The 116652-nt window shown below is 41.6% G+C and overlaps 7 protein-coding genes across 18 annotated transcripts; 5 read left to right on the top strand and 2 right to left on the bottom strand.

Moving 5' to 3' along the window:
• Window positions 1-5054: 5054 nt before the first annotated feature.
• On the bottom strand, window positions 5055-9112 carry paqr7b (progestin and adipoQ receptor family member VII, b). Its single transcript, XM_046400355.1, has 2 exons — window positions 8893-9112; window positions 5055-6279 (listed from the first exon to the last, which is right to left on the bottom strand). Exon 2 carries the CDS (start codon window positions 6271-6273, stop codon window positions 5215-5217), a length of 1059 nt encoding a protein of 352 aa, XP_046256311.1. The 5' UTR covers window positions 6274-6279; window positions 8893-9112; the 3' UTR covers window positions 5055-5214.
• A 2429-nt stretch (window positions 9113-11541) lies between these two features.
• Window positions 11542-14485, bottom strand: LOC124065313 (stathmin-like). 2 transcript variants are annotated; one of them, XM_046400581.1, is made up of 6 exons: window positions 14361-14400; window positions 13736-13788; window positions 13130-13172; window positions 12375-12547; window positions 12065-12256; window positions 11542-11972 (listed from the first exon to the last, which is right to left on the bottom strand). In XM_046400581.1, exons 2-6 carry the CDS (start codon window positions 13784-13786, stop codon window positions 11916-11918), a joined length of 516 nt encoding a protein of 171 aa, XP_046256537.1. In that variant the 5' UTR covers window positions 13787-13788; window positions 14361-14400; the 3' UTR covers window positions 11542-11915. The 2 variants fall into 2 exon arrangements, with proteins under 2 accessions (XP_046256537.1, XP_046256538.1); XM_046400582.1 differs by lacking the exon at window positions 13736-13788 and having other exon boundaries at window positions 14361-14485.
• A 3901-nt stretch (window positions 14486-18386) lies between these two features.
• On the top strand, window positions 18387-24581 carry serinc2l (serine incorporator 2, like). Its single transcript, XM_046400341.1, has 10 exons — window positions 18387-18533; window positions 19157-19318; window positions 19782-19969; window positions 20067-20146; window positions 20281-20418; window positions 20516-20685; window positions 21231-21321; window positions 21887-22037; window positions 22128-22337; window positions 22806-24581. Exons 1-10 carry the CDS (start codon window positions 18495-18497, stop codon window positions 22942-22944), a joined length of 1368 nt encoding a protein of 455 aa, XP_046256297.1. The 5' UTR covers window positions 18387-18494; the 3' UTR covers window positions 22945-24581.
• A 3907-nt stretch (window positions 24582-28488) lies between these two features.
• LOC124064521 (transcription factor HIVEP3) lies at window positions 28489-68737 on the top strand. 3 transcript variants are annotated; one of them, XM_046399070.1, is made up of 10 exons: window positions 28489-28756; window positions 47805-47850; window positions 56045-58391; window positions 58737-59011; window positions 59309-61324; window positions 61762-61913; window positions 65092-65267; window positions 65444-65545; window positions 66301-66935; window positions 67097-68737. In XM_046399070.1, the coding sequence occupies exons 3-10, from the start codon at window positions 56393-56395 to the stop codon at window positions 67754-67756; spliced, it is 6015 nt and encodes a 2004-aa protein (XP_046255026.1). In that variant the 5' UTR covers window positions 28489-28756; window positions 47805-47850; window positions 56045-56392; the 3' UTR covers window positions 67757-68737. The 3 variants fall into 3 exon arrangements, with proteins under 3 accessions (XP_046255026.1, XP_046255025.1, XP_046255028.1); XM_046399069.1 differs by lacking the exon at window positions 47805-47850; XM_046399072.1 differs by lacking the exons at window positions 28489-28756; window positions 47805-47850 and adding an exon at window positions 49556-50559.
• A 3713-nt stretch (window positions 68738-72450) lies between these two features.
• Window positions 72451-76069, top strand: LOC124065472 (endothelin-2). The gene is made up of 5 exons (XM_046400904.1): window positions 72451-72826; window positions 73365-73521; window positions 73761-73874; window positions 74512-74577; window positions 74675-76069. The coding sequence occupies exons 1-5, from the start codon at window positions 72769-72771 to the stop codon at window positions 74733-74735; spliced, it is 456 nt and encodes a 151-aa protein (XP_046256860.1). The 5' UTR covers window positions 72451-72768; the 3' UTR covers window positions 74736-76069.
• Window positions 76070-83069: 7000 nt separating this feature from the next.
• On the top strand, window positions 83070-107253 carry phactr4b (phosphatase and actin regulator 4b). Of its 9 annotated transcripts, none has more exons than XM_046399786.1 (16): window positions 83070-83220; window positions 89262-89376; window positions 89904-89948; window positions 95544-95708; window positions 96072-96152; window positions 97080-97595; window positions 98917-99255; window positions 100876-101007; window positions 102084-102615; window positions 102931-103238; window positions 103361-103559; window positions 103725-103780; window positions 104210-104271; window positions 104357-104494; window positions 104664-104740; window positions 105734-107253. In XM_046399786.1, the coding sequence occupies exons 3-16, from the start codon at window positions 89936-89938 to the stop codon at window positions 105747-105749; spliced, it is 2634 nt and encodes an 877-aa protein (XP_046255742.1). In that variant the 5' UTR covers window positions 83070-83220; window positions 89262-89376; window positions 89904-89935; the 3' UTR covers window positions 105750-107253. The 9 variants fall into 9 exon arrangements, with proteins under 9 accessions (XP_046255742.1, XP_046255749.1, XP_046255743.1 ...); XM_046399787.1 differs by having other exon boundaries at window positions 83173-83304; XM_046399788.1 differs by lacking the exon at window positions 83070-83220 and adding an exon at window positions 83346-84289.
• Window positions 107254-108529: 1276 nt separating this feature from the next.
• Window positions 108530-113578, top strand: rcc1 (regulator of chromosome condensation 1). The gene is made up of 10 exons (XM_046400202.1): window positions 108530-108685; window positions 109688-109786; window positions 109922-110109; window positions 110267-110443; window positions 111220-111316; window positions 111424-111546; window positions 111714-111854; window positions 111996-112115; window positions 112472-112624; window positions 112807-113578. Exons 2-10 carry the CDS (start codon window positions 109708-109710, stop codon window positions 112980-112982), a joined length of 1254 nt encoding a protein of 417 aa, XP_046256158.1. The 5' UTR covers window positions 108530-108685; window positions 109688-109707; the 3' UTR covers window positions 112983-113578.
• The last annotated feature ends 3074 nt before the right edge of the window (window positions 113579-116652 follow it).

Here is a 116652-nt window from a genome sequence, read left to right as displayed (position 1 = left end):
CCAGAGACCATATGAAAATGCCACAACAACAAAGGATGTGGGAACAAAATACCTGGCAGCACAGAAGAGGTTCATCAAAAAATAGAAAGATGAAAAAATAAGTTGGCTGTCTGTCACCTGGCAAAAGGAGAAGGCGGTTTAATAACTCTGAACAAAGCCGTTCCCTCTAGCAAGTCAAACCTTTAATTACAAAACATGATAGGAGACCAAAGCCTCCCAATATTACCTCTGCATCCTTGATACAAATCATACAAAGCAAATGAAGCGTTTAAAAAGGAATGGAGAGGAGCACTAGCACTGAAGCGCAACTTGCAGAGCGAGGAACCGAAACAGAGAGAGAGCAAACGAGTAAAGCTGGGAGGAGAGGGACGATGAGTCGCTCCAGCGGCACACGTATGAAAATTGATGTGGAGAAGCAATTGATAGTTAGAGAACATGAAGCAGGCTCTAAGGTAATTATCACTACTGCCGCCTTTTGATATAAGACTGTCTGAGTGTGTAATATGGCAAATTAAGCACATCCAAGGTGGATACATTGAGAGCCCCTTTCTGCCTTAAATTTCAATTATTCTTCTCCATTACTGGAAAATATATATTCGAGATGTTAATTAGCACAGCATATGAATTTTCACTCGCTCGGGGTAGGAATGTTCTATGTGTGTGTAGGTAGGAGAGAGACAGAGGGTTTAGCTTGATGAGACAGTTACCTTATAGGAATGCACAGTGTACAAGCCAGCTTAATCATCATAAGCAAAGCTCTTGACAAATATCAACAAAAGGCACGATGCTATGTAAACCCACACAACTTCCACATGTTTAGACTAATACAGGAACCAAACAAAAAACAAGACATGCAAACAAAAGCATGTCTTAACACCCGAGTCCAACCCCGCCACCCCCATCCACTTCCACACATATGAACAAGCATACATGTGCATACATAAAACATATGTACCACCCACAAGGCAGCATGAGCCACAGCAACTATGGTTCCCAAAGGAACATTTGCTAGAACGACATGAGATTTAATAAAGTAATATTATTTTTAGTCCATTAAGCAAATGTTTATTGCAATAAATAACTTTTTTTCATTTTCAGCGGTGGTTCAGCTCAACAAAAGAAATGGCACACAGTATGTTGTTTAGTAAGCAGGCTACAGATGGTTTGTGATGAATATTCTGATAAGTCACAACAGCATGGCAACATTATCAATAAAAAGGCATTTATTTAAAAAAAAAAAAACTGCACTGCTTGACCTGCAAGTTCAAATGCTGTGATACATCAATAATTTAATATACCACAATATATGCAGATTGTCTGTGCCCCCTAATGGAAAGATTCATTCTTGTAAACATTAGTTTTGTTGGATGAAATAGATCTTGCCAGTCTGCCAAGAACTAAACGATGCAACTTTTTTTCCTGGCTAGATACCATTTAAAGCTCTCTGTCCAAGTGGAAAAATAATTGTGTTCTGACCTAGATTTGACTTATATAGTGTACAGAGGAGAGAATACATCTGTTTTGCATTTTTGTCATTGTGACTAAAAACAGTTGGATCATCGTAATGGTACATTCATCAAACTGTAGCAGTAAACAGACAGAAACTGCCACTGCCAACGGTTTGTGTAATCTCAATTTTGGTAAAACTTTGAAACTTAGAAAAATTGGTATTTATATTTGCTTATTCACTGTTTTTCAGTGACTGATCTGAGCTCATTACCATGAATGTTCTTATTGAACCTGTTCACAAATTGAAGCCATTTTCCTTAGAGATTTACAGAAATATATTATTAACTGTGTTTATAATAATTAGGAGTGGACGGTTTTACTAAAAATGTCTCCATAATTCTCATTATTAAGGGCTCTTGTGAATAATGGTTAGTTGCTCCTGCAAAACCATCAAGCAAAGACTATAGAAACATCCTTTGTCTTCATGGAATACTGCCTTTGAACCTCTAAGTACCTCTTCAGAGGCGTTTTTCCCTAAAATGAGTCAATCCTTTCAATATGATGTAGCTTTACCTTTACTCTCCAACTGTAACTAGCCAACCAAACAACAAGACTGCCCTCTGGTGGTGATAGAACAAAGACTAATAATCTCACATATGACAAACAGCTACATTTTAGAGTACATTCGTCTTCATTGTTTATTATTTAACAACTCAAAACCTGTAGTCCAAGGCCATTACTCTGCAAGTAGTTGGGTCTGAGAAAAAAAATTAACTGCTGTACATTTTGGCTACCATATACCATTTCTTATGAGGGTATGGGTTAAAAATATCTGCGTTCAGAACCTTATCTCTTTATTTTCTACAAAGAGAAAAGATAAGCATGGCTCTGCAGTCTCCAGACATAAACCAGTCTTTTATCTTGACATACTGCTTTTGTTCAGTGTGGAAATAAATCTTAGTTTTACAAAGACATGCACTTTATATTGGTGATGACATAGAGTATTAAGTCAATTCAATTAATTCGCTAAAGTTGCATCGACCTGAATAAATGAATGTGAAATGTAGCCAACAATACAATCCATTAATTAGAAAATGTACATGAATGTGCTGTGGGCAATGGAAGCAAAGAGAGATTTTACCAAAAATAGTCGAGTCTGACTTTTTTTGGTAAAATCTTGAGTTATGGTGTCTAAATTTTGACAAATTTTTAATTTTTTTTTTAACTTCAATTTCTTGATCCAAAAAAATTGCCATCTTGAAATCCTAAACCTAAAACCTTAAAAGTTTCTAAAGGTGAACTTGAACTGACTTTCTGAACATTTCAGCATATAAGCAATCAAATTATTGTGCCTTTTTTTTGGCTTCCATATGGTTCTTAATGTGAAAAATTAATAGGAGCAGTTGGAGTTACTGTAACACTTTATTTTTTTTAAATACCACAGGATATTAGAACAGTCAGTCACACATATTTTTTAGAGGCAGAAGACATTCTGGTCCCCCTCACCCTGTTTTCATAAAGAGGAAAAAGGGAAACCTTGGGTGGCAGCAGAGGCTAAGTTTACAACAAATTCACCTACACAGAAAAGAGTGCTCACCGTATTCCAGTTACGATCGTCTGGTTTAACTGGCATGCAATGTAGATAATCTGTCACAGAGTATCCATGTTGCGACAAGGAAAACATTTTTTTCACTTTCCAGCTGCTCCTGCCCTGTTTGAACAAAGCCAGGTTACCTCTATCACACGAAAGAAATCATAATTTCAGCAGTACTATTGGTCCTTTTGAGGTCACAACAATGAGGGCTTGCAAGGGCAGGGCTAGAGAGAGAGAGAGACTTATAGGCTTCATTTGCCAAATGGATACCAGTAGCCTATAATGAAGCCTTTGGTTAGGCTATATGTACAAAATTAGTCTTGTGCATGGGAGCCTCAGGCTTGTTGCTAAATAGTTTATAACCATGCACAACACAGGACGTGTCTGGCACGGGTTTCTCTGTCAAACACAAAACAAAAATAACCACATTAACAGCAGATACCTCCATGCATGTAAACATAGCCAGTGTTGCCAGCTACAGTATATACAGTGTTGATTCAGGCAGTGCATGATGAGACCAAGTCAGTAATGCCAAAGTCAGCTATTAGAAGGTTCATATTTAGGGGTTAAATCTCACCAGCAGCATGTTTGCAGTCAGGACAAGGCATCATTTAAAATCAACTTGTCACTTCTGACATTCTGTCTCTGAATTTATCTTTCAACAGTACCATCACCGAAGCAATAACAGATTCATTGGCACATTAAACACCATAATGAACAGAGAGTGACATAATGAATACAGATCATTACTGACATTAAGTTTTTGCGAGATAAAAACCTAAGCAACATTATCAGTGAGCCATATCTGTGTGATATTTTGTATAACAAAAGTCATCAGACAAAAGAGGAAAAAACAAAGGGACTCTTCAGTGTGACAGTGCAGCAGTGTGAAATGATGTATTCATGGCCATTAAGTCTGACTGGCAGAAGGACACTGAGCACAACACACAGATGAACAGATGTAGTGAAATAGGAATGTGCCACCAGAAGATGTTTTCAGTTCTAACTACTATAGGGTGGAGAGAAAAATGGGATGCAAATGACTTTCTAGAGAAACACAGCTTATTTACAGGATAAGAAAGGAGTGCAAGGCTAAGCTTTCATAGACATTCACACACTTAATATCCACAGTATATACCAAAAGACATGCGTAGAGGCACATACATATTCATCATACAAAAACATACCAAAAGCAGAACACCAGTCAGATACGGCTTTTGTGACTGAAATCTGATCAACCAACAATGAAAAAATGCTTGCAAAAGCACTGACATCATGGGATGTGAAAAGGCAAAAGCTGAAGTTCCAGCCCTTTGAATAAAAATAGATTAACATTGTCACAACAACAGAGAGACATCAGTAATCTTCCATTCATGTCTTAACCAATATTGAGTGCCAGCCTCATTTTAAACATAATTCAACAGAATGTTATCACCCAAAGAAAAAGAATCTCCTTTTTTTTAAAGAAAGGAGGTACAATATTTGGTTTTCAAATTGGGGTCTCAAATTTAGCAGAGTATGTTCAAACATCTGCATGGCACACTATTAGCGCCTTGATAAATTAAAAAAAAATCCCTGCTTTGATCCCGAAGAGAGGAGCAGAATCAAAACGAGAAATAACATTAAGTGTCTGAAAGGTTTATCAAGGCCACCAATTTAAATTGGATTGGAATTGGTATCTGACTGCAATATGGAACTGTAAATTGAAAAAATAAATTCTTGCATGGTTTGAAATGCTACACTCTTATTAAGACAGTCAGATTATTTCCAAAGTCATTGGGGCTAAAAGGCATCTCAAGAAACTTATCTCAATGTTTCTGCACACCTAGAGAGAAAGTGTATTTTGTAAAAATCAAAGTAAAATCACATTTCTTTAGACTATGAATAAAAACAACCTTTCAGACTAAAGAAAATAGCTAAGATCTCCAGAGTTGTTGCAGTGTTGTAATGTTTGTATTGCTACAGACCAATGATTCCTTTTTCCTCACTATAAGTCACAAAAACCCTTATGTTTTGTTTTTTGCCCTCTGTAGTTTGGCAGAGCACATAAAGAAGACACAATTGAAAGTCACTGTCACAAACTAATAACAAACAAAAAAATCAGTTACTTTAATTAATGGTCACTACAGAGTAAAATAAATTAGACTCCTTTTTTCAACTCATTTGAAATGTTACTCCTCCTTCTCGTGTAAAGAGGCACGTACACGCTGGCGCACACAAAAAGCTGTGAGAGCGCTGCAGCAGGCAGTGAAGATGAAGAGTGCAACGGCGTCGTGTGCAAGATCACCATGAAGACGCTCGTACAAGGGACGGCGCTCCGTGAAGTCTGTTCGCAGTGCTTCGACCTGCATCAGGGTGCACACCACCACGAACACGTGAAAGAGCTGGTGGCCCTGCCCGATGAAGTCACACTTCCCCGGAAACAAACTTTCTGGGTGAGGGCAGCAGAAGAAATATGCGCTGATTAAGAAAAAGAGCACATGGTAGAAATGGTATGACACAACTGGGTCGGAGCAGCCCTCCTGATAGCAGCTGTAGATGCGATGAACCACAGGGCTTATGTCTAAACAGTAAGCCAAGGCTGAGGGCACCACTTGAAAGAGCTTGTGGGCTAACTTGGGCAGCTCAGGCCTCGCATATTTGCCATAGCAGCAGCCAAAGCAAGTAAGCCAGGCCAAGAAAGCTGCAGAGGGTAAAAAGAGCCCTTGGACTCTAGTGTGCCACTCTTTCTCTATGGCGTAGTAGTAGTGTGCAAGAGCACTGCCATACTGGTAAACAGCAACCCCCACGTAGTCGAGGAAGTAGAAGGTGTAGTAAGAGAGCTCGGACTTAGCAGAGAGGAGATGAGCCAGAGCACTGAAGGAGAGGTAGGTGAAGGCTGCCAGGAGGACAATGAAGAGGGGCTGAGCATGAGGGTCTCGCAAAAAATCTACCGTCTGTGAGATCTCCTGCCACTTAACCAAGATGATGAGGGCCGCCAGCAGATGAGTCCACACATTGAGGGTCTCATTGTGCCTTTGGAAGAGAGTGAGGAAGTAGTAGCGCCAGCTTTGGTCCGGCTGTCTGTAGCCGGTGAGGATGTGGCGTTCACGGAACACCCAGGGAACATCAGACACCTTCACAGTGCAAGGCAGCGTGGGGAAGGCTGACTCCAGAAGCTGAGGGATCTGGCGCAGCTGCTGCGCATTGATAAACAGGCGACCAATCTGCTCCATCACCACCGTCGCCATGGCAAACTGGAGGCCAGAGAGGAGGACAGAAAGAATCAGTCAATACATCTGTTGATCAATAACTTTGAGCTTCTGTCGTCCAAGGGTCTGCTTGTGTGCAACTCGGCAAGGTAAAACTCATGCAGACTGTGTTTGTGTTTTCCAGCAATAATACAAGTACCATAAATCAAAGAAGTACTGTATCACACATTTGGTTAATGAATGGAAGATTAACAACAGTTTGGACAATCACAGTAATTTAAATAAACTATCAAGGAAACACATTTTTTTCTTTGCTTGCTTTGAACAGTTGTGAAGACAAAACAATTTGATAAGGTCACGTTTGGCTTTGGGAAATTCTGACTGGGACTGTCATTGTTTTCTTACATTGTCTAAACCAAATGATTTGTCCAAAAGTAACCAGATTCACTGATCATTAATCATTAGCTGCACCCATACATTAAGAAAATACCTGGTCAAATGAGAAGGAAATGACAGACAGACAACTAACCCATTCAGCAGACACAAAGTGGAAATAACATTCACCAGGAGCTGTGTTTTTTGCCATCTGACTAATGTAACTGTGCCCTCTTTTTACTTTTCTCAACCAATTACTAAGAAAAAGTCTGTCTCTGTATCTGCTAAAAGTTCCACATGAGTCCACCAGCTGCTCTTTAACTGTGTCCGCTGCTGAGCAGGTAGTGCGCAGTGGATTTATTGGTGAAAATCATGGTAGATGATGAGAAAAGCAAAACAAAAACCCACAGACTGTTGATAAACTAAAGGTGTTCATCGGCTGTAGCCTTGAGTGATAATCCTTTATGCTCTTCACTAATAGTGACCCCATTCACATTGGTCATCTCGTCCATTGTTAATAACAAGAGCACCGAGGAGTGCAGCTTTAAGTGCTTTCATTAGTGAATTACCCGGAAGCTTTAATAATAATTAATGATCATGTCATTCCCAATGGTTGGATGTTTGGTGCTGTGTTTTTGTTTGGCTGGTGTACCATCTGACTGGTGTCTCTGAATGAGTTCCCAAACCTTTAAACCTGCTCTGCACATCACTTGTAAGGACCATTGCAAACCACAAGACCTCAGGTGCAATAAAGTTCTGACCTTAGCTGCCCTTAAAGTCATAAAATCTGCCAATGAGGCCATTTTCAGCAGTGACGATTGCAAACAGGAAATTACTTCCTGAAAAAAGTGGAACTAGACACACAATAGATATTTGTGTTGAAGAGGTGTTAGGCAGGATCTGAAAATTGTTTTTAGTATCAAACACATGGGCAAGTTATTTGTGCAGAAGTGAGCTGGACTGGGCAATCTGAGGAGGATGAATAAGGAGCAATAGTAGGAAGACAAAAAAGAAATACGTGAGGGTCCACCAGCAGATCTGTCTGGACCAAAATTATCATGAAACCTTAAAGGCACGTATCTATAAACTACATATCAGACGCCTGAGATTTTCATTGAGCATCAACAAAGGGCAAACACGAGAGGAACCAACCAGCAACAGAGCCGCCCAGTCCCTGATTACTGGTGATAAAATATGTGGCTAATCCAGTCTAATACACAAAGAAATGTTAAAGATACAAGTATCACAACATAGTAGAGGACAGCTGACGAAAGGCTTGACTTTTGTATCCAAAGACGTGATCCCCTCACAGATGAAATGTCACAAAAATGGAAAATGGTGTAATAAGTGCATCTCTTCCTGTTTGATAGTATCACGACCTCAGATTAGTTCTTCCTCGTCAAATCTAACGGTTTGTGGACTTTCTCTTAAGTAAATAAACAGCAAGAAGATTAGAGGCAGTGTGACTTGCAGTTCCTAATGCATAGCAGGAAACTCGTTTTCTGTTTGTTGCAATACTAACAGATGAAATTTAAAAACTAAACACAGCAAGCGTTCACGCATAACTGCTTTCGTCTGCGGGGCTAGAATTAATATGAGCGCCCTCTACATACACCGAGACCACGGCTGAAATCAGCTGAACACATCATTAACGTGATGCTCGGACTCCAGATCTTTCTGGGTTTGTGTAGGCCTGTGTACTTCCCAGAGATGTGAGGAAGGCAGAGAGCAGCAGACTGTGTGGGGATGAGGCCGAGGTTCAGGAGGAGAGACTTGGAGCGATGAATGGGAAGGGATTAACGTTACGTAACATAACCCCATCCGACGTCCACACCCTCAGCTTCCAGCAAAGGTTGCAATCTTTTAAAATATTTATGAGTGAAAAACATGCTAAATAACCAAGAACGTATTTTTAAAAAATGTAGATATTAAACACTGGCCTATAGGGGGCTAAAGGCAATGAATTCCCACAGGCAAATCTGCACCTGATCAACGTGTCTTGTTCAAATTTCACAACCGGTGTACGAAATCAATTTGCATGCAGCCTTCCCCCCGAGATCCGAGGTTTGCTTCACTCCCCTGCGTGCATCGCAAGCCTCTGCCGTGTGGTGTTTGGTGTTAAACTGATAAAATACCGCTGCACATTCATGGAAAAAAAATGACAGGGGAGGGTTTGGCATTCGAGGCGCATCTGAACGCGTTTCACGCTGCTCAACTGTAACAACAAAAAAAAATATATAGCAAGATATTTCGAGATGAAATTGATTTCAAAAATTGACATACCTGCAGATGGTAGAATCAATCCAAAGGCTTACGTTTCGCAGTCGATGAATGATTCAGAGCCGTCCGGAGAATAGATAGGCCTAACATTGTTTGAAGGGGTGAATTGAGAAAGGATGACCGTGACGGCAGCAACGCCTGGTGGCTCCCACCGCGCAGCTGCTAGCAGCAGACAGGGTAGTTTGACAGGCAGGAAATCTAGCCAATCAGCAAACAGCGTGCCGCTCCCTCCTGTATCGTCCGTCCGCGCACAATGATTTGACCAATGACAGCCGTCCACTGGCTGATTATCCCACCTACTCTCAAATTTTCCGCTGTCCTGTGAATGCATGGCACTTCAGTGAGGCATTTTGTCAGATAAAACGTGTTGGTTGTGTTCTAGTTGACCTCATATCAAACCATAACCATGTTACTTGCCATACTAAACTATACAAACAATAGTTGTTTTTTGAACTCTTGAGTTGTCACAATGATATATTAAGATATTCCTAAATTCCTTACCTAAATAAAGTTTAAAGTATGACAGCCACATTTGCCGTTCCTCATTTGGTTATCAAAACAAGGCATTTCCCTGCTTGATAATGTGGTCAGATTGTTTTTATGGTATGTCCCTTTCTCTTATTTAGCAGGTACTGTTGGACTCAGTGTTTCTGTAAGGTCTGCATTGTTTCCTTTATGAGAATCTTACAGAGTACGCACTGTGTGTACTGGCACTGAATATGTTGTGGTTATTTTTCCAGTCAATGATGATCCATGTTTTCACTTGAATAAAGCCAACTTCAAAGAATTTAATGGTCCAATTTTTGGTATCAAATATACAGTGTATTCAAATTTACAAGTTTTAGAGATATGTGATTCTCACAGGGCAGCAATCTTGTGAACCTATGATGATCTTTTATAATGCATTGCTATAGATTAAACTCGCATTATAGCATTGTAAAAAGTAGTTGTGAGTTCAACCTTAAGCCCAGCAGTAAAATACAACATACACATTAATACAGCAGTAGCATGATATCCATTCATAAACATCAGGTATAGTAGTAAAACACTTAACTGAGCTGAACATTCTCCTGTACAAGTACTTGTACTTTTAATGCATCAGCCAGTACATTTTGTTGATAATACTTTTTAAGCAAGTTTTTGACTGAAGTACTATTTTGTACAGGAGTATTTTATTGTGTTTTACTTCAGTAAAAGGTGTGAATACTTCTTCCAGCACTGCTGAAATGTGTGTGGTCCAAACTTGGAACTGAGTGAGGAAACATTACACACTATTTGCAAAATTACACATTTTAGAAATATCCATAGACTCAAATTATTTTGTGTAGTCAACACATGCAACAGATTAGTGTAGTTGTAAATGGACTGAAAAATCAGTGAGTTTGTGCCACCACGTTGTCTGAGTTTTAGAGACTCTATGTTAGCTACAAGAATATGTGACAATGTAATCTCTGTAGCAGTCAGGACTGCGCCCATTTAGCTGCTTATGCATGATGGAATCACTGCTTACAAGTAAGACATCTGCTGCTTTGTCTACTAACACTTTCTTGTGTTTATTAGATTACATTTGTGTCCACACAGTCCAAATACATTCTGAAGAGGTGAATGTGAAACTGTAATTAGGCTGCAGGTGTAACTGTGGGAACACATTAATGTGTCACCACAGTGATAGGTTTGGTGTTTCCTTGCCTTTTGACCAGTCTGGTATAAAGTGAGATCTTTAGGTGGAATAAGCAAGTATTAAGTATGGATTGATAGATATGTCATATTCATCGGTTGCTTGTGTTGCATATTTGTATAATGGAAACAAGTTGTGACCCACACCATGAGGAAAACACATCATTAGGTGCTGTTCTTATTAAATGTGACCATAAATGAAGGGACACCCCCTTATCACACCTGGCGGAGTGCACTGACCATGTACTAAGACTGTGTCCTTGCTCCTTCCTGCGTGTTGACCCTCCACCCCACCCGCTCCGACTTCCATTATTTGTCTGTCATATCAAAATAAAGCCAAAAGACACAAAAACAATAATCATAGAAAGTCTTTACTCACAAACAAGCTCAGGTAAGGGACATTCTAGTACAAACAGAACACAAAAATGCCCAATTGTACTAAAATAGACTTCAAATATATAATCCAGCTTTCTACTTGTTTTATTGGTTCCTTTAAACAGTTGATTCCCAGGCTTTTTGGCTTGTGTTGCCTTGATGTGAAGCAATTTCTGTAATATCCATATCCTCACAACATGGCCTCACTATGGACATGAGGTATTTCAGTGATTTTACTTTCTCAAATATCTTATTTAAAGGTCTTTACAGGCCTGAAGGGACACGTTTGCAGTATTTTACAAGGAAAAAGCAAAAGAATAACATAGATATAATCGATTTCTCTAACACTTGTCTTCTTCTCTCTTTCATATGATGTCCCTGCACATTTGTTTTGGGACCCTTAGAAGTCGCTGCTTTCAATAGTCACTAAAATTGTCAGAGTGCCACTAGATGTCAGCACTGCCAAAGTATTACTGTACTGTCTACTTGTATTCTGCCTTCAATCCCAGAAATGGGAATCTTCGTTGCATATAGTACAGAAATAAAGGGATTTCACCTTCATTACTCATGGTGCACAAATACAGTCAACACATACAACAATTAAATAGTGAATACAGAATTTAATGGTCCAATTTTGGTATCAAATATACAGTGTATTCAAATTTACAACGGTATCAAAAACTAAAAAAATGTATTTCTTCAGCATGAGGTAAAAGGACTAAATTCCTAACAATGAAATGCCTCTTAATAAAAAAATTTAGTTATATAACAAAAACTACTGTGAAATGAGCTGCCAATAAGAAAGCTACAAGTGACAAAGAAATCATACTATATCCACACCCAGTCCAACATTGTATAACCAACTTTGACTTAACAATAATCAGAATTAACCCGACACAATAGCACTGAAGTGTCAGTTAAAAGTACAGCTTATTTTTAGAGATGTAACAGCTGTTTGCCAGATCACAAACAAATTAATTCTCCCTTTCTTTTGTTGCCTTGTTCTTCTTCACTTCTTCAAGCTTCTTCTCCTGTTAAGTGTTTAAAAACAGAAGAATCACAATGCAGTAGTTTTGATCGTTTCAACATTAAACATGAAGACAGGTCGACATTAGGAAACTACCTTCTCCTTGAATTTCTCATTGAGAGCTGCCATCCGTGCAGTGCGGTTCTCTTTGTTTGCCTCCATTTTCTGATTGATTTTCTCTTGTGTAATCTTGCTAAAGTTACAGCTTTCCTCCATGGCCTTTTGGATGACCTCCTTCTCATGCTCTCGTTTCTCGGCCAAGTGTTTCAGCACTTCAGCTCCCTGACTCTGGCAAAAATAACAAAGGAGAACTTTTACAGTAAACCAGCGCTACTTGAATCCTTAACAGATGCACTCAACTAACTGAAATAATAAAATTTCTCTTCAGTTTTATTTCAGACGATACCTTACGCCTCTCTTCTGCAGCTTCCAGTTTCTTCTTAATCTCATCGAGTGATGTTTCCTTTTTCTTCAGAGGGGACAATACAAATTCGCCCTTGACATCTGAGGTCGAAGGGCTCAGGATGACCTCAAATGCTTGCCCTGAAGCACGCTTGTTAAGCTCCTTCACTTCAAAGTCTGTAAAACAGGACATTTGTGATGATGTGAGGTTGGAGGTAAAGGGCACAAGGCTGCAATAATTTAACTCAATACCAGCATGAGCCATTTTACTTTATGAATGACAAACATTAAACTGATCATTAAAAATTGTTAAGAGATGCTCCCACTGAGATTCATTGTCTGACCGAAGATATTTAAGTGAGGCTGAACCAGCCTCCTGCTGCTGACCTCTTTGTCAAAGTGGGGGTCACCGCTTTGACAAAGAGGTGAGCAGAGAACAACAATCCCTGCTGTGTGGCAACATTTGAAAGAAGCAATCAAAAGGAAATGAAAACAAGATGTTTTACAGATATCTATTTTAACTTCAAGACTCCGGTCACTTGTTCTGAGTTAAACACTGCGTTTGAGTCACAATGTTTCAGAAGTGTTGAGGACAGAGAAACTTTGCTTTGAGGAAGAGGATGAAGATTTGCTTTGCTTTTCTGGTGAGAAGCTTTCCTGGTTTGGCAGTTAATCTACTCCCATACATTGCTGTTGTGTTGGTGCACAGCCATGCTGAGAGCACTCATCCACACAACTATTTTCATAGTTTACACCCACCTCCGCAGATTTCCATTTCAGCAGAATGGTTGCTTTTTTGATACTAGAAGAAAACACAAAAGAAGACGTCATTATTAATCAAGTCAATAGATATCTAATTGTACAAAGTGGATAAGCTTTGATTTCACTTTAGTCCACATGCAAAAGGCCGCTGTGTTGTTTTTGCAGCATGTTCATGTCCCCTCAGCACGAGCTGACAGTGACGGCTCATGTTTTGATAGATCATTGGTCAAGCATGCAAGTGTGCCTTAAACAAACAGTCGTCTAATATTCCCTCCTGTTTTGTCCTATAGATTAAAAAAACACATTGTTTTGGGTACAGCTAAGCATATATTCTTATGTTGTTTAACATGATAACTGTTCATTCATGTGGATGCAATAATTCACCTTCTCGAGTAAAAATAACACATCAGTAAGTTCTGTTTTGTTCGCACATTACTCTGCTATAACGTTACATAATCTGCTGGGTTGCCAGTTACAGCATGTCATGACATGACAGGCAAAACAAGTTCAACGCTTCACTGATTGCTGAGCTATAAATTGAATGCAATAGTCGCACAGTGGAAGGGTGTGTAAAATTGTAAGACCGTGATGTGACTTAATCACCAGTGGGGTTCGAGCAGGATGTTTCTGGGACTGCAAACTGCACACGTTCATTTCTGCAAAATGTGATGTTAGCAAAATGGCGGGGGCGGGTCTGCTGCACACGACCACAATAAACATGCACACATTTGAAATACTAGCACACAAAAAGGTCGCTTGGAAGAAGCAGTTTAACTGGAGATAAGAATAAAAGATAAGTTTGGTAAGAAATCAGAACAATTAAATTCATCACTCGAGCGATAATTAGTTAAAGTTACTGTGGTGCCTTATCACCTTAATGATTACATAACATCGATTTACAAGAAAACATACAGTCACCCAAACTTAGCGTAGCCTAATTAAATAATAGAATTATAGTACACGGCGGGATGTTATAAATTATGAATTTGAATTAATGTTCAGAAGCGTTTTGAAATGTGATTTTACATTATCGGAAATAATCTTTTCTGAAGAGCGACCATAACCTTACAGGTAACGACCATTAACTGCTGCAAATGACTTCTGTGATGCTTAACAAATCTCTTAAACCTGGAAAAAAAGTGTCCAAATCGACCTTTGACTCGATGAATACTTTGTTTGAATGGTCTGAAAGTCTATCTCAACACTTGCACAAAACTATTGTTCTCACCGTCAAGTGCTTCCGTTTGAAGAGCAGCCCTCAGCCAGAGTTTTTCTTCTCCCCCTTCAGACCGTCAACATCTGCACCTTCGCGCCATAATCTCGTGAATTTAAACGTCACCACAGCTGTTTGCATTCATTGGTCAAAATCCACCAATCACAGAAAAAGTTTAAACAGTGAGCGAGACCAGGCCAATGGGACGCCGTAAAAGCTTAACATTGACGTCGGATGGGCGTGGTTTTGCAGGAACGTAGCCATAACAGACACAAAGACAAAGAACCTCATGAATATGGGGGCAGAACAAGACTGTCTGCATGTACCTAACATTATGTCAATCTAACTTGATTCATCCACATGTGTAATTATAGATATATATATACATGCAATTCAATATTTGCCATGTTGAAAGGAACCTAGCAAGCAAAGCTTTGTTTTACTACATAGCTGGATGTGTTAACAGAGCTACAAAGGTACATGTGGGTTAAAGTTGTTGTTTTGGGTTTTTTTTTTTCCAAGTAATAGCACACAACACTTAAAAAACTTGTTTCAAAACTCTTCAAACCGTCAGTGTGGACCAAACTCTGGGTCACTTTCACACTTTCTGGTTTCAGTAACTGTTCTCTGACTCAACCACCACTAAGACTGTTACACTCTATTTTGTGCATTTATAGACTATCGTAAACAACAACCAACATTGTTCCAAATGTAGAAGTATTTTTATCAGCAAATGATCCTTTTGGACACAAAGAATGCCAGATGCCTGTGTATATCTGCAGGTTACCATGGAGAGATCAGGTATACAATAAGAGTCCTTCTTTATTGCAGGAGAGGACATAAGTTGTGATTTGGATGAGAACTTGTGGCCAAATGCAGAAGACAGGGCTTACTAGTACTGCTGTCGATACATATCTGTGGCTATCCTATACGTGAACACTTCATTCAAAAAGATATTAAAAAGAAGGAAAAGAAATAAGACAATTAAAAAAGAATATAAGAAATCTCTTGTTATTTGTAATAGGAACTGGAAGGTTAGCATTAACATCTGTGCAGATTTAAATAGGTACATGTCCCTATTTCATTGTGCACAACAAAACAAGCTGGACTTGCATGTGTTGCTTTAACAAATCTATTCTCAAAACTAAAAAAAAATATTTTCTTTTAACTCTTTCTTTCTTGAAGACATAGAAAGTTAGTCTTGGATTGGTATGATTAGCATTGGATCATGCCTGAGCACCTATAGGCTAAACATGTTCAGGCCAACCACTGAGCAGACTGCAGAGGCCCAAAGAAATGTTTAAAGCCCAACTGAACTTTTCTTGACTGGTAAACAAATCCAAAACTGAAGGTTTTCTGGGTGAAAATGATTGCAGTGGTATTCTCCCCCGTCATGCAATACAGTGGGGACACCAACTAAATACAACTTAAACTTTAACTTAAATGTTAAGACAACCACTAATGAACAAACAGGAAAGGCATCAAGTAAACAGATAATAATTTAATAAAACAGGACTGAACTTTAAAACAGCTACATATGTAAAGTGGATGCGTATAGTTTTTTTATTGCATTACTGGATTTGCTTTAGTTTCGTTGTATGCAGTTAGCAATACTCTCTGCAAAATTGGCAATAAATAAATTGAAGGATATTGCAGTGTTTCTGATTCATTTCTGTCACAGATGCTGTAAGGTAGCACAATCCATGGAGTTTTTAAGTTTATTTGGTTCTAATGTATTTTTGCCTTGTTCTTTGCCTCAAGTCATTCACAGACAAAAAAAAAGTGATACATAGTAACATTATGGGTTCATAAACCAGAGATGGTCTATTTCATGAAATATCAAGGTGATAAAAGAATTTTAATTGCATTTTCTAAGGTGTTAATATTCACCAGATGATGTATGAAGATTCTGTAAAGCACCCTGTATCACCGTGTTTCCTGTTCTTCTCTCTCATTACTCAAACACAAAGCTGAAACCTAGATAGTTACTCTGTCTGTCAGGGATGCAATGCTGTGAAATCAAATATTCTAGTTCATTATAGAATAACAAGTTATGGTATATTTCTCCATTCCCTGCAACTGGTAGATGAAAATAAATGGAGACTTTTATCATTGCCCAGAAGTACATTAAACTTCATGAGTCATTAATCTGATGACAGAGACTTCAATGAAATATACCTGCTGCAGCTGTTCAGACAACCTCTGAGAGTGACAGCAAACCATTATCTCCCGTTATGTTCTCAATATCACACTGTATATGAGCTACAGTACATCCATAACTTGATTCAAGTCAGTTATTTCACACCATGTATTGGCACTCTACCTTTGCAATATTCTACAGAAAAGTAGAACAATGAAACCGAGAGGCAGACATCAGCTGCCAGCCAGAAAGTACTCTACCATATACATTTAACGCATCTCAACATTGACACACATACAAAATATTTATTAGTGAATATATTTCAGTAACTCTAAATCAAAGGGCAGAGGATATAGTGGAAAAACCCCAGTACAGTTATAATTATCCCTTATATAATTTCAGGCTTCTGTCTTTTATCAGTAGACATACAATGAAATGATTCTAGGGGACACTGTAATCAGAAATATAAATTAAGTCTAATATTAAATCTTACATTTCAGAGTTGTACCCAGTATCTGACTAATTGCAGTGCGTGGCCTTTCCTTATGCTTCAGTCAACCATCATACTCTCTATAGTGAGGAGAAAACCATACTTAGCATAACTAAGTTCTTTAATGTTCTGACAGAGTTGGCTGCTGCTGTGGTACAAGGTGACATGTTGGGACAGGCCAGTTTAAATCAAGGAGAGTTTTTTTTCCCATAACGTTCAGTGTAATAATATTCTCCCCACGAGCTCATTATGATCTATTGCTTCTAATTAAATACTCAGGAGCATGCTCTGAACATTACTTTAACAGACCCCAACAACTGTATTTTAATTTTACTGTAAATGTTGAAATGTGACGTTTAGTTTATAGGAACACATTAAAATGAAAGGCAGTAATGTAAAATGGTGGTTAAATGCTGCAGCCTAGTGTTGAATGAAGGAATTAATGTGACAAAATTTTAAAATGCACAAACATAACATGCAGAATTAATAATATATTTATTTATATTTAAGTTAATTTTGTGATACAATTACCAGTTTCAGTGACAATATATGGTAGAATTATAGAAATGTTTCTAGCAAATATATTTGTTTTTCACAAAATTTTAGAGGAAGTTAAATTCAATTGGTCAAAATGCCTGAATGGTGAATGGTGAATATTCATTATGATATCATAAGGTATAGTCATATAGACGTCATAGTTGTTTTGTTGCTCATAATTCATCATATTAACTGTGTCCAGTGTATATGTTATGTTATGTTATGATCACTTTGTGTGTTATAGGCATATGCCATGTGGGTTTATTTTGAATACAGTCAATCAAATGTGCAATGTTTTCCTTTCAGCACTGAGTTAATTGAGAAATATTCAAGCTGATTCATTTTATTTACCCTACTAGTTCTCAATACTTCTATTTGCTAGTGAATTAATAGAGCATTTGGGACTGAAATATTCCTTGATCCAGGCTTGCAATTAAAGGAGTTATTAATAACCCAGTCATTCTTGTCTCCCTGCTGTGCAGGGGCTCTACCAACAGCAAGGGCTTTGAATAGGCTTCAGTCCACACCTGACAGTCTCTTTCTTGCTATCCATGTGGCTTTAAACAACAGACCCTCTGCTCCTGGACTGCTGAATGAGAGCACAGATGGTAGATTTCAAACTCCTCGCATTTACTGCCTTGTTATCCACTTACTCTGCAGACACAACTAGGCTGCTTTGTACTGGAGAAAATAATTAGGGCCATCTTACATGCAATAAAGTTTAACTGTATAAAAATGTGCTCTGCTTCCTAAAAATGCACAATTAAATATGTAGATAAATTAAATATGTAGATATTTCATCCTACTCACAACTAACATCTCTGTTGGAGAGAGCACACCACCTCTGAGATGTTTTATTTTGAAAGAGGGTTTTATTTTGGAAGTCTACCGATCAATTTCCGTGTCTTCTGACAGTAGTATAGCTACAGGAAGGCGTAAGGCCACGGTACTCGACCACTGATTTCAGCATTTTAATGTCAACATGGGGGCTTGTCTGGCCTTGTGTTCCATAGCCAGCTGTGTAAGTATCCAATGTCAGTACAAATATTATCTCAGATACTAACGGAAGCCTCTGACTATTTCACTGTCGTCGTCTTAGCGTTAGATGAGCTAACGTTAAACTAAGGTTAGCTAAAGAATGCGCTAACGTGACAGTCAACTTAACATGCTCTTACTATAACCTATGTTAGCCAGTAACTTAACTTAAAATGGTAGTTAGCTAGTGTTACCTTACACGTAGCCAAGTAACGCTACACATTTCAAGAAAGTCATCCTCGTGAGCTACTGAATTAGCAGGGTAAATAGTGATTGAGGAAGTGTTTACTTTTCCCTGTGTGGTTTAGGTTATCTGTGTAACAGCATCATAAAAACAAGGGTTAGTTATGCCCCAAATTTCCTGACAAAGTAGAGTAACCAGGAAAGGCTCCTGTGGTGTATTTTAGTTTGTATTTAATATTTGAGTCAGATATATGGTTGATGTTTGAGTCACCATCACAGTAAATGATTTCAGCCCAGTATTGCTAAGCCAATGAAGCCTGTTTTTGATTGGCATTCTACCAAAGCAACTGCCTACAGTCATTTGACAGATGTCTGTTTTGTGAAGCTTGAACTCTTTTTATTCCCCCTCTTCTCCATCACTCCTAGGCGTCGTGTCTGTGTGGCTCGGCTCCATGCCTTCTGTGTGGCTGCTGTCCCTCCTCCAATAACTCCACCATCACACGGCTGGTTTTCTCCTTCTTTTTGCTGCTGGGGACCATGGTGTCGGTCATAATGATCCTTCCTGGGATGGAGGCGCAACTCCGCAAAGTAAGAAAGCTGTACTTCTTAATGCTGTAATATTGCAGTTTTCAGGGTTTTATTGCATTTTGAACATTACTTTAGAATCCTGATCTACAGTATGTGTTCCAGTATGTGTACACATATTTCACTGATATATTTTTGGAAGTATGTTTTGATGACCTACCATAAACCTGTACAAAAACTGGGTCACTAGCTTGTTTCCATGTAGAATTTCCTGACACAGTATGGTTAAACATTAAAAGCTATACAGAAGGCTTACATGTCATAAAATGAGTCACAAGGTGCTGTTAAGGTCAGTCTCTTTACAATTTAAGTTTTGCAGAGATAATCCTCAGTCGCTTACCATGAAGTAGGTCACTTGGGAGTTTTGATACTTATTTTGTTTACTATTGTTACTTCTTTCTAGCTAATCATTTCTAAATAACCTTAATTACAATTTTGTTTTCTCTGACACTCTGCTGTTTTGTAGATCCCAGGATTTTGCCAGGGAGGAACAACTATACCTGGTATCGAAAACCACGTTAACTGTGATGTCATTGTGGGCTACAAATCAGTGTACCGTATGTGTTTCGCCATGACCTGCTTCTTCTTTCTGTTCTCCGCCATCATGATTGGTGTCCGTAGCAGCAAAGATCCACGTGCATCTATTCAAAATGGGTGAGGAATGAATGTATTCCAGGATGCAGTTTTTCTTGTCTTAACTTCTGTCTGTCCCCTGTACTGATATTGGGCTTGTAACTGTTTTATTTTTCAGGTTCTGGTTCTTTAAGTTTCTGATCTTGATTGGGATTACAGTGGGAGCTTTTTTCATCCCTGACGGAACATTTCACTCTGGTACTAACACGTTCTGTTGAATTACAATAAACCGCCACTGACTTTGTGATTCATCAGTGGCTCAGGCAAAGGACAAATGTCTATACTTGATCAACCTTTTCATCAGCAGTGTCTGTTTCCTTTCCACTTCACAGTCTGGTTTTACTTCGGAGTTGTGGGATCCTTCATCTTCATTCTAATCCAGCTTATTCTTCTCATTGACTTTGCCCACTCCTGGAACAAGGTGTGGGTCGAAAATGCTGAAAGTAGTGACAACAAATGCTGGTTTGCAGGTAGAATTTTCAGTTTACAAGAAGCTTATCTTTTTTTCTCATTGTTAACCTTGAGGTTTTAGTTGTTCATGTTAATATATTTTCATGTAATTTCCAGGCTTGCTGTCTTTTACCTTCCTCCACTATGCACTGGCTATCACTGCTGTGGTGCTTTTCTACGTTTACTACACACAGCCTGATGACTGTACAGAGCACAAGGTCTTCATCAGCCTCAACCTTATCTTCTGCGTCATCATCTCTGTTGTCTCCATCCTACCCAAGATACAGGTACAGTATGGGGCAGTCCAAAGCCATGTCCATATTAATGAAGACACAATGGACATGGCTTTGGACATGTCCATTGTGTGTCCATATTAATGAAGACACAATGGAAAATGCTTTTTTCCCTGTTTTGGTCTTTCTTCCGTACTAAGCCGAACATTTTCTGAGGAAAAAGCAACCCAAGAACTGTTAGAGTCGAGCAATTTGGAAACACCAGTCTGGCTTTGTGGTATGGATGAGGAAAGCAAGCATTTTCCTGATTGTTGGGTACTATGTAGCAGAAGAAGCAGCAGAGAATTCTGCCCTCTCAAACTCTTGTGATTAGCTAATATAGTTTATAATAAAGCAAAATTTATTAGTTTTAAAGTTTATATTCCTCCCCGGCTTGAGTCATTTTTTTCCACTCACAGTTGAGTTTTTAATACAAATAGTGCCCTATACCCTAAGTTACCCTAAATACAGTAACTTTACCCTTTGTTTCAAGACAACTCTCATTTTGTTGTTGTTTTTAATTTAGTGTATCGTCGTGCTGTTTTTTTTTTTCTTTACAGGAAGCCCAGCCACACTCTGGTTTGCTTCAGGCTTCTCTCATCTCACTCTACACCATGTATGTCACTTGGTCTGCAATGACCAACAATCCAAGTGAGTCTCCTGCTGTCTTGAGTCTGCTGTCCACAACTGCAGCTGTACTTTGTAGTTTTTGTTGCATGCTTATTTTTAAGTATACTCATGGTATTCTTTTAAGTATATGTATTTGCTGATTAACTGCTGCAGCATTTTGTTCACAGTGGTGAGTTTTCCATGGCATGTTATCAGAACAAAGAGCTGCTTTTGCCAGTAGTTGGCAAACCTTCCTTGTCTCATGTCTTGTGATCTGCTGTTCATTAAGGAAAGGATTCCTTAGTGAACGGCAGCAATGAACAAGCTTGCTATGATTGCAAGATTAGTTTTATCCATGCATCTGAGATACATTCACGCACGCCACTGAAACTGCATGTCTAAAATTTGAATTCTTTTACATAAGAGTTAAAAAATGTATTGCCATTACTGTTATGATTTAATTCAGATAGCCAAACTTGCAAGATTATGTCAAGTACAAACAGGTTCACTGTATAATGATGTGTTTTTCCTAACCTGCTATTGTAATTGTAATAAAGTGTGTGTGTGTGTGTTTGTTTGCGTACGTGCGTGCGATGTGATGTCTTAGATCGAAAGTGTAACCCCAGCCTGCTGAGTCTGGTGGCGAACGTCAGCACCTCTCACCCGTCTGGTGACAGCGCCCCAGGAACGGTGCAGTGGTGGGATGCTCAGGGCATTGTCGGTTTAATCATTTTCCTCTTCTGCACTCTCTATGCCAGGTAGGATTAGCAGTGCCAAAGCCATCATAAATCACATTTTATGTCCTGTTCTTATATTACTCTGACTCTCTCGCTCTGTCCCTTGCTTAGTATCCGTTCGTCCAGTAACACCCAGGTGAACAAGCTGATGCAGACGGAGGAGGGCAGGGGGTCAGTTGGAGAGGGTGTGGTGGGAGAGGACGGCATACGCAGGGCTGTGGACAATGAGGAGGAAGGAGTCACTTATAGCTACTCCTTCTTCCACTTCCACCTCTGTCTTGCTTCTCTGTACATCATGATGACTCTCACTAACTGGTACCAGTAAGTGTAAACTGATTCTAGAAATTTTCCGAAACAATACTGAACAATCATATGATGCAGTATGTGAGACAGATACAAATAAGACGTTTTATTACCCCCACTGAGCGCATTTAAGCCCTCAATTCTTCAGACATGTCAATGACAAAATGATCAGCTTTGAGACAAAAACAAGGAAGAATTTGCACATCACTTAAACGGTAACTTTTGGTAATCGTTGCATTGTAGGCATCCGTGATGGCCACCAGAGGGCACATTGCTTCACCTCAAAGTTATCCATTCTTTGAACAGCTTGACTGTCATTTTCTAAACTCAGCACCGTTTAGGAAGAATAAAATCTCGTTCACCACAGTGCTTTTTCTAAGTATTCGTGGGCCATATGTGAAAAATATCGGTATATAACATTCAGTTCATGTTTTACGTTGAGTTGGTTTTACTTAATTGTGCCTTTCCCTCTGTGTCCTCCCTCAGACCAGACACAACCACCCAGACCATGCAGAGCAGCATGCCTGCTGTGTGGGTGAAGATGAGCTCCAGCTGGCTGGGCCTCGGGCTCTACCTCTGGACCCTCATCGCCCCCCTCATCTTCCCTGACAGGGATTTCAGCTGAGCACACTCTTTTATTTTAGCTGGGCTGTTCAGCTTTCCTGCCTAGTCACTTGGAAAGTATGAAGGATGCTATAAAGGAAAGAGGAGGGATATTATGAAGTGAATACTTAAATTCTGTTTATTTCTTATCCACTCTATTGCCTCTGCTATTATTGTGTTTCTGTTGTTTTCAGTTCTCTCACTCTAATTATTTAGTGTGATAATCACCACAGACATTTGAAAGTTTAGGTTTTACACTTTGCCTGATTGATGATGGTTTTACTTCCTAGAAGGGTTTTTTTGTTGTTGTTTTTCTTTTCTTTTTTTTTCCTTTTTTTTTTTGGTCAATGAAGCATTTTTGATAAGCAACTCCTTACTTTCTGGCTGTTGTGGTTGTGATATGATTGTATAAGCTCTGTTATCTTTTTGCTGAACTTTATTTACTGGACTAAAACCTCTGCAACAAGGCACTTTGTCAGTACCTCAGACATTTCAGTTACAGATTCTCCTTTAAAGGCCTGTGACGTCAGAGTTCTCTGATTGGTCAGGTCTGGGATCTCCCTGATTAGCTGGACTGTTTTGGTGCCGGGGGCAAGGAGGACATCCCTCCTTAGGAGCCCCAGAGTGAGGTGAGTGTGAGAGTTAGATAAGACTAATATGACACACCCTACAGATCATAACAGGGCTTCCCTTATGCTGCTAGGCAGTATGCAAATCCACAGCATTACACCTTGAGCTAGAGAGTCCTCATAGATCACCAGTCCGATCTCTGCTCTTCCTGGTCTGCTGTAACCTATGGTAATTTTCTTTTCCGGTGCTATGCCTCTCCATGTCTAACTGTGTTTGGCGTTGTACAGCCACGGCCAACAATCTACCTGTATATCAGCCTGTTTGGAGCTGGCAGACGTGTATTTAACCATAGCAGAAGGCATCTCACTACATGCAGCAGTATGATTCAGGAGGTGATAGCGTAAACTCCACACTGCCTGTGCACTCACAAATGCCATTATTTCAAGGATGTTGAAGAAAGGGATTTTTAATTGTCGCAGTGTACAACACAAATGATGCATTTCTGCAAATTGCTGTTAAATGGTATTGACCTTCATTGTATGTAGATGGTTGTGATGGTGGTACAGTAATTTTATGCATTGCTCAAGTTCATCATGAATGGAATGAGAATATTTTGAACCTGTGAAAAAAATGTTTTTGGTACAATCCTGAGAATGTTATTCTTTGTCTGTGTTATGTTCTTATCAAACATTTCACACGTATCAATCAGATTTCCTCTTTCTCTGGTTGCGTATGAGTATTGTGAGTGGAGGTTTTCAGTGTTGTGACAAATTTCAACTTTTTTTTGTATTCATTTTATTTGTCACATGCATTGTAAATGTTAACCATTATGGCCCTACTGAGGAGATTTATGCAGAATTGCCATTATTAGATCATAACATTTAATGTTTCATAACACAATTAAGTGCCTTTTTCTGGTCCTGCGTTTCAAAAGGAATTTATCAATAATGCTGGTGTGTGCTTTTAATCCCTTGCCTTACATTGTGCTCATTGCATGCCATAAGGTATAGGCCTATGACAGGAAATAACATTGTATTTAATGTATACCAGAAATACTGTTTTTAATAAAGATGGAAATCTGTCATTCTCTCTTTGTCTTGATGAAGTCTCAGTAGAAGCTTTACACTCATGTCTCATGAAAAATACAAATACATAGAGTTAAATCATGCTTAACTGTATTGTTTGAAGATAGACTATAAAAACTGCAAAGCATTTAATAAAAGCTTTTGATTATATTTGAACTTTGATTTACAATAATTACTTGTCAGGTAATAAATATGTAAACATTTTGGGTGATGAAGGAGCTCCTTGGTTTGCTTCTGTGCGTCATCTCATAGATTGTATAGATGACTTCTCAAAACAAGCTTGACATATTGCCTCAGTGCAAGCACCTAATATCTGATACTCTGCCATATCCCCTGCTGGGTTTCTCTGTTTGCTGCTTAAACTCTAACACACTTTGTCAGCAGCTGTGTGACTGAGGACACATTCACATCAGCCACAATTTCCTTGACCCTTTGCTGGGTGTTTGCTCTGCCCGTTAGCTTCCTGTGACAGCCGCCCAAAGCTAAATTGAAAGCACATGACATTGTGTATCCAGTAAATAATAATTATAACTCTAACAGGTTTCACTCCTTTTGCCGAACTGTAAACTGAAGCAGTAAATGTGTCTGACCTGTGCCCTTGTGCTGGTACGGAGACTGAGCAGTGTGTGCCAGTGCTTGCAGCCTCTGCTGTGTTATTTCCTTCTTGCCTGGCTGGCAGACAGGGCCTGTTGGTTTTGGCTGCCACTTTCACTCAATCCAGTTGGCACTGTCTGGAACTGTTCAGCACACACTACCTCCTGTCGACTTCCACCCTCCCATAACACCACCCCTCGCTCAGCCTATCCATGACAATCCTGAGGTGATGGATTGTGTCACAGTTTAGCTGTGAGAATGAATTCCAATTTCCTTTACATATGATGGAGGAAACAAAGACTTCCTCCTAGCCCTGCGGGGAGGACGGCGGTACACAACTGTAAACACAGAAAACGATTTTGACATGGTTATGAAAAACATTATGCATTGTTTTTATTGTCAAAACAATAAAACTCACAGTGTTCCTGCACTGGACTTGTGAAGCTAGTACACTGCACATTGCATGAACATTTTGCAGAGTGGAAGCCCTGTGTTGTGGGGTACTGCACACTGGGCCTGACACATTCACTTTGTATATATATAGAGAAGACGGTGGGCATGCTGTCCAATCATCAAATGCACTACCAAACTGATAGATGTGATCAACATAAAAAGTCCAAAGTGCTCAGAGGTGTGATGAAGGTGCACTTCAACACAAAAGCTCAAAAGAGAGAAAAATCCAAGCCACTGGGTTGTCACTCAGCTTGTTTTTTAACAGGTGAATGAAGTCTTAATTTCCTTTTTTCCCCAGGAGTTCACCTTGGACCTTTATCTTTTTTGATACATGTGATGTCACTCCTCTGACAGGGACAAACCAGCAGCAGCCTGGCAAACCTCCACTGTTGTGATCTTAATTATTTCATTTTTATTGTTCTAGCCAGTCTTAACCAGGTATCAGTCTTGTAAATGTACCTCATATTTTTTTTCTTCTCTGTCACTGATTGAAACATATAACCTGAAAGCAGAAGTCTTCGCAATATACTCTTCCATTCCCCCATCTGTAATTTACCAGCCTTTGAACACAGCCAACAGCATCCGAGAACAAATTAGCTAAGTGTCATAAATCGCACTTTTATTTCCCCTGTTATCATCAGGTGTATAAATGGGAATTGGGATTTTCTCCTAGGATAGATTTAAGACACTGTACATCATTTGCTCAAGTGTCATAAATCCCACCTTCAATTCCTCTGTTATCGTCAGATGCAATTTGTCGCTGTAATAAGAGATCAGAGGCTGTAAAGTGCTGATGATGAGCCATTTAGTGTGGCTCTGCAGCCATGCTTGGTTAGGCATCCTGGTATTTTTAATTGCAGATTGACTGAAACAAGGGTTATCACTGGCAGTGTTATCCCTGACCTTAATCTTCGAGAATAAAGCCACGTTTAACAGTGAAACATACAGATCATCACACTATTACAGCTTTGTTTCAGTTTTCGTTATTGCAATAAATGAACCACGAATAGCAGGCTGCGACTGTTCCTCGTGTTGATTTGTAGGAGTGTTGTTTCGTGAGAGGATTGCACATCCCTGACCACCTCTCTGACAGAATGACTGGAAATGCCTGTCTGAGGTGTAATTGGGTTTTAAGAGTGGGATCCAGGCCCATTAAATTATGTGCTGCATGCAGGGGAGCTAATTGAGTTTAAGCCCTGCTGGCATACTGCATGTGCACTGGAAATATTTACCCAACATTAAGCCCCAATTAGGCTTTTCAGTATGGGAAACTTGTTGCTGGATGATGGGAAGTGAAGATTCTGATGCCTGTCATTGTGATGTTTCTCTCTGGTGAGTTTAATGTGGCCACTAATAGGTCTGCTTGTTTCTAATAGATAAACTTCCACTGGACTTTCAGGGGTTTTTCTCGTTTTGTTTCACTCGTTTCCATTGTCTCACTCTGGCCGCAGTGCAATGCAGTCACTCTGTCCTAAGCTGGAAGTCTAAAAGTCTGAAAGTCTGAGTGTTTATATGTGTGTGAGGGGCTCTTCTGTGCGCATGCTCGACTCAGAGGAGCAGCTAATGCAGTTATATAACAGCCAGTGCAGCCGGCGTCTGCTGTGAGCCAAATGCCAGGCCAGTCTGGTTACATAAGCCTGTCAGAGTCATATTGTAGCAGCACGGAGCACTCACACCACAGTGTGTCCCTGTACTCTATCCACCGTCTCCGGCTCTGTCTCTCACTTCCTCCTACTGTCTTTCTCTCCCCTTTGCTACACCTCTCCCCACCTCCCCTCGCACCCACCCACTTTCCCTTTCCTTACCTCTTTGTGGCGGAGCTGTTCTCAACACAGCGAACAAAGAGTTAGGGTGCTGGATGCAGATGCATTGACAGCTCTGAAACTGAGACACAAAAGAGAGGGACTAACTGCAGGCTCGCATGTAGAGAGAACCAAATGTTTCTCATTTTACACCAGTTTCTCCTCCTGTAGACATCATGAGACATGTAGCTCAGTTAGTGTCTTATTGCCCTTCAGTGATTTTTGAAAGCATCTCCTCTATTAAATACCTGTGCACCATGACAGTCACGCGAGTCATGTGAAAGATGATTTGTGCTGCCAGACGTGTTGGACTGAGGAGGGGTTGCCACAAAGATATTAGAATAAACAGGATTTGGGGAGGTGCTCACAGGGAATGCTTATGCACGTAGTCCAGAATTTTGGTCAAAGTCCCTGTGTGCTGCCAGTCACCATCACCACCTGTGTGCATGATGTGCTCTGACCTTTCAGAGCACCATTTGATCTCCAGGACGCCAAGGCACGCATCAGACGCGGCCACTAGGGCTGCTGCCCTCAGCGACCTATAGCTGTATCTGATCCCACCACTCTTCCAACTCTCGGTTGCTCAGGTGTGACAAGGTCAGACAGGGTCATCAGATCAGCAGGAAATTTTTCTGAGTGCTCTTAGCTGTGTGCAAAGGATTGCAAAACACCGTCTGTGACCCCTTAACAGCTCACACAGTCATCCAGGAGAAGGTAATTGATTTGTAGCCTCAGATCCTGACCTTTACTATATCTCTGTTGTGTGTGATGCCATGTCAGCATCACTTTAGGAAGGCTGTTCATTCACGCGATACAGCAAGAAGGTATGTCTGTGCAGAATCCGAGAGACGAATGATGTAAACTAGATCAGTGGGCGTACGATTACCCCAACACTCTCTTTTTAGCGACCGCAAGAGGTAGCCTGGCTAATTAGAATTAATAGCATTAACCAGGAACTGCTCCTCTCAACCAATGGCTGCCTGTGACACCTCATAATTATTCATGTCCGGGTTCGGCGCGCCAGCCCACTGGTGGAGGCTGCGAGGGGGGGGCGGTGCCCGCAGGACCTGCCGTGCGGGGTGGTGCGGAGCCGCGGAGTGTGTTTTGCGTAGGGCGCGATGTTGTTTTGTTGTGGCGATCAGCTGAATGTGGCATCGCTGTCCGGTCTGACACAACAGTGGGAAGCACGCCGAGCCCCCCCGGCTCTCCCTCCGCAGGAACGCGGGCACCGAGAGCAGCTCTATCCAGTGCATCGCAATCCAGGAAATGCGGACTTCTGGCCCTTTCGCTACGGAATAAATGGCTGCAGCGCTCGTACTGTAGCAAGCTGGTAAATATTAACCGTAACATTATTGTTGCCTGTCTATGACTTGAGTTTCGGAGACGTTGCAGCGGCTGTCACCTTAATGCAGGGATGTGGTGTGAAGTTGAGCGCAAGGATCCCGCCCGTGTTTTCACAGTGAGACAGAGTCATGAAGTTGAGATTATGTCTTGGTGAAAGGTGATGGGAAAAGGCGAGGACACGGTTCTGCACTCGGCGGAGCACGGCAGCAGCCAGTTGACAGGGATTTCGGGTACAGTGGCGGAGCACACTACGGTGCCCTGCTCGGGTTTTGGCTCAAGTGGCGACGGGGGCGCTGCGCACATACAGCTGACGGCATATGGCTCATCACGTATACCTCCGTCCACCGCGTTTGTCCTCAGTAACAAACCAGTTTAGGAGAGCAACAGCGCGGACTGGCACACACACAAGTTTAAGATTAACGGTCAGACCCTTGAATTTACCACTTGCCGGGCTACACCTACACTTGCCAGATTTTTAAAGGATGACATCATCCTTTTGTACTCAGTTGATCCACTTTTGTGCGATTAATGCGTTGAGTTGACCAGACAGGTTTGTTTATATCAATCAGTAAAATCTACTGTCCCTCTGTTATTTAGGTTTGATTATACTCCCACACTGGGTTTACCTTCACACAACAAGGTAATGACATTATGAAATTTGGAACCAGATGCTATGAATGGCTGTATGGCTGTTGTTGTAGGACAAGTTTGTTATGCAAAATAGTTTTCTTACAAACCATATACCAGAAAAGTGTTCTAAACTTTCTGTCTACAAACTCTAGACTGTCAGTAATTCATACTGATATAAAAAGATTTAAAAGAAATCATGTGAAGAATCCAGAAAAATAATCACTTTTGACAGGAGGTAAAGTCACTGCACTTTTCGTGTCTGTAATGCCAGTTTTTCAGGAAGTGAGGTAAGGATAGCACTCAAAGCGTGTTGCTCTCTTTATGAAGACCACTGTGGTTGCGGTTGCTCTAAAGCCTGCGAAATGTTTTTTTCTTATCAGTGGAGGTTCAGTGTAATGTCCCATACAATCCAAAGGAATGTGGATGTTTAAAAAAACCAAACAATAGCAGCAACAATGCTGCAGTGTCCTTCCGCTCGCTATGATTCCATACTGTAACTTCACAGCACAGAAGTACAGTAAAGTGTCAGACCACGGTGGTGAAGGAGGGGGGCGGTTGTGAGTGGAGAGAGGCCAAGATGCAATTATTTCTTATTGGATCAGCACAAAGTGGCGGCCTTACAGCGCTCTGCTCTGGCCTGGATCAAGACCACTTGTGGTGCTGGCTGAAGAAAGGCGCAAGCTCAGCAGGCACCCGAGGAGAGCGTTCCTCCATTTCCTTGCAAATTTCTAAGATTGTTTGACATCGTGAAGCATTTGATGGTTGAAAAAAAACCTGGGCTTCAGGGATTACTGCCATTTATGGTTTGAACATGGATGGGGATAAAAGCTGCGAGTTACTTTGATGTTTTTATTCTATTGTAACTTGGCTGAAATGTTAGAAGGTGGCTTGTTAAGAATAATTACTGAGTTTTAAAAGCTGGAAATTAAAGTGCTATTATCAGTATAGCTGTAGAACCTGTTTTTGTACCAATTAAGAGTTTAGCAGCGCCAGTCCATTACAAAAAGCTCTGGTATTCAGTAACGTAGCTGTACACTTGCGCAATAAGTTTGTTCTGGTACAATGAAAACGAAACGTGTCTCTGTCAGCACTGCCAATGATTATTGAAGTCCTCAGCCGGGTAGTCAGGCAGGTTTGTGTGTGTCCGCATCTCTCTGTGGCACCAGCAAAACTCCATATGGAAAAAGAGCAATTTTCTGCCAGTTAATACAGAACCACTAAGTGCCTTAAACATTACATATCCTTATTTTTGATAAACGTCTACAGCACTGGAGCAAAGAGTGACGGTTTAGTCTGAACCCTGGATGTGACATTGTGAGGTGTGGATGTAGTGATGCCTGTGATACTGCCAGTCTGTTCTGCTTCACACACTGACTGTTGACTTGACAGATCACACGAAGAACTGAATGGCATGTGTTAGCATGTTCACGTTTTATTTTCTGAGGAAACATGCAAGACGTATGGCACTGTTGTCAGTCACCTACAAATTAAATAAACACACGCACACACACACATACACAGTGACACACACCCAGGCCGTAAAATCCTGGTGGCTGGTGGACACAACCTTTTCATGTCCCGGCTGCTGGTCATTAATCCTGCTCTCTGAAGCACCCGAGAAGAATAGACCCACTGTAGTGCTGGGAGACGAGAGTGAACCAGGAACAAGACCTTTGATACACACTTGTACAAACACACACACACGCAAAATGGAGACCAGGAGTGCCAGTCTGGCAAATTCACAAATGCCCCACTGGCCTAATAATCTTATTGCAAGCATTCAGTTACACTGTTATGTTTTTTGGAAGAGATCTGTTATTAAGGTCGTGTGGTTCACTCTTGTGTCCTTTTCTGTTTTTGTTTCATTCTGGTCAGTGTGTGTGTGTGTGTGTGTGTGTGTGTGTGTGTCAGTATGTCTTTTTGTTAGGGGGTGCGGTTGTCTATCAGTGTCTGGCCTCCACTCAGCCTCTCGCCCAGGCCATATTGTGTTGGCTGCCCCTTCAAATGGAGATAGAATTTCATTGTATTTGCCAGGGAGTGCGAGTCCGTCCTCTACGTGTTTTAGTGTGGCTGCCTGGCGAGCTCCCATGCGTGCCAGGCAGTCCAGGTTATGTAATGACAGAGGTGGACGATGATGTACACGAACGATCATTGCAGGCAGTGCTGGTTTTGCAGGGGGAAGAGAGAGTAGCTCATCCCTTTAAAAGAGTTAATCATTAGCCACGTTGGCACAGTTTGGTAGCCAAGTGGAATGCTGAGGGGTTTGCTGTTTGTAATGGCAACCCTCCCTCAAAATAGACCGCAAGTTTATCACATCACAGCGGCTCCAGCTTGGCCGTATGTCATTCTGACAAGATTTACGTTTTCTGTTCTTCTCTTCTGTACATGCTATAATCTGTTTTCCTCTTGTATCAACAGTGAGGACATTTTTGTGCAGGTGTTCACTTTCCACAGTGGCCAGTGTTGTGTAATAGTGATTGTAAACTGCTGCGCTGCTTACCACAGGCATGTCTGGAGAAGGCTCGGCCAGGATCTTATTGGTGAGGTTTGTGCGATTGTGTAATGCATGGGTGAGGCTGATGGCTGCCTGAAAGAAAAAATGATAACACACGTGGTAGTTTATCAGTTACTGGATATTCAGATTTGAATGAAGGAATTAAACCCCACCTTCAGGAGATTGAGCTCTCTACTGAGAAGGCTGTGTCACTGCGAAAGAGCATGCTTTGTGTGCGTATTGATTAGTGATGCAGGCAAGGTTTTATATTTCACGTCTAGATATCTTAACCTACTCCGTTTTTATTTCTCTCTCTGGGTCCCATGACACCCCTCTGAGACCACACCCCTCGACAATGACACACACTTTGCATGGTCACAGATCACAATCTCCGGGTGTCTGTTCAGCAGACCAGGTGATCTGTGCTTAACTTAAACCTGCAAACATACCTGTCGCTTCACCTCCTCCAAAATGTGTTTCTCACTCTCACTTTAGAGCCGCTGTTGTCGTATCTCTCCTCATCCTCCTCCACGAGGATTTCCATGTTTATTGTCTTATCCCAGTCACATGACAATGGAAAAATATGTGTGTGTGTGTGTGAGGGAGGATGAAGGAGATGGAGAAAAACAGTTAAGTACACTTTTATAATTAATAAACTTTTCTAATGATATTCATGTCTTTATATGGGTTTATATAGAACCTATTCCTCTCCTGTCCTTCTTCTTCTCTCTCCTCTTTCTCCTTTCTCCTCCTTTTTTACCTCTCCTGTCCTCGCTTCTCCTCTTCCCTCCTCTCATTTCTTCTCCTCTCGTTTCTTCTCCTCTCGTGTTCATTTCTATTCTCTGGAGTGGACAAGACAGAAGAAGTAATTCTGCCTTGTCCACTCTTATCTTCCTCCATTTCTCTCCTCTCCTCTCCTCTCCTCTCCTCTCCTCTCCTCTCCTCTCTTCCGACTCTCAAGTCCTTTGTCTCAGAGTGTAAGGCGTCCCTGAAGTAACAGTGAGTGAGGATTGGAGGGGATTTCTTCTCTGCGGGAGGGTAAGAGGGCTTTGGGAGAAAATCCTCCCGACCCTGCCGCGGATCTGCCGAGCAAATCAAGGCAGCAGGCGATGCTCCAGCACAATCCTCCCCGGCCATGTCACTGTCACTGAAGCAGAGCAGTTGCACTAACCCCTGGACTGCCTCCCTTAGCTGCACTCTTTAAAAGCCCTGTGAAATCCGTGAAACAGCCTTCAAAAGAATCCAGATGTGCTTTGTCTCTCTCATGGCGCTGTGAGTCTGTGTTGTACCATGTTCATCTTTGAGGAACGCTCTATTACCTGGCATGCCTTCATGTTATGAGATTTGTTGTCTTGTGGGGAGTTCTGAGGCCTGCTTCTGGTTTTTTATCTCTGTGGCCACACTCTGCAGTATGATCCATAACCAAACCTACAAACTTTCTGAAACAAGATATTTAAAAAAAAAAAAAGAAGTTGGTCTATATGTATGCTGTGGGTTGCACACATGCTTGTGTGCATTTGTTATTTACTGCATAGCCCCCGTAGGCAAGCTGTGCTCTGACATTGTCAGGTAAGGTCATATAAAGAACACCTCATTTTAGATGCTGTTAATTATGCAGGAGTGTGGTCGACTGCCGTCACTTGGGAAGGTCATTTGTTCCTCACCCCATTAAAGGGCACAAAACTCTACAGATTTTGGTCCGTGTGTGTTTTGTCAGTGTAAAACTGCTCATTTTTGTTGTGGTTTTGCAGATCTACTGATGCTGTGCTGGCATCCTGTTTGAGGTTAAAACTACCTTTAAACAGTTTCAGGTTTTGCAGTTGTCTTCCATTTGATGTCGGTTCACACTGCAAACAGCAGTGTATTTACACAAGATGTGTTTGTGTACACTGTGTAGGTATGTCTCTGCATGTTTATATATATTCCTTGACTGTTTATGTTTACGGTGTTTTTGCTGATGCCGCCATATTGCAGCCTCTAAGCGAGGGCGTCTGTTTCACCTAATTGAAGGTCAATATTTGCATGAGCATTCCTACAAACAACTTTCCCAGCTTGGTCGAGAACACAGGCTACTAGTGTACTTCAATAAAATCGGAGTGCCTGTCATATTCTAGTCTAGCATTGCCAGGCACATCTCTCTACACTCCTGCACATTTGTCCTGTGCCAAAGCTGTGAAGTGGTCGTTCAGAGCACGCTATTATTCTGCAAGAGATGGAAAAAACCAAAACCCTGCTGGCTGATTTTGTAAAACCAATCAGAATTGTCAAGTGGGTCCCTAAACGTTGCAAGGCACACCGGTTATCTTGCTAAATACTGTTGGGAATGATTCTGAGAAACATTTTGCACACTGCTAATTAAATTCACCAAACATGTGGGAATTTCCCTATTTGAAAAAATATTGCTTATAGAGACAGGGACTCTGAAAACTTCAAGAGTGGCTGGAAGAGAGAAAAGACAGGAAACAGGATGCAGAATTCAGCCAGTAAGGCATATTGCAGTGGCCTACATCTTTTGAATCAGACTGTTTAAAGGGAGTTTTAACCTGAAGTCTGTGAGCAACTTGGGTATTGAGTTGAACTGATTGGTTGACTTAATAATGAGTCAAATGAAAACGATGGGAGATTATTTTGATTTTGATAATTGATTGCTTTAGTTCATGTCCAAGCTTCTCCTCTGTCATATAAGTATGTATATAGTAGTGAACTGAATACCTCAGATGTTTGGAGACACTGCCTTAGGAAATGACATTTCACCGAACAAACAATTAACCTTAGATGCAGCCTTATTTGGGTCTTCTACATACATACAATACAGGAAACAAAGGTCCAATTAAGGATTATTAGTATTGCATATTTAGCTCATTTCCTGCAAATGTCTGATACTTTTCAAGACAACCCACTATTTTTCATACTATACTGCTCTGATATGTGCATGTAGTCTAATCATGTACTGATTTTAATTCATTTTTGGAGTATGAAATGGTGGTGGACCGAGGTGTAGCTCATCATTATCAATAATTAAATCTACATTAATTTCTGTAATTTGGTAATTAATTTTGGTACGAGTCTGATGGCTGCCTGGAGCTGTAGAATTGCATTCAGAAATGGTATGCATGTTATTAAGTTAATGGAAAAGTATGGTTTGCCTTAACTGTTCAAAGAGAATGCAGCAAAATTGCTAAGCTTAGATCCAGCTGTACAACAAACGAGTGAGACTGGTTTTTAAAATGTTTTTGATAGAGAAAACGATGATGACCAGCAATAGTCAACGTGTCCTTTGTAAACAGTCCTTCACAGATCAACTTCTTGGCTCAACTTAGGCCTACCAGGCTTTTGATAGTTTGATAGTGCCCTCTGTCAGTTTTCTGGTTCAGTGAGGAATTATTGGTGACATTACATGTGCACTCACTCTCTCACTCTCAGTGTTACCACCAACTAAAATGGTATCTAATCGTTAACAACATGCCTTACCGGACTTCCACTCCTCCTGTACTACTGAGTACTACTACTTAGTGTTAGTTTAAGATGATGTTTTACTGAAAAGTTTTAAAATCTTTCACAATGATGAAACAGACTGCTTGTGCTGCTGAGTTTATCCATAAACCCCATAGTCAAACAAAGGATATGGCAGTAGGTGAATCATCCACAATGTACTGCAGCCTCAGTGAAGTAATCTCGTGTCACATTTGTCACACTGTCATGGTGGATTAACAGTCAATAACAAACGGCCAGATGATGGTGCGGCTCAGCGTGAGCCGCCCTGTTAGGGAAGTTATGGATGGAAGGTAGAGAAAACAGCTTGTTTAATATTGTATAGATGCTGTGTCACGCAGGCTCACCCAGTGTAGTTGAGAAAATAAACCGATGATGAAAGAAAGGGCTGCATGTTTATCCTCGGCGGCTGGATACTAAACTCAAGGTTTTCATCACCTTTCTGGGAGAGCAAGGCTGGATGAGGTGGGCTGGACTGTGGGTGAACCTTAGGAGAGGCAGAATGCGGGCACATAGTTGAGGCTAACATATGGCAGCCCTGTACACAAGGTCCATCCTTCAAACCAGTTTCTGTACCATACTTTCATATCCAGCACCCATGCATGAGATCTGCATTGTATGTCAACACATGCTTGACTACAGAGGCACATAACAGTAAAGTTAAACTAACTGGATTATAGATCTTGATGTGATTTGGGATTTATAGGCATAATTAATACAAAAGCTTTGGCTTTGAAAGCCATGGTGGCATATGTTTTGGGGATAAGCATAGAGAAAAGCTGTAGGAAGCTCTTCCTCACTCGGAGGCATTACAGTGGTTTCTATTACGTAATCCTCTTGTCCTCAGCAACCTCAAATAGTCAGCAGTCCCAGTGTTTGCACCCAGGTAGTCCCCCACCTCCTCCTTTTTTTCCTGCTCTGCGCTGTCAGCACAGTGCTATGGAGCAACCCCAGCTTAGTCGCTGCAGACTTTGATTTTTCATCAACACTCTGCAACTCTAACATGCTTAATTGCACTGTGCGCATCCTCTGAGGACTTGCCTTTTGCCCCACTGTCAGATGACCGGTTGTCAGGCCAGTGTCTGTGCAAGGAGAAAGGAGAAGGAGGTGGTGGTAGGGTGGGCACATGGTGCTACTGCTGCATCTGTGGCTCCAGGGTGAATGTCATATTTCACTCTGACACCCACACCCACAGGGAGACCACAAGCTGCGGGTGACCAGCTGAGGAGATCAAGGGTTCAGCTCCCTCGACTCCTCTTCTCCTTGTTTTCCAGGACCCTCTCTTTTTTTGGTCTCACTACTGAATAAGTGTGCTGGAAGCAATCTGAGAAGATGATTAGGATTCTTTGAGAGTGTAGTAGCTGGAGCAGCGGGGCTGGGTTTCTACTCACTGCCCCTGAGTAGGGTGTCTATTACTGTGGGAGTGCTGAAATAACACACAAGAAGGAGATCAGGAGAAACCCCAGTGAGAGTTTTGGAGAGGGAAGAGGAGGGGTGGAGAGTGTAGAGTGGAGAAATCAATTTGTCTTTGAGTGAAAAGAGGGTTAGACATACGCAAGCACGTTGTTGCAGAGGTGAACAAAAAACTGCCTTGTGTGCAATTACATGAGTTCAAAATTGTCTTTATGACAAGCCATGTATCAAGATTGTAAATCTTGAGTTAACGTCTTGAGTAAAATTCCATGGGAGATTTATTTTTTTTTTTGTCAGTGTGAAAGTATAATGTTTCTTTGTCAGCCTGTGAAATGGATGGTCTATCCGGTCTTGTGAGAGCGAGTTGTCCCTGTTGCTAAGCCAGCAACAGTCTCTCTTTCATTGGTCATAGTCGTGTGTTTTGGCCTGCATGATTGGTCATATTGTTATCAGCATTACAGATGCACAAGTCATAGGTTGGATGGTAACTCGATGGCTTTGGAGTGGCTACAAGGATGGAGAGAGGGCATGTTGTTCCTGGACTGTTCTGACATTTTCCTCTTCTGTTACTCAAGTGTAGCCACAAAACTCAAAAGCTGCAGTTTGCTTTGCAGAGAGTATTAGTGTTTCATCCCATCAATCTATGTAATGTGCTGTTTATTGCTTTTCTGTGTAACTACAGTGTTATCAGATTATCCTTAGTGCAGTTTTTCAGGGTGAACATTGTGTTTAATTGTATTCTGCCTCTCACTGTCCAAATCTTTTCTCTCCAGTCTGTGGTTCTATAAACAAACCTGTATAAAGATTTGAAATTTGAAAGATTTAAAATTGTTATCCCTCTAAAGCAAGACTAAACCTTTAATCTGAGGGTGATATTCATTGATGTGTTTATTTTCGCCCTTTGTGAGTCATTTTTAGTGAGTCTTATATGATCAGTTGTAATATTCATCAAATTCAGCAAACCCAACATGTAGCCCAGCAGGTGAAGTATGTTTTGTTGTTCACCATTTTAACTGCTGAAGGACATTTTCTGTTGATGTGTGGGTGAAGACGAGACCTGTCATTCATCCTCTGCACAACCTACGTGAAATGACGTCGCTTCCAACCACACTCCTGTTGAGTCTTGCCAGACCACAATGAGCAGAGTGAAAACTGTGGCCTTAGAAGACGTAGTCTGCCAAGACCTGCCAAATGTGATTTTACTTGTGTTTGTGACAGTTTTTTTGCTAGGTGTCAGTTTGTGCTTGTGTGTGTGCTATGCATGTATATCTGCATCTCCATATATATGTCTGCGTCTGACCATAAAAGCCAGAGTGTATTCTCACTGAATCTGAAACCCTGGTCCTGATCAACATTTTCTTCAATCCGTAAACCCAAACCTCAGCTGTGCAGTTCGCTCTTCACTACCTCCTTTACTTTGTTCCCTTTGTTCAGGTGCTGGTTAACTTTGAGAGTATGCATAGTTGTACTTTTCTTCAATTTGTAGTCGGAATGCTTCAGCAGTGAAAGTTGTCCTTGCCAGTCCCCAGATTAGATTTTCTTGGTCTTTAGATTAGATTTCCACACTCGGTTTAGCAGCTCACTGGAGGGCACATCTTGCCATTTGTTTAAATTTTGTGGATTCAAGTTTATGACTTCCTCATCTGCTACTTAAATGGTCTATAAACACATTTCTTCCAGAAAGTTATTTTGTTAGGTCGTGTGTTGTAGGTTTCACAGCACCTGTCCCTGCTGCAATTGTTTCATGTCTTCATCTTTTTACTACCTATAATAAAACATTTTCAATGTTTTATAGTCATGTTTATTACTGTACATTGTCATTAAATTAAAATAACCATGAATTAACCCTTCTCGATTAAGCTTACTGAAAAAATAATGAAATCATTAACAGTAATTCCACCAATCCACTCTTCCTACACAGCTCATCTCCAAGTATTGCCTTCTCAAAACCTCTTTGAAGACCTGGGACATTTTAAAAGGCCATAATCAACTTTGTCAATCAATCAATCAATCAATCATTTCGCTGATTGGTCCACTCTCTAGAAGTGAATTTCGACCTGAAGAAATCAAGAACCATGAATCATATTTTTTGTGTCCATGTATTTTTTTTTAACTGGAGGGGGGGTGCCCAAATATACCTATTTGGAACAGTTTGATTGTTTGGTCTCTGGTCTCTGCTTGCTGCTTTCTTAAGAACTCATCCAAACTGCTTCACACTTGACGCTGGGTTATCACAACATTACTGCATCAATGGGCAAAACTTCCCTCAGAAATACTGTAAAATCTTGTGGAAAGCCTTCCCCAAAGATTGGAAGCTATTACAGCTGCAAAGCCATCTATGTATGTAGACTGCAATGTCGTTAAAGTCCCTGTGGGTTGTCCAAATACTTTTGTCCACGTAGTGTATGTTGTACATTTTGGGTGGGCAGTACAATTATTACTTAGTTTCTTGTACCAGTACTCATGGTGCTTACAAGTAAATTAAGCATGTGCCAACCGCCATCTACTGTCAGCTTTGTTTTTGCTTACATTTTTTAATGTGAAATTCCTTTTCTCTGACTGACCTTTTTCTCTGGGCGGAACGGTGATGCTGTGGTTAGCACTGCAGCCTCACAGCAAGTCAGTTCCAGGTTCGAATCCCAGTCTGGGCCCTTCTGCCCTTCCGGGGGTTTTCTCTCCGTGCCTGTGTGGTATATAGAAAATGGATGGATGTTTTTCTCTGCAACCTCTCGTTTTTGTCTCTGTGTGTGTATCTGAAAACCTGCTCTTGCTCGCTTGCCCTCTCATTTGTTTATTCAAAGTTTATGAATATTGAACATGTTGTGTGTCCAAATTTGAGAGGTACACAAACTAAGTGCTGTCAGTTCATTGGTTTCCCCCACAGAAACTCACAATTTACCCCCTCAGTTGCCATGTTGGTGAACTTATTTCCTGCACATCAAGCTGTGACTAAATGCATTTAAACAATTAGATGTAAGACACTTGGCTTTGCGTCATGCTTAATGATTTAGCTTTTCTGTAACTGCTGCATTGTACTGTATTGTGGTGTCTCATTCAGCTCGGAAAACGGTGACATAAACCAGTTAAATGTAAGTCACTAAGGTTTGTTTTGTGTGGCACCTTTCAGAGGGTAAGGTCATCATGAGTCTCGGAACAGTAAAGCTGTTAAAAAATAGACCATAAAAACAGTAAAAAGAAACAATAAACAACAACAAAAAGTTGAACATTTTCCTATAACCTTGTGGTGCTGTTTTAGTAACTGTGATAGATAAGCAACCAATAAGTGCCTCTATGAGATTGTGGTGACATGTGGCAATTTCAGCTTAGCGTAGCATCACTGAAATTGGCATGTGATGTATATTGGGTACTTTCCAGCAGGTTCAAACAGGTATTACCCAGTCAGAACCAATAAGTGGAGCTGTCTCCTCTGTAATTGACAATTTGCTTCATCATACAGCTGATACTCAGTCTGTAGTCCTGAAGTGAGCCAAAGTGTACCTGAAGTTACACTAAGATTGCAGTGTTATCTAGTAACCTGGCATGACAGAAAGCTCTTACAGTAAATATTCCCTGAGGGGAAACATTGTCTGAGGTAACATAATGATCCAAAGTGTGTATATCCATACAGAAGAGCAAGTGTAGCCTGGCTTAGGGCATGTTCGGAGACACTTGTTCACCTGTATTGGATGACAAATCAACCTTACGTAGCGGGGCAAGAACTAACAGGAAATCAATGTATCCAGCCACCTATCCTACATCAATACAGTGTCTCACTTGCTCGGCATAAGCTTGCTCATCTCACTGGCTCTCTCTCTCTCTCTCTCTCTCTCTCATCTCTGTCTTTTTTCTCTGTTTTCTCGCTATGTCTCTGCAGTGTGCTTCTTTGAAAGCCACAGCATCTCTATTTTAAGGACGTCTTTGTTTCACTGCTTTGTATTCAAGTGATCAGGCTCACAGGCAGGAGGATGCAGCTCCGAAGACGAGTGGGATGGTGGGAGAGGAGGGAAGACAGACAGCTTTTGGAGTCAGGTTTCTTCTAACCAGATCGGTATAAGGTGATGACAGCTGGAGGAATGCATTGCTAATTCCCCCATCGCGGGTCACTTACCTTCCACCAGAATTTGAACAGTCTGGGAGGTCAGGGGAGATAGAAAGGTCCATCTCTGACATGTGTGACATATACTGTATATGCACACTATGTTTTGATCTCATTCAGAAGCAGTGTGTGCTTGCAGGAAAGATGGGTTTGTTAATGTACCTTGGAACCAGACGGTGTGGCCTCATGTGGCCTTACCTAGTGAGCAGACTAGACTGGCCCTCCTAGCAGCGAGTAGTACAGCCAGTGACACATTTCTGTCTCTCTGCTAATGCAAAAGTTGGCCAGTTAGTTTGCAGTAGAGTGGGCATGGTTTGATTTCACACTAGAAGGTAACCTTTATTTGAATCTAACAATAGTAAGACAACAAAATCCCTTCGAGCCTTAACTAAGAATTTCTTCTCACAGTAACTATTTTCCATTTTCTGTAAGAGTTTTTTGTAAAGAAATTAGACACCAATGCATGTTCATTTGTGCCTTGTGCTTTGTTACTAAGCAGCATCCAAGTATTGGCACTTATCTTGATATCTTGATCCTTCTTGGCGTTGTGTTTACAGTACAGTGAGGCTTTGTTTCTTTAGCTCTCAGTTATTGACAGCTGTTACTGTAAAGATGGACATTTTAAAGTATATTGCAAGCAAATACTAGAAACTTTAGGGTTCAGGGGGGTTTGGGCATGGGCCTTGATTATAGAAGTACAGATCCCTTTAGTATTTCCATCCATAAATACTTCGAACAAACACAAAAACCTATGTGGTATGCATGCAGCAAGTAACCTCCAGTGCAATTTATTGTTGACATGAATTCTGTAGGTTCAGCATTTCACGACTCCTCATGCAAACAGACAGATTTACTGAGACGGCTTTAGCTGCACTTGATTGTCGTGTGTGATTGATGAGCTGTCTCACAGCCCTGGAGCTGTAGTCTTAAGATATAGTGGCTGCAGACCACATACACGTTTGATAGCCTTCTATAAGATTGTCCCACTTGGTAGATCGAGTCACTACTGTAGGCCGGAGCCAGGTACTGAGAACACAAAATGACCATATACAAGAACTCTGTGTGTCTCTGACTCTCTCCTACGCATTTACACACACTGTTTTTCTCCTCTATCTTGTTATTCTGCGTCTTGCACTCTTTCCCTCCCTCCCTCCCTCTCTCTCTCTCTCTCTCCAGCACATGCGCTCACACACACCTTCACTTTGGGAGAAACAAACACATAAACAGATGGGTTATGGCACATGGCATTTGTATATGTGCAGTGGGTTTGAAGGGTAGCTGACGAGGCACTGATGCGTCAGGAGAGTCTCTGTTGACAGGCCACTAATGCAGCGTGGCACCGGGCAGAATGGGCAGCCGGGGCACACAGCGGAGGAGGGAGAGAAATCTGTAAACCGACACTTAGGCTGAATGGACTTGTTTGTCACTGTGGGTAGCAATTACTTGGACTGGCCTGGCTTTGAGTAAACTCCCTGATCAGAAGGGTGCCCCTCTGCCAGGCCAGGAGAGGAAGGCGGGGACAGAGGCCATGTTGATGCATTCTGCGGCCTAGCCCCCGTGTTTGAACACACTCAGGCTGAGCTTCCACCTGTTGACTCTTTCCCTGTGTCTGTGTTTGTGCAGACAGTGGTGAAAACACCAGCAGTTCCAACTTAACAGGTCCAATTAACGTAGTCACAGATGTGCAGATAAGGCATGGTGCCGGGTCATACACAGTGTTACAGCACTGTTTGCTCTACCTGCTGCAGCTTCACACAGGATGCACCACAGCAGCTGCAGAAAGAGGAACTAGCACAGGCTTTTCCATCACTGGGGAGGAATCCGCAAGAGTGACTTCATAGAAAAATAGATAACTTCAGTGAAAACAAAAATAACTGCACTGAACTGACTGCTGCTGTAATAAAATGAATAATGAGTCACTCTCACACAAATGCAGTTTTCTTAGGCCACAATGTAGAAACAGAACAGATATTTATACACAGATATAATATTTTACTGTTATAACAAAACTTTCTCTCCTACCAAAAAAGATTGAAAACTGATGTTGCAGCTGAAGGTATCTAATGAGAGGTATAAACCCCAGGGGGATATTTTCCTCATACTAATGAGTTGCTTCACTGTGTAGTTAAAGTGAGCTTCCAATCAACTGAACTTAAGACGTTCATCTCATCACAGGTTTGCCTCACTCTTTTCAGTTTCACTGACTGAGAGAGAAAATATAAAGCAGCCAACTGTGAACGGCAGGTACAATAAGCTGCGTGGGAGAATTTGCAGTGTGATCTTGACATCCACGCATCAGTGAAACTTGTGTGCGCAGAGAGGACAGTTTTTGAAAATGTCAGTTCCTCTTTCTATATTTATCTGCTGCAGCCCCCCCAGCCCCCATGCTTTGTCACTCTTTTATTTCATTTGCACGCCACTCATGCTGTGTTTTCATGTTCGGTGTCAAGCTGTCCACAGGCAGTTGAAGTTTCTTTGACAGACACTCGGTATCTGTTTCACTTCTGTTACAGTAACTCCCCACGAGGTCCCGGCGTCGGTTAGTTCGCTGCTGCTGTCCCTAATGTATTTGTTTCATGTCAGAAGACATTTTTGCCTTTGAGGTGGTGAATCAAACCCAGCGTTTAAGACTCAGGAAACACTAATAGTGTGTAACTGTAATAGCTGGGTTTACACTACAGTCGCAAATTGCTAATGATATATCAGCTCTATATATAGTATCACTTACCAATCAGGGACTTTAGGGCCGTGCTACTTTCCATAATCACTACCCGCAGCAACCCTGGAGACATGGTTTCCTGGTAGCCTTCCTCATAATATACCAAAGTTTGCTTTGCCACATATACTTATTAATGCTTCAGAACCATGGAAGAGGAAAAGATAATGAGAGTGTGTTGTGAGGCTGAAACTGAGAACTAAATTGGGAGGGAGTGGCACTAAAGAAGGAATTGTGCATTTCTGTGTGTGTCAGAGAAATGGAGAGAAATACAGAAAAGAGAGGCAGAAAAAATGGAGTTGCTGAGTGAAACAGAGGGTGGTCAGTCTTTCAGTGTTTTACAGGATCAGATATCATATCTGCTGAGGATACGTATCGATCGGCATTAACAAAAGACTAGCATGCTTGACTCCATTAGCAGACCCGTTGGTTTCAAGTCTAGGGCTCTCTGCTAGCTGTATTAAATCTGTCTCTGTATTTTGATGTGAAAATGAATGTACATACATGCCTAATGAATACCTAATTCAAGATTTTTTTTTTTTGCTTCGTCAGGTTCATGACAACATTTGTGTCAACATTTCCTAATTAGCCCCAAACACAATGTACAGCTAAGGATGGTGGGAATGTCATTTTACAGATGCGCTGCTCTGATGATAGCGCTGTGGAAAGTCATGGGATCACCAAGTTATAAGATTTTTCTCCTGATGGGGGAAGATGATGGGTGATCAAATCAGTAGTTGTTGAGACATTTTACAAAAACCACAAATGCTAACTTCTCGTGGTGCTATCAGAAAAGTCATTAACAAAGTCATAAGGATTCATCCACTGGGAAACATTTATGTCTGTACAAAATGAAAATTTGGCTAGTCCAGGCTATGCCTTGAACACCATCAGTGTCACCTCTCCTGTCACACCCATCAGTGGCCTCGAACCACTCTGTCCCTCTCGCTTCACAGCCAAAAGCTGTGCAATAAATACTTTGCTTAATAATTAAGTTCTTTGAGGTAGTCAGCAGGGATTTGACAGCATCAGCATCCCCCAAAAAGTGGTCAACATGTACAGAGGCGACGTTGACGTGGAAAGGCTGTCCTCCTAGCTGTCAGTGTTTATGGCAGTTTTGCAGGCCCACAACAGTTCAACTGACAGTACAACTAAAGGACTCCTGATTGGAAGACGAATGCGGCCACAGCTGCACACATGCAATTCAGGGACAAGGCGCACATTCCCTCTTCTGTGACTGTGACAGGCATCTTAGACTGTATTTGAAAGCAGAGCCTCCATTGTATGAATACCTCAACAACCTTTTTCTCCTTAACTAAGACCAGACATGACCAGACCAGTGGTGATGTCCCAGTTCACAGTCTAATCCCTGTAAGTAAAGGGAGCCAAAATGTTGAGGTTTCATGCAGCTAGGATATAAATATAGCTATTTCTGTTTACTTGGGGTTGTTTTTCCAAAAAAAAAGTTTGTTAAATGTATTACCTGAATATTTTTTTTTCTTCACCTTTTTTCTTCATGAGAGCGGACCAGTTGACTTACTGCTCAAACTTCATTTCTAAGTGAAATGACTGTTATTTAATTGGACGGTTACGCCCACAGGCGCTTACACATACACAGTGACACTAAGCATACACACCAGTTCCCATTCTGCTTAACACACAGGTGTCATCCAGTCAAGACCACTGACACATTCTCCACTTTCTTGGTCTAACTATTGTCATACTTTTGGGGGGGGGGGGGTTAATCTTTGTCAAATAAGATATAATTAAAGGATGTGTATGAGTTTTATGTAGTTCTGTTTCCAAGTAGAGGGTGAGAATGAAGTGATGAGACAGCTACATTTAGCAGAGTTTTTTCTTACCCAAACAGGTAGAGCAGTACTGAGCCACAGTGGCTTTTATACACTAGGTGGGCTCCCTCTTTTAATGGATTTTGTTTCTATCATAACACCACAGTCATATGGACAGAAGGGGGTCAGTTTACTGGAAGACCACACGTCTGAAATAATCTGCCTTCAGAACAGAGAGAACCCTTTCTGAATACTCCCAAATTTTCCTGCTTTGCCGCCCGTGTCTGCAGTTTATGGGGTGAAAGTCCAAAAATATGTCATCTGTATGGTTGTCTGTAAATGCGCAAACCACTCATTTGGTCTAAATTATAGTCTGCGGTTGCTCCAAAACAACATGAAGTCTCTCTTAAAGCATAATGTTTGCATTTTAGGTGTTGCCTAAACTATATAAACTATGCCTCTACACTATATTGTATAGGTAGTTGTGTGTCACATATGTGAAAGTGCATCATGTGACCATACCACAAGGGAGCTCCTGTTTCCATTTACTGTAAATGAAAGCAGCTTTGCATAATGTGAGTCTGACTTGCTTGGGTCCAGTGGGTAGCATATGGTTGTCATTTATGATAGCATCATGAAAGGTTGGTTTTACACCTTCACGATTGTTGCACTTCCCATTTTGGTCCTGGTCTTCAATCTTATCATCTTCTCTGCTGTCGCTTGCAGGGATGTTAAGCCTCCTCGCTCTCTAGTTCCTAACCAGACTGTGTGTCTGCAGCCCGGTCCCTGGCCTTGCTAATCGTTACATCTGTGTAGAGCAGCTTTCCTGTCAATCATCACCACAGTGGCAGTTTTGTTCCCGGGCCTCTGCTCCCCCCCACCACCACCACCTTCCCGTCAGAACCCCTCAGTCTGAGGAACAGAGGACAAAGGGATGACGGATGGGTGAAGGTCCCTCACAGGGAAGTACAGTATAGAAGGTGTGTGCTGTAAAGGGTGACAATGAGCACATTCAGGCAGACACAATACAGTGCCTCGGCCAGCAATTTCAGCAGCCTGTGAGAGTAGCCCAGCATCAGGCCAATACAGAACGCTACTGCAGTCAGCCAGCAGCCGCACAGAGCCAGGGGTAATCAGCAAGTCCTGAAAAACACTCCTGTTTACTGGGACTGAAATAAAATAAGAGAGGAAACACAAGGCAGAGCAACACAGAATGTGTGTGTGTGTGTGCGCAGGGGGTGGGGGGCGCATGTGGACAGTCCACGAACAGGACATGAGAAGAGGAGAAAAAAATGAGAGTGCGCATGAGCAGGTGTATGGTAGAAGAGGTTGAAAAGAAAAACAAAAAAGAAATGGAATCAAGCAATTAGACATAAAGAGAAACATCTTTTCCTTTTGACTTATCCCGTCATCTGGCTGTGAGTCCCACCAGGAGACCACGAGTTGCCGGCCTGTGAGGGTCCATGTTCCCTCTGCCTGCCTTCTGATCAGCAGCCCAGCCATCCTCGTTCTGTGTGCCGGCTCGCTGCTGTGTGAGTGTGTTTATTTTAGAGTGTGTGACTCACACTTCCTGTGCTCCGCCAATGAGGCAAAGCTCTATGGAACAGCAGGACCTCCGTTCATTCTCAATTCTCTCTTTCTCTTTCTGTTTCTCTCCCTCTCTCTCATGTTGCACTGCTGATAGGCCTAGCCTGAGTTCTGCGTAATGCGGGGGCTTGCTTGAATGGATGCCACTCTGGAATTCATTTACAGATGTAGCACAGTGGCACTCAGGCTGCAACTGCAAGATTTAAACAAGTCATGCTTATGTAGGTAGACGTGTCACCAGGAAAAAAGCTGCTGGTTTTTTTTTCTTCGCTCACCGCTACAATAAGATAAATTTGCTGATAAGGAGGTGATAATTAACCCTCCAGGGTTCTGCGTCACGGGGAAAACCCCATGTAAGACCTGTTTGTAATCCTATCTGTGGGCAGAGTGCCATCGCTGCTGAGTTGAAGAAACAGCAGCAGACACTCCTGCTCTGAATCTGTAGGTGCATGTTTTTGGTTTCACAGTCCTGGTTGGTTGCATTAGTGACAATGAATATCACATTTGATGCTATCACTGTGGTTTGGGGACGGTGTGAGATGCTACAGGAATACAAGTCGCTTTTAGTTTCTTCACGCTTCTGCATCTTCCTTCTCCTCCTCCTCCCCTTACATTTGTACAGTGAAAACATTCATTTAGTGTCTTCCTTTCTCCCTGTCTCTCCCCATTGCTCATTTTTTGCCTCACCCCCAGCCTTCTCTCTCTCTCTCTCTCTCTCTCCTTCTCTTTCTCTTTCTCTCTCCCTCTCTCAACAACACACCCACTCAAACAGTCATATCCGCTCTCACTCTCTGGCTCTCCCTGCGTGTCTCACAGTGCCTGTGAAGCGTCTCTGAGGGGGAAGACCAGACTGCTCTGTCAGGTAATCTAATCTCTCTCTCTCTCTCTCTCTCTCTCTCCCTTTCTCTCTCTCTCTTTCTCTCTCTCCCCCTCTGTCTTCCTTTCATCTTAAAATCCATCTCTGTCTTCTTCTTTCGCCTCAGTGTTTCCCCCCTTCTCTTTCCCTCCTTATCATTACTTTACTTGTCAGCAATTCAGTTATATAGTCACTGAAGTGTGTGGACTTCTACATTTGATAGCTTGTTGTCTTAAATTTGACATTTGGTACTTAAAAATCTAGCACCTTATCACCTGAGGAAGTATGTTGTGAGTTAAAGGATTTAGATTTGTGAATGTCAAAGGTTCCTTTTCAGTGGGCAGCATACCTGCTGTGTTTTAGCATGTCAGAGAGTATCATTGAACTGCACAGACATTATAACACAAGGATAAAACTTCACAGATTTGATTAAAGTTGGAAAGAGTCTCTGTTGTGCTGCATGATTCCTGATGAATGCCTGTTGTGGAAGAGAGGTCCCTCCTCTCTTGATCTTGCCTCAGATTTATCCCTTTTTCCTAATCTACAGTTAAAGCCGATAGTCTAAGTGGTTACGAAAAAGATGCTTTCCATCTGTGAAGGTCCTGGCTGCAATTAAAATGACAGAAAACCCTGCAACCTGCAGTTTGGTCCAAGATTTGCTCAGTTTGTTTTTACAGTTGATTATGTCACCAAAGGACCAGATTTTTTGCTGCCGGGGTGTTATTAAAACTCTCAGTGCAATGTTCTGCCGTTGAGGTGTGCATTACCCGACTCTGCCATGCCACTGTTTGATTTAAAAGCCAGTATTGACCCGCAGTTCACTGGCTTGTGTTTAATCAAAGTGAACACTGCGACGGTTGTGAACCACCAGTCTTATCAGAGCCCTGTGAAATCCTTCTCTACACCCTCTCGCCTCAGAGGTACAGTGATCCTGATGCATCCTGCACGGTGCTGAGAGAGAGTGAGTGAGAGCTCTGGTATGTGTTGTTTTTTCACACAGCGTTCTCCTTCCTGCTTCTTACTGACAGCAGTGACATCCCTTGGTGAGTGTGACTCTTGGCCTCTGAGGTTTTATGCTCTCTCTGTTGTCTGGTTCTGGTCTCCTGGGTTTCTTTTCCAGTCATTTACTCTCAAACCAAACTGTTTATTGTTGTGGTTCTGTGATTGGTTAGTTTGACTTTCTAGAGTTTTGGACCAGAGTTTGATTGGCAACTATGTTTTTGGTGGCGGTGGTAAGGGGAATGGCAGTGATTTAACTTTCCATTTACCTTGTACTTCGGGAATGCTGCATAGCCTCTTGTGCAATATCAAATGTTGTATTGCTTCTTTGAGATGATGACTGTTGTGGTTCTTGCTGTGACAGACAGTATTGTATGTATTTGTCTGCTGTGATGTCAATCCATCAGCACTCAAAGAAGGTGAGATGTCAAGGGTCATGCCAGCGTGGCATGCTGAGGCCAAGCATTTCCCCTCCTCACTTCCTGCTGCCAGTGTGCGTATGTAGTCAGAAAGGATGCTGGGAGATAAATTTAGACCTCCAGCTCCCTCTCCATCTGCCGTTGCTCAGAGTAGGCTGGTTTCCATGGGAACCTGCACCAGGCTACCGCCAGTAAGAGAGAATCAGGGGAGAGATGTGTGTGTGTGTGTGTGTGTTTGTATGTGTATTTTTTTTTGTGTGTGTGGGGGGATATGACAGCAGATTTTTTAAAAAGCACTTAAGAGGGTTTATCTTTTCTCAGGGCACAAGGTAATTTAATGTTTAGCCCATATTTTTTTCCGTCATTACCAGCAGCATGAATTCGTCTGGGTATTGATGAGGAAGTGAACACAAACTCACTCTCCTGTGCATGATAATGAAGTTTTAAATGCAAAATTGCTGCAAAGCTCCTTTGCTACTTACTGAGCAGGTATTGAGCTAAACGTTTGTTTTACAGGACTAACTGCTGGACTTAATAGACACCAAAGCGATGATGGTAGGAGACGGCGTGTGACGGTGTGTGTGTTCGCGCAACAGCATGTGGGCGTTTGTGTGAAGGATATGGAGTGTGAACTCTTCCGCGTGTCAGGGCTCCCTTGGGTACCTGCATCAGTGCCTGTTTCTGCTGACAAAGCCCCTTTGCATGTACTCACACACACATCTTTGCATGCATTCTTCACTCATTCCCTTCTCTTCTCTCTGCAGACCAACAGTTAATCACATTTTAGGCACAGACACCAGAAACTAGTTCACACAACACATCCCGACATGGGACTGTTCAGCGAGTTATCAAACAGTGGGTCAAGATGGACTGGAGATGGAAAACCAGCGGGGAGGGGATAAAATTTTTATGTCTTCAGACTTTGTTCTGCTACTGACATTGGTTTGTGGTTTTGATCAATCAACAAAACATAACAGAGCAAAACAGCTGCATCAGTGGCTTCCTGTTTGCACCTCTGCCTAAAAATAGAGCACAGTGAAGAACGCCCTTGCCCCACCCTCATCAATATGTTTAGACAAATTTACATAACTTGTGTGTTTTACCAGAGTTCTTATCATTATACTATCTTTTTCACCTATGAGCAAATGATTGCTATTGGTGTGTATGCTGTATAAGCTCATAGTGAAGTATTGTGTAACAGGCGCCATTGATAAAAAGATCATCACTGTGGAATGAGGATGATGAGAAAGGAAACCCCCTCGTCAAACAGCAGGAGGATCGACTGACTGGAACCATGGTAGGTCACCTCAGGGCACTGCAGCTGATTCACTGGTCAGATGTGTCAGAGTGGATTTAGCGGGTATTACTCTGAGGAGAGAAGGACAGTGCCCTGTGTGTGCACTATAGGGTGTGTGTGTGTGTGTGTGTTTTGGTTTAATGTAGGCTAGACTCTGGTTTTCTTCACCCCCATCTTCCTGGCAAGGCCCTGACTGTGTGTTTCCCCCGCTCAGAGCTGGCAGTCTAGACTGCCATGAATAATGTAAGCAATGCTCTCCCCAACCTTAAAACCTCCTAATCGCCTTGTTTAAGGGCTGCATTAACTGCTGTGCCAGAGATCGTTAAACTTACACACTTACACTAACCAACTACGTGAACAAAGACATTTGTTACAGGAGCATTGAGGAAGACGGTTTGACTTGTCTCTCTTTGTACTTTCCCTGATGTGCAGTGTGTTCTGCGTGTAGCATCAGCTGCTCTTTTGTTGTCATCTTTTTTTTCTCTCTCTAAAGTTCTCGTGTGTGAGGGACAACACATATCAGTCAGGATCTGATGCATAACTCATTTGTAAGCTTATTTACATGTAACTCTAAAGAGTCTCTTTGGCTCAACAGCTCAAGGCAAAAAGTTTTAGCTGCCACCACATACAAAACAGACAAAAGTCTTCCTGTACAGCTGAAAAGGTGGAAAAGAAATGAAATGTAAATAGAGAAGTTAATTTTAATAGTGTTGATTATTTATTTTTTTTGAGCTGCTTAATTGCTGTTGATGGTGAAAGTCTGCTGTTGGTCTGCTTGGAGAAACACACTCTTACCAGATGACCAGCCCTCAGCAGATGTGGGGGAACGTGGAGATGGAGCTGAAAATCTGTCAAGTTGTTTGCAAGAGAAAGACTGATTCTCTTTCTTTTTTTTCCTCTGCTGTAAACGGGCTCTAATGAAGGCTCACTGTGCGCAATGTTTTTTTAGACCCATGGAGAGAGTGTGGCTCATTAAAAAAAAAAAGAAAGAAAAACTGTCATTGTGGTGTTGCCACCACTGGCACCTACAGTCTTCTGCTGGGCCCACTGGATCACTGATTCAGTCTTTTCTCTCTTCTCCACCTCTTCTCACTTTGTCTTGCACTCTTTCTTATTCTTTCTTCATATGCATAATTATAATGTGATAGAGGTGGTGCACACTGTCTGTACCATCACAAAGATCTACAGCTCTGAGATAAACACACACAGCATCCTCCCTCAGTGAGCTCTGATCTCCAGAGTGTGACAGAGACAGTGATTGATACTCTGGATGAGCCTGTGCTGGGACTGTCAGTGGTTGGGCATTGCTGCTCAGAAAAAATGTTATGATTGGCCCCATCCATTCCCAGAATATGTTTTGATTGGCTGCGATACAAGAATTCTGCGTCTCGAGTTGAGACAGAGTACAGGACTTGTAGTAAGTGGGGAATATTACAGAACATACATCTTGATAAAAGAGATTTCATTGTACCCTCAAGTCTCCGTGATCAGCTATACTTGGCTTCTCATAAACACAACCCTGTGGTAGAGTGGGAGTGGGAAATATTACAGTGGATTTATCTTGATAAAAGTTTCACGGTGCCCTTTCACAACAAGCTTTATAACGAGCAGCCACTCTTGGCCCCTCATAAACACCGCACCCTGGTGGCTGTGTGACCGCCAGTGAGAGTGAGGGGCATAGGCTGCAACCCAGTTGCTGTCAAGTCCTTTTATCCACTAGAAAATAGCACCTATCTATTTACCCCCGTTTAGCTTTAGTGCCAGATCAGATAAGCATAGGCTGCATTGCCAACATTTGTTTTGACTCTTTGCCCTGACACTGTGGTCTCCTCTGTTGGTGTCTGTTCTGCAAATGTTGCCTGGCTGGCCCTGAGCTGCACTGACTCCTGTGGAGTAGGCCACTCATGGGTCAGATGTGAATCGGTTATGTCTGTTTTGGGTAGAAGTAAGTTTTTTTGTTTTTTTTTATCTCAATTTTAAGGCGATTAGTTTTACAATATATGGATATGCGCATGGGCGGCACGGTGGTGCAGTGGTTAGCACTGTCGCCTCATAGCAAGAGGGTACCCGGTTCGAATCCTGGTCTGGGCCCTTCTATGTGGAGTTTGCATGTTCTCCCTGTGCCTGCGTGGGTTTTCTCCGGGTTCTCCGGCTTCCTCCCACAATACCAAAAACATGCACATTAGGTTAACTGGCTACTCTAAATTGCCCCTAGGTGTGAGTGTGAGAGTGTGTGGTTGTCTGTCTTTGTGTGTTGGCCCTGCGATTGACTGGCGACCAGTCCAGGGTGTACCCCGCCTCTCGCCCGTAGTCAGCTGGGATAGGCTCCAGTTCCCCCGCGACCCTGACGGATAAGCGGTATAGAAAATGGATGGATGGATGGATATGCGCATAATAGCCGTGTACCCAGATCATCGTGTCTTTCGAAAGTGTTATAAGGCTAATAACGGAACATGTTAACTTAACATTTCTTTACAGATTTACAGTAGGTGTGCTTCTGTGCCTTGAATCATTGCACACTACCTGCTTATTAAGAGGGCGATAACATGTTGCTGATACGTTTACCTTGCTAATCATTTCATTGCAACACTGACCCCACTCAACACTACGCCAGGAAATGGAACCCTGTTTGTCACAGTATGATATGTGGGGCAATTTTTAATAGGGAGTTTGATAATAGGACAGTAATGATTTTGGCCTTCTACTCTACCAACATAACTCTTGAACTCTTTTTCATGGCAAGCTTTTTGGAGACCATTAGGATATTAAGAAGCCTAACTTCACAAGGTCTGGTGTGCTTTGCTGTGCCTGTTTTTCAGCAGAGCAGGACCTTTCCTTACAGTTTTTCAGTTAACCATTCTGTCAAAACACCGCAATTCTCTAGCAAAATGAAAGGCTGCGCTCAAAACCATGTTCTCTTTTGTCAAAACTGATTCTTTGCATCAAATAAACACAGCACACAGCTATCATGAATATCTTTTACAGAGCATCAATTTAAACTCGTGTGATAATTTGATAATTTATACATGTTTTTCCCTCATGAGGACATGTTACATGTATGTCCCAGAAATTGTTTTACATCTTCTCCTTTTGTAACTAGTTGTTACAATCTATGTTAGGACCCATTTTTTGTCCCAAATTAGGTTACAGTTATATGGTTCATACAGTTTGAAGATGGTTGCCATATTGTGATTCAATACTGTACATATATCACAGAAATATTGCATTGGAACCATCATTGTGTGAGAAACTCAGCCTCCCAGAGTCATACTATAGACTCATAGTTGATACTGCAACACTGTTAGGGTTCAAACAAAACTCATTAAAAACTTGTGCTCTCCTTCATCTCTTGCTGTCACTCTTCCTCTTCCTATCTGTTCTCCATGTTGCTCCCTTTTCTCCCAACACCTGAGGCCTCTTTTATGCTCTGACAGGTGATTTGAGAAGTAAGTGAGACCAGTTGGTAATTAGGACATTTTGAAAGTCAGTGTTTTTCAAGTGACCTAAGTCTATTACAGTTTTTTACGATTGTTTACACCCGATTTTGAAAACAGGGCTCTTTTTTTCACAACATGTCACACAATTAACCAAACACCACACCACACAAATGAAGCACTTTAGTCAAAACTATACACACATTTATAAAAATGCTATTTTGTTTTCATGTCACTCACACAGTCTTAATAATAAAACATAATAAAAAAACATATAATAAATATAAAATATAATAATCTGACACAGTTTCAATAAGTTACACACTACTGTGGTTAATTCAAAACACATTTGTCAAAACTCACCGAGCACTGCATACGACCAATGCTGCTGACTAATGAAAATATTTATTTACCATAAACTCAATCAACATGTCAGTCAACATTGAAAATCAGAGCAAAATTATATTCTTACTACTGTCAACACAGCAACCATACTAACACAAAGATACTGTATAAAATACATACACTTACAGCAACTGTAGGCATAAACTAAAGAAACAATAACAATAACTCTAGGCATCATTTCTTCTTCTTGCTGGATCTGGCCATAAGCTGTGTCTTCATTGGCAAGGCGACAAGGGCATCTGGACATAGGGCCGAAGGTCGTATACCTTCCACTGCCATGCCGAGAAAAACTCTTTGATTGGGTTAAGAAAGGGAGAGTATGACGGAAGGTACAGGACGGTAAATTGAGGATGCTGGTGAAACCAATTTTGGACCAGAGCAGATCAGTGGAAAGATACAATGTCCCAGTACGAATTAGATCAGTGTTATAGGGACCCATGACAGTGGAGGACCCCATTCTGGCTAATGGCAACGCAAAGGGTAATGCTACCCCCACGCCGCCCTGGCACACTGGTAATAGCCCTGTGCCCAATTACATTTCTCACTCTTCTTCTTCTAGCTCCTTCCATTTTTGTTACAGTAAAGACAGGTGAACTCACCTGCTGCCTTTTTATAGTGCTTATACCCACCTGATTGGTGTGTCTTCAATTAAGCACATATGTGTTTGCACACCTGGTGGATGGCTTTATCCCATTTGTTCATAGCTGTGGTCATGTTGAAAGCCAGAACTTTGTAATGAAAAGAAGTGACATCACAATGTTTAACTGTGCCTAAGGTGTGAAAATGAAAACATTTTGCAAATAACTGTGTGTAGTGTTTTGCAAAAAGTGTTAGGCTGGGTTTGTGCTTATTATTGTGAAAATCTGGATAGGTGTTTTGCTTCTTGAGTGTAGGGTTGCTAATTGTATGATATTTTTTATTTTAGTGTGTAAACAATCGTAAAAAACTGGAAATTTTCTGTTTCAAGAAAAGAAAAAAATATCCTTTTTTGTGTGCCTCAGACTTAACACCTCTTATAACATATAAGAGGTATAAGTATAAGTATTGTTTATATACTAGTATTTCAACTAAGTTTAAAATTATTCATAACAATACCAAGTAGGATTACAATTTTCAATTTCAAATTTAAGTCAAACAATTTTTAAACATTTTTTTCATCAGCAGTCACTGAGTAATGTCTTGATATGCAGTACTACAGTGAAGACAGCAGATTTCTGACTTATTCTCATCTCCTCTGACTGTCATCCCTCACACTCTACCTCTCTCTGTTCTCCAGCACGGGAGAGCTCAGCCATGATTGCTTATTGAATAGCAACAAGTGTTTGCCCGTGTGATGAGTCAGCGGTGTGATTGGTGGTTTGAGTTCAGCATTCTGAACAAATAATTTTCCATATTAACACATAAGATTTTATCAATGAAAATTGTTCAAAATGTAGAGATATATCTGTAGTTTTTCCACAAACAGTGTGATTTAGACTGCAAAATGACTGAAAAGTAGAAAATGTTTGAAGATGTTGTCAGTGTTGTAAGGTAAAGTGATTCTTGGTCTCAGGTCCCAGTGTTAGTGTGTAAACAATCTAGAAAAACTGTAATATGTTTCCACTTTTGTAACTCAGTCCTTTTGTGGTTTTTTCTGTGTTTTTCAGACCCATTCAGAAGCTGAACGGTCAACACTCTATTCTACCAATGAGCAAAATGCAGAGAAGATCTTCAGAGGCCTTTTAGAATGGCTGAGGCTGGACAGAAGCAGAGCTGCTTTGTACAAAATGATCCATGTTTACCTGCATCCATGCAGCTCCAGGGCTCCTTTTAATGATGCCTCATTTGGTCCTTTTGAATAACTTGTGGCCCACTCTGAAAAAGGCCTTCCATTGTGATTTACAGCTTAGTCTGTCAATGTTCCCCTGCCTCTGACCTCTCTGCTGCCATGCGGTTAGCCCCATGAGGCTCCGAGAGCCCTTCCTTTTGTGTCTTTGAGGCCTCCTCCCCAATCTATGGAGGCTGAGCCCAGCCGTCCGCCTGATGGGGAGCGCTCTGGAAGGCAAGAGCAGCAGCATGTAACAGCTGAATCCTCCGTAGGATCTTGTCCACCTCAGCAGCCCCAGCAGCCTCCTAATGCTCGTCCTGTACACAGAGCCTTGGGCCGCCTGCAAAATCGCCAACCCAAACGCACTGACCTTCTGCTTCGGTTGCAGCAGCAGCAAGCAGTAGCATGGCAGCATTCAGACACCGCCGGTCCCTCAGGAGGCAGCTTCTTCTCTCCAGCTTCCTCATCATCCTCATCCCTCCCATCTACTTCTTCCACCCAGGGTGACCATGGTCATGGAGTCCCATCTCAGTCCAGCCAGGAGGGCCTAGAAGGGGTCAGCTCACCCAGAAAAGGGGAGAAGAAACCCCCAAAACCAGGGAAATATGTCTGCACTTACTGTGGCCGTCCATGTGCCAAGCCAAGTGTTCTTCAGAAACACATTCGCTCCCATACAGGAGAAAGACCCTACCCCTGTGCCCCCTGTGGCTTTTCTTTCAAGACCAAGAGCAACCTATATAAGCACCGCAAGTCCCATGCTCATCGCATTAAAGCAGGCTTGGCGTCCAGTCGTGATGAGCCTAGTTTAAGTGGACCAGAGGGCAGTGTTGTTGGAGAAGACCCTGAGGAACACACAGAGGGAGAAAGCACTGAGTCTGAAGAAGAGACTGGCCAACACAGAAAATCCTCCTCTAAGGAGATGTTGGGAAAGCAGAGAAAAGGTGGGAAGGAGCTGCTGGGAAGTTCAGAGGAGAGCCAAAGGCCTGAAGACTCTCAGGCTGTGAAGCAGAGGCTGGCACTGAGGCTCAGTGAAAGGAAACGTGGCCCAATGGCTTCTCCAGATGACCCTCCTTCCTCCCTCTCCACCTCATCTTCTTCCCTAGGCCCTGGCAGTAAGGGCAGCACAGAATCTGGCTACTTTTCTGGATCAGGCAGCACTGATCTCTCCCAAGTTAGCCCCCCCAGTGCCAGTGCCAAAACCTACGCAGAAATTATTCTAGGGAAATATGGAAGGCTCGGAGGGCAGCAGCGCAGTCCCCATCAGCAGCAGCAACAGCCTCATTCTTCACTTTCTTCATCCTCAGGAACAGAGGACAAGAGCATTCCATTTGCTGTACCCAAAACCCAAGTAATAGAACACATTACCAAGCTCATCACTATCAATGAAGCGGTAGTAGACACCAGTGAGATTGACAGTGTGAAGCCCAGACGGTCCTCTCTTTCCAGGAAGAGCAGCATAGAGTCACCCAAATTTACTACCCATAAAGATCCGTACATATTTGATCCCAAAGGAGAAGCCCCTGGCCCGAGTGGTTTGAGGCACAATCCTGAGGCAGATTTACCAGGTACCCAGGAGCTGTCAGCAGTGCCTCTGCTTAGAAGCCACTCAATGCCATCGTCTACCAGCCAAGGAGAGCCCTCCACCTCTGGCACCGTGCCTCCCAGAGGTTACCGCCTCTGCCAGTCATTTGATGAACAGCAAGCAATGGTAGCAGAGATGAGGGTTGGCCATACCCAGCGCATGCTGAGGCGCCAGCCTGCTATAGAAGTTCCACTGGGATCTGAGCTGCTGGAGGAGGCCAGTTCCATCACTTCAACCAGACAGACTGAACATGCCAGGCAGCCACAGCAACAACAACAGCAAAGTAGTTCGGGCCTGTTTGAATGTGAAATTTGTGGAGCTCGCTTTCAGAACAGTGAAAGCTACAAGGCCCACAGGGCCATGTGCCCAGGACAGCAAACAGTTGAACAAGAGAGCAGGGATGTGAGTAAAACATGCAGGGAGGATCGCCCCCAAATGATGATGCACTATAAGTTCAGAGCACTGGCCATGGCTGTGAGGAAGAGGAGAAAAGAGGAAAGTCTGGAGGAGGATCCTCCCAGCCCTGGATCTGTAGCTATATCAGGCAGCTCTGCAGGCCTCAGTCCTGTGCCAAGCAGACCAGAGCACAGCCAGGCCCTCTCAGGTTTGTCTATGTGTCCATGCAGTAGCAAATAAAATTCACATCATACATGTGCATTGCAGACATTATCCTGTGTGAGCAATTCGTTTTTTTTTATTTTTGTTCTCTATTATCCTTTTTATCCTTTAACATCTGAGAAAAATGAATAGGTAAAGAAAATATACCTATACACAACAAGCAAATATCTGCATCTTTACACAGATGTAAAGTAAAGAAAAAACTACTTAAGTTACTTGTGTGACATGCAAAAATAAATGTCATCATTCAATAGCAGCATACTACATACTATATGAGACACTACTATAATGTGATGGTAGCTGATTTGTTGTTTCTTCTGTCTATTTCTAGGTGTTTCTTTTCAGACTGAGCCAAAACAACAGGACAGGAAGGGTGTGTCTGTCATCCAACACACAAGCTCTTTTGAGAAGCAGGAGAGTATGGAAAGTCAAGAACCAGACCTTAGAGAAAGTCAGCAAACACAACAAGCCGAGCCAAAACCATCACCGTCTACATCTCGCCTCACCCGCCAGCCAAACATTCAAGTGCCAGAGATCTTTGTTACTGTGGAGCCTGATGCTGACATGCCATCTGTGTCACCACCAGTGACAGCATCATTATCCAAGGTATATGATTATCTAAAATATCATATAATTTTTGGATTTTTATAGAGTTTGACTTTCTTGCTTTTGTTTATCTACTTCATCTGCATTCCTCAAAAATTAGCCATAAATCATTGCATGTTTCATGTTAAATAAAAGTGACCTGTGCTTGATTTGTGTTGTCCCTTTTGTTTTAAATTCTTCTTTAACTTCAACATCCAAAGAAAGATTTTGAGCAGATGAGCCGTCAATGTTTCTTGATCTTATACAGAATATTAACTATTGCTATTACTATTAATTATTACTATTTATCTGTTCTAGGAGGCAGAGAGAGTGGAGGAGTTCCAGTGGCCTCAGCGTAGCCAAACTTTGGCCCAGCTCCCTGCAGAGAAGCTGCCACCAAAGAAGAAGAGACTCCGACTGGCAGAAGCAGCCCAGTCCTCCGGGGAGTCTAGCTTTGAGTCTGTGTCTCTGCCTCGCAGCCCCAGTCAAGAGAGCAGTATTTCCCACACTTCAAGCCTTTCTGCGTCTTTTGAGGACACAGCAAGATCAGAGTCTGTTGTCTGGGCCTCCAGTAGTCAAAGCTCCCAGATGTTGACTGTGCCATCCGCTTCCCACCAACACCACCAAAGCCACAAGGAGATGAGGCGCTCAGCCTCAGAGCAAACCCCAACCAGCCCTCAACAAATAGAGCAGATCTCAGAGACCAGAAGTAAATCCTTTGACTATGGGTCCCTGTCCCCTCAGCAGCCTGCATCCTCCTGGAAAGAGAGGAGAAAGTGTCTCCTTGTGAAGCATGCCACCTTAGGGGAACCTGAGCAGGAAGAGGGGGTCAACATGAGTCAGTTGTCTAGAGCAGAGAGTCCAAAGCCTGGGCCTTCGCATGCCATCCATCCTCCTCTATACTCAACTGAGGCAAGCTCCTGGTCCAGCCTGGAAACCACAGGGAAAGCCTTGCAGCTGTTACAACCACAGATCTTCCCGGCCTCTCAGGATGTGCTCCCTTTGCACCCCAGAGGTCAACAGCCATTTTCCCCAGGATCACTATCGCAGCTACTCCCTGTCACCACTGCCTTCTCTGAAGTACTGTCCACTCAAATAATCCACAGAGCCTTCCTGCATTCACAGACAGGACCTCCACCTATACAGATACACCCAGCTCAGATCCACATGGCAGAACGGTTGGGTATACCATTCCACCAGCTTCCTGCTGTAGTTCCTCTCCAGTTCTCTTCCAGGATGAGAGCTAGTCAGACTCTGTACTTGCCTTTTCCTCCAAGACCTGCTGCAGACAATAGACTTGCAATCTCTTCTGTGTCTTCTGCCCTTACCCGTCAATCCCTTGTAACAATCTCTTACCATCACCCCCGGCCAGTCATCGCCACATGCCTTGCACAGCTCACACCAGTAGTGTCCCTTGTGGTGCCAGTGCGCCTCCAGACTCATATACCTACCTATGCCAGTGCCATGTATACCACCCTCTCCCAGATCCTGACCTCCACCCGCTCACAGGAACCCATTTCTTGTACAGCGATGGTCATCATGGGCCAGGTGGAGCGGGACAAGGTGCAACGGTCCTATTTGAAGGTCCCCTCTCCAGATGTCAAGAGTGTTGTACCCCTGTCTCTGCCCACGGAGCTGACCTCAGGATCTGGGGAGGGATACGGGCCACTGGGGGCTGGAGGAAGTAAACGCATGCTTTCGCCTGCAGCCAGTCTGGAGCTCAGCACAGAAGCCCAGCGTCAGCAGAAAAGGGTAAAAGAAGAAGGGGAGGGGGACCACAAGGCAGGAGAGGAAGAGGTGGAGGAGAATGTAGAGCGGACAGTAAGACAAGAAGAACAAAGTGAAGCCACTGGGAGAAAACTGGAAAAGGGAGAGAAGAAACACCCAGAGAGGGTTGAGGTGACAACTGTGAAAGTGGAGGGGGAGCACGAGCAACTACCAAGGAAAGATGATAGTGAGGAAAAAGAGAAGGAGGAATCAACTAAGAAGACAAGTAAAGAAAAGCAGGAAGTGCCAGTTATGCAAGAGCAAAGTGGAAGACAAAGCACCCCTTCATTCCCTGGCCTCCACACCTCCACCTCAGTCAACTGGTGCTACCTGAACTATGTCAAGCCCAACCCATCTGCCCTGAGGGAACCTTGCGCGTCAGTTTATTCTACCTGGAGTGTTAGTGCTCACAACCCCAACTTGCCAGGCCTCAGCACTAAGGTAGCGTTGTCTCTGTTGTGCTCCAAACAGAAGCACAGTTCAGAGACGTACACCATGGCAATGGCCCCGGCCCCAGCCAAGAGCAAACTGGCCCCTGCCAATAGCAGGACCCAATGTGTGTCAGAGGTAAACATAACCACAATATATGTACACATATTGTATTTATAAGTATGTAGATCAAGTAATATCATGTCAGATTTCAAGGTTGAGCTTGGGGCTCAAGAGTTTGAAAATGAAAGCTTTCCTGACGCCCTGCTCCTCATTACTGCTTGCGACTAATAGCTCAAGGTTACATTAGCTGCTACTAGGTTAACACATTGGAATCTTCAGCTGAACTGTTAGCGGGGGGCTTGCATTGTGGGTAAAGTAGGCACTGGTCTCGATGACCAGCGACTGGGGACCAGGAAGAAGAATTCATGGAATGAAAAAGACAATATTTCATAAGTTCTGTTCATCAGTCAGTGTTACAGAATTGTAACACTAAATTGGTGGAGTACTCTTAATAAAACAATTAACACTTTATTTTAAGGTTTTTTGAATTTTTCTGTGTGTCTTGAGTGTAGGTATGTGCCACCCCACCCAGCACCCTCACTAAAGTAAAGGATGAGCAGCAACATGAAAAGGAAGAGAATAGAGATAAAGAGATAAGAGAAGAAGAAGGACCTTCCACCTCCAAACAGAGCGAGGCTTCTCGTCTTCGCATTTTTGAAGGCGGGTGAGTACTACGAGAGTGAGACTGGTAAAATTCAAATTTTTAAATTCAATATTTGCGAATAAGTGCATTGCCTCATTACAAAAGTAATCTGTTCTTCTGTCACAAACCAACGGCTGATGACAGCAAAACAACAACTATGCAGAGCTGACGAAAGTACCCCAAGAATTACAGTAACAGATGGGAAGCAGTGGAACCCACAGGGACTTCATTTGTACCTGCAGCCAAGCTTTTTCCTCTTCCTCTGGCATGAGTGTCTGTTGTGTTTTAGAAGCGTTAATTTGGAGAGATAGCTGTGTGTGTGTTCGTGTGTGAGGGGAAAAGGTTATTTCCAACTTCTCTTTGTGAGACATCTCATTAAGAACTGTTTTTTACAGTTACATAAGTTACAGGAAACACACAGGGGAACAGTATGAAGCAATCAGCAAGCAATCAGTATCATAGCCATGATTGTTATGCTTGTGTGCAATTTGTGCATGTGTTTGTCTGCAAACCTGTCCACATTTGCACTTTACTACTTTCACATATTTATTTGTATTTTCCATAAAAGTCAGAGTGATTTTATATTTATTTATTTTACCCGTGCAGCTGATTCTGTCTTGATCTAAACACACAGAAGCAAAAGTAGAAATAGATTTATGGCAATAAAAGTGATAACATTGTAGTATTTTATATATTGTTTATGTAGTATTTATATTATAATACTGTAAGACATGGAAGATGGAAAAGATGGAGTAGTGAATAGAGGTAAAGGGTTCCCAATCAATGAGAATTTGAGAAAATACTGATTTTCCTTTTGATTGAGAGATATTTAATATTATGGAGACATATTTAAGAAATAGTTGAAAGAGTTTGTGTGTGTGTGTGTGTGAGAGAGAGAGAGAGAGAGATTGTGTGCGTGTGTGACAACACTCTTAATGTGCGCACAGATTGAGTGTGAAGGAGTTGTCTGCTTAAGAGTAGATAAGGCACTAATTATCAGTCTTTATCATTTGCAGCCACACATTACACATGTTCAGGAAGTGCATTTCCCCCCATAAACAGCCCACAGTCCTCCATCTTCAACAACACTCTCCTCCTTCTGTTCCACTCGGGCAGCTCTTCCAGTTTTATTTACCTTTGTATTGTTTTTTTCTTCATTCCCTTCCAACCTCCTTTATGTCCTCTCACAGTGTACATGCACCATTTGATGTCCTGCTGTTTTTTTTTCTCCATGCATGTAAATAAGCACATCTACAAACACAGCAGAATGTTTTGTCTCCTGGCTCTGGTAGGACTCATTATCCCTGCCATTCTTTTGTCAACACATTGAAATCACAACTGTCTGCCTCTCTTTTTACTCTGGAGAAGATGCAACTATGAATATGCATCATGCAGCTTTGTTTATGTTCCACTTACTTGTACGATTTCATCCTGATTCAATTTCAGAGATCCCATTTAGAAAGAAGGGTGCAGGGGCCTTTAGTGCTTATTAGTATCACACAGCTAATGAAACAGATATTGGATAAAGGCAACTTTCTTCTCAATGATGTCATTAATAATGTCTTTGCAATTAAACAAGCATTGCTGTTCCTTCTTGGTGGTAGCAAAACTCTGGGCAACATCAGCTTTAATCTTTCTTAGTGAGCACAAGCTGAACTATCTCCTGGATACTTTTAAAACATGCAGATTGATTTTCATGGTCTAAGCGCTTGCAACATTGCAGATTTATCATAACACTATAGCCACAGTGGTGAAGTTTCTGCATGTGTCAAAGGGATTAGCTATGTCAAACTCCTTTCCAGGCAAACGCAGTATGTTTCAGTACCTGTGGTATTGTCTTTTGCTGTTATTTAGTTGTTGCTGCCCTGAAATTCAATGTCTTTATAAGTCAGTCGCGATTCAAAGTGTTATTCTCTCTCCCAATCTGCCATGGTGGCCAGATTGACTTAATAGGAGCAGGGGCAGATTGCTGGTTGAGAGAGATGTGCTGCAGATTTAATATTCGACATGTGAAGTGCAACTTTTGCCTTGTTTTTCATGAGATGTGGGTGGATATTTTTAGCAGAAGCAAAAAATACATGCCAGTAAACAAATCCTGAATGAATACAACATAATGCCACTTTTGAGACTATTTTCCAGCTGTGTAACACTTTGTTATGATTTGCTGTTGCTGGGTCAGTTATTCACAGCCTGTGTTCTTGTAGATGTGGTGCATATCCTGTAATTAAACACAGTCAGTACACATTGGATATTTACAATTCAGAATGGATCGGACATCTCTACATGAGTAGTGAATGCAGATGGAATTTTTCAGTGAGGACAATTCATATTCAGATATAAAATGTCTGTGGTCAACTATATCCACAAATAGCCTTTTTGTAAACATCAAGATTGTGTGTAAACAATGTTTTTACAGGCTGGACCTAAATGTGGTGCTTGATTTTTATATATAGTGTCTATTTTAGGTTGTGGGCCATAGCCAGGCTTCCCTTCCCTCTCTTTAGCTGCTGCTGTTGTTGGCAAGGCCACCCGATCGCAGCAGAATAGCTGGTATTCTCTGTGCACCCAGGGTGTAGTGGAGGGAAGAGCCAAGGGACTTAGTACTGCTGGGGTTTTGGTGGGGCTTCCCCAACCCGCCTCCATAAAGAGAGCCTTGTTTCCCACTTTCACTGTGTGTGTGTGTGTGTGTGTGTGTGAGAGAGAGAGAGAGAGAGTTTGTTTGTTTGGTTGCATATGTATGCATGTTTTTGTGCTGCATGCAAACCCAACCCACACTGACATTCATCATTGCTAGCTGCACTAATCAATATTTTTGTGAAAACAATTGGTCAAATGTCTATGTAATGTGAATGGCTGCTTGTAGTGACGAAGCCTCAGAGAATTATCACACAGCTCAGCTTTACAGAGCATTTTAGCATCTTTTAGCATGCTGGTTTTGGTTATTTGGTAAATGTATAATATTGGACTTTATATTGGACTTTTTATATTGTCCTCAAGTGACCAAAAGATAAATTAATGCATTTTTTCAGTGTACTTTAGGTTCAATCAGTTAAATATGAATGGTCAGAGAGATGGCCAGAGAAGAACTATACCACACAGTGCAGTGAAATTAGTGGTCAAAATGAAAGGAATTCTTTTCTTTACATTTCTTTCTCTCTCTCTCTCTCTCTCTCTCTCTCTCTCCCTCTTTCGTGCTCAGGTTTAAGTCCAATGAAGAGTATGTTTATGTGAGAGGTCGTGGCAGGGGCAAGTACATATGCGGAGAGTGTGGAATCCGCTGTAAGAAGCCGAGCATGCTGAAAAAGCACATTCGAACACACACCGATGTCCGTCCATACATTTGCAAACACTGCAACTTTGCCTTCAAAACCAAAGGTAAGCAGCCAATTTACAAGTCACTTAAAACATGATTTGCATTGTTGTTCTTTCTATTGTATTATAGCTATCCACTTTGTGCCCAGTGCTCAGTTTTACCTCTGCTGTTTAAATATCTTTTCTCTCCTTCTGAAAGCTGTATACAATTTTAATGTGCTTTTCTTGTTCCTTCCTAGGGAACCTTACTAAACACATGAAGTCAAAGGCTCATGGGAAAAAATGCCAGGCAATGGGAGTATCAGAGTCATCAGTGGACGAGCCGGAGACCGAGGAAACAGGTACTTCAGAGCGGATGAAGAGGCATCTCACATATTTCCCATCCACTGTAGAGAGACATTGGTACACAGCTGGATGAACTTCTGCCTGAGTAGAATTGTAGCTGCTCAGCACCGACAGCTTATGCAACACCATGTTCTGTTCTACTCCCTTTGGCCTTGCATAAGAAATGTGAAAAAGTGTATGATAAATGAATGAATAATACAGAGCATTTCGCAGTTTCCTGATGTAGTCATGGCTGTCTGGCAACTATACCTTGCTCTCAAGGATGTGCTGCTGGCGTATGACAGTAAACATTCCAACACTTTTGTCTGCCCCTGTCAAAGCCAGAATGGAGCTTCAAAGTCAGCCACCTCACGATTTCCTCCCTAAACTTCCTCTGTTACCCCTCCCCTCACCAGCTCTTTCTTGCTGACAAACTACACTCATCACAGCCAAGGACACGCCATTTAAACCATCTTTCCATTCACAAGGCTGCTGAGATAGTTGTGAATAGAGGCATGGTGCTATTCAATTAAATTCCGGTCTTTTCATCCTCACTCTATTTATAACATGGGTTTGATGGGTGGTGGGTGAGGTTTAACAGAAAAATACAGTGTGCTGTCCTAACTCTTTGTGCTTGTTCCTGGAAATTGTTCTGTTAATGTGTTTTCATGTCTCTTAGTGTGAGGAGTTTTGTCGTGACTGTGTACATCCAGTACGGGAGCTATAGATAATAAGGGGATATAATTTAAACAATGTTTTTCTGGGTCTGCAGAAACAGCAGGAAGTGATGAACGTGTGTGTGGCTCAGAGGAACAGGAGGAACATCAGTTTTCTGACGTAGAGGAGTCCGAGGACGATGATGACAATGATAATGACGATGATGAGGAAGAGGAGTCTGCATCCCATGACGACCCACCATCCTCCTGTTCATCAGACACCCACCCATCAATGGGAGGGCATTCCAGCTCTGGTAGGCACTCTCAGCAGGGCACTCCTGAACCCGAGCCCCCGGGCCCTGGTCCCAACCCCAGTCAGGAACACTCCCCAAGGGGAGTTTGGCCCAGCAGTCGAGCCGTGTCTCCCAGCAGCAGGAGAGCGCTGTTCTCCCGACGGGCCTGGAAGGCATCGCCAAGAGCTTTTTCCCCCAGCAGTGAGAGCTGTTCCCCCAGCCGCAGCCTCTCTCCACGTCTGGAGCTGTCCTCACCCCTTCACAGCCTCCCGCCCAGGACAGAGCTCTCCTCACCTAGTCGCCATGTATCACCTCCCCCTGAGAGAGGACCATCTCCCATCAGACCCCTTTCTCCTCTTCGTCCCATTTCACCCAGCTGCTACGGGTCATTGCAAATTCGGACCCCTGGATACCTGCCTTGGGAGAGCCCAGGTACAAAGACTAGAAATGTCAAAGCGGTGAGTCTTTTCTTCTTAACCTACCCACATCTGTGTCTTGAAATTTAAATTCAGAACTCAAACTACAATATAATTCTTCTGTACTCTCAGTGCGCATCACCCTATGTACTGGCAGAGCAAATCAATGTGACATAATGGTAATGTCTTTGCTCCCCCTGCAGGAGAAATGTGGTACAGCAGCAGAAGGCCCAACATTGCCAGAAGCCAGCTTGTTTCCATCTGCTTTTCGTTTTTCTACCTGTGAGGGTTTTCCTGTCCACCAGACAACAGACACCATCTTCAGCCATCTTCCCATGCATTCTCAACAAGCCAAGGTCCCCTGTCTCATGATCCCCATTGGAGGGATTCAAATGGTACAGGCCAGACCGAGGTCCCACCCTACTACCCCCTCGTCCCCAACGTCTCCCCCCATGGAGGGGCCGTCACTGGCCAGGTTTGAATCATACTGGGGCAGGACCCCCAGAACTCAAGGGCTTAGGACTCCTGGAGACCACTGGTCAGAGCACCAGGCAGCAGGAACCAGCCAGTCAGGGAGGTGCATTCTCAGCACAGCACTAACATGTTCCAATCCGGAGTTGGAGACCAGAGACTCAAAGCAATATGGCAGCTCACATAGCTCCACCCGCACCCATAGGTCTGGTACTGAGACCACCGAACGCTGCGTCAGAGACAGTAGTTCAAGAGCATCCCTCAGTTCAGCAGCTCCCGTAGCCTCACGTGTCACCGGACAGCAGCCAGAGGGGGAGGAGCCACATTCTGGTGATGGTGGGGTGGAGGGAAGAGCTAAAGGAGACTCAGCCAGAACAAACCAGAGCACGTAACAGTGTCTACACCTTGATGCATCATGCATCCCATTTTGCTTTACTGGTTGCTACACTAGTCTTGTTTTTTTATTGCTTTGTTTTTATACAGTTTTCAATACTATTGTTAACTTAAATGTTTGTTCTTTGGCAATATTCAGGTTTGTTATAAAAATGCACTTTTTGCTTTAAAATGAGATAAAAATAATGTTTATCTATATATATAAATTACACACACACTATATATATATATAAATTACACACACACACACTGTGTGTGTGTGTGTGTGTGTGTGTGTGTGTGTATCTCCCTCCTGTATCTCTATTGATACTGGGCATCTTAATGTCTGTTTAAATATGTGTAAAAGGAATATGAATGAATTTGTAAATGACCAAATCTTTAATCAAAAATAATTCCATTTTTTGTTTGTCCAAATTTTGTCCAGTATTACTCAAATTGTATTTACTTGTGCCTTTTCTGTCCAGGTTTGTGTTTTGAGATGTACAGTATGGATAGACAAAGAGATGGCTGTGAAATTAAATTTTATATCTGCTTTTCTGTGTCATTCAGGAGGGTTAATATATGGTGTTTTGATTTTTTATTTTTTTTATGTTCCATTGCTTTAATGCCAGGGTAACAGAGAGTCACTTTGTGAAGATATTGAAGGAGCAGTAGAAACATGTCAAAGGAATTGCACTGAAGTTCTATTTTTTATTACAAAAGATTTTAGATTAGACTATATCTCAGTACAGGGAAGAGTGCTCCTTATTTATTGTTATTTGATGACAACGATCATTATTTCAAGGTTGTTTTCTTTTTTACTTTTTTAATGGAAAAGGACGTTTTTTGTTACATCTGTGTGTCTTTTTCATGATGTTCTTGTGACTTGAACTGGTAACAGAGATGAGGGATGGTTTGGATGGTACTAGAGGATTAAGTGCCCTGCAGATTTCACACACAGCAAAATTTCTAGTCATTGAAGAAATAAAAAATGCACCAGACTCCATTGAGGTTGTGTGTTTTCTTTTTCTTTTCCTTTTTGCCACAAGCACAGTATCCTTGTTTTGCCCTGTCATAATTAATTTTTATTACAGTGTGGGAGTTTAAGGACAAAACTGTTTCTTTAATGATTTTGTTGCGCTAACGTTGGATTATTTTTCCGCAACAGATCGTTGAAGTTGGAACGTGGACAAACAACACATCAAAACCACATCATAAAAATGGTTACCTGCTTTGAGGAGAAGATAAAAAGGAATGACATTTTTTATGGTTCTGCTCTGTTTAGCAACTTGTGGCTGTTTGTGGTACTTTGTGATCAGCTTTGTGGCATTTTACTCTACTTTGGTGGTGTTTTTTCTTTCTTCTTTTACCAAGTAGTTTTGTGTCTTATCTGTAATGTTTCTAAAAAGCTATTTGCCTTTGCTGATTTTTTTAAAAGAATGTTTATTGCATGTCCAACTACTGCAGAGTGATAACTAAAACAGCTTCAAGCTTCTTGGACCATAAGTTGCCTTTATAAGTAGCTTTATCTTGGCATAGATTCTCTGGTTGAACTCTGCTGCGGGAGATTGTACACAGTGACTCTGATTCCCTGCAGTTTGCCTGTTGTCCCCTTGCTTGTGTGGGTTTCCTCTGGGTGCTCCAGTGTCCCCATCCATCACAACATGTATGTGAGGTTAATTTTTCAGTTGGTGCCCTTGACTTGAGGTACTGGCTTAGATCCAGAGTTGGTCCCTGGGTGCTGTATGTGGCAGCCTACTGCTCCTCAGGGGTGAGTTAAAGCAGAGAATAAGTTTCACTGCTTAGGTGACAAATAAAACTTTTAGCCCTTCATGTTCATACTCATCAAACTTTTCTGTGACCCCTTGCGCCCTGTATGGGAGCATTATCATGCTTCTCAGCCCATTTATTAATGCTTTCTTTAAATTTTCACCTGTCATTATGTGGGTTAAGCAGCAGATATATACCCACTGTATTCGTGTGTGTATTCTTTTAGCAGTACCACTAGAGGTCCTTACTAAATCACCAACCCTCAGGTATCCATTAAAACATTTTTATCTTTCATGCAGCTGATATGTTAGAAAAAGGAGGCTTTTATGACAGTAGAATCACGAGTGTGACTTTCTTGTTCCCGTGGTTTTAGTTTTGATAGGGATTAAAGGGGTGAAGACACACCTTTGGTAGGAAATTCGCTGCATCAAAGCGAAACCAAATGACCTTGACCTAATAGTTTGATACATTCATCACTATGACCCGGAAACAGTCCTGGAAACACCCATTTTTTTTGTTATGTACGCACACACAGACTTATCTGATTTTGAATTTGCAAAGGTTAAACTCTGCATCATTCTCTCCTATCAGTTTGCTAAACTATTTAAAGCACTCCTGGCACATGCAACTCTATAGGAGCATAAAACAATACTCATATACAAAACAACATTCCCATAAATTTAACATTGCCTTTCCAAGAGGAAAGGCATTCATTTTACACAACAATAGCACAGCAAGACATCGATTACATAAAGTCGGAGAGTGTGTTGACTGGAAGCAAAAAGATGTTTGCTGCTGTGACTTGACATTCCACAGAAATGTTATAAAACAGGCACCAGGGAGGCACTTGTATTTTTAGACACCTCTGTCAAAAATAGTTTGAAAGGAATGAACACTGTCCTCCTCTTTTAAAGCCCTGTACATGCCAACAACACAGAGCCAGAGGGGTAAGAGGAAGTGTTCAGGGGAGTCAACTGAGGAGGTAAGGTTGCTAATTAAAAATAAACAACTGCGTTTAGTAGTAGTTGCCAAAGACATTGGGATGTGGTTAAATCAAAACAGGCTTGTATCACTTTTACTGTCTAACTGTATTTTAGAGACAGAGCTGCTAAGCGTGATGTAATGCCCGTGGAGAGGGGCACATCTGTGCTCCTGAGGAAACTGAACTTATGGCCTCTGATGCAACAATATGTCTACAGTATTGTGATGAAGTGTAGCAATCCAATCACCATGTCACACATTCCACACATTGTTATGTGAGACTGTTGTCCCCTCCCTGTTGGAAGTCCAGCAGATTATGTATTAGACACTAGCTAATCCTGATTGACTCAATGATATCGCTTCTGGAAGACAAAGATATAAAAACAAACTGTATTATAAGTATTATACACAATAGTGTGGTATAGAAAAAATTGTTTAATGACTTGTTCTGTCCTCTCACCTGTGCTTTTGTGATTGCACAGAGGAAAAGTGCTGTCTGTTCTCTGGTGTCTCTTATATGTTTACGTGTCAAGTTTCATTTTAAAGTGGATTATAAGCCTCTTTAAGTAAACAGGACCCATCCAAGTATCTACCATACAGTAATAACTACTGAAAAAAACCCAACTACGGTAAATGATTACACATCTATCTTTCAATCTGTGTTCCTCCCATTTACTTTTTCTGCATCACGTGTTTTGCAGATTTCCACTGAACAGCTTGGCTTAAAGTAAAAAAAAAAAAAAAAAAAATGACCTACTACACATTTTAATATTCCTTTCCAAATCAGAAAATTGACCTGTCATCTTCTGGGAAATGATGACAGTGATAACATCATGTTATCAGATAACATCATGCTTCTAATTTGAACAAGCATTTACTGTATTTACATGAGTTAAGGCCGCCATTTGGCTACCTGCATGACTCTGGCACGGCTGACCTGCATACTGGGCGCCATGTGGGTGGGACATGAGGATAGGATACTGGGAAGAGAAGACTGCTTATCTGTTATCAGCTATCATGGAGGATAATTTCAGTCAAATGTGACACTGGAATTTCTGATGTGACGGTTATGCAGTCAGTCAAACTGTCACAAAAATGTCTGCTGTGTTCCGAAGTGACGCCATGAGAGCAGTGAGAGAGTTTTAGGTTACAATTCTGTAGGTTTATCAGTAGAAGTGACTTTTACAATGCCACATTTATTTTCACATTTGATCCAAGTTTTTGATTAATCCAGTTCAGTTTATTTATATAGCACCAATTCACAACAAAAGTTATCTCATGACACTTTCCAATTAGAGCAGGTCTAGAACAAACTCTTTCATTAAATTGTAATACAGAGAGCCCAACTTTCCCCCTGGAGCAAGCACTTACTATTATTGTTATAATATATTACTTATAACCAAAATATGTCAAAATGATGATTTTCAAATGTCACTCTGGAAAGTCAAAGATGCAGTTCGTCCTTGAAGGTCAACAAGCTGCGGTCTTTTTTGCTACTGTTTCACAGTACATTAAAACACAATTGTCTCTCACACGTATACACATATACATCATTTATACATACGTCATATACATCCCTCAGGGTATTAAAAATGAAAAGCCTCTGTCCTTGTGATTTATGTGTCTGGTTCTGAATATCAGTGATTGTCTTCCATTTATTTGTTTGTTCGTTTACTTTTGTTGTCATAGAGAAACCCAATTTAAAATGTCTCAATCGCATATTTCTTTATCTCCCCTCTTATCTCTTCCCACACTTGTTCCCAGTGCTGAGAGAAGTCTTGGTCCTTCTCCATCACTTTATAGAGCACATCCATATCAGGATCCATCAGCTTTCATATCCTTACCCTAGCACCTCAGGGATTCCCTCTAACACCTCTTTAAACCTCAAATCTTCTTCCATCTCTCTCTTTCTCTCCCTCCAAACTCCTGTATAGCCAGAGGTAGAGACAGTTCCTCACTCAAAGGCAAACTGCAGACATAAATGTCACTCAGCAGGTTACAGCGGTGTCAGGGAGAGGCTGCCAGTCATCAAATATTCCTGGAACCTTTCATAGGTTTGAACACCCTGGGGTCGTACACTGTGGCTCCATGGCAAGCGGCTGTGGGTGGAGCTTTTCCCATGACATCATGTGAGGGAGAGGAGAGGAGAGGAGAGGAGACATATAACTGAGTGACAGGGCTCAGCCACCTGCAGACAAGCAGCAGCAGCAGAACATACAACACAGCTGTAATCGTGTGGATAACAGTCTCTCTGCAGAGTATCAACCATATACTGTCAACTATGTCTACTAACACCAGTGTTCTTCTTCTCATCACACTTTGGGCTTCCATGCAGGATGGTGAGTACATATTTTATAAATAAAGTAGAATTTTATATTCTTGTTTTAGTGTGATGTGCATGACATTAGATAAAGGCTTGTGATCCTGACACCAGCCTGAGAACTTTCTCAGTTGCTTCTTGCTGGTGTTAGAAGAGAGATTTTTTAAAACATGTTGCTGTAGCTTTCTGTTTCTGTGTGCGGACAATAACTCGTGGACTGTGTGTACACTGGCTTCAGTGTCACAGTGTGCACAGAGCAGCAGTTGCTATCTCTGTATGTTGGTGCACAATCATGTTTTGGCAAGCCAAGGAACCTATAAAACGATCCATTCAGAGGCTGCACTTTTATCTCAAGATTTTTACTGCTGTCAAATATTGACACACAGTTTGCAAATGGTTCTTGTTATATCGCAAGTATTTCACAGTTGTTTCTTTTCCAATGAGACAATAAAAGAAAGTAAAGGAAGAAGCAGCGCCACTGACTGGTGGTTTGGCTTGGCTGGAGTTGACGCTGGGCTTGGATTTCTGTTACTGAGCGGCTCTTTGCCTTGAATTAGGTTTGGGTCTTCCGGTGGTGAAACAGCTGGAAGCGGAGGCCACTGACAGCGTCCCAACACACAGAGTGAGGACCAAGCGTTGTGCCTGCAGCAGCATGCTGGACTCTGAGTGCCACTACTTCTGTCACCTGGATATCATCTGGGTCAATACACCCAGGTGAGGAGACAGACACAAACATGACCTACATGCAGAACACCCAGTATAATGACTTTTCTTATGTAAAGCATTTTGGTCACATTTATTTAAAAAAGCAACACAAAAGTCAGTGCATAATCACTTGAAAGGCTGCAGAATAAACACATGCTATCGTTATCACTGTATAATTAAAGGGGCATGTACTATCAAAGAGCAAAGTCTGCAAAATGTTTATACTCATGACAATCTCTTTTTCTCAGTAAGACAACAATTTATGGCTTGGGCAGCTCTCTGTCTCGACGCAGAAGGTCTATTGGCCGCTGTACTTGTGCCAACCCTGATGACAAAACCTGCACCAACTTCTGCTATCACAGGTGAGTCAAAGCCCAAGCATCCCAAACAGCTGTGAAGTATCACCATGAGGCTCATGTGAATGATCCAGCCTAGATTTTTGTTTCCGGCATAGGTTGTTTAGTTTGTAAAACCCAAGGACAAGGAGTGGTGCAATGCTGTTATTAGTTTAAATGTGTTGATACTGTGTTCAATAAATCTTTGCCGCGGGTGTGGTCATCATATAATGGCATGAGGGAGTAGAATGATCACCAGCTGGTGCACAAAGCTTGTTTTTGATCGGCTTTGAGGCTCAAGGAGTGAAGTGTGTAGGAGTTCGGACGCAATTAAAAGCCCAGCTGAGAATTCTCGTTCCCTAGAAATACCAAACAAATTAATGTCACCACCAGGAACATCAGGCCGAGACAAAACGTGAGGTTAAAAAGACCTCATGCTGAAATTGTGACAGTGCAACAGTTTTCTTGTAGAACATTTGATGAGCCTGTAAAGATAAGGGTTTTTCAGATTACCAACAGTGTGAAATAGAAAAAGTGTCAAACGCCTTAATTTAAGTTGGGATGTTCTTTAATACAGCAATATCCATAAAACATTTAAGCTGACAAACTGCAGTGTCGAGGTACTGGTCACTTTTGATAACTACAATGTTCCTCCTGTGTGCAGCTCTGAAACTGCCTCTTCAAAGAAACTTGTAAAGAGACGTCAACTCAACATTGTCAGCATCCTAAGGTGAGCTCTGAATGGCAAAATTACCTTGAAAAACTCACAACTGCACTTACATTTTGGTCATATTTTTAATCATCTGACTGATTTTTTTGACTTTCAGAGCTGTGGCCAGCAGATCCAAGATAGATTCAGGGGCTCAGAAGAAGAAGAACGTTGGCTAAACACAACGTGTCTGCTGAGGCGGCGAGAATGAGAGAAAGAGAGCAGCGAGCACCTGAACAAATGACACTCCTTTGAAAGCCAGGAGGGACACAAAGGGCTGCTGACAGATCCGACGCAGGAAGGCCGGCGCGCCACAAAGATGTCTGTTTGTGCCTGGGAAAAGAGGGCGGAAATCGTGACAAAGTTCTGCAAACACATCATAGAAAGACGTGTTGTGGATATGCATGGAGAGGAGCTGCTATCAGCACAGGAGAATGCTGTGCCTGTGGTCATGTTCGACTCTGTAAGAGATGGAGCAGTTGTGTTTGTGTCACTGTACAGACAGTGACGGATGTAACAGAGAAAAAGAGACATACATACTGTACATACATTTATCTGTACAGGAATCTTTCTGGTAGATGGCATGTTTTGACTCATTCCTCTGTAAAAATACATTTTTCATTTTTGTCTTTCTGTAATGAATCAACAGTTTTATTATTTTACACTTTGTAAATTTGTTATTAGTGACCTTAGGGAAGGAAAATGTAGAATATAACACGTAGAATGCTTAAAGTTGTGTTTTTGTATCAAGGATTATGTTGTGCGACAGTGTAAATAAATTAGAACTAAATCAAGTCTGTCTCACATTTTACAGTATATCAAAGTCAATGTAATGATATATTTAACCTGAAAAATCAATAAGAAAAAAACTGACCCTCATCTTGTTTTAATCCCTTAATTTATTGCTTATGGGCTTCTCTGCTTGCTTTAGGAGAGTGCACTGTGTAAATAAAGTTATTTCTCTAAAGAAACTATAAAACTTATAATTAGAATAATTCATTTTAGACAATGTGTGTGCCTCGGTTGTGTGACAAGCAAACACATTTCTGAGTTCAAAAGAGGGGGCCTGAGATGGATGAATGGTGCAGGAATGCAAAGCTCACATCAGTAATAAGTTTACTTACTATTCAAAGGCAGCGCAGCTTGTGTTATCATAAGGATCTGTGGAAAGAATGCAGCGTTTTGTAACTTTGCTGAGGGGGGTGGAAGAGAGAGGCACAAAATGCCCCGTCACCCTGTGTTCCTCTCTGACTGCTTGCACTGTACATACCGTCCATGCACACCTGAATATGCAAGGCAGACACAGACTGGAGCTGAACAAAATAACCGTGAGAGACCATTTAACTGTCATCTAATGAATAAAGCGTTGGACGAATGACCTTCATTTGTTGCCACTGATGGGTGATAAGAATCAAGTGTTAATGTGGCTCAGAATTCAGGAGCAGTCAGGAGTTTTTTCTGCTTTTTTGCGCTTTCACCTGCAGCCTTTTTATTTATTTTTTTTTACAATATTCTTGCACAAACGTCTTTCCTCTGTTTCCAGTCTTTTTTCCAGTGTGTTACCCACTCTAATACACTGACTATGTATTACTGGGGATCGTGACAACCCCTGTTTGAAAGAGCAGACAGGAGTACCAGCATGGAAATTGAGCAACACACAAACATTTATTTTAGCTACCTAAATAAAAAGCACACCCAAAACAATTAATATCAGTTTTAAGTGCAGACTAAAATATTTTCACTGCTTTATCTTCCAATGGGGAACTGAAGTCATTATATCCATCTGTGCTCACTTCAGCCAGGCTCCTCACCAGACATTTCTGACTAAAATAGTCAATAGTAACTTTACTTACTAGCTCCACAGCTGCCTTGATTAGCTAGTTTGGTGTTTTAAAAGGTTAGTCTGGATTCACTGAAGTCACACAATGACCCAAACAAAGCAATCAAGGCGGTGAAAAGGCTGTTACATAACATTGCTTATGTACTCTATCGGTGTCTGCTTCTTCGAACTGGGAGTACGCACCATCGTCTATTGTAGGGAAGACTCTGGCCATGGATACCTCACACAATCCCACATCAAAACAAGCAAACTATCCCTTTCAGCTAAGTTAACAGCTGCCAGCCGTAGCTTCATAGTTAAAAAACAATACAGTGAATAAACCATCAGACTATTCCTTTAATGATTATAATGATTCTTTATGTCCACTCCGGAGTCTCCATTTTTGTCTTTGACTGACTGTCATGCCTTGTACAATATCTGTTTTCTTCTTATCTCCACAATCTTCTCTGCCCTTCATTGTAGATTTTTAACACTCATGTCGGCCCTAAAAAAAAAAAAAAAAAAAAGAAAAAAAGAAAAAAAAACTACAGTCTAATCTCAGATATCGGAAATCTCATGATGTCACGGGAGGGGGTTTAAGATATGACAAGTCATTTTATTTAAAATGGGGCAGAGAGGGACTGTAAAGAGATAATGATTATAGGGAAAACAGACATCTGCTTGTTAATTATTAGCCAATGTGAGATAATGATAAAACAAGACTCTCACTGTTTCAGCTGGCTTTACGAAACCACAAGTTGCCGCAGAGGTTTAACTCTGTCCATGGTGCTGGAACAGGAGAGGCTCCGGTGAACCTCTTCAGTGAAACGCCACATATGAACATCACCTTCCAACTTTCAGATGTCAAGTGACTTTGAGAAGTAAAGCACACCAGCAAACCAAATTGATGACAACACAAAACGCAACACTAATTATTTTTGTGGATGACACAGCACATTATTGATTGAGCCAAGTTATTAATGGCCACACACGTTGGATCCAAAGGTTGAGAAGAAAACTCATTTGTCTAACAAAGATCCCGATTTTGTAACAAACCTATCAAGAGGAAGATCAATTTTAGAAGCAATTTTAGAAGACTTTTTGGTTACAATGTTTCAAAATCCAGTTTTCATCAGATGTTTTACATACATAAAGTTTTGAAGTAAAACTGCTGTTCGGTAGAACAATAGGACCTTTTCATTGCAAATATGTTGGCATTTTGTCATGGCAGGTAAGGCACAGGTCTGGTTAATAAATGACTTAGTAGAACATTTAAATGGAGCAAAGCAACTTTATTAGTTTCACTTCAAAATTCCTTCGAAAGTAAGTGTAAATATCAGCTGAGAAGAAGACTGATGGTCTTCAGTTAAAGCCAGTTAAAACAACATTGGAAAAGTCCTCAGTGAGGACTAAGTGAAATAAAGTCCTCAAGCCAACCTTGTCAGGTTCTTCCCTCAGCACTTTGATGACTTTGAGACTGCAGGGTTCAAAGTTCTTCATTCAGGGTTATATATGTTCATTTTGTCGGAAGTGGTGATCAAAACTAATTTATCTAACTGAGACTGAAGAAGGTAACATTATTGCTACAGAGATATTCTAGTCTCTGTTCTTTAAACTTTACTGTGACCTTCTGATTATTATGACACTAAAGTGTACGACCAGAAGCCTTCACACTGCTGAGCCATCGCAGCGGTTTTCAAAGAGGGCTCCAGAGAACTGCAGGGCTTCCAGGGCATCCCAGCAAAAAGAGAAATTATTTATTTTTGTTGTATCCATACACAATAACAGAATTAGTTGGTTGGACATTTTGTAGTCTAAACAACTGATTGATTAATAATGAAATAAATTGGCAGATTAATTGATAATGAAAATAGTCAGTGAACTCACTATTGCATCCACTTCAGCCAACTTTGAGCTTCAAACAGGAAGATCCAGTCTCAGGTAAAAGTTGTTGTTTTAAATGTTGTAAGAGAAACAAAAGTGATGAGAAAAGCAAGTTAGAAGAACCCCTTTATGTACACCTTAATCTTGCTGAAAATATCTTGGAAGTAACTGCTATGATAATTATTGTCTGTCCACTACAGCATAAAATAATGCACATCTGAGGCAGGAAATCCTAGACACTACAGGAGATGAGAACATTTACAGTATATGTCCTAAATCAAAATATAAAAGTTCCTTTATAAAGCTATTGATTCATAAGCTACTACTTTCTCAGGATACCTACAAATTAGTTCATCCAGTGCTTCCACCTCAAATGTTCACTGTTAAATAACATTATTTTATTTAGAATATATCTCTAACAATAGTGAAAAACAGTCTTTATGCAAAACATTGCTATGGTGTGCACTTTAGGCAGTGACATAAATCAACAATCAAAGATACAATTTTCTTATCTTATCCTTTCTTATCTTATTGCATGCCAGTATCTTTGCAATCTGTACTATTAAGTCAATTCAGATTTTGCCGTCTAAAATTTGTGGGGCAAGTCTTTCAGGCACAACATGTACCAAGCAAGATATGTACCGTCTAAAGTTGTCATAAGTCCTTTTCCACCAATATCGGTCATGTAGTTCCTTATATTAACACTTGAAGGTTTCGGCTGGCAGAACTCCAAATATCTGTTACATAACTGATAGACTTGTATACATTTTGGTTGCAAGTTCATGCATGTAAAATTGTCTCAAGACATCTTGATTTAAACATTTCATGCCTGCATGTTTAGTTCATGCACAACAGCAGGGTGGCCCAGTGGTTAACGTTGTTGTCTCACAGCAGAAAAGGTCCTCAGTTCAAGTCCAGGCTGAGGTTTCTGTGTGGAGTTTGCGTGTTCTCCCCCAGATTGTCTCCATGTGCTCCAGTTTCCCCCACAGTCCAAAAACTTATATTTCAAGTTAATTCTCCTGCCAGTGCCTTTGACCAAGGTATGACTTAGAACCACACAATGGGAGTGCGGTTAACAGCAGAGTTCAAATTTCACTGCACTGTGTAAATTCACATAGGCCTATGTGACAATTAAACTTGATTCGATTTGATTCAGTGAGTAGAAATTTTCATGGTCTGGTTGAGATCTGCTCCTCAAAGTCCCAGCGGAGCGCGGCTGAGTAATTCTCTTATGTTTTGAAATGCATAATCTCATTTATTCATATTGTGGGCGTGTTACAGCTGAATCTGTTAACTGACTCGTATACCGTGCCAGCACTGACCCCTGTGGTATATTTAGCTTCACATGATCACACCACATTACATGCATACAACCCTTACTGATTCAACACACTCAGCCAACATTCCTTAAACATTTTCTGTGTTCTCACATTCTTTTGGGTCACAGCCAGCTGGCCTTGATTTTGATCATTTAAAACATGTTTTCTCTCTTGTCCTCCTCTTGTTCATCAGAGTCATACACTGCCCGTCTCAGCATTTATTGTGTTATGTTATAATGAAGAAGGGGAGACTGACATGTGCCGTAGAATGATCCTGATAGAGCCAGTGGTCAAATATTCCACAGCTGTTCCCCAAGAATGTGAAGTGAAGCAAGAGCCCAGTGCCTCAGCCACCCACCTGCATACAAACTGTATACACATGCACACAACTGTTGTTTGGAACTTAAAATGGGACTGTTTTCCAAAGAGGTGGTATCATGCAAAGACGAGCGGAATCCTACTGTCAAAAACATAAACTAACCCTTACAGCAGGACAAGTGTGTGTTTTACCCTCTTACCACCAGGGCACAAGATCGTGTTTTCTTTAAAGTAGGGTGAGACAGCTGCCTGTCCTATTCCTGTCAACATCCGAACAACTTAACCCATGTAGGAACAATCCATACTGTGCAACACTGTGTGGCATCTTGTTGTTTTGCAGCCTTGGTAGCAGCAGAATGATTACATATTATAACTGGGCAAAGTGCAAAGGTTCACCTTGAGGGAGGGATAATATAATCGGTGATAGTGAAGGAACAATTCCAATGAATCACTTGCTTGAGGAATTTTCATGGAGAGGCCTCCATCACAGTCTTGTCATCACTAGCACCTCACGACTACTAGGGAAAGTGTGTCATTTTTTCATTTTTGGTTAGTTTAAAACAATATCAGTTTCACTCAGTCTTTAGTTCAGCTAATTAACAACAGGAAAAAGATTTCCCACAGGGCAGGACCTTATTCTCATTCAAATCTAAAGATGTGACAGTACATTGTCATCTTCCTGTGGATAAACTTTTTAGTTTCAGAAATATATTGTATCACATATGCATCATTAAAAAACAAGACATTTCACAGCTTATTTAGCTGGTAAAACCTGCTTGGTTTTATTTCATGGTTTGGATTTTTTTCTGAAATAAACTGAAATGAAGTGAATTAAAAGTTATCAGTCGATCTCATGGGAACACAATAAGATATTTACAAGTAACAATGATTTAAACATACATAATGAACAACAGCTAATATGTTGCACCTATTATGAAACATAAATGTTGCCTTGCATATATGTAGTGTCATGCTGATGGCTCATTCTAAACATTTGAACCTCAAAGTCCAAACTGAACATCTGCTCATCTCAGCTCATCAATACATTTTATCTCCTCGGAGTTAGGTTTGTTTTACCCTTTTACAATATGATGTGATATACAGTCATATCATAAAGGTCTCCATGTTGCATTTACAGTGAAACAAATCACAAAACAAGCTTTAAAAATGGAACAAGTATCATGGTGTCAAAACAAGTGCCAGCACTGTAGGGTTTTTCCCTAGTGGATCATAGTATTTCCTTGTCTTCGTATTGCGGTATCTACAAAAGCTTTGAACTATTCAGTCTAATGCGTTCTTAGCACATGATCTAGTCCTTACAATAACCGAATTGTACTGACAGTTAAATATTGGTGTTTGTTATTAAGTAAAACTCTGTGTACTGTGTGTGTTGGTTTGGGGCTAATCCCTCTCTCTGAAGTCTGTAAAAAAAAAAGTATGCAATGAGTGTAGTTGGCCAGCAGATGGCCTTTGGCTACCATGAACTCACGGGACAACAGTTCTGTCATACTCACACATACCACATGTAGTGTCAAGTTCCCTCAGCAACATCAGCAACAGAACTTTATGAAGTGTCAGCCCCGGGATGCATGGTGTGTGTCGGTATTTAAAGTCGGATGACTCTGGCAGTGGTATGCACATTTAAGCACTGTATGTAGGGTTTTTTCTTCTTCATCAGTCATAGTGGGAAGCTGCCGAAGAGTCCAGTTATCTGTCAGTCTATTCAAGCCTGTATAATTCCAGAAAATCATAATGTGACTAAAGATAACATTTCTAATCAGAGATTTCACTCAACTGACACAACAACAACACTCTCAGGCAGGATGGTGGGTTGGTAGGCATTTTTAGGTCCCTTAAAAGCCTAAATTATTATTTAACTACCTAAATGTTTTACTATGTAAAAACGTATTTACACCAACACAATAGAAATACTCATTATGAGTAATTAAAAGTCTTGCATTCAAAATTCTACTTAACTAACAGTGCAAAAGTATTAGCATCAACATACACTTGAAGTATGAAACGTAAAGTAATCATTATAAAGAATGGCTCACATCATAGCAATATATATTATACTAATGGACCGTCAAATTGATCGATGTATAAACATTACTTTATTTTTTTTAGTTAATTAACAAATGTTTAATGTATTTTTTATTGCTTAATATACTGCAAAATTACCATTTGCTGATGTTGTATAATTAATCTGAATTTATAAAGTAACCAGTGACTAATGTAATCAAAGTGTGTGTGGTGGGAGGTGTCCACTGGGGGCCTATGTCCAGTGGGGCCGATCACAGTGGTCTGCATATCTGTTTGAGAGCTTTGACACGAAGGCATAATAGGAATTCATAAGCTGCATATGAAAATGAAAGCACTGGTCATTACATATGTTCTTTTGTCTTGCTGAAGAGTTTTGTGCTACAGTGGGATTTTCACCACCATCACAGTGATGTGAACTCTTCCTTTATAAGGGCTTTTCTTTATAAAACTGAACTGAAATCTGAATGTTTTGTTTGTTAATATATATGCACCTTCTTATTGTTTTTTAATGTTTCTCTCAATGTTTCGCTTGCACCTTAAGAATTGCATCTCAGTCTTCTTGTGCTTACATGACAAAAGACATCCTGACTTGGTTAAAATGAACACACACATGACTGCCCGCTGAACCTCATGCAGGCTGGCCATTAAGGCTGATCTGCTTTAGTCTGGTATAAAACCTTTCGCACTGAAATAACATTAAGTCGACTTTCAATGCGGATTTGTCAAATTTAAATTATTTTTGCTGCATTTTAATTTAAGGTGTAAAACATTGTGTTATGTAGTGGTAACTCACATCAGGCTTGAATGATGTTGATGATTATTTTTAATTTGTTCCTTGCCTTAATTATTTGGTCTGTAACCGTGTTAACTCGTCTGCTGTCTGTGTGTCTGTGTCGATCAGAAAAAGAAGTTTGTAACCACAGTGAAACTTCACTTCTGGTTTATAAATATTTTCAATATTTCCATTCTATAGATAAATAAAATGATGCGTTTGAGAAGGGAGAAATGAGCACCATGTCATTACCACGGTGGACAGGCGGACAACATAACGGAATGCTCCTCCGCTCCCACCCATCCACTTCCCATCCCAGATCAATGCATTGCAATGCCTGGTGGGTACTGAAGTCTTCACAACACAAAGAAGAGCCGTGTTTGCAACGCCCACAGAGGATCTGCAGCTTTCACCGAGAACTACCGGTACCGGGATGCTCAGGATGGTTTCCGGTAGGCTGAGTGCGTAAAATGTTTGGACCGGGCGCTGGAAGAGGGGGAAAGTGTGAGGTGAGGAGATGACCGGGTCGCTGTTTTTAAGCTAATTTTAAAGGAGGAGGCGGAGAAGGCGGATGAGGTTGAGTCAGGAGAGAGGTAATGTGAATGTTGAGGTCCTGGTGGAGCAGATGAGCCACAGTGACTGAGTTTGGAGGGAGGATTCCGCCGTAGACAATAACCCAAGTTGGCTCCAACTTAACGTTACACCATGCGAAACACGCCGAGTAAATTGCATGTTTGTAGTGCAGTATTGCGTGTAAACACCGTGGTTTTCTGCGCACACGGGGTGCCGTAGCGTGAATGTTTTTGTGGGCCATTTTCGCTGAAATCACTGCCGCTGTTTCGCAAGCTCCCAACTCCATTTTCCACTGATCTCTGCACGGGCGTCCATGCTCAACAAAGGATGCGTGCGATCCCCGGGATGTATGGTGTGTGTCGATATTTAAAGTCGGGTGACTCTGGGAGTGGTATGCACATTTAAGCAGTGTATGTAGGGTTTTTTCCCCCCCATTACGACACGACCTCTAGAAACGCTGTCTCATATTGTTTGCAGGCATCAGGGAGAGGATGATGCACAACAGGAAAACCGATCAGAACTTTGAATTGTGGCTTCATTTTTGACGCCACAGGATTACACAAGGCTTTTAAAATACAGCCCATAGCTCCCTGCTTCAGTTAATAAAAGGCTAATTTAAAATGATGACAAATGCACATTTGCTTCAAGCCTTATCTGCATGTACGTGAAAAGTAATGCGAAATATCAACAACAGCAGTAAATCCACACATAACCCAGTCTTAACTGTCTTGTATTTTAAATAGGTTTTGTTAAGAAAGCCGTCGTCGAAGGCGTTTGTTGACCGTGCTTTTATTTTGAAAGGAGCGAACAGGAGCCGATTCCGCTGTGGCTGATTTGACCGTTCACTCATCAGCATCTTGAGTCAACTGGCGCGAGATCCGCTCGCGGAGAGGGAGGCAGGTTGATGTAGAAAGCCTCCGACCGGCGGCTCCGCTCTCTGCTTCTGCCGGGAGTAACGGCTGTTTTAATCGTTTTCCACACGATAGACTGAGTCCAGCCTCTCAGGTAGGCTAATCTGAATCTTGGCTCTGGAACGACAGCGTGTGAGTAACAGCCGGTCTAATCTCGGCGATACAATTAGAAATCATCGCTACATTTAGATCTAATTAGGACAAGGATTGTTCTGGCTAAGATGGAAGACGTGTTGCATCTTCAGTGGCGGTAATTCGGGATATGGTGGCTGAGCAATGCTTTTTTTTCATTCTTTTTTGTCTTTCGTTTTGTTATTGACCACCTAGATTGGCTTTTGTTTTTAAGGACATGAAATGATTGATGCCATAAGGAATTGGTTCGGTTACATATGTCAAAGTAGGCTAACTCATTTGTTGTCAGAAAACCAACCGATAGAAAATGTGTTCTTAACGGAGTTAAAAAAGTGAATGTGTTTGTAATTGTATTTATTGTGCCTGTTATTGTCTTGTATTCGCTCCTAATAGTAATTGCTAATGAATTTGGCAGCAGGGTTACATCAAAGATTAGCTAATAGTCTGGGCAGGTGCCTGTGTTTCCTCTCTTGTACAGTAACATGCATTTCCTCTGGTTTCATCTACTGTTAGTGTAATCCTGAAATTAATGTGCTCTTCCAAGGAAAAAACTGCTGCCTCACAGCTTGCCTTGGAGCTCTTTCCACATCCCATTGGAAGTACCCCCACCCCCCCAAAAGGGCCATTAAGAGGAAACCACTATGGTTAAGCTGCCAGCTGGGCCTGATTGATTCTCTTAGACCACAGATGAGACACTGATGTGTGTCTTAAGATTCCTCTGGAGCTCTCAGCTAAATGTCTCTCCTCCACCCACATCTTCCTTCAGGCAGCGGCCCTCTGGCAGAGAGCAGATGTGGACAGCCTGGCTTTAAGATGGATATGCTGAATGTGAAGTACCATGACTTATGATAGGTGAGGGCAGCGTCCCCCTTGCAGTGCAGTCTTCACACAGGTAGAGGCACACTGAGGGAGAAAAGTTTTTAGCAAAGGCGAGGAGCGTTTTTGGGCTCCTTGTAAAAGTGGGCCACTGGTCCCTGTGGTGAGTGGTGCTTTTCTGGGGCAGGCTCGGTGATGACGCTCACCCAGCCCGGATTGGGAACAGGCACCTCGTCCATCCACTTCGGAGAGTGGTGCGGAAACTGTTCGGATACACGCTGTGGGAAGGTCCGAGCAGAGAGACTGTAGGTCTGACTTTGCTTTCCAAACAGCAACCACTTTCTTTCTGATTGACACATCTATCATTGATACTTCTCAAGAGCAGGCCTGTAAGTATGCTTTAGCTCAGTGCACCTGACGTAGGACAAACTGGCATTAAATAAGTTATTCACCATCTTTTGTAAGATTGTAACTTGTTAGGAAGTCTGTTTTAGAGAGGTCTAAAATGTGGAGTTTGTGTTTTCTTCCAATGATTTGGCGGCTTTTTGTGCACAAAACCCGAATCCTGGAGTGAGAAGTACACTGCTATTTAAAGATGGCATAACTCGGCCAGCTGCTGAGTTTCCGCTCCCATCATAATTGAATCAGCGCTAGTAGAATGCGCCAGTGAGGGTGTGTGCGCTGCACAGAAGATTATACAGTCCCCACTTCTAAGCGGTCTGTAACAGCTACTTTCACATACCTGATTGGTGTCTTCTTTTCCTGCTGAGTGTGTTTGTGGGACAGAAGCTGGGAAGAGGATGAAATCCCAACGGGTATCATCTGTGGTAAAGCTATCATACATGAAGAGGATGTGGGCCTATAATGGGAGTTTTCAAACAAGGTAGTTCATCCTGATTGTATAGAGTTGTAGACAACCACCAGTTATTTAGTTGTGTGTGTCGTGTCTTCTTCAGTCTATTTGCCCAACACTGCGAAGTGACTTGTGCTGGCCATCAAAGGTTTCAAGAGAGGATGGCTTTTATGACAGTGAGGAGCTGAGACTACACAGTTTGGACTGCTCACTTTCATATTGAGGTGTTGTGTACGGTAAAAAGCAGGGAGAGAGTTAACAACTCAAACGGGAACTAGGCCATCAACATCCCTTTTTTTTATGGGCACATTCTGAGACTGGCTGCGAGCATGACCGAAACGGCAAGTGAAACAGCAATATTTGATGTTGGAATGTATGCGCTCAAGCCAGTTCTTTTTCTTTCTTTTTTTGATTTTGTATGTTGCGCTTGACATACAGTGATGCATTTAAGTGTTATGCATGCATAGCATATGGCGTTGCAGCTGAAATGGTAGAAAAACTATCTGTATTTGTAGCTCTACCCCCTCACTGCCTCAAATCTGCTCTTTCAGACACTAAAGATATTTTCTCTTCCCCTGGATAGAGCGGAACGCTCACCACTCAGCTCGATTATTTTGAGTCATCCAGCCAAGGCTGTGGCACTGGGCGGGAGTGTAAAAAATTTCATCGCCAACCACGGATACATCTGCCTCCTCTCAGTGGTGTTAGGGTTCTCCTCAGTGTGTTTGTGTGACTCTACTATGAAAACTACAATACTTTATACCAAGCTTCGTGTGGTTTTATGCAGCACCGTTGGCCTGTTTAACGTCCAAGTGACTTTTCTCAGGGTTCTTCTTTTGATAGGGAAGTTCACCATTGAACCTGCAAGTAAATTGGCTTGCAAGAGGAACAGAGAAGAATGCCAAAGTACAGAATATGATTGTTTACACCTGATTTGTGTGTCACAACACCATACAGCCACACACATGCCTCAGACAGACAGCTTGACACTGATCATCGATTAAATTAATAGCCTCGTCAGAGGACCTCTGGTGGCCTGGACAGCATCACAAAGTCTAAAGGGCATTTTGCTCTTAACTGATGCTCCAGTTGGTTTAGATGAGTAATTCAGTGAAATGTAAGGTGATCTGGAGCTCCATTAGGCCACCAGGAAGATTACTTTGTAATGAAGTTCATCAGAAATGCAGAGTGGAATTGATGGAATTTTGGCAGCCTCATTTAGGCTTGGAATTCAGGTCATACGTACATTTTTCACTAATAGTTATATTCTCCGTATTTTTTTCATGTTATTTTTATTTTGGTTTCTAGTGCAAGCAAATGTGCGTGTTTTTCTCAATTTCCATAAAAGATTTGTTTGTTTGGGTTTTTTTTTTTAAATTATTGTGTTGAAGTTAGGGCTGTGACTAGCAATTATTTTTATGATTGATTAATTTGCAGATTATTTTTACGATTTATTATAAAAAATTGAGAAATACTGATCACAAATTCCCAGAGCCAAAGTGATGTTTTCAGATGGCTTCAGATAGTCCAAAACACAGAGATTCTTCATTAAATATCCCAAATGACAAAGAAAAGAAGTAAATCCTTACATTTAAGAAACTGGATTAATTACTAATTGGTGACTTATTTTCATTTGAATGATTAATCGACTGGTCGTAACAGCTTTAGTTGTAGTCTATGAGATTTACAAGAAATTCAGTTCCTACCAACGTCCTTCTGGTGTTTCAAACTCAGTTAAATCACAGCTGAGTTTGTTTTCACCTGCTCTGCTGCCCTCTGCTACAAGGTTTTATCAGTCTACCCTGTCTTTTTTAACAATGTATTTCTGAAATTAATAAACCTATTCGTGAGGTATTTGCTTTACCAGCTCAGTCAGCTAAAAGTCATCCATAAATTTTCCAACGTCAGGTACTTTAAAAAGGTTAGTTTGAGGTTTTAAAGTGATGCCCTTGGCCAGCACAAGTGTTTAATTGTGTTATAGAAGTGTTTCGATGACAGCATTTTGACTTTTTACGCATGAATAGTTTAGACAATGCCCAGCTGGTGCCAAAGGCCTGAGTGTATGCCAGGAAAACTGTTCTCCCACGAGATTTTAACACCACCATCAGAGTGACGTAACAGAAATCGATTCATGCTTCAGTCATCCAGTTTGGGGGATCACTTAAAAGTTATTGTCTTATGCTTAATAACTGCGTTAATGTTCTGTTGTAGACCATCTCCATAAGTTTGATCTCAGTTTGACACAGTGAGCTTTTATCCGCTCACATCTTTGTAAAGGTCTTTGTTGTTTTGTTCTGCAGCACACCAATACAAAAGTCCTTCCACTGCCCTGCTGCAAATTCACAAATTCTCTTACCTGTCTTTTCCTCCACACTCACATCCATCTTTTTTGTCTGCCCTTTATTGTCCTTGAAAGAAAAATATGGTTACAGCAGATTTGTCCATGTTAGCAACACTAAAAATAAATTGCAAACATTCATGTTTGTTCCTGAGGTTAATATCGTCCCTCTGGCTGTGACACACAGTATAAAGACACTGTGCTTCAGCTTCAGGTACTGCATGAGCTCTGGAATAAAAAAGTATGTGGTGTTAGCACATTATGTAAAATGGCAGCTTTGCATCGAAGTATCAATACTTTTTCAGTACCACATGTTTAAAACAATAAAATATTTAAAGACGATGTTATCCAAAGTACCAAAGCTATTAAAAAACAGATATTATGTCGGATTTTTGACCTAAGGCTGCACAGATAATAACATTGTTACAGATATGTCTGTTTGATTCCAAGTACTTTTTCTTTTCCAGCACTGTGTGCAGGTTGTTAATAGAAAGAAAGAAATAAAGAAAAAATATCCTATTTTGTGTCGCCCTTCCTTTTTGCCGTGGCATCAAAAGGTATTAAGTATTGTTTTTTGGTTTTTTTTTTTTTTTAATACCTGTATTGAGGTTTAAATTTCTGGTATGGTTACAAGCTTGATAAGCAGTGGATGGTTGTGTTGCATCCCCTAGTTGAAACGTGATATTATCTTCATGCTGTGGGCTTTTAGACCCCATTTACACTGTATTTTGCTCTATCCACAGAAGATATTAAAATGTAGATCACGCTTTATGTCAATTGTAAATAGGGTCTAACTTCTCAGGCCCTTTCTTGTTTAAATATGTATGCATATAGGTAAGTATGTGTTCTTTGTAGTGATGACACACGCATCTTCACTGTTTAATGTTTATGACTAACTATGACCTAATCTTCTTTGCTTTTTATCAGAGAGGTTAAGATGGGTGGAGCTGCTATCTTAAGCATGCTAGAGACCTGAGAAAATACTGCACAACTGCTACTGAGGACCTCAACCACCCCCACCCCACCCATGACTTTCAATAGTGTATGTCTGTACATTTTAATATTCATAGAAATCCACAATGAATTATCCTAAGGTTGTAGAAAGAGTACATTGTCACCCACTTCCCAAACGTATAAAGGGATTCTTTAACAAGTGTGTTTAAAAGATGAAAATCCAAGAGATTTTTTCCTGACACTGTTAAAATTAGGTAAATGTATTATTTAGTAAAACATAGCTATACATAATGATTAGTGTACTGCATTTACTTTTTGATGTTATCAGCTAAATAGAAGTTGCATTTTAAATGTGTCCTGATAGAGCTCAGCGATGGTAGATGCTTTAAATACCTTTGGACTGAATTGATGCACTAGGGTTTTTAAGGAATTTTAATGAAAACAATTTAGTCCAAATATCTCATGGATCCCGGACCACTTTGTTGATGTTTCCTTGAGCATGCAAAAAAAGTTTGAGGGTGAAAAGGAGTTACTGTATGGGCTACGCTGATTTAACTTGGTGTGTCTCAGCTCACATCTTAAACTGCTGTTGATGCTAAAACTGTTGTTTTTCAGGAACCGTTGATTGGTGTGCCTCAAACTCTGTAATGGAAAATCGTGGTGAGTACCAAGTTGCTCATTGTGGTTTGTTAAGTGCAGTGTTAATGCTGTGGAGAGAGCTGTAGATCCACTCATCTTGCTGTACATCCACTGTGTTTATGGAGTCTGTCTAGCCTCTGCTCTTTTATGAGCCACTCAGGGCTCCAACCATACATCTTCTCAACCTAAGGGCCTGACTGGGGATCAGTTCCCCCCAAAACTTGGCCCTTCAGGGTTTTCCCCAGTCTGCATAGGTCTGTGTTTTATGTGTCTGTACTATGAAGAAGAGATGGTTCTATGAATATCTACTGTGTCATTTTTTTTTAAAGTTTCCCTTCTTTTCTCTTTCAAGTTTGACTTGAGAGCTTAATTTTAATATTTGAGAGCTTAGCTACTCTCAGATATTTGTATGGTCACATGGGCCCTCCCCTCTCTTTTAAACCCAGCAGCTGTACAGGAAAAGCAAGTGTTAACCTTGATTACTTTGTACTGCTGGTATTTGGTCAGCTGTAGCTCTTGACGTAACCAGTTCCTTTTTGTAAAACCAAAGAATGGTGTCAAAAATGTCTAAATGTTCATATGCTAAGCCATCCCTAGTAATTATCTTGAAAAACATCCTGTGGCTACTTCATAATAAAAGCCGTACACAGTTCTCATCATTGCAACACTGCACTGGAAAACATTTAAGTGTTGCTTTCTTTTGCTTTCTTGAATTTAATTAGAAAATCAGTGCTTTCACAAAGTTGCAGGCAGCAGTCAGTTAGCTTTTTGTTGCCTTCGAACAGAGCCAGGCTAGTTGTTTCCCCTGATTCCAAATCTTTGCGCTAAGCTAACTTAAGATAAGCTAACAACTCCCTCTGGCATTAGCTTCATATTAGCTGCTCAGACATCAGAGCAGTGTCAAAGGACTCATTTTCTGAAATAAATAATCCTGGCATTAGCGACAGAGTTTTATAACCCCATCCATAGGACACACTTAATACTCTCCTTGTGTTGGATGGGGCTGTGTATGTTCATAGATGTGTGTATGTACCTGCCTTAGTCTGTCTGCCTGCTGAAGTGGCCTGGCCCAGTCTGCTATCCAGGTCAGGCCAACAGGTTCTGGGCTCATGCGGATTGGCTCAGCTCTCTCTGGAAACTGGCCCGGTGTGGAGGCTGTATTTGGGGCACAGGGAGAGAAAAGGAACGCTGTCGAACACGCTAGCTCTCCATCTTTAGAAGCAGCTCGAGATGCAGCCAAACGCTCAGAAAACTCTGATCTATCCAGGCATAATGGCACGCCTCAATGCTCTGGATTCCTCTGAGGAGCAGTATGACAAGATTTTCTGAAGACACACAAACCTCAAAAGAATCCAAGCACTAATTCAGGGGGTCCAGTCTGCATTCCCTTTTTTTTTCCTTCTAGTTTTCAGAAAGCAGCCTCTTTTTCTTTGCTTCTCTGCCTCTCTATATTCAGGCCCCAGACAGGGCGACTTTCCTTGGCAAGCATGTGTCAAAGTCATGCAAATGCCTCCAAGACTGTTCAAACTGTGATAGGAGGTTTGGAGATGTGCATGAAATGGTGTCTAGAGGCATTAAGAGAGGTGAGCAGCATGATAAACACCCCCTGAACAACATTAGTGCTAACTTCATATTAGTGTGTATGCTGCCTCCAGGAACCGCAGCGTATGATCTTCCTATTTGCCAGATTGACTTGTGATCTTTCATTCCTCTTTTAACAAGTTCAGTGTCATAGTTGCATCTGTAAATCTGCTGATTCTTATCTGTTGTTCATGTTGAGTTTTGAGGAGCAGCATCTCAGGCACTCTTGACATTTATACAGCTCCCACAAAAAGTCTCTGATCTTGTTTAATGTTTGTCAGGAAGAGAATTGCTTTCAGGGCACGCAATGTGATCTGAGTCCTGAGGTCTAGTTTTCCTGTGTTGGATAAATATTTTTATTGTCCTGTTTCGTTTTGATCAGTTTTAAAATCATGCAAATCCTTGCTCTCCTGAGACTTGTGGGACCTCAGCATGCGTTACATTGGACATGCTTTATTGGATGCGTGTATTGCACCGCATACCGCAGCACACGCATCAAATTGAAAACATAACTTGGTCTTCTCACAGGAATGGTAGGCATCTTTCAGTGAATGCTGACCTGTGCTATGAGCCAAGGAGGGAGGGTCAGTGAGTGAGGGGGAGAGGGAGTTCAACTCCTGGAGGGAGGGAAGGTCTTAATGAGATTGCAAGAGGGGAGGGACTGGGGAAGGATCGAACTGAAAGGAGCAGAGGAAGGGCAGACGAGAAAAACGCAGAGAAGAAGAAAAGACCAGGGGACTTTGTTGAAGAAGGAGGAGGGCAGGTGCAGCTGCCAGTCTGTCCAGGTTAGTGTGCTCATCTCTGGGTGCAGGACAGGTAGAGGCCCCTCAGGGGCTGGATCATGGGACAGAGCCTTCGTGTGGGAAGCCCACCTCAGGACCTGCAACAACACAACAATGGCGGTGAGTTTCAGGACTCACGCATGCACTCTGTGTGTACCTCACGCAGTTGTGCATTCCTCAACAGCAGCATATACAGGACGAAATTAGTTAAGTTTTCTGTATTTTAATGAATGGAAGTGTAGGGAAGAGATAAGGGGTGGAGTTTGTATAATCAACTTTGTACAGTCTGGTCTTTCTCTGCCCCCTCCTCCCTTCACTTTCACCACCACAAGGAATGTTAAATCACTAGGATCACATGGATGAATCTCAGCTGTGTTTTTACACACTCATGCATGTACTGCATGCTTACTTCCTCATGTTAGAGTTATTTGCTCAGAAAAATTGGGTATTCAGAAGACATGTTTTATTTAGGGGTTGTTTGAAATAGACACTGTTTCTGTCTCTGAGAGGATGTTGGCTCAATTACTATTTTTTCCACTTTTCACGAATGCAGTTTTTCATATTGCAAAGTTTAAAGCAAAAGGCCAAATTAGTCTTTAATTTGACAAAGCAATGTGTAGTGAATCCATTAGACATTTTGTAAATACTTTTATCCTCAGCAGCGTGCTGTTATGATATTTGTCTTGTGGTATTGGGTTTTAAATGATTTTGATTTGATTCTACAAGAAGCAGTCACAGTGATTATAACCTACTTGTGTTTTCAATTAAGTTTCAAAGATTCAAAGATTCAAATTTATAATATGGCCTGGTGAGGGTTAGGGTTAATGAGTTTGGTGGTATGTCCCTACCACTGCACCCTGCATAAGGGGCTTTTTTTATGTAAGTGATCAGGGTGGTTTGGCTAAAGGCCTGATCCTTTTAAAACAACGATCTCCTTTGACCACATATTCACCTGACTTAGCCTGCCATGACTCATTGAATCATGAGATTAGAGGGAAATCTGGCCTCTTGGCAAGATGTCTGAGAGAGTGGTGGGCGTGGTCTTAGGATAGGGGTACGTCAGAGAAGCGCACACACATTTTCAGCCACCCCCATGTTTCCTGACTGGTATGCCTTATCTTGGCAGAGCTACTGATTACCAGGCTTGACTACTAGAATTCTGGTTCTGGCCTTGTTATTAATGGAAATATATTTTATATCATCCATATGTTTTAACAGCCAGAACATTTATTAGTTTCACTGGTGTCACTGTACTGTACCTTGCATCACAGTGATTCTATGAGCAGTACAGTGGACAGTGTTATTGCTTGTGAGGGGAAGGGGTGTCTTTGTTCTCGGTCACAGAATCAGGGTGGAGTGCCGTTTCCTCCCTGTGTTTCCAGCCCCCCCCCCCCCCCACCCCCCATAACTCCTGTACTTTTTCTCTGTTTATAGCTCTTTCTTTACCCTTTACTCCCATTCCCAGACCCAGAGTCACACACAGCTGTAGTGCCACCACACACCGGACCTTCTCTGAAGAATAATTTTGACTTTCTTTTTTGTCTGCTTTTTTTGTCAGTGGATTGTCATATTTTCTACTCACCAACTAATGTATGAGGTATGGTCAGTTTCGAATAGATGCCTGCTGCATGGGCTGAGTCCTCTGCGATCGTCATCTCTGCAGTGCTTTGTAGTGTGCAGACCTGGCACAGGCAGCTCTTATCCTGCTTCACTGGCTTCAGCTGAGCCTCTGTGTCAGAGGCTCCTCTGACGGAGCAATCTGAACCTCTGTTCTGGTTCGCAGAGAAGCTGCCTTAAGCAATGCTTAATCTGGATGTTATGGCAGCTGGTCTGAATCCTCAGATTTCTTCCTCCCCAAGATAAGCTGGATTTCCATGGTACGGACATCCCTTGAACCCGGACCTTTTCTACTGTAGTTTCGAACAGCTCTCTCCATCTTGGTATTGTGGCGTTTTCTGCTGGGATATACATACACACTGTGGGGTTGGGGTTGCTGAATGCTCCCTGCCTCCCCATGGCATGCTGTTTTAATTCCCGCCACCAAGGAAGCTGGACACTCAACACTCCTTTTCCAGGTAGACTAGTGTCTGTTTTTGTTTTTGTCAAAGATCAAACTTTTCAGGGTATGACAGCATTGGCAGTAGTGTGTGAATTTGAACTGTTTTGGAGTTTTTACTGACATTCAGGCTTTTAAACCCTGTGTAAGCATTTGGTTCAAATTTTACCCTGCCAGCAGCATTGAGGTAGCCATGTGGAGGGTTTGAATCCTGTGTCAGCAACCATCCACCATGCTAAAATGTCCCTTAGCAAGATACTGAAACCCTGCCAGCTCCAGGGACGCTGATCCGTAGCTAACCCTGACATCCCTACTGTGTGTGTCAGTTAAGGACTCCATCCAGGAATGATATTGTTATTATTATGTTCCTGTGTTTTTTACTGGACTGCTAAGTATGCTGCATTAGTACTGTGTGAGAGAAAATTGTTTTGAGAATGAGACTGCTAGCCATTATTGTCACTAAGACATCCTGTGTGTGCATGAGACTGGATGTTTTAAATGAGACTATTCTCTTTCCACTGTTAATATTATGTCTGCTGAACACAGCAGCTGCAGCCTTGAAAGAGCTAATGTTTGAAACTCTCTCTGAGCTCAGCACCCTGTCAGTTGGTCTGTCAGTCATATGTAACCATGAGTGCAGAATGCCAATAAATCGAGTACTTTAAGTCTTAAATGGCATCTCATAATGACCACCATTCATTAAACGTTTCACTTCTTGATTATTAGCCGTGTGTATGCCTAATAACTGATTTTTCTGCTACTGTAAGACTGCATCCGTGTGTGAGCCTCTTCTCTTTCGAGGCAGTGAGGGCTGAAAGGCTGATAAGGCACTAGTCTCCATCCAGCCAAGGAATGCGAGCACTTGACAGCGAGAAATCCTGGCAAAAAGCCAGCGTCAGACCTCTCCTGTTAACTGTGGATGTGTGGAGGAGTCCATGAGCTCTCAGCATCACCCTGCCAAAGCACATTGAGTCCCTGAGAACTAACAGCTAAAGATAATAACAGCCATAATGAGCACGTCCCTCTTTGCAAAGGCAGCAGATGAGCTTATTTAGAATAGATAGATCCTCTGTCAAAATAATGAGACTGTCGATAGAGCTATACTCTCAATTTTCCATGCTCCTGTGTCTTGTTTTAAGTTCCACAATTTTTTCTTAAATGTGTTGGATTCTTAATAAATCACTACGTTTATTTTAGATGATGAAGCTGAGCAGCACCACAGAACTATGGTGGGAGAGGGGGGCAGCACGGGGGACAGCACCCCAAAGCGCAAGGGCAAGTTCTCCACCCTTGGCAAAATCTTCAAGCCATGGAAGTGGCGGAAGAAGAAAAGCAGCGAGAAGTTCAAGGAAACATCAGAAGGTTTGTGATGTGAACTCATTGTGTTAGCATAGTGTGAGTGATCCTCCCTCCTCCCTCTTTCCTCACTGGTCATATCGGTTACATTCAGGTTCCATCAAAATTCCTCAGTGCATGCGTTCCTGTCTGAATGTCGCAGGCCCCTTTGGTTCTCCAAATATTTTCAGTGTACCTACAATAAGACAATGGTCTGATAACAAAATACCTTGTTGACAGGGAAGCTCTAAACTTGATTTTTTTGTATTCTGGAGAGTGATGTCACACACCCAATATGACTGATTGTACTGCAATAATTTTTCTTCGTGGAAATCTTGAAAAGTAAAACTCTGTGTGTATTGTGTGTATAATTCTGTGTATTGATGACAGAACTGGAGAGAAAGATGTCGACGAGGCGTACACGGCAGGAGCTTATAGAACAGGGAGTGCTGAAGGAGGTCCCGGACAGCGGTAAGAGTGCTTGTGTGATTCATCTGATCTCTCTGCACAACGTTGTCTGTATCTGACAGCATCAGCCCCGGGACTATCACACCCACACAGACAGTACAGTGAAGTCATCAGTACATTATGGCAGGAACACTGTCCTCCTAACCAGCAGGTGCCTGAGACATATTTTAAAAAGGCAAATTTACTTTCACCTTGCTGCTTTTCAGAGTAATGTAATATCTGTTTAAAATGGCATACCACTCTCCAGAGCTGAGGGAAAGTGGAACGGATTGTGCCCTGCAGCGAAATAGCTTTGAGAGGGGTGTGTGCAAGCGTAATGCAGGCCCCGCTGTTGCAGAAGCCCATTTATTAAATCTACAGCTGCTCCTTCATCACACCAACAAACACAGTCTCTGCCTACTGGGCTTTGGTTAAGGGCACCTTCCTTTTGCTTTTTTTTTTTTTTTTTTCTTTAATATCAACGAACAGGGCTGCAGCTAATGATTGTTTTCATTATTGATTAATCTGTTAAGTCTGTGATTTCTTAGTCAAAAACGCAATATCTTGGAACCCAAAGTGTTGACTTTAAATGTCCAAACAACAATTATTCAATACAAACAAACAATGTAAACCAAAGAAAATCATCAAATGTTCACATCGGAGACTGAACTAGCCGATATATACCTGTTATAGTTCGATAAATAACCTAAGGATTGCTCTTTTTTTTTTTTATTTTGTAGATAAATTCTGTTGATCAACTAACTTAACATTTGACTAGTCATTTCGCCAGCTCTGTTGTATTACATCTAGGTTCAAGATTGAATAGATTTTTAGCATTTAGTTTTCTGCCAGTGCACTTGCCTGATGTGTCCGAATGGTGCCGGCTGTTGTCATTTTTAAGCATTAAAGTTGTGTATTCACAAAGGGCTTCACATGTCCAACTTTTTGCAGATCCAGATACACAAAACCTGAAACAGCCCTATGTGAAGAATGGCCACACGCTGCCTGTGACTGCTGGGGTTGGAGGAGGTGGAGCAGTCATCATTGGTAGCAGGAGCCCATGTAGCCAGGGCAAACCGCCCTTAGAGTCGGACTATAGGGTGAGTCCCACTTGGCTCCCCCAGCCAGACGACCGGAGGGTCCGCTCTCCCTCAGATGGAGACCGCCGGGGAGCTCCTGGCTCCAGGGGCACGGGACTGCAGGACGATGGATGGAGAGGGGGAGGGATGGGGTCACATGCACATGTTGAGGGCGAATGGAAGCCTAATATGGTCTGGCAGGGCCAGATTCATGGCCAGATGGAGGAGGGCAGACGTGGGGGCAGGCTTCATCCCGAGAACGGGCAGAAGAGACCTGGGCTGCAGAAAGCCCCATCGGAGGACGGCAGGCGGAGTCGGCCTGCTGAAGCAGACTGGAAGCCCACACTCCCTCGACATGCATCTGCTGAGGAGGGAAGGGCCCGCAGAGGTGAGTCATTCACGGTACTTTTCCCACTGCCATCTGAGATCATCCACCAGTTTTTAAAAGCTGTAATCCTAAGATCCCTGTTTGTTTTCTTCACTGAGAGAAAGTGAAACTTAAGGTGTATATTTTACAACTTACAACCTCCTTCATACATGTTTGAAGATAGCAGGCAGTTCTTCAATCTGTGTATTTTTTTTCACTCCCTCTTGCTGTCACTTTCTTGCTTTTGTGCTGTCTTCCCAGATATAGACAGGCTCCTGTCGGCTCCCAGGGGCCCTGCTCTAGCTTTGCTTCTTATTCAGGAACATGAGGGAATAGCTCGTCCTCTCTTCTCCTCTCCTAATTAATGTGGCACGATCACTATACCCATTATTGCCCTTTAACGCTAACACTTTCAGCTCAGTGATAATTGGTGGAGAGCCACAGCTAATTGATTTTACTGAAACATTACACTTTGAGAAATAAGGGTGGTTTGGATGCTTTTAGATATCAATTGTCCAGTTACCACTTGTCACTTGAACAAGTTTTATTTTTTACATCTTCAGAACCCATGTATGTATGTATAGAAGTGTGAGAGGGAAAAGAACTGACCTAAATGATGAAAACTTGGGATACAGCATCAGAATTAAGAATACAATTATAATGTGTCATACTGAAAACACCAATACACTACTATTAGATCGACAGACTTGTAGATGAACAGATATTTTCACCCACTTTTCTTCATGTCTCCCGCTTGTTTCTTTTCTCTGTCTCACCTTGTATTTTCCTTTTTTTTCTCTCTGTGATGCTGTTTTTGTCTCCCTCTCCTAACCTCTATCTTTAACATATCTTCTGCTTTCTGTCCTCCTTTTCTTTTTCTCTCTTTCCATCTCTCGCTCTCCCTCTTCCTCCTTTCCTCTGAATTATTTCCTCTTTGGTTGTATGACGACACAGTGATAAAAGCTTGTCTGTAAATAAATAACTCTGAACTTCAGAGCTGCAGCTTTGAGGAATGGCGTGGGAGCAGCATGGGTGGGGGTGTAGTGCATTGGGGTGGGAAGAGGGAGGTGGGGTTTTGGTGGTAATTGCAGCTGCCTACTCTGTTTATCTTCACAGCTGATCCCTAGATAATGCAACTCTCCAACAAGTGGTATCACAGAGAGCACTTGAAGTGGTGAAGCAGCAGAAAATGGCTCATTGCTCCATCCCTAAACTGTAACATTTATATTCATGTAGAGGGATAATTTATAATGACACTTGTTCAATAATAAAAAAAAGGTAAAGGTACTAAAAGTGTGCTGCTATTAGATAACATGTCTTCATATATATTGTGTTTTCATAGAGTCAGACAGCCATTTTGTCCCTGACCCGGAGGCCCTGCGGGACACCCTGCGTGAACCTTTGCCACCTAAACAGTCCGTTATGCCTCCAAAATGGCTGATGAGTCCTCCTGAACCTGGCAGCAAAGGTCCACCTCGTACCCCATCCAACCACCCCACGAGCCAGTACTCTTCTCCTTCTGCCCCATCAGCTGTGGCGACCAAACCCGTTCGGTCTGTCTCCTCTGCAGGTGCATCCACTCAGCAGTCATCTGTAGCCCCAACCTCCACCTCCCAGGGCACCAAGCAGCCCCCTCTGCCCCCACCCAAGCCTACAAACAGGAGCAATGCTGCCATGCTGGGTAGGTTGTGCTGAATAGTCGGTGCTTCTGTTAACAGGTGATGGAACTTGATTAACGTGATCGCGTGTAGCACACATCAGCTGTCACAAATGTGTATCATGAACACTCAGATATCTGTTCATTTAGCATGTAGTTTTCCCACTAGCAAATATAGTATGAATATTCAGTACATATAGTATAGTCAGTAAATAAGTGAGAAAGAGAAGTCTTCAACACAGCTAGCTACACACAAACACACTTGCACTTGTACACTTCCACACACATATCCTGGTAATGATGTTATCTGAACAGCTTGAGCAGCATTTCCCCAGCTAATTACTTATTACGCCTGGACTATTTTAGTTGCAATTTTTCCCCAGCATTTCACACTCTGAAGATAACAGGGACTCTTGGGCCGTGAGTTCCTGCTCGCACAGATGCAGTGTAGTGGTTGTTGTTGTTTACTTTGGGTTTGTGTCATCTGGGATATTGCTTCAATTCCTTCTTGGGTCGCCTACTTTGATTCATTTTTACAGCAGATTTGGTACCTTGATTTTGACACACTCACTCACACACACTCACACATATATATATATATATAATTTAAAAGCCATGTGATCGGATTGTCATGTGGCAAGTCAAATTGCAAAAAAAAAAAAAAATTGTACAAGATGTCCTTTTAGTTTTCACTTAAGGCTATATTTGCTTTCATTAGTGGATAGAAACTGAATATAACGCAGCTCACTTCAACCTTAACAACATTTTCAGCCTCACAAGCTTTTGGTTAACAAGAATAGGCCAACTAGGAATTTAATTTAGAGAACAAACATCTATTGATGCAGTTGTTGTTAGTATACTGAAGCTATTCATGAAGTCAAAGTTACTAGACACTGACATTTTAAAGGAATTGTTTGACATTTTGGGGAACACGTATTCACAAGCTGAGAGTTAGATGAGAAAACCAGTACCACTTTCACATCTGTCCATTAAATCTGAAACTACAGCCTGGAGACAAGCTTAGATTCAGTGTTTTAATGAATTAGTCAAATGAGAAAAAGCATGCTTCTCATCAAACTTGTCGATGTACTATTATTATCATTTTTTTACCTTTATTTATTTAGGGAAGCTTCACTAAGAGCAGTCCTCTCATTTGCAGGAACAGTCTGATCATTTTTACACAGTTATACCTTGAAGCTGCCCAGTGCAACCGCAGTCTACTCTGCTGGCCACTGGGGTTATGGGCTTTGTTCAAGGGTCCTTCATTGTTGGGGCCACTTTTCACTTTCCCATGGAAGTGAATGAATGACTCTCCTGTCACAAGCTTACTTCTCTAACCATCACTGCCTCTTTACTCCTGATTTCAGTCTTTAGGCTAGGCTAACTTTCTTCTGGTTGTACCTTAGTATTTAACAGACATGAGTTTGATAGCAGTCTTATGCAAATAAACATATTACCCACAATGTGGAACTCTTCCTTGAAGAAGGAAGAGAGTATTACGAATGACAGAATGATGAGCAACTATGACAGCAACACACCTCCCTCCAAAGCACACTCTGTCTACACAACAGCGTGAAACAGTACCACCATGTACATGCATTCATTGAAAACTCCAGCTGAAGGCCTCCGTCTCCTCCCTGTTAGTCTCCGCCCTGCAGGGGGGAGAGAACGCTCAGCTTCCGCTCTACTGGTCCTGTTGGAAGCGAGAGTGCGACTACGATGTCTACCTGTCCCTGCCCGTCTACCTGTGCCGGCGGGCCGGAGGCCTGCGCTCAGGTAAAAGGATGCCCTCTGGTATCTCTGTGGCCAGGGTGCCCATGTCTGGAATGCCCCCCTTCAGAGTCTGCGTTGTTCATCGTGTCGCGTCCTTTCTAGCTGCCAATGTATTTTCCCCCAATGCCTTTAACTTGACCAGCCTTGATTGCTTTTCTCTGGATGTAGTGTATAAGAGCCGCATGCAAATAATGAGCTGATAATGTGCGCTAGGTGCTTTGTGTATATGAGACACAGCTTCTGTGTGAGTGAGCTGTTGAGTGTTTTTAATGCAGTATGTTCTTATGGCATGTGAAAAAGGGAGAGCCTTCAGCAGGTTCCAGCTGTGGCCTACAATGCACCAACAAAATTTTACAGCACTAATCCACTCAGCTTCTGTTCAACTGGGATGGAAGGGTGGATGTAAATGGATGAATGAATGGGAGGAGTGAAGAGGCGAAAGGGTTCTAACATGAGGACTTGACTTAATTTAGAGAGGAAGATGTAATCCAGTCCATTCTGTCTTACTGCATGTTTGAAGTCTGGCAGTATTGATCTCTTATGTTGCCTCACTAGCACGGCTGTGGCTTTTAACATCAGTGTGGCTTTAAAGCTGTTCTATAGAATTTTGAGATTTATGTAGCAAATATAAAAATGTGCATGCAAATAATTATAGGGTTTGCTCTTCTGCATTTTGTTTAGGAGCTTTTCGCACCTTAAATAAGGTTTAACAGCAGGTTTAAAATGCGGTTGTGTACAGCATGTAGGCTGTGTGTATCTTCTTCATCTCTGTGACCTGGGGCACATGCTGCACACTGGTTTATTAGGGCAGTGTGTGCATTCATGTTGACACAACCATGTAATGTGACACACTGTATGTACACAATAATGCTCAGTCAGACATGTAATCCCAGTATTTATATGCGTTCATGTGTATTCTGTCATGTTCGGTACATCACATGTAGAGCTGCATGTGCGCTCATGTCATAGCAGGAAACTATATAGAAAAATTAAATTGCTGGTAACCCACTCACAGGCTTAAGCTATAGCTTTTTTGTCTTAGGATTGGGTATATTAACCCTTTTGTATTCCATTTGCAGGTGACTTCACCCAAGCCACTGGCGGTGCCAGTCTTGTGCCAGCCAAGCCCTCGCCACCGATGCCACCCAAGAGGACCACCCCCATCACTAAACGCAACACAGAGGACTCCTCGGTCTCAGGCCATCTCATTAGCCCCTCACCACTTTCTCTGGAGGACCATAGCAACCTTCCTGTGGGCTTTCAGTTGCCTCCTCCTCCCCCGTCCCCTCCTCTGCCCACACACATACCACCTTCTCCTCCCCGTCAACACATACACACCCACCACCTCCACCATCAGCACTCCTACCCCCACCCACTGCCCCAACCCATACCAATGCTGTTTGACCCACCAAGCCCAACCAATGAGTCTCCCCAGCGCCCAGCTCCTGTGCCGCTACATATCATGATCCAGCGAGCCCTGTCCAGTCCTGGCCCAGCTCAGCCACACCCGGACGGGTCACAGCGTGCGCACACACTACTTTTCGAAACACCTCTGGAGTACCAGGGAGATCGTGGTCGACCACTTCCTGTCAGCATCCAACCACTAAAACTGTGAGTTTCTCAGTAAATAATAATGTAAGAGCTTTTGTAAAATCACAAGTCAGTACAAGCAAAAACAAGGTTACATGACAGGCTTTCTGTATGTCAACCTCCATGAAATCAAGCTTTACATGGACCATGAGTATCTTCCATATCCAGTTTTTTTTTTTTACCTTTGTACACTGTGTACTTGATCCCATATAAAGCTGAATGAAGTGAATTTAAAATAGTTTAGAACCTGTCAGTCTCGGGTCAAAGCTATTTATCTATTAAATTCAAAAAACAGACTTTATGCTCATGTATGTATGTATTTTCCCTTTCCGTTAGATCCGAAGATGACTACTCAGAAGAGGAAGAAGAAGAGGAGGAAGATGATGAGGAGGCAGAGGAGTATGATGGTGAGATCCCCCAGCCAGAGTTGGAACCTCGTAGTAGAAGATGCTATGTTGGAGTTGCTGGTGCTTGTGTCATCCCAGGGGGAAACAGCAGTGAGGAGGAGGAGGAGGAGGAAAATGAGGAAGAAGAGGATGAGGAAGGAGAGCATGACATGCGTGGAGAGGACAGCGACTCAGACGGCCCTGTGCTTTATAAAGATGACGACTCGGATGAAGATGAGGAGGACGAGCCCCCACCCAGTAAGAATAACCGTATTTCATGAAAAGATTGCAACATGATTTAGTTTTATAATGTCAAGACCTTTTGAATTATTTTTGTGCTGCTTCACACCTGACCACGTATCTGCTTGGCTGGTATGCAGGTGCCTTGGCTAGCAGGGTCAAGAGGAAGGACACCTTGGCTCTGAAGCTGAGCAGCCGTCCCTGTGCCCCAGACAGGGACAGGTTTACCCAGGAGAGGAGCTGCAGAGACGACCAGCCTCCAGGACAGACTGGCCTCACCTGGCAGAGCAGGGAGCAGTGGGAGGCTATCCGCACACAGATCGGCACTGCGCTTACAAGGTAAAGACAGACAACATCATGCCTTTAAACTGAAGATAATGAATATGCATTTCCTGATGAAATCAGATCATTTCTCAGATCTTTGTCCTACTTATTGCCTGAATGACAAAGTGATGAGGCTGTGTAAAAATAGTCCTACTCCTCCTTTTTTTTTTTCCACTTCAGGCGACTTAGCCAGAGACCCACTGCTGAGGAGCTTGAGCAGAGAAACATCCTTCAGCGTTAGTATCAAGTCTTTATTTCCTTTTTCACCTTTGTTGTCCATTAATGAACCTTACAATGCCTTCACTAAAGAAGAGGTATTCTGTTCTGAGTGTGTTGCTCCTTTACTTGTTTGGACTCATTTTTGCAGGCTTTTAAAACGAATGTCACAGCTGAATGATTGTTTGTCTATGAATTCTCTTGTTTATGTAAAGAAAGTCACATTTTAACATTCTTGAGCCATTTGTTCATAATATACCAAAGAATAACATTGTATAGATGCAGTAATAGCAAGAGCTGACTTAAAAGGATAGTTTGAAGGATGGATTACAGTTATGATTTCTAATTTTGGAAGCTATGTTTGCTCTACCTGTGGTGTACATAAAGCCTGCCTTTCAAGCTGGATCTAAATAAAGCTCTGTTTTGTTTCTCCCTTCACTTTTTTGCAGCTAAAAATCAGGCTGACAGACAAGCTGAGGTCAGAGAGATCAAGCGGCGGCTGACCAGGAAGGTGAGTCAACACATCCACAACAGACATCCGTCAAGTTCTGTATTTGCTGGATAGTAAATTGACATAAAAACTCTGTTTGTCATAGCTGAGTCAAAGACCCACAGTTGCAGAGCTCCAAGCTAGAAAAATCCTGCGGTTTCACGAGTACGTAGAAGTCACAGACGCCCAAGACTATGATCGGAGAGCAGAGAAGCCGTGGACCAAGCTGACTCCTGCTGACAAGGTACTCACTCAGTTTGCCATCTCCAGCGAGCACTTAAACCCCCTCAATGCACCCAACAATTCTCTCTGCAGTGGACTGTGTTTCACATGCTGTTAACATCAAGCGTGATGTTTGGCACATGTTTCCTTTCAAGTTTGACTGACAGTCTCTTTGCTGTTGTTTCATCCAGGCAGCCATCCGGAAGGAGCTCAACGATTATAAGAGCACCGAAATGGAGGTTCACGAAGAGAGCAGAATCTACACAAGGTATACCTTTAATCTGTTGGATGTTGACATTGCAATCCTTCGTATTTCAAGTTGCGGTGTACTTAGTGACACTCGTGGTTACCGAGGCAACGAGAAGTGTGGTTTAAGATTACAGCAAATACTGTGTGTGCAGATACTTTGCCACAAGTACAACAGAAGAATGTGATAACTATGATGACAAATGCATTATGTTTCCTGCGACTGCTTCACAGTGAAAGCTTCCCTGCATTTCGCCTAAAACTTGTGAAGCAATACGACTGTTTAAGGTTTTGCATTAGCAGGAGCTTACCACAGCTCTGATACAGTGATGGACAATGAACAGTAAACAGTGAGGCTGATACCAATGAGATAATATTAAAAACAGTAATACTGGATTATATACGTGCATCATTTTCTGTAAGCAACTCACGAATGTGAAGGCAAATTGCATGGAAATGGTGGACTCCGCCACTTTCAATGGCAACTACTATGTAGAGATGTAGTTCCAGAATATGAATACTAGGGATCAACGAGTACACCATAATCTGTATCTGTTCAACCATTTAAATTATTTGTACCTGTACTCGGAATGGCCAAGGTTTAAAAACTGTCGCGCTTAAACTAGAGCTTTTTTTTTTAGACTGCTAAAAGGTGTTAATTTAAGCCTGAAATGTATATGGTTTGATCATAAATCGTTACATTTATTATTTATTAGCAAACTACAGAATAAGTTTTTCATAAACATGAATTAATAACCTTAAGTCAGGATTTTCCTTCATCACAAGTACGGACACATTTTACTCAGATAATACTCACACTCGTAAAAATTATATTATCTACCATGTGCTCATTTCAGCTATGTACTCACTTAACCCAGGTACATACATTGCATGGCTTTGACTGACCATAATTAGCATTAAATGTTTGATCAAATTTTTTTATTTTTCATTAAGGATGAAAACCTGTGAGTGTGGATTCTCTTCGTGCCTCATTAGATCTCTTTCTTTCATTTAGGTTTCATCGGCCTTAACTTCCCCCTTCTTACGGATAATGAAGCACTTAAAAGCTGTCTGTGGCAAGAAGCTGCTCCCTATGCAGAAAGATCGCTCTTTTACGTTTCCCGAATGTAATGTACAGATTATCAGGGAAAACCTGGAACTGACTCAAAACAAGAATGCTTCTCGCTTGCCCTCCATCTCCCTTCCACTACATTGCTTTCACTAAACTGAGGTGGCGGTGGGTGATGACAAGATGCAGTATCTCTCCTGGATGACAGGGGGAACCACGTGCCAATGAAGTGGGGAAGTGACAGAACCTACAGGGCTTACTCTCAGTCTGCTCTTATGTGGTACCCCTCAGGGACTTGGATCTAGTTACAACCTTTAATGCGGCCTCATTCTGTGTTGCCTTTTTTCTTCTTTACTGTATATGGAAAAGCTAATTCATTTTGTTAATGTAATAACATACAATAATAGTTATAATAATGATGATGACTTAGAATACTCCACACAGGAATAATAGAGACACACGGCTGTGGTGGGAGCGTGCTGGAGGATGAAGACTGGGATATTCTGTTGTAGGACTGGACATCTCTGGGATATTATGTATGTTTTATATGAACTGTGTACAGACTGCTATTGTTATACCTTAGAATGGAACCTGGAAAGATCTAATTACAAAATATTCTATAATGCACAAGATATTTTATATTGTAATTTTGATTACATGAGTAGTGACAGCTTTTATTTGAGCCTTTTTTTAATTTGGCTTGCCTGTATTTATGGTTGTGATGTGAGGTGGCCATTTAAGCGTCAGTCTAGATTTAGAAAAACGGTGCAGGTCAGGAAGCTGTTGTTTTTTTGTTTTTTTTTTAAAGTGTGCCAAGCCAACATACCCAATGCCTGGAGAACTGATATCTGCAATCCACTGCATGAGCCAACACAGAATCCAATGCCATCGTATCTGAATAATCTGTCTTCATTTATACTTTTTTTTATGAGTTTTTGTACTTCCCTTTAAAGGTCAAACATGCAATGCATTCTGTAGCCATTTTGAATAAGGTCATGCTAGTGGTGTCAATGCTATGAGTTAAATGTAAGTTGCTGTGAGTTGTAGATCAGGGAAATATTAAAAAAAAAGATAACAGAAAATGTATAATCGGTCACCAGGGAGTCACTTTGGCTGGAACCTTCTGAAAGTGTTTTTTTCTTGTATTGTTGTCTGGCCAGTAGCTTACAGGGTTCTCTATGATGTGTACAGGTTGATATAGATTTAACTGATGCTTGTGTATATCTTGTCTTCCTTTCATTTGAGAAGAAATTTTAAATATAAAAGTATTATAGGTTGCTATTTTTTTAAGCACATAATATTAGTTGATGATTAAATGCTACAAAGACTGGGAATATGAAATTGTACCTTTTCTGTAAAAATAAGTTCATTTTTAATTGAATGTGGAATTGAATGGAATGACAGTTTTCTTTTTAATTGTAAATAGTCACATCTGGATCTAATTAAAAACCGTACAATTCCTTGAATCTTGTGCACAATGACTCTGCACCTGGCTCTTTGATCAATAGACCTATTTCCCATTGATTGTATTCAGGTAGAAATTTGCAAAGGAGCGTCTAAACTGGAACCTTAACATTAAAAATATGGGGCTGCAGCGGCACCTAGCGGCAATGGTGAGTTCTATGAGACGCTAAACCTGGAGATAGTTCGATAGGTGCATCATGCAGATGTTGTTATAACTACATCTCAGAGAGGCAGTGTTGTGAATAAAAGAAAAGAAAAGAGGTTAGAAACAGTACAGTTTACTGCAGAAACAGTGAACCAACTGGCTGATCATAAACATTTGTGTAAAAAGGATTAAGGAGAAGACCAAAGTCCAAATGATCTGTTTATCACTTTGATAATAATAGCTTTGATTGCATTCATTGTGCTGTGTCTCCTTACACCTGGATTCCAGATTTGAGGTATTGTAATGTAACTGAGTGACTAAGTTCTCTCTTGAAGTGCAGCTTTTGAAGTACTTGTACTTAAGTCTTTTTTTCAGTTTCTGCTACTTTTATTTCAGCACAGCTACACTGATCGAATCAGACCAGTTAAAAAAAATTAACAAAATACATTTGTTAAATATATAATATAATTATAGATAAGAGATATTGGTTACAGAGATAGAGATTATAGATTGTGCTACATTGCAATATATGGCAGTTTATATATTATGTGCTTATATACGTATATGTAGTAGTTATAATTAGACTATAACATTAACATGCTACTTACATGTTACTACATCAGCAATAATAATCAAATAATAAGGCTGTAATATGTGATCACATGAATCATTTTGCTACATAATCAGAAACTTACTGTTGTACTTTGAAATTTGCAAATATTTCTTTTTAATAACTATTAAGAACATTTTTTAATGCAGGACTTGCAATGCGACTTTCCTTTTATTCAACATTGAACAGGCAAACATTCAGCAGGTCACTGACATTTTACACAGAGGCTGTAGAAAATAATTCTTTGTAATACAACAGTGTGTGGTCACTCTTTCTGTTTGTCATAAGGTTTAATGTATCTATGCACATATCTTGAAGAATCTTGACTTGTAATAGATACGTTGGTAAATGATCAAAGTACGTCTTCCAGGCTTCAATGCAGCTGTCTCTTTAAGGCGGCAGGGGTTCGAAGGAACGTGACCCACCCAATTCTGTTTCTGATTGGCTTATCCTGATATTCTTAATCTAATTCTAACCAATCATCACTCCTCATGCTTTACCTAAACCACATAACTCTAAACCTAACCAACCTAACCAATGACGGCAACTGGTACAAGCCAATCAAAGGCAGAGTAGGGCGGGTCATGCCTTTGCCAAAGTGGGATTCGTAATTTAGCGACCGGGAACCAGGCTGTACACGTTCCCTTCTAGGCAAACTGCAACCTTCTACATATCACAGGTTAGTAAATTATCAGAACCTAAACTGCCCAGTTTGAGAAAACAAGCGCTACTTAACTACTTCACCAATATGTATACAGTTCATTCAATAAATTACGTTATTGTGGTTCTTTTATTCCCGAATGTCATGCTAACGCCGCTAGCTAGTTAGCAAACAGCTCTGAACGTTAGCCAGTGTTATATGGATTAGTTGTTAAAAGCTGGCCAACTAACATTTGATATATATTGAAAACATGACTTCGCATCTTGTATCCTTACTGTCTTAGCTAGTAGCTGAACGTGTCACATTTATTAAGGATCGAGTATTAGACAGAAGCTCAGCCATGTACAACCTCTTCTCGGGAACGTTAACCTAGCTAATGTTAGCAATGACACATGGGCTCTGCCAACGTTAGATCATACTGCCCGTTTAAAGCTGTGGTATGCATATAGCTCATGTTATACGTTAAATCACTGACAGCACCGTCTTTTCATGTCCTTTCAAAGAAGTTTATGTATTTCGTAAAGTCGACGACGAAGAGCTGAGCTTGAGTCAAGTTTAAATTGTCCTCATTTTTACGGTCGTTATGACTGCATGGGAGCAGAAGCGGAGGGAGTACAGCTGTCTGTCGGGTGAAAGAAACTCACACTGTGCCAGCCATTGAAATGACTCTGACAGCTGTTGAACCCCAACGACTTCTGGTTAATGTCTGTTGGTCAGCTGCGTTTGCCAATAGGGCTGTGAATTCATGGAAATATTACTTACCGTGGATATAACTTAAAGCCCCACCACATCGTTTAAAGTCCAGTGATGTTCATATTAGCAGAAGAAAGACCACGATGGACATCACCCTGTTCATAAGGCATTCTCTCATTTATTCTTTAAGCTTTGCATCTGCAGTTGTGATATGATCATTTCTAATAAGCATCATCTTCATGTAGTGTTTCACCAGTAGTATAGCTCACTGATTTTTTTTGGTGTGGTAGGATATTAAAATCAGCCTCCTCTTGTTTTATGTCCCAGAGTCCTCAAGTGTTGCTGTCATGCCTGCTAAAAAAACCACCACCAAGAGGAAGTCTGAGGCTATTGTGGAGGATGAAAAAGATCTCAAGAAAGTGAAAGGTAAATCACTGACCTTTTTTATTGTGTTTGTTTCTCTATGAGCTTTTAAATGAAGCCAATGAAATTTACCCAGTTTAAGTAAGCTATGCAGCTGCATTTGTGATAAACATGTCATTGTGAGTGTGTGTGTGGCAGTTTTCCACAGGAGTCATGGCAAGGAGGCAGGCCAGGTTCTTGTTCTGGGCCAGGGTGATGTTGGACAGTTAGGTCAAGGCGAGGATGTCATGCAGAGGAAGAAGCCATCCCTTGTGTCCCTGCCAGAGAAAATTGTGCAAGTGATAGCTGGAGGCATGCACACCGTGTGCCTCAGCGAAACTGGCCATGTAAGGGATCATCTGTCTTATTTACCTTTTTGTTTGTTTTTAATGAAAATTTTATGAATAATTCTATGGCTGCCTGCTAATATTTCACATAGAGATCACACAGGTTTTCCAGGTAAACTGATGCATTTTTGTTTTGTTTTGTTTTGGGTTTTTTTAGGTCTACACTTTTGGCTGTAACGATGAAGGTGCCCTTGGTCGGGACACAACCGAGGAGGGGTCTGAGATGGTTCCAGGAAAGGTGACGCTGGAGAACGTGGTCCAGGTTTCGGCAGGGGACAGCCACACAGCTGCGCTCACAGATGATGGAACAGTGTACATCTGGGGTGCCTTCAGGGTTCGTCACCTGCTGCTGTTTTCAGCCAACTAGGCCAGTGCTGGGAAGTGTATATGTTTGATAGATAGACACATACTTTATTGATCCCGAGGGGAAATTCAGTTTGCGAGAGATTTTTTTTCTACATCTAAGGCAGTCTCTCAGATTGTAATTAGTGTTAGCAATAACCCCATTTTATTCTATAAAATGTCTACATGTGCTCAACTGTCCCATCTGTCCATATAATCAGCAAGGCTGTCAGATCATTTTAGTACTTTGAGCAACTCTGAACCAACAGCTTAACCTAATGCAGAATCGTGTGATCCTTCACACATTAACCTGCAGAGCGGAATCTGTAGCAGTCCCACAAGTAGAAAAACAAACAAATAAATAAACAAAGTAATAAAACACTTTCTCTTTGTAAGCCATTAGGGTGGAAAGGAAAAATGTTCAAATATAACTTTAGGATTATTTACTATGGTCTTCTTAGTTGTTTATGTCTCCAGACTTTATTTAACATTATCACTCCAGCTAGATTTCTCCTGTTTTTTCATTATTAATACTCAGTGGCACGTTGGCAATTACATCTCTATTACCTCTGCCTGTCTTCTACATTCCCACTTGATTTTTGACCTTACTGAAATTAAGATTCTCTTTATAACCTCTTGCTTGAAAAAAATGTTATTACCCATGTTTTTATGACTTATATTTTGTATGTTTTTATATTTGCATTATAGTGTACATCCCATCAACTAAATCCATGTAGTGACTTAATATGGGGGACCTTTTTTTTCCAGGATAACAATGGTGTTATAGGTCTTCTGGAGCCTATGAAAACATCAAACATTCCTGTCAAAGTCCCAGTGATGGAACCTGTTGTGAAAATTGCATCAGGTCAGAAACGGTCCTCTTCAATGCCTTGTGTCTTGTTTGTTTGTTTGTTTGCTGCATATTAACCTCTGGCAATGTTTCTTTTGAATTTTCACCATTCCTCTGAAAAGGTAACGACCATCTGGTACTGCTTACACTGGAAGGAAATCTTTACTCATTAGGCACTGGAGAGCAGGGGCAGCTGGGAAGAGTGCCTGAACTTTTTTCAAACAGAGGAGGCAGGAAAGGCCTCGGTAAGTTAACAAAAGTTTCCAAGCCAAAAGCATTAACTCTGGTTGGAGTATAGTCACAAAAGATTTAAACTCTGATTTGTGATTACATTAATAATCAGTGTTTTTGTGGCTTGTGTGTGTGTGGTGTGTATTACTGTTCTGGCTGACTGAGTGTCCTGTGGTTTCAGACCGGTTGCTGGTGCCACAGATAGTAACAGTCAAAGGGAAAGTTCACTTCATAGATGCCTTCTGTGGAGCATACTTCACCTTTGCTGTTTCAAAAGAGGGGTATATTTATGGATTTGGCCTCACCAACTATCACCAGCTGGGTTAGTATGGCACATCAGTGTTTAGTCGTTTTGATAATGTGCATTGATCCAGTTGGTTCTATAATTTAAACCACAGTAGTATTGAGAAACAGGACTACTATTTTACATGTCCTAATACCTTTTTCTCATTCATCCATTAAGGCACTAAAGGCACCAAGACATGTTTTTTCCCAGTAAGACTGGCATGCTTCAAGAACTCTACCACTTCCTGGGTGGAGTTCTCTGGAGGACAGCATCACACAATCTGCCTTGATGCTGAAGGTGAGCTTCAGATAAATGCTCTATCAGGCCCGAATCATACTTAAAATGTCATATAGAGCTGATGTTAGAAATCATGTTTCTGCACTGAGTCAAGTCTGTCCTAGACACTGCATGTTGACAGTGTTGAGCAATTATACCCTAAACCCTGAAACAAGATAACAGATTGAAGCAAGATAACAGATTGGTAGACAATACAATAAAACTGTTTAAATTTCAAGAGTATACAGAAACACAAAAGCTGGATTTTTTTTTGTGTTTTGTTAAATAATAAAATAAGGCACACTAAGGACACTGGATGGTTTTACTTTAAGTGCTTTGACAAACAAATGAATCCCTTGAATTTCTTGAACCTTTAGGCCAGGTGTATAGCCTGGGCAGAGCGGAGTATGGCCGTCTCGGTCTGGGCCAAGGGGCTGAAGAGAAGAGTGAGCCCACGCCTGTGATGGGGATTGAGCCAGCCAGCCGTGTAACATGTGGGGCCTCTGTCAGCTATGCTGTAACCAGAGAAGGTGAGCAACAACAGAGGACTGACTTATGGACTTCTGCATCTGTTACATAAGAGCATTAGATTACTTGCTTTTATTGCAGTAGTTTGCAGCAACAATCTTTCCAAACTCTGTGTTAGCCTAATTTGTCTTAAGTTTGATCATAGGAAGCTCACACCACTTATTGTTTGCTGTGTTTACTCCAGGATCTGTGTACGCCTGGGGCATGGGCACCAACCTGCAGCTTGGCACTGGAGAGGAGGATGATGAGTGGAGCCCTGTGAAGATGACCGGCAAGCAGCTGGAGAACCGCGCAGTACTGATGGCATCCAGCGGAGGGCAGCACACAGTCCTTTTGGTCAAAGACAACCAAGAGAGTTGATTTCCATCTTAGGCAGAGAAGTACAGCAGATCTTTTGAGCTGTTTCGAAGAGGGGCCTTGTTCACAATGCCTGGGGATGGGGTTAATCTATGTGCGCCTTCCTGTGCTGAGGCGAGGGAGAGGTGAGATTCTGGCCCTTTTATGGGAACTCTTCCTGTGGTGGGGAAAAATGTTCATGGATGTTCGGTAGATCATGAAAACAAGAGACTATTTTTTTAAATCTAGTTTTTGGTGTTCTCTTTGAACTCTTTTCATTAAAAGTCATTAGTATGACTGTAAGATGATATATGTGATGTTTGTGAATGTGACTATTGGCATGTACATAAAGGAAATGAGAGTGCAAGGCTTTTAATGAACTCCCTAAACAACCTATCTTTTTAATTTTTTTTTCCTTTGTTTCTTTAAAGCAATAATTGCATTTTCTTGGTTCAGATAGGATATTTATACTTGGTGAGTTTATTGTGTGAGACTACTGTTCATTTTATTTTGGGCACACAACATTGTTGTGATTATTTGGACATTTGGTAACACCATCATACTGTATCCTGCATTTTTTTTGCTTTTCCTATCTGAAAATAAAGATTACGTTTTAAGTTTTTAAGCCTTTTGCTATCCCATCAAATATGTAGCAACTATTTTTGATAATTGAAACATTTTCCATGCAAAAATTCTGAACATTTCCTGGTTCCTTTGATGGCCATTTTTAACTGTTTCCTGACATCATACAGACAAAACACGTAATGAGTCAGCAAAAAATAGTTGGCAGTTAGAGCGATTTAAAGAAAAACAAAAAACATCTGGAGGAACAGCCCTGCTGAACAGTAACTATTAAACACGGGCAGAGTGCTAAATTTAATGCCGTGCCTGAAAAAAATTCCACTGTACAGCAAAATCCACATTATTCCAGTAAAGTTTGGCATTTCAGTCACTATGGAAGACTTGACAAAGAACAAAGTAGTGTTGGACACCAGTCATTTTCATCATTCAAGAAGGGCTGTTTGAAAAAGTTTGACGTGAATCAGCTTTGCTGCTTTATGTCTGTTATATATGCAAACAACACATTCCATACTCCAGTCGTGAATGTAAATTAGAAACACTTAACGATGCAAATGATGGTACAAGTGCATACATCAAAGCTACATGCTTTTCTGTTTAATCTGGGCTGAAACTCGCGGGCTCCTTATTCATCTCATCTTGCTTTCATCTGGCCAAAACGACTGATGATGAAATTAAAATATATATATATATATATTTATATGTCGAAAAGCTTTGAAATGCGAAAGTATCTTTCATAAGCAGTTAATTGATCAGTGAACCTCTTCCCTTGTTTGTTTTGCTCCCCTGTTAGCCTGTGACAGAAGAAATGTCAGGAAAACATTTGAATTGAAGACACCATTCACTGCTCTTCAGTGATGGTTAGCACTGTGGCTCTAAGAGAGCACAAGGAAGGAAAAGCAAGTGAGATGTGGTGTCACATTTTCATTTTTTTTTAGTAGAAGTAATATCTGAAACTGTTCTATGCTTTAAAAGAAAGGTAGTTTACTGTAAATGTATTTGACAACATGCTTCCTTTACTGTAAGCCAGTTACAAAATGTGTGAAAGTATTGTTAGTCTGCTTCACTGCCATAAACAACATGCTAGACTTATTTCTGTCCGCTATAAAGAAAAGTCTGTTGGGCAACAACTCAAGTGAAAACATTAATTGACATTTCTCTGTTGTGTGACTGCAATTTTGGACACTTGTTCTGGTTGGTCCACCACTCAGTATTTGTCAGATCTCATGACATGTTGCCTTACATCAGTAATGACAAATGCCAAGCACAATCAAATATTCAGTCTTTATTATTGTGACGCTGAACTCATGTGGCCTGTAGACATGCACTCCTTTTTTTTCTGTTGCTACCAAATGAGCCTGAAATGTAACATTTGACAACTTTTTTTTTTTTTTTTTGTGAAATCTTCAGACCTCATTAAATTTCTTAAACCTGTTAAGCTGTAGCTGTTGTATCTTGTTCTTTGGTTCAACACCTTCAGACTTACAAAATAATCAAGTCAAATTCTTTCAAAGACCTGGAAAGAAGAAAAGACATTCACTGTGCAGGCGTAAGTAAATGGGACTGACTTTGAAGCCGTTAACAACATCCATCTTAGACATCTGTTAGCAGCATTCAGAGTCTCATAATGCTCCAAAACCCAGAATCGATCTCGTGCGTTTCCAGCACAAAGAGAAGCATTCACACCGGGACTCAGCAGTGACATCCTGTGATTAATTCCTCTCACTTGTAAAAGGTGTAACTGGATTTTTCATAAAGCATGAGGTCTCTAATCTTCCTCTCGTTAAAATAATCACAGAGGAGACCGAGGAGTCTCAGGCACCTGCACCGTGACGCGTTCACTCTAATAACGGACAGACCCAAAATAATCACAGCATAAGGCTTTCATAAGCTTTTGTTTTGGTAACAATGTCTCCACAGTGCACATCTGTAACAGGCTCCTGATGAACATCACGATGCATTCAGAAACAGCTTCTTCATGCTATTATAATTACAACCTTGCAAAATCTGGATAATTTAGCTCTGCTTTGAGTGAAATGTGGCGGCACTCGAGTCACCCTGCTGCTTATTTAATTAACTTATCATTTCAAGTAATGAGCGCTGTTTCTCAGTCAAGAAATCTAAAGTTTCGTGATGATTTAAATGCTTGGGAGCGGCTTGACTCTGGGTTGTAACATCCATTTTCCATTTTATCTTTCAGCTCAAATGTCAGATTGTTTCTCTGTGTGGTAATGTGAGAAAGCATTCAGCCCTCACTTTTCCAACTCATACATTATAAAACACACGTCATTTATGTCACATCTGATGCCCCTGGCTGTTACTGATGCATGAAGTGACGTGCAAAGTATTACATGTATGAAGTACACAACAGTTGCCACAGCAGAGTAGCTCTTGCTTTGGTGTAGTCAAAACATGTATTTCTGTGAGCACGTGCACAGGAAGCTAAATAGGGTGTTATTAGAAAATGAGCAGGCCTTCCTCTCTTGTTGTTAAGCTGCTGGTGCTCCACTGCCTGCAGACCACCCTTGTAATTAATGGAGATTGCCTTGATAGATTGGAGTCCTCGTCCAGTGGGCTGGAGGGGTTCTTATGAGCCCCATGGTGGAGGACCAACAGCTGTGCTGGGCTTGTAAGAAGAGCAAATCTCTTGACGTGTTACATGTGACAATGTTCATCAGACACAGTTAATGAAGCAGCATGATTCATGCCTTTTATATATTCACTTGTTATTTGCTTGATGCCCATGATGTGTTACTTCTGTTTCAGTTACTTACAGATGTCCACATAAAAGTATGACCATAAAAATCACCTTTATGGCTGGCAGTTGAACTGAAAACACGGTCTGAGGCCTCTGGTGCGCAGCTTCAGCTTCAGCTTCAGCTCAGAAGGCAGATTGTTTGCCTGTGCGGTAATGTGGTTAAACCAGCGGTTTAATGTTGACCACAGAGTAGCACAGAGTTACACTCCTGCAGGAGGTCCAACAGTTTAAAACTGACTGAGCAAGTTGAGAGCAAGATGTATTTACGTCTCTGCGTGAGTCTGAGGTGTCTGCGGTGTTTGTGTGTTCTGAATGGGAAACAGCTGTCTGTCCCGGCTAGCTTAGCTTGTGAATAAT

The sequence above is a fragment of the Scatophagus argus genome, chromosome 9, assembly GCF_020382885.2.
Source record: "Scatophagus argus isolate fScaArg1 chromosome 9, fScaArg1.pri, whole genome shotgun sequence".
NCBI classification, from domain to species: domain Eukaryota; kingdom Metazoa; phylum Chordata; class Actinopteri; family Scatophagidae; genus Scatophagus; species Scatophagus argus.
Note: the sequence above shows the minus strand (reverse complement) of the source record. Positions and strands in the feature narration are given on the sequence as shown.

Bases quoted from the DNA above. Each gene is read 5' to 3' on its own strand.
- LOC124064521 (XM_046399069.1), top strand. From the start codon at position 56,393: ATGGAGGCTGAGCCCAGCCGTCCGCCTGATGGGGAGCGCTCTGGAAGG. The intron at 61,325-61,761 runs GTAAACATAACC...TCTTGAGTGTAG, and splicing joins GGACCCAATGTGTGTCAGAG to GTATGTGCCACCCCACCCAG. The intron at 66,936-67,096 runs GTGAGTCTTTTC...CTCCCCCTGCAG, and splicing joins AGACTAGAAATGTCAAAGCG to GAGAAATGTGGTACAGCAGC.
- serinc2l (XM_046400341.1), top strand. From the start codon at position 18,495: ATGGGGGCTTGTCTGGCCTTGTGTTCCATAGCCAGCTGT. The intron at 18,534-19,156 runs GTAAGTATCCAA...CATCACTCCTAG, and splicing joins TGTGTTCCATAGCCAGCTGT to GCGTCGTGTCTGTGTGGCTC. The intron at 22,038-22,127 runs GTAGGATTAGCA...TCCCTTGCTTAG, and splicing joins TTCTGCACTCTCTATGCCAG to TATCCGTTCGTCCAGTAACA.
- LOC124065472 (XM_046400904.1), top strand. From the start codon at position 72,769: ATGTCTACTAACACCAGTGTTCTTCTTCTCATCACACTTTGGGCTTCC. The intron at 72,827-73,364 runs GTGAGTACATAT...GCCTTGAATTAG, and splicing joins TTGGGCTTCCATGCAGGATG to GTTTGGGTCTTCCGGTGGTG. The intron at 73,522-73,760 runs GTGAGGAGACAG...TCTTTTTCTCAG, and splicing joins ATCTGGGTCAATACACCCAG to TAAGACAACAATTTATGGCT.
- phactr4b (XM_046399784.1), top strand. From the start codon at position 92,350: ATGGGACAGAGCCTTCGTGTGGGAAGCCCACCTCAGGACCTGCAACAA. The intron at 92,411-95,543 runs GTGAGTTTCAGG...CGTTTATTTTAG, and splicing joins GCAACAACACAACAATGGCG to ATGATGAAGCTGAGCAGCAC. The intron at 103,239-103,360 runs GTAAGAATAACC...GCTGGTATGCAG, and splicing joins GGAGGACGAGCCCCCACCCA to GTGCCTTGGCTAGCAGGGTC.
- rcc1 (XM_046400202.1), top strand. From the start codon at position 109,708: ATGCCTGCTAAAAAAACCACCACCAAGAGGAAGTCTGAGGCTATTGTG. The intron at 111,317-111,423 runs GTCAGAAACGGT...TCCTCTGAAAAG, and splicing joins TGTTGTGAAAATTGCATCAG to GTAACGACCATCTGGTACTG. The intron at 111,855-111,995 runs GTTAGTATGGCA...TCATCCATTAAG, and splicing joins CACCAACTATCACCAGCTGG to GCACTAAAGGCACCAAGACA.
- paqr7b (XM_046400355.1), bottom strand. From the start codon at position 6,273: ATGGCGACGGTGGTGATGGAGCAGATTGGTCGCCTGTTTATCAATGCG.
- LOC124065313 (XM_046400581.1), bottom strand. From the start codon at position 13,786: ATGAACGTGTGCAGTTTGCAGTCCCAGAAACATCCTGCTCGAACCCCA. The intron at 13,173-13,735 runs GTGATTAAGTCA...GTTTTCTTCTAG, and splicing joins ATCCTGCTCGAACCCCACTG to TATCAAAAAAGCAACCATTC. The intron at 11,973-12,064 runs GTAGTTTCCTAA...AACACTTAACAG, and splicing joins ATGAGAAATTCAAGGAGAAG to GAGAAGAAGCTTGAAGAAGT.